Consider the following 144,179-nt stretch of genomic DNA (forward strand, 5'->3'; position numbering starts at 1 on the left):
ACATTGTAGGATGGCCACACCAGTGCGGCAACTTACTAGACACCACCTCGGTGCCATCCGGATCTTGGCGCGTTGTGCTGCCTTCGGCCTATTCGCACATCGGTCCGCTACTGACGCGAACTCACAGGCCAACGGGGCGCCCCACGCCGACTTTCAGCATTGTAGGATGGCCACACCAGTGCTGCAACTTGCTGGACACCACCTCGGTGCCATCCGGATCTTGGCGCGTTGTGTTGCCTTCGGCCTATTCGCACATCGGTCCGCTACTGACGCCGCCTCACGTGCCAACGTATTTTCTCCGCATTTTATACCCTATGCCGCATAACAGGTCATGTGACTTGTTTATAAAACTTTTCATTGGTTCATTTTACTTTTGGTTTCCTAATGATGGAAGGCTTGATCATATGACCTAAAAATAACACTTTTCATTGGATGAAAACTTTTTTTTTTCCCAAACGATGAAAGCCCCACCTTGTTTCTGGATGTTTCACACTGAAGCTGGCGTCACCAGGAAAGCACCACCATCTCGTGGCTCCGTCGTGGTCATTCCGCGAGCAATCATGGCAGCCGCTCCCCACCAGAAGCCTGCAGGAGTCGGGGGCCCCCAAAACTTTTGTTGAATCCTCAAGGCGGAGGGGACGCTTTCGAGAATGGGGTCCAAGACCTAGCAGACAAGCGTCCGATTTCCAAGGTGTCCCAGAGCCATTTCAGTGGACCAGGCCCAAAAAGAAAAGAGCCTGCCGCCATTTTGAGAGTCCTGTGGCAGCCGCCTATCGCTGCACCGCAAGAGTGGGCGCAACTCAGCTGAATTGCGGCTTTTGACACAGTGGACCAAAAGCGGACGGAATGGCAACTGAAACGGTAAAGGGGCGCCCCACTACAACAGACGAGACTCCACCTGGAGAGGCCCGTTCACGCCGCCTCCCCCCCCCCCCCGGGGCGCCCCACGCCGTTATTCGGAGCAGCATTGTAGGATACCAAAACCAGTGCGGCAACTTACTGGACATCACCTTGGTGCCATCATTCTGCTGCCTTGGAACTATTCGCACAACAGTTTGCTACTGATGACCCACACCCCGCGACGCCCCACGCCGGATGCCGAAATCAGTGCGGCACCCAGGCAACATCACCTGGGTGCCGTCCAGAAATCTGGACGTTGTGCTGCGTTGGGACTATTCGCACAGCCGACCGCTACTTCGTTGTTTTTCCCTAAAAATGTTTATATGTTTTTACTGTTTTTGTTTTGTTGTATATATTTATAAGTTATTAAAGTTTTATAATCTTACTACTTTGTTGGAGTGCTATATATTTTTAATGTGACACATAATTGTAAAAACTTTGATGTACAAAGAGTCATCCCTGGAATCTTCCGCTTCAGGCTCGGTCCCCTCCCCAATCACAATACAGGATGGTTTTCAGATAGTAGGAACGCGTGTGCTGTGATAGATCTCATCGAGTGTGGGCCTTGATCTACTATAACTCCTTTGAAGAGGGGTGATTCTTTACAGCTGGGGCCATAAACTACATCTGCAGGGCTAGCTGATAGCCTAGGACCGGCCTGGACAATCGGACACAGAGGAAAAGGAGTGTCAGAGGGTGTGGTAGTGAATAGGGCGAAAGGGAGGTGTCGGGCGGGCACAGGGTGTGATTCTCAGGGAAGAGCAGCGCAGATGGGGGGAGGTTTATTACCCATGCATAAGACAGAGAACGAGGGTGACCAGTGCCTGGGGGAGATGCTTGCGAGGGTGGGAAGCCATGCTAAGGATCGACAGCGTGCAGAGTGGGTCTGGTCAAGGCATCTAAAATGACTGCCGTGCACGACAAAAGTGTGGCATTTGAAAAAAGGCAAGATGGCGCAGACAATGTTTTTCAACACTTCCTGATTTCCTTCGAATCGAACGTTAACAGACGTTGGGGCATATTACCAAAGTTAAGCGATATTTATCCCTAACGATGCTTAGCAACAAATTTTTTACCGCTAAGCATCGTCAGAAATTATCGCAGATAAACCTTGCTATTATCAAGGTTTATCGCAAATGCCATAAAAAACGACCGCAATGCAATAATATCGCTGAAAACTCAGCGATATTCATGCATTACCGAGCTAATGCTCTTAGCCATGTTATCCACCTCCCATTGGATAACATGGCTAAGAACTGCTCAGGGCAGGTGGTAGCTTTTGGAGATATTCGCGCTTAGCGCGAATATCTCCAAAAGTTGGTAATAGGAGATAGCGATGTTAGCGACTGTTTCCAGTAGCTAACATCTTGGCATGCCCACTTTGCATGTCATTAGTGATAAATATCACTGACATGCAAAGTGGGGCCCAAGATGGTCGCTATCTCCTACTAGCGGTCGCTAACTGGTGTTAGCAACAGCTAGGTAATACAGAGATAATTTTATCTCCGCGAAGCGGAGAGCTGTTACAGATATATATCTTTTTTTGAACGTTAATTTCTCAAAATCCACTGAAGCACATATATTGAGACCTAGCAAAGGCACATCGAGCTACCAGTCCCTACAATTTTGCCAAGTTTCGTGCAAATCCATTCAGCCGTTCGATTATTATTATTTTATTTTTTTTTGCCCCGCGGGGCCCTTTTAAAACCTCCACATCAAACCTAGGGGGTCAGGGAGGATCTACTATGCCCCCTTATGGTCATTTGCCCCTTCGCTTTGGCCTCCTCTTGTCTCTCGATCCTACCGAGAGACAAGATGGCGGCCGCTACGGACTGTTTGGAATGTTTACAGACGCCGGAGAACCAATCAGCTTCGCAAAGCTCCGTTACGCGAAAAGTACGCGAAGCGGAGCGCTGTTACAGATATATATCTTTTTTTGAACGTTAATTTCTCAAAATCCACTGGAGCACATATATTGAGACCTAGCAAAGGCACATCGGGCTACCAGTCCCTACAATTTTGCCAAGTTTCGTGCAAATCCATTCAGCCGTTCGATTATTATTTTTTTTTTTTTTTTTGCCCCGCGGGGCCCTTTTAAAACCTCCACATCAAACCTAGAGGGTCAGGGAGGATCTACTATGCCCCCTTATGGTCATTTGCCCCTTCGCTTTGGCCTCCTCTTGTCTCTCGATCCTACCGAGAGACAAGATGGCGGCCGCTACGGACTGTTTGGAATGTTTACAGACGCCGGAGAACCAATCAGCTTCGCTTCACAAAGCTCCGTAACGCGTAAAGTCCGCGAACCGGAGCGCTGCCTGGTCCGCTGTTACAGATATTTATCTTTTTTTGAACGTTAATTTCTCAAAATCCACTGGAGCACATATATTGAGACCTAGCAAAGGCACATCGGGCTACCAGTCCCTACAATTTTGCCAAGTTTCGTGCAAATCCATTCAGCCGTTCGGGCTAAAAGTGAGGCCAACCGCCCTATGGAAAACTCAATGTTAAAAACACGTTTTGGGACCCCCCTTTTTTCTCGGCCCCCCCTTGACAAACCCCCCCCAAATTTTCAGGGGCTGCTCAGAAACAAAATGTTCCATTTTCCTGAAAATTTCAGCCAATTCCGTCCACAAACGCCAAAGTTATTAGACATAGAATTTTCAAAAATCCCATAGAGAAAAAATCCTAACTATATATACCTACTGGCGACCGCCAGTAGGTAATTTATATATGTATATATATTTATATATGTATATATATATATATATATATATATATATATATATATATATATATATACATATATATATATATATATATATATAGGATTCCCGATAGGGTGTCTGTGGGTCATAAATGTAACCCTTCCTATTGGTTGCAATCTTTTGGAGCACAGCAAGTATACTGTGACATGTGGAACCATCCTCGGCAAAAGGCAAATTAGATCCCTTCTAGTGCTTTCTTTGCCCAGAAGCATGACTGCTAAAGATTTCTAGCCAGTCTGACATTTTTCGGAGCACTCATTCACTGCATAAAACTTATTTGACTCTTAGAATAAACCTTTACTATAATACTGTAGCCCCAAAGCCTTATTGAACAGTTTTTTAAACTTATTGAACTATTTTCATTTTTGCTACTTTAGAATGTAGGTTATTTACAGTTTATAATTACTTACTCTTTTTAGAATTTGCGTCGCCTAGACATTTTCTTTCTTGCATAACTTTTCTGCATTATAATTGTTGCTTCCGACCTCATGCGGGCTAATTCTGACTTTAGACAGAATACAGAATACTGAAATGTGAACCAAGAGCACACAGAAAACCTTTGGCTTACCTCTGTATAAGTCTGCTAACCTTTGCAAGGAGCGGCCTAGAGGGTTGGGCTTTGAGACCATTACAGTCTGAAGAGTTATGGTGTTATGTTTGGGGAGTTGCTATGTCAGTCACTGGGTAAAATGCACTGAGGTCAAGGGAGAAGGGACTTACAATCGTCATAACTTGAGCAGCCTTTTCTTCCTCCTCAAAACATACACTTTAAAGACTTATTAAGCCTCCTACATGTCATGGGAAGGAGGCAATATCTTCAGCAAGTTTTGTTGAGTTTCAGAGCCTCGGCAAAAGATCTGGAAACCTACTCTATTTTGGAGTTTCCAGCTCACTGATTTTTTATTGTGTGATATTGACTTTTCACTGGGTGACTGTGTGATAAGTGCCGATTTCACGTGACAAAGGGTGGGTCAGTGTGAGTTGGAAGGCCTGCTCAGTAATTAGCTGAGTTTGGGCTCTGTGGAAGCATGGGCAAGTTATTTTAGTCCTTGCCTTCTGCTTATTACCTCAACGCAGTGTATTAAGTGGTTAAACTGAAGGACCTTTTTTGTGGTTCAGTAATCCGAATTAAAGGTCGGTGCTATGAGCTGGATTGCCTCTTGGAGCACAAGAGTTAACGAGAAGAGAAATAGTTTACTGTTCTCAGTGGAAAGATGAGGGCACTTAAGTCCACAGACTCCACTCAGGCACACAGCCACAGAGCTATCTATTGGTGCCACGGCCCACATGCAAACATAATACAACTTTTCATTTTTTTCACAGCTGACTTAGTTGCGTTATTTTAAAGATAGCCTATTATTGAGCCCATACAAGTTTTTTAAAAGTTCAAGTAAAGAGTCCTTCCATCGTGTCTCAGATATTGATCCTTAGTACCCTCACAAAAAATCCAAATGAGTACACCAATTTAAGCCCCTGTCATTGTGAATTAATAAAGATGGAGACAACCATGGGCAAATAATGTTACAACACAAGGCCCTGCATTATCATTTATTATATCCCTGCACTGTAGCATTCGCACTGTGCACAGGCATTTCAATTTTGCCAAATACAATGTTTTGGCACACTGGAAGGCGCATAAAATGGATTATAATGAAGCTCTTCGTTCAAGCGGTGGGGTTGCATCTTTTTAATTTAACACAGTCAGATACACAGAGAAACAATGACGCAGTCCGGGTCACTTATTTTTTTAACAAGATCCCGTTTTCTTTTGCATTGATTGCATAACAGTATAAATACATTAAAATATTAACAACTATTTGTTGGTATTCAGTGCACGCGTTTTCACAGAATAAGGACTTCTTTAAAATGTTATACGTTATAAATGCAAGGACATTTGACAGAATGAAAACAGTTAATCAAGAATAAGTAGAAGTGCAATACTTCAATGTAGCCTACAGTCCACAGTTTACAGTTATTCTTTGATAATACCCAATGACATGATGACAAAACACAAATAATGTATGTGCAAAATTCAGAAAAGTAGATGGGATAAGGAACACATAGTCCAATTTAACTGGCCAAGATTAAGTGAAATTGCATCTCTCCCTTCATTAAAAATATAAAACAAGCAATGAAATCTGTTCTTTTTCGTCACGGTCCTGCTGATGGGATATTATTCACCGTTTATAAACTGTCTCTATCATGCCACATCCACGGAAGCTTCGGTGAAGTGATGCACACTGTTCAGTTGATGTAGTGTCAGCATTCCAGCATTTTCACAGCTTTTTTAAGATTACAATAAAACTGAGACATTGTATAAGGAAAGAAGGAATCAACTACAGACAGAGGAAGGTACCCACTGAGATCCGTCTGGAAGAAGCTCAAGAGTTGTGTTTTTCCTGGTTCTCTGTGAAAGTAAAGTAGAATTATAAAGCACAGAATGCATTGTTGATGAAGACCTATGGAAAAATTGCTATGCCAATCTTTATGCTACCCAGATCACAGCTCTCGTCAGTATGGATGAATACATATATTTTCCTAAAATTAAACAAATTCCTTGATTTCTTAGAAACAGTCATATGGGTTACTCGATAGTAATGAGACAGGTTCGTCTACAAACTGATGTATGTGAACTAATGGAAAAACGAAAACTGAAAAAACACATTGGAGGAAAACAAATCATGGAAAACCTATTTTGAGGAAAGAGAATTTTAGAGAAATAAACATAAATCTAAAATCAAAGGAAACATTATAAAGGCAATATAGTTTTAAGGTAAAATCCAAAATTACAATAAATGTGGGTGGAGTTCAGGAGTAGCAAGGACTTTTTGGGTTCAGAGATGGGCGAGGTTTAGGGGTGATGAGGGGTTTTCCAGGGTCAGTGATGAGTGGAATTCAGGTGTAGAAAGGGGCTTTTACAATTCAAGTGTGGGCGGAGTTTAAGAGTAGCAAAGGTTTTTAGGGATCAGGAATGGGTGATGTGGGTTTTTTTAAGGATCAGGAATGGATGGAGTTTAGGGGTGGTGAGGGGATTTCAGGGATCAGGAATGGAAGTTTAGCGGTGGTGAGGGGTTTTGTGGTTAAAGGATGGTAGATTGTAGGGTGTTGTGGGGTTTAGGGGTTGATGAATGGGCATAGTTTAGGGCTGGTGAGAGTTTTCAAGGGTTTCTAAGGTTCAAAAATGGAAGAAGTTTTAGGATGGTAAGAGGTTTTAGGGGGTGAGCAATGGGTGGAGTTTATGGGCAGAAAGTTTTAGGGTTTTGGAATAGGTGGTGTTTAGGGTAGTGAGGGGTTTGAGGGTTCAGGGATAGGTGTTTAGATGTAGAATGGGCTTTCTAGGGTGCAGGGATAGGTTAAATTTAGGACCGGAGATATTTTTTAAGGCTTCAGGGATGGGTGAGGTTTCAACAAACAAAGGGGTTTTTAGTGTCTGAAGAAGTTTTAGTTTCCACATATTGAGGGGTTTTAAGGTTCAGGGATGGGCGGCGTTAAGAGGTAGAAAGGGCTTCCAGAATTCATGGATAGGTGGAGTTTAGGCATAGTGAGGGTTTTTAGAGATTGTGAGGGGGTCAGGGATGGATGGTTTTTAGGGGTTCTGGGGGGTAGCAAATTAAAAGCCTCCAAGGTATTTCTTTGCCAACGTAAAACATATAAATCTGAAGTAATGTCCCATGGAATAAAGCACTGGAATATATACCTCGGACACAAATGTTTCAGAAAGTAACACCTGCAATCATTGCATTTACACCTGAATAAATAAGCATGCAAAAGTCAGTTTAATTCTATGAATTGGTTTAAATGAAATGGCAAATGCCATTCATCCTGCAGATTACCCTTAAACAGACTAGGTTAAATGTTTTCGCAGTGACAGCGCTCCTGACTGTGACCTGCATGATGATGATTGACACGCTGAAGGTGAGTATAGTATTCTGGTAAATAACATTTTAAGAAAGTGTAAACATCAATGACGCACGGGCAAGTTGCGTAGACCCGGCCCTGTCAATTAAGTGCCTGTGCTAAGCACCGGCACAAATTAAGCACTGGATGTATGTATGCAGCCCAACGTATTCACAAACAGGTGCATTGCTACATTCTGCAACTGTGAGAAATGAAATGATAGGAGTCTTATCGTGCGCAAACTTAGCCCAGTGGGCGTCAAGTCGCCTAATTAAAAAAACCAGCTCATGACGCAGACCAAGCAGTTCATCCTGAATAGGCTCTTGAAAAGCACCACGTTTTTAAGGCCTTTTTAAACAAGTCTAGAGAGGGTAGAGTTTTAATCTCCATAGGCACGGTGTTCCAGAGCTCAGGAGCAACGACGGAAAAGGCCCTGGCTCCCCATCTGGTAAGCCTGAAGCGAGGGACAGCAAGCTGGAGTAGTCCCGCAGAGCGAAGGCACCTTGTGGGATGGTAGCGGGTGAGAGGGCACTTATGAGGCATACCTGATATCCACAATTCACTCTCTTCTAATGATAACACAGTAACATAAAGTGTTGTATTTTGCCCAACACTAACATTAAAAAAATGTAATTTATCTTGGACAAACATATCCATTATTATATACAACCTACACTCTAAGCTCCTTACTCGCTTGTGCACTTTAGGGGGTCCATTTTTTATGCATGTGCTCCAAGAAGTTTTATATTTTTGGACCTGGATTGCTGGTATTTCTGACCTCTAGGCAGGGAGGAACTGCCGAGTCACAGTTAGGCTTTTGCCACTCACGCAAATGACCAAAAACTTGGTAAACTGCCTGACAATCTGCAATGTGATTCTATAGGCAAAATAGCACAGTGGAAATGTCAAATAATCCAATGCTTCGTGTTTGATTGGTAAAGCCGACATTTAGTCAGTCAGTTGTCACTATATCATTAAAGCAAGGTCCAACTGCATACGGTTCAAATTTCAATAATGCAAGCACGTTCCATAATAGGGCAACTGGACACAAAGCCATGTTACCAGAGATTGTGGATGGATTATTGCAAGACAAGAACAGGATGATTGCTATTGGATTATTTCGTTGACTCTGGACTGCTTCTGCTTTCACCTAAATAGAAGACTCCAAAGACTGTTCTCATGGTTGGAGAAAATAGTCTCCTGATGAGGCACAGGGCAAAGAGAATTCAGGACATTTTTGCAAGAAGAACCAGTATGACCAGTTGGGACTGGATTTTTGGTACTGTCAGGAAATGAGAAAAAAAATGTTTTCCACTTCATATCATTTCCATTCATTCTTTCAACATATGGATGCATTTGGACATCTAACACTAAAGTTGTAGAACTATTTTGCAAGGTCTAATAGTGGAGACTTAGAAACGTAGAAATGATTTAATCTCCAGAGCCCTGGGACAAACTGATGAGGCCCCCGACAAATGTATGGCCGCAGCGAGAAACATTGCAATATTTTTCCATTTGAATCTTTGCTGCAAGATTCATGGGTATGTGTGAGGTCTGGCCTACTAAAAGATTATGACCTCCATCCCCAACTGAACTAAGAATGTATGATGTATCATGCAGGACTGCAGATTCACTGCAATATGTGTGGACAAGTGGGAATGACCTATTTGCAGTACATGAAGCTGTTGTGGCATTTTCCTGTGGGATTTTCCCCACATGGGACTTGGTAATATCCATGTGAACTGTAGGTGACCCGTGGCTCTCTATAATGAGTTATATTGAGCAGTACTAGATGCTGTTAGGAGCAGATTCAGAGAGGGACAGTGGTCCCCATTAATGAATTAGATAAAGAAAGTGGCCCTTGTGTGCAAACTGGAGCACTTTTGGAATTGTTAAGAAAGGCAATGTATGGAATACTTCATGGATTTGAGCCTCAGGAAATGTTTGTTTTAATATCAGGGAAATTAACAATAAAACAAAATCGGCCTAGTAGATCATAAAGCCACAAAACGGCCCACAAACTGGGCTATCAGATCAGCCCATAGGGTATTGCCTGATTTCCCTACAGGCCAGTAAGGCCCTTGTTGGGAGTGTCTTTGTGTGCAGTAGGATTACTGTTGCAGAGCCCTCGATAGATGCTGGACATACAAGCTCTGCAGGGTTGCATACTTCTGCCTAAGCACAGTCGGTTACCATTGTGATCAAGCCACTGTTTTCACTTGCCTTTACTGCAGCTTTCTTGTATATTGCTGCTTGCTGTGCAAAAGCGTGGCACAATTTGCCTCATGGGTTCTTTCTAGTTTGTAACATATGCATGATCACAGCAAACATCATCATGGTTCATTCTTAACTTTGTGTCTAGAATATGTTTTAGCACTTCTGTGGGTCACCATTGAGGATTTCTTTCCAAAATGTACATGGTTTACAAGATTTTACTATAGTGTCTCTTTATACTAATAATCCATCTATACTGAAAACTTTGCAAGTTTGTTTGTGGTTGCATGCCCTTCTGCCTGGCATGGACAATAAGGTTCCTGCAGTTTACTTTGTGTAGTATGCGAGGTCAAGGTGACACTGGTTCTTATGTTTGGTGATCAGAACTAAGATGCTGTTTACTTTCATTGTATTCTGTTGGCAGAGGAGCTGTGAGATGTTTGTGTTTAATGGGTGTTGTATAATAAGAAAACATATTTCAATAAGGCTCGGTTTATTAGTTATGCTCGCTTGTGGAGGTGTTTGCAAATTTATGTACATTTATGTTTTTTTTTACTTTTGTGCCTGTTCCATTACTTAATGTTAAGAAATTCTTTTGTTCCATATTTGGATCAGTAAAAAGTTGTGGGAGTCCCTGGCTGATGTTCCAGCGTTAAAGTAATTTGCGTGCATTAACATTTTTTACATGTTTTATGTGATGCTGTGGACAGTTGAATTCGTTGCAGCACCTGTTTACTAAAGACCTTTTGTAAATTATCTATAAGACTAATAGGACAGTAGTCTGAGGGGATACTAGGATTCCCTTTCTTAAAGACTGGCATGATCTCAGCACCCTTTCATGATATAGGAACAACCTCTTCCGCCACAATAGCACTAGAAATTGCATTGATATAAGGGGCCGAATTATTAGATTTAAAGAGATCTGGAGGTCTCTTGCCAAGAACAGGAGCCTTTCCTTATCTGAGCAGTTTCCTCCAGGGAATAGACTAGTAGGGGCAAGTGAGAGTTGGAAAAATGGCTATCATCCCCAAGGGTAGAAACCCTCTTTGATGGTGCGTACTTGAGTACAGATATCCGAAGTGGGCAACCCATTCACAAGGGTAAAACTGAAGATTCAGCTGGTTTCCCCAATTCCAACCCCACCTAGGCTGACTACATGCCAGAATTTCGTCTGGTCATTGTTAACTGAAGCTTTCACAAGTTCAGTCCAAATTGCACTTTCGCATCCTGCTTTAGCTTGCTTTTGGGTAAACCGATATCAAGCCCTACTTTCCCTTATATCTTGGGTAATTCCCATTCTAAGTGTGTCTGGGCGGTGAACTCCGCTCGCAGAGTTTTCCGCACTCCACGTGACGTTACGCAGAGTTCGCAGAGTTCCCAAAAACTCAACTCTGAGAAGCAGAGCAGAGTTTTGTTTCCTCGCCCGCGCTCATTAACATCAAGTTGGTGAGCGAAGCGAGGAAAATCCACCTCCTGGCGAGATTTTTCCTCATTTGCGCTAGTCAACGTCAAGTTGGCGAGCACGAGCGGGGGAAATCAACCGCCAGGTGAGATTTCTCGATTATACTACAAATGGTTCTGTTGGGTAAATTTCTTTTACAATTACAACATTAATTATCATAATTAATGTTGTAATTGGAAAAGAAATTGAGTTCACCCAATAGAACCATAAATATTCGTTTGATGCCCAGGTTCTGAGGGACACTGGGTTACCTCATTATATTTTATGTAGGTGAGATTTCTCAACGGGGCAGTTGGATTTTTCAATGCTGATGGCACCATTTGCTCGTGACTGCTCGCGTTGAGAAACTGTCTGTTTACATTGAGAAAGCTGCTGCTCAGGTAGAAAATCTACTTAAGTGGCAGAAAGGAAGCAGTGCCCGCTTGCGCTGTGCATGGTGTTGTTCGCGATAATTTCACAGTGCGGACATACACCCTGAACCAAACACACTGAAAATGATCGCAAACAGCATTTTACTAACCCACTCAGCCGTTTGCGGAGCTCCGCGTAGCCCGGTGGAGTTTTTTTTGCACTTCGTGGAGTTAGCGGAAGTCCGTGAACTCCGTCCAGGCCTAATTCTAAATGCTTCTGAAAGCTTGGTCAGTGCAACTCTACATGACTTGTTAAACCACCCCTTTCAAGGAGTCAGTTTAAGTCGACCCGAGGCTCCCTTTGTGAAAAAGTCTCTATGGTTTAGGAAAACTGGATTGTGCTCCATCAGAATCTGTGCATTGCTCCCCCTGTTGGCAAACATAGTCTCCATGTGAGAGGCTATATTAGAATATAATTCAGAGACAGCATTGGGGAGGAAAAACACTAGCTCCCACTTAACATTTCTACACTTGTTCATGAGTTCTATCTGGTCCTGAAGTTCAGACTTGGGAAGGAAAACCAATGGGGTTAACTGCTTCATTTTAAGTACTAAAGGATTACCGTCACTCTGATATCACTACAACACCATCATACCATCCATTTGGCTCAAAAGTTTCACATCCAAAAGGATGTAGTAAATGGAGCGACAGTACGACCCTCTTCTAAAGGTGGAAGCAGGGATTTTGTCAGAAGATGAGTGGCCATTGCAGGCTCAGAGGCTATGCGTCAAGGTGAGTTCCACCACTTGAAGAGCCGCCCTAGAGAGATTTGTCCTCACTGGTGATATACGGTAAGGTCAGGGATCCCCCCATATTAAGACTTCACAGCTAGACAGTTCTTGGGTGACACCATTCGGTTGCAAGGAGATATTAAAATCTCCAGCCACAAAAACATAGGGAGACTCTAAGTTTGCTGCCAATATTTTCTCCAACAGATCAAGAGTTAAGGATTCTTGCTTATACCCACAACTTCTGTTATATATCTTAATCAACAGGAGCAATTTGGACTTTGGGCAAGAAAAAATTAGCCCTTGAATATCTGGAGAACCTGACTGGACTTTAATAACAGGGCAGGATAAAGAGGTACACACCCATATGAGCAACCCACTTGAGGGATACCCAGAAGTTTTAATAGCAGGAGCGCTATAACTTTTAAAAACACTCCGATGTACTTGCTCATTCGCCCATGTTTCCTTAAATAAACAAATTTCATTGCTATAAATAAACTGTCCCCAATTGGGTTCACCTAACTTGCCCCAAATGTTCCAGCTTAAAATAGCTGGCTGAGATGGTAAGCGTCTGGGCGGTAAATCATTAATATCTACATCATCTATCAGTGGAGGATTAACTAATCTAGTAGGAGACACTATTAGGTGAGAGGCTAGCAGAGATATTTTACTTTGATGTTTTCTTTTAGGTGCACAGTCTACGAAGGTAGACCCATTCTCGTAGTGCCCCATGGATAAAAGGCTTCCAGTATGTACTTCAGAGTGCAATCAATCAACCCGGGAGAGAGAGGAGGAGCCTCCCACTGTCGCAAAAAGATTCAGGTGGGAGTCAATTCTGTCGGCACTGGGGCCCAAAGTTGTGGGGGTAATTGTGGCACAGGCACCTGCCCGTGTCTCAAGTGGCGATAAAAGAAACCCTGCGGAAGGAGTGAAGTATTGGATGCTAATACACCAAAATGCAACTAACCAGGGTATGTTTGGCAGCACGGTTACATAAGGTCATGCATCAGGGGGCAGGTTCATCAATATTGGCTTTGACTCAGTGGCTGGGCCCACCCTTATTCTTGTCAATGTCCCCCCAGACCCACCTGTCTCCTTCCCTTCCCCTTCTTTCACCCAATAGGCGTTTTCCCACTCTCGCCTGCTCACACAAAGCCACACTAGATCGGTTGACTAGCATGCTTGTTAAATGAAGGCTTCCTGCCGACTCAAAATGAGTAATTTCTGCTACAGTGGGACAGGAACTATGGATAGTATTCACAGAGTGGAAGACAACAAGTGGCACCACCACAAGCTGTTGCACCACACACAGGGTGTTCATCTTGCGAAGCTATAGTTTGATCGCACCCAAATGTTTGTAAATTGGCTCCAGCTTGCCCAACGGGGCCTCTATAAATCTGTTGCATGGCCCTTTATTGGCTCAGTTGGTTTGTCTTTTTCTACTACTTCTGTGCCCCTCCCAGAGAAAAGACCGGAAGCATGTGGCCTCTTTGATTAAGTACCTGTTTCAGTTCTCTTCCTTTTTCCGACTGGGCCCCTAGTTGCATTGCATGTAGTTGAGATTGAAGTTGTGGTTCCTCCGGCTCCACAATAGGGGCACTCACAGGTGTATTTGTAGCACACGCCCCAAAACTCAGACAGTCAGCTATGGCTCTTGTGTCAACGGTACACAGACAGGGGACAAAAAAGGGGAGGAAAGCGATAAGCAGCGTTCAGCTAACTCAGTTTCTTTGTTGCTGACTCCAACAGCCCCCTGAAGGAACCCATCAAGAGTGGTGCCAGGGACAACTTTCCTGGGGCATCTGCATCCCCATTTTAAGCAGATAGCAAACAACAAAGTTTTATATAAAGAAAGAAAAACAGCAGTAACTGTTGTGTCCCAAGTGAAAGAGGGGCAGTCCAGCCCAGCCTCCTCCGGATGATGACGGGTGAATACCGGCCCGGCTTTGGCCAAGGCACGTCCCACAATCATGGGTTCTGCACCCGCTATTAAGCGCTCCAACAAAGCTTCACCCCTTTTCCTGGGTTCACAGAGGCTGGTGTGTTGAGTACCCCCTTCACAGTGACAGCGTCCTGCAATGATATACTTTAATGCTCAAGACTAAACAATTGATGAAAACACTTTCACTGGTGGGAATTGTGGTTGTCTAGTAATGTCAGTAATTAACAAACATAATAAAAACAATCCCTTGCAAACAATTACAGGGATATTGTGGTTAAGTTCCAAAACCTCCAACTAAATTTGAAATGTAACTATTAGCTATATTACTACACTACTATAATGTCCTACAAATTAATTGATCACGGAGATACACAAAGCATCTGAGTTCACATCACGAATTCTATCATTAATGACATCACTTAAAGGCTCACATATTAATGTACTGCTCTATTTATCCATAACTTCAGAGAAGTCATATATAATTGCATTTTTCTAATTTGTTTATTGATCGAGAAATAAAATATGTTTCTGTTTACAACCTTGTTGGTGATATCTAGATGATACAAGTAGTGCAGACTCACAACTACATTTCAAGTCTGTGACGGTCTCTCTGAATAGGAAGTTCATCAACAGCAGTCATTCTGGTCTATCTAGATTTTATGGTTAGACATCTAAATGTTGATACTACAGCCTTTTCAACTGCATTTAAGGAGCATAATTAAATTTACTGCTAGGAAATGTTACCATAAGAAACTTTTATATGTGAATTTTGGTGCTAGGAAACGTAGATGTTGACAGGGACAGTGCATCAATATTAATGAAATATTGGTATCACCAGAGCAGTCTTTATCACTCATTATAAAGAAGTGAAAGTTTCCTACAGTTCATTAACAAATACTGCAAATCTTGACAGACATTAAAGGCAGTTGTGTAGCTGCAATATCAGTATTCACGGGTAGATGCTCATGTATACTAAATTTCTCTTACATAAATATAAGAGAGATTGAGTGTACTTGTTAATGTAACTGCAGGAAACTTTCACTTCTTTATAATGTAATATCTGTCACTACTTCCATGACACCATTTGATATGCCATTAGTGAAATCATCATTACTGCACTAGGGATTCTTTATGCTTATTTAACTACCTACACCCAGGAAATATCAGTATGTTTTAGATTCTGGATATTAACCATAATGTTCCATCAATTATGAAATTTTAGATAAGTGTATACTTACATTTCTTACAAAGAAAAAGATCCAGGCTAATTTAATTAAAATAGGGGTTACATAAATCAGTGTCATCTTAAATTTAGGAGACCCAGGGCAGGAACTGTTTTGAGGAGCACCTGTGTGGAACAACTTTGAATTTTGTTAACCATGTATTACTAATTACATTCCTGTGATGTCAAACAATATTGAACTTTACGTTACGGTTTGTGAGCCGGAAATACACAAAAGTGAGCTGGAAAGGTCACGATATCAGGGACCACCTTTGAAGGTCGGGGGGCCTGGGCAATTGTCCACTTTGCCCATGCTTTTAAATATCTCTGTATAAATACGAAATGTAATATTTTCTTACCTTGGAATTGGAACACAAAAGCAACCACATGGATGGTTAAATCCTCTCACGAAGCCTGGTTGAGGGGGACAGTCTGAATGTTGTACATTAGTAGCTGTGAAACATTACACAAAATAATTTCAACCTCGTGGCAAATTATCACTGTACACCAATACAAAACACTAATGTATATGGAGATTAAATAGTTTACCATTCGATGTTAAAGTTCCATTTTCATACTGTTTAACCAAAACCACGTCCACAAAATCTCTTGGAGAAATAATCTTCATGGCAGCTGATGGTGTTACAGTTCTGCAAACTGATACATTCTGCAAAAAAAATGTTTAAAGTTGTTTTGTATACATGTGGTTCAGAGTATTACTACTATGTTTCAGTGACTTTAAGTTACCATAATTAAAAACTGAAAGTTGCAAACATCAGCAAAATATGAGTCATACACCTCAACAGACGCCACCATGAGCTCATGCTGTACCCGTGTATATTAATAAATCCAATATTTTTTCAAGAGCCTTGAAGTGGCCACAAAGTGACAAGTCTGCCACTATGTGAAGTATATAAATAGATAGATATATCAATTGTTACATAAATAATCATCTTGTCTGCCCTATAGTGCATTCACATGGCCCTCTAGACAAATCATGCATTGAAGTATTCAGTTGCGCAATTATTTTCGACATTATACTTGTCCTTAAAAAAACATAATTTACAAAACTACTAATATAAAATGAAATGGTCTTAAATATAGGGATTTCATAAGTTGACTATTCCCCTTTTTTGCAAAAGTTTGTCTCATTCATGCTTTACTGCGGTTAAATAAACCTCCAAATAAATGGGATTCACAAACTAAAATGTTAGCCTTTAAAATGATCATACATATCCTGATTAACAGAGCCGAGATGGACAAAGTCACGGACAGAGTCAATAGACATCCAATTCTCTAGGTAAATGGATAGGATTGGTCGGTGGGTTTAGTGACTTAAGGCCTGATTTAAATCTCTGCGGAGGAGTTACTCCGGTAACAAAGGTGATGGATATACCATCCGCCAAAATATAAATCCCATTGCATCAAAGAACAAGAAATCGGTCACCGTTGTGAGGGAGTAAGCAGTCTGCCCACATCTAAATCAGGCACTTAGGCTAGCCAATAATAGTCTAATTGTTTAAGAACTTCTAACAGGGCCAAATCGTTGTGACATTGCAACATGTAAACTAAAATACATCCTCAGCATTCTTCAAGCTTTGCAAATGTTCACTGTCTGAATTCCTATATGAATATTCTCCTAGATGTAAAATAGTCAAAGGAGTTTTTGGTCTTCTATTATATAATTTACAACTAGTAAAACCGACCTCACAGCTTGTTCCACATAAGAGTCTAACACTACAGTGACTCCTACTAGCTCCTGTTCCTGGTTATCCAACATACTGCGGGTACCACAGGTCTCCATAATCTCTATAAGCCCTAACTAGTGAATAATTCACTGGTGTCAAGGTTTGCGTAACCAGTTTTATTATTCAGAACAGAAGATAATTTAACTACTTGGAAGGTAGAGGGACTCATCCCTACTTCTTTTTCACCATACCTACACGTCTTCTGGTTCCCTCCCTCCTAAGCTGATACTTGTGTATGTGTGGTATTTCTTTAGCACTTATCTAACACGATAGCAATGGAGTGATGAACAGCTGGTATGAATCCTAGGATAGACTGAAGGTCAGTTACAAATAGCATTCATTGAAGAGAATTGGAGTTTAAAAAAAAAACCTTAGAGAATGTTGATTTGGTGTTAATTTGGGTATGTATTCTTTAAATGCTGTAGGGGCAGTGGGACACAGCAGCATTTGTAATAAGAAGATAAGAGAAAGTAGGTACGTAAATGACAATCTTAAAATGATAGACTTAAAATGGAGCATAATTAACTTAAGTAAAATATGTATCAGAGTCTGTTTGGTTCTAACATCATTCAATTGGATCTGAGAAAAATGTACCGCATAGTAGAACTGTTTTTAAAGTGCAAATATTATTGGATTCTGGCTGGTCATCATCTAATGGCACAGGAAGTGACAGACCAGCATTTCACAACATTCACCACCACACGAAGTGACATCACTAGTTTTCTGCCAAAACACTCTTTAAAACAGGAAGCCAAGCAAGAGGACTTAATTTCCTATCATCCATCTGCACAGGAATTGAAATATTTGATTTTCCCATCACCCATCGGCACAGGAAGTGACATAATTGCCCTTAAACCGTCTTTCCTCTTTAAAAGAATAAACCAAGCAAAAGTACTTAATTTTCCATCATCCATTGGTATAGGAAATTTCAGATCTGCATTTCCCATCATCCATCTGCACAGGAACGAACACCACTGGCTTTCTCCGAACACCATCTTCAAATGAAAAAGCCAAGCAAGAGGACTTCATTTCCTACCATCATCTGCAGAGGAACTGACGCCACTTTCTGTCTTCTGCATTCTTCAATCAACACTACAGAGCATCCTCAGCAAAGGGCAGACGTTGCCAATTGGGGCCAGGCAGAGCCTTATGGCAGAACCTCTGTTCCAGTGAAACTTGCAAAGTATGATAAAATCATGTTCATCACTCACTACTCGATGATATCAATCCCCACATGCACACCCAGATGTAAATGAGCGCAACATCCAGATATTCGCACAACCCACCTTGTACAGATCCCACTATCAGGCACCCTCAAACTACAGAAAGGACAGAAACACATTCCAACTCATGCTCATTAATGCTTGCTCTGCTGCACTCCACACACTACACTACACATCGCAGACTTCATCACCTATTACATGGTTGATGCCCTCTTCATCACAGAAATATGGTTCACCCCCACATCGTAGTATATCCAAGACACCTTACTCCTTCTTCCCTCAGGCTACAGCATCTATTTTATGGACCGTGCACAAAAGAAAAGAGAAGGCCAGGCTATCAACCACAAGCCCTCCTGGTCCTGCACCATGGCTAGGCAATGCTCAACTTCATGGAGCTGCTGACAAGACATTTCAAACTCTCTGCAACTTACACCACCACCTTCCATCTCATTTATAGGTCTCCCGGGCCGAACAAGGACTTAACTGATGAATTATCATACCCTCTCACCATTTTGACCATCAAACATACCCATACATCCTCTCAGGTTACTTCAGCCTCCCAGTCAGCACATTCTAAAAAAAATAAAAAATAAAAAACACACGGAAGAGATACCTTCTTCAGCATTCACACAACCAACACTCCAAAGGTCACATCCTTGACCTGATCTTCGCAACATCACCAACAATACAATGCAAACCACCCAAACTCCTGGGCTGTACCAACCACTTTGCCATTCCTATCTCCCTTTACAGTGTCCTACCAATAAACAAAGGTCAACACAACAGAGAAGAACAATCCCTCAAGGAAATCTCCATTGACAACTTAAGGCTCCCTATGAATCAAAGGGCTGCCTTCAAGGTGGCTTGCCTCACTTTCAAATGTCTTCATTGCCCCAGCCCAGGGTTTCTCAACTCCCTCATCCGACCCTATCTCCCCACACGCAATCTTCGTTCCGCCCGTAATGACCTACTAATCACCCCAAAAAACAAAACTAAGAAATTTGGCGGTCGCCGTTTCTCTCACTTAGCCCCCACTCTCTGGAACTCCCTTCCCTTATCCATTAAATCCTCCCTCTCTCTCCTCTCCTTCAGGAAACTCTTAAAGACCCATCTTTTCCCATCCTTATGCTAGGTTCTGTAATTTTTGTTTCTCTTTCACTCTGTCAAGCAGCGCCAGGAAGCTTCGGCGTCAGTGCGCTTTACAAATAGCACTTAATAATAATAATAATAATAATGCTTGAATTCATCTCTCACCCTATGAATGCCATGTCAAACGCCAACACCGTTCTAAACCGCTTCAACAATTTTTTGGAAAGAGTGAAAATCCATACCCCAATTACAATATGCAAGTGCAAACTAAAGTCTTCAGCACCCTGGTACACTAAAAACCTTGCCTACAATAAACGATCCAGTCGCATACAAGAAAGAAGGAAAATGGTGAAAATAAATGAACTCCAGAGAACCTTTTGATACTAAAGTCCCTCTGGACAACACGCAGACAGCTCACCATGTTAACTAAAGCAAATACTACACCAACACCATCAATAAAGCAACCAACAGAATCGGAACACTGTTAGTGACAATCAAGCACTGCATCAAGGCCCTGCCAGGCCCACCTATTCCTCACTTCACACAAAAGTGGAATGCCAACAACCATTTCCTCTGTGAATAAATACAGAAGATCTGACAGCACCTCCATAACATCACATCAAGCCTGCTTCAATTCTTGTATCCATCTTTTACAGCAGGATCCTGCGGTGGTTAGCTTTCAAAGCCCCATCTCTCTCAGATCTCGCTACCTTACTCAACTCCCTCAAAACCACTTCTTATGAAGATGATGTCTTACTATCGTACTTCATCTGAGCTCTCTCTGGGTATGCTCTCTTCCCCCTACTTGCCATTGTCAATGCCCAATTACTCTTGAAGAAACCTACACTAAACCGAGATGACCATCCCAACTATAGGCTCAATACATACAATTAATTGGAAAAATTATTGAAAAACCAATCTATGTCTGATTCCAAGATCACATCAGGGCTGATCATCTCCTTTACAGCTACCAATCTGCCTCCATATTATGCCGCAGCACCTATACTGCTACCTTACACATTGTAGACAATGTCCTCTTCACCACAGATGACGATAGCTCATGCCCCCTGTTATTACTGAATTACTCAGCTGCTTTCGACACACTTGACCGTCCCACACTCATAAGCACCCTGGTGTCTCAAATGGGATTTACTAGCAATGTCCTTTATTAGTTCTATCTCCTCCTTTCCAACTGAAACAGGCTTGTTCACATGGTCACTTTCAGGTCCCAAAAGATGATCAGCTCCATACTGTCTGCTGTCAACTTCAACATTTACATGGAGCTGGTTGGCGCTCTGTTCACAGATAAAAACATGAAAATGTACCAATATGCTGATGATAGACAACAACTCTACTTGAATATCTCCTCTGCTTCAGATATCCACTGTCTCAAACACTGCTTGCACATCATCCAGACCTGTATGTGCAGCGCCTACCTAAGGCATAAAACAACCAAGAGAAACATTCTGTCATTTTCAAAGAACAGAAAACAAGATTCAGCACATTCCTGGCTCAATGACCTGAAACTTGAGGAACACATTGGCAAAAACCAAAAAGACAGCCTGGTACCAGCTCTAAAGAAATTCAAACTATTTCTTCCAGAAAGTGACTTTAGGCTGCTGTTCAAGCCATAATACTCTTGCATCTGGATAGTGGTAGAGTCCTTCACCATGGCCTCCTGGACTCCAAACTGGCACCTCCTAGGGACATCATACGACACAGCAGATCTCACCCAGGGCCTGAAGAAATATGATCACTTCACCCTCATCCTGATAGAACTCCATTGACTCCCCGTGTCAGCCCATACCAACTTCAAAACCAGCCGAATAATTTACAAACCACAAGACAGCAGACCTTTTTCATCTATTCAACCAGAATCTGGAACAACATTCCCATTTACATCAGAATCGCCCTGAGGCTGCTTTAATCTAGGAAAGAGTTGAAAACTCACCTCTTTACCGAACACTGCAACACAATGCATTAGTCGTACACAACCCAGCTTTTTCTCCTATTCTTTTTTGAATTTATGCTTGTCTTTGACCATGTACAGCGCCCCACACCCTTTTGGCTCGGTAGGCACTATAGAGATACCATGTACATACATACATGCATAGAGAGTAAGAGTCAAATGAAAATGACATAGACTTTGTGGCATAAAAGTCTTAGAAAGGCCCCAACTGAACTATGGACCCCTAAGAGTTAGCACGATTAAACCAATTCCAGAAGATGATCACAGAGAGAAGGACTACAATGCAACTTCAGGTACAAGCAATTGCAGAATGCATTAGGTCACAAAAACCAAGTACTACACACTTGGGACCACTACACTGAAAATATTAGACCATTATTGACTTTTCTATTGATTGGTAAATAAATAATATGCTCTCTCATAAACATGCTTGTTTTACAATAAAGTTATTTTTAATGTTCTTACATCAGCAACTGCTTCAATAACTTCGAAATTCTGGACGTTTTTATCCCATTTGGTTCTTAATCCACCGGGTTCTGGATTTAAACACTGCCAGACGTGATCAGGGCTTGCTTGTACAATTCCTTCTCCTTTATATCTGTGGATGAAAGAGTTTGTGTAACAATTTTATTTCAAAATGCAAAGGCTGGTGTGGAAAGCTAGGAGTGCCTAGTACTCTTGTGGCTTGAGCACCTTCCAACCTACTGCTGATGAACAAATTGTCTCACACTATTTAAATGACAAGCCTTAAACAATGCAACGCACATGTATCACTTTGAAAAGTATCAGCCATTTATTGTGTCATCAATAGTATACTATGAGCATTATATCTGCACATAATGACACAACTGTTGCACTATCCATGGCAAGGCATATAAAACTGACCCCCCTAATTAGTGCTAATTTCTGGCTGTGATCCCTACTGGAGTTATTACCTTTTTACAGCAGAAGAAGTATGTCTAGTTCTATTAAATGTCTGACATGTGATGCAAACATTGACAAAGGCAATATTTCTCAGCTGTCAATATTGGCTTTACCATTGCTTTGTTTTTTTTTTTAAATCATAGAAAGAGCCACAAATGCATGCTTATGTGTGGCAGCCATTTTGGCATGGCTTTGTTAAAATATTTTAAAATGCTTTACAAGAAGACTCCTCAGATGCGTGCCGCATTGATGGCCCCCATACGTGAATGCATTTTGCTATGTTGTAACAAACACGAAGATGACCACCGTGCATACACACCCATATTTAGATGCCTGCCGCACTTGATTGCACATGCTTAGGTGGCCATTCTGAATAGTGAGTGACAAAATATAAGCAAGAGGGCTGTGGACTAGAAGACACTGAGTTACAAGTGAGCTAGGTCTGCTAGCTTAGTGGGCTAATGCTCGACCTCATGATCGGAAGTTCAAACCCGGTGGGTCCACTCAGCATTTCATCTTCGAGGTCGATAAAATGAGTACCATTGATTTGAGTAACAATAAACATCTGTTATTCAGCGCCAAGGTACCCTTGGATGAATGTGCACTTTACAAATACATGTTATGCTATGTAAGTAGGGAAGGGAGGTAAAAGAGAGAAGGGCAAGCAGCGGGAGACAGTATTTCCTCTCATGCACAGCAACGCAAAGTCTGACAGCAATGGAAGAAATCATTCTCCTGTCCAAACACTGAGACCAAAATGCCCCTAAGTGTGACTCACACAAAAATAGGGAGGAAAGCCATAGAATGAGGGTCAGGGAAATAAGTGAGATAACCAAGCCTTTGAATCATTAGCAAGGGCTGACCCAAAGCTCACACTAATGTAATATATTGCAAACTATAGGTCTCTAATGGACAGCTAACACTGCCTGTAGCAGAGTCCTAAACAATAACTATGGTTTTGGGCGAGAAAATGCAAATCGAATATGTTAGACTTAACAAAACTCTTTTGTTGATCCGAAAGTCACAATACTATTGGCAAACTGTAAGTGATGTAATTAAAATTTGGTGTAATTGGAAGTGCTTGAGATGTTGTTGAAATTGTTGATTGGTTTTATATGAATACTTAAAACTGCCTGATATGGACCTGGTTGCAGAGCTAATGTGGATATTACATTTTTGAAGGCTACATCACTAAAAGCACATTCAAGGACTATGCTTGTAATATGCATATTATATATGTGATCAAGGGCTCCAGGGCCCGAAACGCGTCATGGCGATCAGAGGTTGCACGTAATAAAGAAATAAGCAAATTCATCTGCTTGGGTCCGTTTTCGTTTGTCACGTCCAGTGGATGGTGTGCGATCGAAGTTCCTTGTGATATATATATATATATAAATATATATATGTATCCAATCCTGGTTCTGCAAATCATAAAACAGGCACCGACTCCGTGAGTTTCAAGATCAAAGAAATGTATTCAAAAGACGACCAGACGCGTTTCAGCGGACAAGTCCGCCTTGTTCACTACATCTGTTAACACCAAAGAAGTGAGCTTATTTATAGTGGTGTGAAGTATCCAGGGAAGGGTCAGGTGGTTAGCCTGGGAAAACATGTGACATGGAAGTAGATGAGAGAGCACAAATCTGAAAAAATGTAGAAGTGCACCATATTTACAAGCACGTTGTATTAGTCTAGTATATAATATACAATAGTGTCAAACTTATAGAGTGGAAATATATATGAGTGTTTAATTAGAATAGGGATACATATATCAGTGTGAAAAACTAATGTAGAGATTTGTAGAAATGTTAGAATGATGTTAGAATCTCACGTTATGGGGCTGTGTGAAAAAGAAATGTAATTCTGCAAACCATGGAAATGTGTAGGCCACATGGCATTTCACAAGAAACGAAAGATGCTGCTACACTTTTAAGTAACTTGGATTCTAATGTCATTTTACTGCAAAGTATTATTAATCATAGAATTGAAATGTTTTAAATAGATGTGTTACATTATAGTAATGTGTGTTAGTTAGAATACTGTTTAAACAAAGAAATTAAATGTGCATAGTGCAGAGGCCCGATTCATATAACTTTAGTAGGCCTGAATAGATAAAGTTGCTTCTTTGATCTGCATGTGCTCGTTAGAGAAAAAGTCGTGTTAGGCACAAACTGTAAAGCCTGTTCAAATGGTTTACGACTTCAAGATATGGTGGAGGCCGGAATTTGGGGCCCACAGAGAAAGTGTCTTTTGCAGGTGCGAGGGGGTTTAATCAGAAAAATGATGAATAGGCTTTGTTCAGAGACGCCTGGCACAGGCCTGTAGGAGTCTTCAGGAATTTCTAGGGGGTACCGTCTTGCCGGAGAGAAGCCTGGGAAGCAAGGTCAACTTTAACGAAGGGTCCCGAGGAGTACCAGCATGGAAGTTGCCGCCAGAACCAACACCACGTGAGAGGCGTCTCCAGGGGCGTTGCTATTGGAAAAGTGATTTTGTATTAGGGACAGCACCCCGGGGTGGAGTTAGAGCAGATGATCTGAGGAACCTAAGAGAGCGGATGGGTAGGCAGATAGGGAACTGCAAGACTTCGACTTTGAGACAAAGACTAAGGGAAGTGTGTGATCTTCTTTGGAAGTCACCACGGCTGACACCTTTTTAGGTAAAGATCTTGTTAAGTAGGGATGTCACTTAGTCTAGTGTAGGGACAGCCTAAACTGTATTTTCCTTTCTGTAAATGACTCTCAAGTTGCAACTCGTAGCTATTCTCGCAACTTTAATGACCTTTGAGCTGATCTTGGTAATTCTATTCTGTCGACTACGAGCATTTAGAGATTTTATGTTTATCTTGACACCTGTTTATCTTCTGAACCTCATTTTGAGATGTTTGTATCTCCAGATAGCTTTGGTTTTATAATAAACTTTTAAACCTTTTCCAGTGGTTCTTTAGAGTGGTGTAAGTTCTTTCTTGATTAACCTAGTAGTGGATTGCCTTTTACTCAATGACAGGTACCAACGATTTAGTCGACCTGAATTGGGATCTGGATTAACGACAATAGGCCAGAAATCCCGCGTTAGCAGTTGGTAGCAGAGTGAGGATGGTTACCTTCTTGAGGAAGGTGATCTAGACTAGGTTAGTTTACCCCAAGGTCCCTAGAGATCGAGAGGTGGCCTGCCGAAGAAGGTGCTGACGGAGAGAGAAAAGCAGCAGTATCGGACGAGAGTGAGTATAACAAGGGTCATGCGTGGACAGATTGCGGTGTTTTGTGTTGTATTTGTATTGTAATGTCATGCGGAGTTAAATGCCTGTAGTGTGATTGTGAGAAGGTTGTGAGCGCGCGCAACCTGGTAAAATCTTAAGTTCGGGGTAGAGCTTAAGTGGTTCGGGTGTATCGAACATCCAGAGTAATTGTCGACTAGAGTAAGGAGGTCATGAGGTACCATTGACCGCCGCAGGACCGAGATAGGGGGAGTGTAAGAATAAGTGTGTGAGAAACGGACGCTGGTCGAAAGTTACTGTGTGTAAGTAACCTATCAGAGAAGGCGATTGTCTGGACGTAAACGGAAAGACATTTCGTCAGTCAAGGTGACAATTACAGATAGACTGTGGGCGTACAGTCAAAGAAAAGTGATCGCTTGGACGGAAGTAATCATTTTTCAGAGTATGAATGGGACGCATGCATGACCGCGGAGACGAGCTGAGTAAGGAGGGGAACTGCTGCGAAGGGGGACAAGTGACGTCAGCGAGAGCCGCGCTGAGATAGGCCGGTTAGTGAGGAGCCGTGCTGTGATAGGGCGGTTGGTGTGACGTCAGTGAAAAGCCGCGTTGTGATAGGGCAGTTAGCGAGAACCGTGCTGAGATTGGTGGATTGTCATCAGGAAGTAAACAAACGCGGAGAAAATAGAAATTCTGTAGGTTTGAACATGAAGTGTTTTAAATGTTTGAGAGAGATTTTTAAGAGAAAAAGAAGGAACTCTTATTACGGGGAAGAGGCACCGCCAGAGGGTACACCAGCTTACTATATGGCAACGAATGTTGGCTTGCATACTATACTATGGATTAGTGAATGGAGCAAGATTTCGGAAGGGAATGAGGAACTGACGTTTCCTAAGTATGGAACGTTTAGGTTAGAGGCGTTACATCGGCTGAAAGCAATTATGTCCTCATTGAATCCTTCGCCTAGACCAACACAGTTTGAGGCCCTTAATGCGTGGATTAGGGCGGCACACGATAGAAATCTGAACAGGCGCCAAGAAAGGTTGAAGCGATCAGTAAGGGCAGTGTGAGATGCCCAATGGGATGCGGACGCCAAGAGATGGAGGGTACAGGCTATTGAGGTGGATAAGTTGTACCCAGTGAGAGAGGTGGCAGGAGAAAAGAGGCTCATGGAAGAGGATGAGGAGAGCGAGTCGGAGGACAACTTGATAAATAGATTGCTAATAGATAGACCGCCTCCGAACGTTGAGGAGACAGAAAGTAAGGAACTCCCAAGGGGAGGTGGGGCTGCCATAGAGGGGTATAGACCACTCCCTATATCGGAGTGGACACCTACTAAAGGTGAGGAGACACCTCAACCTAGTACAGTACAGAGTGTAGTCGGAAGGTTTGTGGTACAGAAGACGGCAACCACTGAGAAGGTTGAGTCTTACGGGTTGCCAGACGCTCTACAAGTACCCGTTACCATAGGTCCTATAGTATCGATTTACAACCCCGAGAGAGACAGAGAGGAAGAACAGATATGGTTAGACAGAGAAAGAGCTGAAATGGAGAGGAGAAATAACATGACAAATGCCTGGAGCACCCCATTTGATTCAGCAGTGGGTCCCGAGGCAGAACAGGGGGGTCAGAGAGGACCGATGGACCTGAGGGGACCACGGCCGAAATCCTTTAAGGAGCTGAGAGCTGACCTGAGAGAATGGGATGGGTCCACAGAAGCACCAGCCCACAGGTCAAGGACAGGGGCTGAGTGGGGAAGTCGAGGCAACGGAACATTGTCTCACTGCGGGGCTAGCGCAAGCAGCCAGGAGTGGGAAGGTAACAGTCCGGAGAGTAGAGGAGTTATACGTCATATAGACGGTGGAAATGGGCAGGAGAGAAGTGAGAGAGGTACAGGATGTGGAGAGACATCCCGTCTCATTACAAGTGAGGGAGACCGAAGGACACAAGAATACAGGGATAGGTTTAGATGTACTCACCATGCACCTAATGATAATGTACAACACTGGAGCCGTGGGAGCATGTGGAACAGTGAAGGATCTTGCCATGGGTCGAGAGATCAGAGACCACCGGCAAATGACGAAGAAAGGGGGAATAACGGAATGCCTTACCATGTATCTAGGGAAACCATGCAGGATGGGACTTGTGGGATTATGAGAAATGGGAAAGTGTTTCACCATACACCCAGAGAGGATGGAACTGCATGGGACCTGGAGAGATGGGAACATGGGAGGACTCCCCATAACTCGCCTTAGCCTAGACGTAGGACTCGGAGCTGGGATGGGAGAGATGTGAATGGACCCCCTAGAGCTAGCATACTGAAAGCTGCAGTAAAGGCCAGAAGACTTGACGTCACTAGTTTAAAAAATGATCTGGACGAGATAATAGATGGGACGTTAGCCTTAGAAAGGATTGACTTGTACGAACAAGATGAGTTACTGTTTATAGCAAAGGATATTACTCGAAAGGCAAGAGCAATTCATGAGAAACTGTCTGAACTGGCAGAGAAGTATATGGTAGACTTGTCCAGAACAAAGACATTACAGAGTAACCATAGGTTGCAGTATTCAGACCAAGACTTAGATGAGAAGAGAACTACAGGATTAAAGACACACATAAGGGAACTGATAACAGGAATAAGAGCGTGGAGAGATCTGGACAAATGGGAAGAGAGGGGTACTGCCAGGAGGAGCACGAGTGTGATGTCTCCGGAAGGAAGGGTAATGCAGATGGAGGCATTTCCTTTGAGAGAAATATCGAATGGGAACTATGTACATGTGCCCTGGAGTAGAGGAGATTTGGCTGCATTTACCAACTCATTTCCGAAGTTAAGGGACAATCCTGTTGAGTGGTACAAGCAGGTAGAGAGGTTTGTGAAAATCTCAAAGGTATTGTGGATTGATTTGAACACCTTGTTTGACATTGTGGTGCCAGGGGATTTGTGGACAGCATGCAAGACTAGTGTCGAGTGGCCAACGGTAGAACCAGAAAGGAATGCTGCTACAAATGGACCGTCTGAAATTGTAATGTTGAAATACGAAAGAGTAATAACTTGGCTGAAGGATAAGGTCCCACCACAAGACATAGATTGGGTAAAAATAGACCGAACAAGACAGGAACCCAAGGAGACAGTTCATGAGTTTTACGAGAGATTGCTGAAAACATTCAAACAATACAGTGGACTCGATGTAATGGACCCCAAGGATATAGGACAGTTTGTGTCAAAGTTTGTTTTGGGGTTGAGACCTGATATTTGTTTGATGATTCAGCAACATTTAATTTGTTGGCAAAACAGACCATTGGATGAGATTTTGAGGTATGCAAGGTACTGCAGTGACGAAATAGATTCCAAAGCAAAGAAGCTAAAAGAGAAGCTTATGGTGGTGCAGATGCAGTCAGCTGGAAAGAGCGGACAGCAGCAGCAGGGGACGGGGACAATGGGACGGAAATCGAGCAATCAGAATAAGGACAGTGAGGAAAATGTGCGACCTAGAATTGACATTGCTACGTTGAAGAAAACGACAAAGTGCCACCAGTGTCATCAGGTGGGACATTGGAGACGCGAGTGTCCCTATAACCCTGAAAACAGAGAACTAGAGGTAGAGGAGGAGGTTCCGGAGGTTCCAGTTCAAGGGGTGACAGTGCCAAGAATCAAGGTGGCCAAAGGGGGGACTTCGGCTCCACGAGCTCAGTTTCCGCAGCCACCAAAGATTTCGACAGGGGGAAAGGTCTTTAGACAAATGCCTCTTTTCATAGATGAGGAAAAATGTTACTACATTGATCCCTTGACGGGACAACGTGTAAGCAAAGAAGAGGACTGTACCCTCGGGGCAGTTCTGGAAGTGGATCAAAGAGGACCATTTGTTGAGGCTGAAGTGGCAGGGTGTCCCACAACATTCTTGGTGGATACCGGAGCTACTCGATCAACTTTGAGATCAGCAGTGGTTCCGGATCTACCAATGTCGGGGGAAACAATTCAGGTGGTAGGAGTCGCAAACAAGAGGATGACTAGCCCTTTGACGGAACCAGTGTCAGTGAAAATCGGAAACTACATGAATGAACATCAGTTTGTGGTGTGTGATTCTAGTCCTGTGTGTCTGTTAGGAAGGGACTTATTGTGCAAGCTGAACTGTACCATATACTGCACACCTCAGGGAGTAGAGGTAGAGACGACTGATGATGACGCTACTTTCAAAATTGTAAATTCAAGAACATGCATAGAACTGTATCCTACTCTGACTGTGGAGGACCTTCCTTGGGACTTACGCGAGGCAGTATCATCAGAAGTATGGGATTTTACAGGAGAAGAGATAGGATTGGTCAAAGGGGTAGAGCCAGTGAAGATCATAGTGAAACCAAATGTCGATTATCCAAGAACGCCACAATACAAGCTGTCCCAAGAGACGATTGCAGGAATAAAACCTGTGATCGACTCTATGATTCAACAGGGAATACTGAAGGAAATCGTGGGAAGTCCATGCAACTCCCCGATTATGGGTTTGCAGAAACCTAGTGGGAAATTTAGAATAGTACAGGATCTTCGAAAAATTAATAACATTGTTGTTTCATGTTGTCCAGTGGTACCGAATCCATCAGTGATACTGTTTCAGATACCATTCCAAGCTGAGTGGTTCACAGTGATAGATCTTTGTCAGGCCTTCTTTTCAATCCCATTAGATGAAGAGAGCCAGTACCTTTTTGCTTTTAAAATGGAAAATCGCGTTTTAACGTGGTGTCGAATCCCCCAAGGATTTACAGATAGCCCATCAATTTTCAATCAGCTGTTGAAGAAAAATCTTGAAAGTCTGGTACTGCCCCAGAACTCGGTTCTGGTCCAGTACATAGACGACCTACTTGTTGCGTCAGGAACAGAAGAAGCTTGCAAGGAAGACACCATCGCCTTGCTGAACCATTTAGCTGAAAACGGACACAAGGTGTCCCCGAGCAAATTGCAGTACTGTCTGACAGAAGTACAGTATTTGGGTCACCGAATAGAAAAAGGAAAGCGCAAGGTGTCACCAGATAGAATAGAGGCAATCATGAAGATGAACTCGCCTACAACACAGAGAGAAGTCAGGATGTTTCTAGGAATGGTTGGTTATTGCCGACAGTGGATAGCTAACTTTTCACTGAAAGCAAAACCCTTACAGAAACTGACGCACAAGGAGGTGAGTGATCCGGTACCATGGGACAATGAGTGCTTGATGGCGTTCCTACAGCTGAGAGATGACTTATGTCGTGCTCCGGCTCTGGGGATGCCGGATTATGAGAAGCCATTTTCCCTCTATTGCTGCGAAAGGGAGGGCTGTGCTTTGTCAGTTTTAGTGCAAGTCCATGGAAACGCCCGTAGACCAGTTGCATACTTTTCGGCTATTCTAGATCCTGTAGCCGCAGCGTTGCCCGGATGTCTCAAATCCGTTGCTGCAACAGGTGTCAGCATTGAGCGTTGTGAAAGCATTGTGATGGGACACCAGTTAGTGGTGTATGTACCTCATTCTGTGGAACTGTTAATGACCAGGACCAAGACCCAGCACTTGACTAACAGTAGGCTCACGCGCTATGAGCAAGTTATTCTTGCTGCAGAGAACGTGACCCTTAAGAGGTGCTCTGTCTTGAATCCTGCTACACTGATGCCACTTCCTAATGACATAGAAAGCGAAGACTGTGAAGATCACGATTGCCTTGATGTGACTGAACTATGCACGAAGCCCAGACCAGATATTGTGGATGAGCCACTGACTGATCCCGATGAAATTTTCTTTGTTGATGGTTCATGTTTAAGAGACGATACTGGTCGGTTGAGAGCAGCTTATGCTGTTTGCACCATTACTGGAGTTGTGGAAGCCGCATGCCTGGAAGGAGTACACTCCGCTCAGGTAGCAGAAATCATTGCATTGACACGTGCCTGTACAGCAGGTAATAAAATTAGAGTCACCATATATACAGATAGCCAATATGGTTTCGGTGTAGTTCATGATTTCGGGCAATTGTGGTCTCAGAGGGGTTACATGACCTCCTCTAGTTCGCCAATCAGAAATGGGGAATTTGTTCGACTGCTGTTAGAAGCATTACAGGGTCCTGCCGCAATTGCGGTTGTGAAATGTGTAGCTCATACGAAAAATACAGATTTTGTGTCACAGGGAAATAGATATGCAGACGAAGTTGCCCGCTATTGTGCGGAGCATGGTTATTCTTTCACGGAGGTGGAAGTAGGTGGGGCTCAGGAAAGGACAGAACTAAGCATGATGTTAGAAACTGTTGATACTTGGGAAGATTTGAAACAAATGCAAGACAATGCACCTGAATCTGAGAAGCAGGCATGGGAAACAGCAGGTTGTGTGAGAAGCGAAATGGACTTTTGGGTTTCAGCAGATGGAAGGGCAGTGTTACCCGAGGAGTTAGCGAGTCCAATGGCACGACAGATACATGGTCCAGTGCATTTGGGAAGAGATGCCATGCTGAGGGTGTTCAGGCAGACTTGGTATTGCCCAAAATTTAGGATTGCAGCAGAAGCAGTGTGTAAGCGATGCGTTACTTGCCAGCAGTTGAATATAGGGAAAAGAACACCAGTTACATTGAGTCACATTGGGAGGTCTGGGGGGCCCTTCAACAGAATGCAATTGGATTTTATTGAAATGCCAAAAGTCAACCGCCTTAGGTATGTTCTGGTGGTAGTATGCATATTTTCCAGATGGGTTGAAGCATACCCTACACGCAGGTGCGATACACTCACAGTAGCAAAGTTATTGCTTAGAGAGTTGATACCGCGCTTCGGGGTGCCTGCCTCTCTGGAATCGGACAGAGGAACACATTTTAACAGCGAAGTTGTGAAGATGCTTTGCTCTGCATTGAACATTGATCAGAAATTGTATTGTAGCTATCGACCAGAGGCTTCAGGTATCGTGGAGCAGATAAATGGGACGCTGAAATGTCGAAGTGCTAAAGTATGTTCATCAACTTCCTTAAGTTGGCCTGATGCTCTTCCTTTGGTCCTTATGAGCATGCGTAGCACACCCGACAGGAGGACAGGTCTCTCTCCACAGGAGGTGCTGATGGGGAGGGCAATGAGACTTCCAACTGTCCCAACAACCGCATTGTTGAACATTACAGATGACCTGATCCTGGATTATTGCAAGGGGTTGTCTGACGCCATTCATTCTGTGTCCCTTCAGGTACAGGCCGTAGAAGTTCCATCTTCAAGAGATCAATGCCACGACCTGTGTCCAGGTGACTGGATAGTGGTGAAGAAGCACGTCCGGAAGAACTGCTTAGACGTGCGCTGGAAAGGACCTTACCAGATCATCTTAACGACGAACACTGCCGTGAAGTGCGGAGGGCTGCCAAATTGGATCCACGCTTCCCATACTCGAAGAGTTCCAGCACCTCTTGAAGAAACAGCTCCTCTCACAGACGAAAATCCAGTTGTAGAGGAAGAATCGCAAGAGGGGATCAGTCAAGCTGTGGGGGTGTCTGAAGAAGTTGGGAGTGTCACAGATCCAGAAGAAGAAGAAAGACAGAACGGCAGTGAAACTGAAGTTGCCACTGAAGGAGAAAGCTGCTGTGAAAACAACTCAGACACAGAACAAGTTCAGAGTGATCAAGAACTGAGTCAAGGGACAAGAAATAGGAGAACAAGGCGTGGAGCAGCTACCTGGCCTGAAAGATAAAGGAGGGCAAGCTTGAAGCCAGCCCGAGAGGAAACTCTTGCTCCTATATCCGAAGACTCAGATCCAGAAGAAAGTGCACAAGGACAAGAACAGGAAGGTCCGAGAAGATCAAGGAGGGTGCGGGTGCCTTGCAGAAGATACGCTACTCCTGAGTGGACCTACCTCGCTACAGATGTCCGAAGCACGCAGAACTGGGAGGGTGTGGAAAGTGACCCTGACCAGAACTGACCCAATTATAACCATGGAAGTAGAGTTGCTGATACCAGGAGTGGAGGTCGAAGGGCTGCTGACACTCAACATCGTCTATCCTCCTCTTCTGAGCGGAATAAGAGAATTGATCCTAAACACAGTTGAATTTCCGTGTTGTTGTTCACGGTGTCCAATACTTGAGGGAATCCTTCTTCGTTTGGAAATATTCGAGCAAGTGGTGGGAGTTGTTGGAACACGCATAATTTCGGATTACTAAAGACTTTGCAAAGAACTTTGTAAATACAGATTGAAAGATAACCTAGCGTCAAGAAGAATAAGAAGAAATTAGGGATTTCCATTTTAGAGGATGGAGAAGGACTAAGGTTGTCTATTGCTACAGAACTCAGAGACTGTTTTGCGGAGGGGATTTTCAGCTTCCAGGGGTGGTTCGAAAGATTGGAGAAGCAAAGAAAAAAAAGACTTTGTACTGTGAAAGAAAACCAGAGCTACACTCTCTTGAGACCATGGAGGCTGGCAACCCGAACCACAGGGCAAAATGCATAGTAGGCACACTTTTAGTGGTAGTGATTTCTCTTATAGTTTTAGTGGTTACTGTATCATATGTAGTGGGACATGAAAATGATGTGAAAGCAGAAAAGGAAGCAAAAAGTGTATCAACCCAGAAGCCTCCTATGGCTGGCAAACAGGGGGAAAACACAGCGAAAGAGAAAGCTTTGTTAGATGCTGAGATTAAGAGATTACATGCAGACGAATCACAGGGGAATTTTAAATCAAATGCTTATGCCAAATTGCTTTATGAATACATTGATGTCATGGAGGCGAAGAACTGCTATGTCTGCATGCAGTTGCCAGCCTCTGTAGATGAAGGCATCAGGTATCATCATCTTCCATTGACCTATGGAATCTCATGTAGGCTGTTGCTGAGCATATTTTATGAACGTGAGGGGTTTGAGTATTACTTCTCGAACTTTGACTCGATATTGCCAGAGGTGCCAAATTATAAACACCTCAATAAATGGGATTATTACAAGAGTGAAGACAGGTTACAGAAATTTTTCCTTCCATGGAGAACATTAGATACTTCACATGCCCGAAGAAATAATTTAACTTGTAAAGTGTCCGAAATTGAGAAAAGATTTATAGGGCAGGTGGATGATCGATATAGAAGACAAAAGATCCTAAAAGCTTCAGGACAATGGAAAACAGATTGGACCCAGGAAGAAAGGGAACACCAAAGGAAGGGTAGCAATGGTCCAATAGCTTTAGACCGAGAGAAAAGGGGAAAGCTGTGTATACACAGAAGTCAAACATATTATGAGAATGTGTTTGTGGGAGAGTTACAACACACACAATAGATCCTGAGCTGAAAGAGATTAAGTCAGTTCAAAATATCAAGTCCCAATGTTTTAAATGCTCTTCATTTTATTCTTCATAAAAAAAATGTTTAGTTCTTTGATAGAATCCAATCTTCACACATTAGGGAAGGGAACAACCGCTGCCAACACGTGTTTCGTCTAGGTCGTCAAGACCAATAGACTTCGTCAGGGCAAATATGTCAAATGAAACAGTCATATAGGTGAAAATAGGCGTTTTGTTCTAGTTCATAATTTCGTTCCAAAAGAGCGTCCTGCTCCAAGTACATATCCAATTAGAAAAAACGTCCAATCCTTCCAGTAATTAGTTTGTGTCCACCCAATCCATGAAAAAATGTTCAAAAGTATCCTCCGAGTACAGAGTCCGGAAGGGAAAAAGTGTGTTCCTTAGCGCTAAGGAACACACTTTTTCCCTTCCGGACTCTGTACTCGGAGGATACTTTTGAACATTTTTTCATGGATTGGGTGGACACAAACTAATTACTGGAAGGATTGGACGTTTTTTCTAATTGGATATGTACTTGGAGCAGGACGCTCTTTTGGAACGAAATTATGAACTAGAACAAAACGCCTATTTTCACCTATATGACTGTTTCATTTGACATATTTGCCCTGACGAAGTCTATTGGTCTTGACGACCTAGACGAAACACGTGTTGGCAGCGGTTGTTCCCTTCCCTAATGTGTGAAGATTGGATTCTATCAAAGAACGAAAAAAATTTTTTATGAAGAATAAAATGAAGAGCATTTAAAACATTGGGACTTGATATTTTGAACTGACTTAATCTCTTTCAGCTCAGGATCTATTGTGTGTGTTGTAACTGTTTAACTGTGGCCCCTTGGTGTCGCAGGTTTTTGACTCTGGTGGGGTGACCAGAATCTGATCCTTCTGAGCTTATCAAATATTGTGATTGAAATAATAACTATCGCTTCCCAGCGCAAATTATCCTCTATCACCCGTTTTGTTGCTGTTGTATTGTTTGTGGGAGAGGTCAGTTGTGAACATGCTTTCCAATTGGAGTATTACTCCAAAGATTTCCTAAAGGAAATGCAGGTGATCCCGAATGTGTATTTTGTTTGTGGAAGAAATGCATACGTGAAACTACCAGATAATTGGTATGGATCATGTTACTTAGCAATTGTCTTCCCCAAAATATACCATGCTGAGGACTTAGAAACCAAAAAGAGGGGGAAACAAACTAGAAGAAGGAGGGATGTAAGCGCTGAGGAGGTAGTTGGAGATGTATTTGGTGCTATGTTTCCTATTTTGGGGATAGCACTAAATGATGTTAAGATAAGAAGATTGGCAACAGTTGTAGATAGACTATCCGCCAGTACTGCTAGATCTTTAATGCTGGTGGAGGGAGAGATGCAATCGATAAGGGCAATGGTTCTTCAGAACCGACTTGCTCTAGACGTTCTGTTGGCCAAAGAGGGAGGAGTCTGTAAGGCTTTGAAGGTCCAGGAATGTTGCACTTACATTCCAGACAATTCAAAACCTCTAGAAAAGTACATTCAAAACATTACTGAAATACACCATGAGATAGAGGATTTGACAAAGGTAACAGTATGGGAAAAAGTAGGTCAAGGAATGGGTAAAGTTGGAGGTTGGTTTGCCAACCTGGGAAAGAATATCATTTGGTACATATTGAAACCTATCATCATAATAGTGATTTGTGTAATCGCTTTGTGGGGGTTGGTGAAACTGTACAAATGGTATAGAGCAAACAGGTTGCAGAGATCCATGCGAGAGCAGGGGAGGAGATTAGCTGCGATGCAGGAGAATCAGTACCGGAGTCTGAGGGCTCTAGAGGAGATGAAACGAGGGAACATTGCAACGACTTCAGTTTGATACTCTATATCTTAGAGAGGGTGTTGTGATGATGATGACTACTGGAAGTCATCAAAGGGGGGATTGAGAGAGCACAAATCTGAAAAAATGTAGAAGTGCACCATATTTACAAGCACGTTGTATTAGTCTAGTATATAATATACAAGAGTGTCAAACTTATAGAGTGGAAATATATATGAGTGTTAGAATAGGGATACATATATCAGTGTGAAAAACTAATGTAGAGATTTGTAGAAATGTTAGAATGATGTTAGAGTCTCACGTTATGGGGCTGTGTGAAAAAGAAATGTAATTCTGCAAACCATGGAAATGTGTAGGCCACATGGCATTTCACAAGAAACGAAAGATGCTGCTACACTTTTAAGTAACTTGGATTCTAATGTCATTTTACTGCAAAGTATTATTAATCATAGAATTGAAATGTTTTAAATAGATGTGTTACATTATAGTAATGTGTGTTAGTTAGAATACTGTTTAAAGAAAGAAATTAAATGTGCATAGTGCAGAGGCCCGATTCATATAACTTTAGTAGGCCTGAATAGATAAAGTTGCTTCTTTGATCTGCATGTGCTCGTTAGAGAAAAAGTCGTGTTAGGCACAAACTGTAAAGCCTGTTCAAATGGTTTACGACTTCAAGATATGGTGGAGGCTGGAATTTGGGGCCCACAGAGAAAGTGTCTTTTGCAGGTGCGAGGGGGTTTAATCAGGAAAATGATGAATAGGCTTTGTTCAGAGACGCCTGGCACAGGCCTGTAGGAGTCTTCAGGAATTTCTAGGGGGTACCGTCTTGCCGGAGAGAAGCCTGGGAAGCAAGGTCAACTTTAACGAAGGGTCCCGAGGAGTACCAGCATGGAAGTTGCCGCCAGAACCAACACCACGTGAGAGGCGTCTCCAGGGGCGTTCCTATTGGAAAAGTGATTTTGTATTAGGGACAGCACCCCGGGGTGGAGTTAGAGCAGATGATCTGAGGAACCTAAGAGAGCGGATGGGTAGGCAGATAGGGAACTGCAAGACTTCGACTTTGAGACAAAGACTAAGGGAAGTGTGTGATCTTCTTTGGAAGTCACCACGGCTAACACCTTTTTAGGTAAAGATCTTGTTAAGTAGGGATGTCACTTAGTCTAGTGTAGGGACAGCCTAACCTGTATTTTCCTTTCTGTAAATGACTCTCAAGTTGCAACTAGTAGCTATTCTCGCAACTTTAATGACCTTTGAGCTGATCTTGGTAATTCTATTCTGTCGACTACGAGCATTTAGAGATTTTATGTTTATCTTGACACCTGTTTATCTTCTGAACCTCATTTTGAGATGTTTGTATCTCCAGATAGCTTTGGTTTTATAATAAACTTTTAAACCTTTTCCAGTGGTAAGTGGTTCTTTAGAGTGGTGTAAGTTCTTTCTTGATTAACCTAGTAGTGGATTGCCTTTTACTCAATGACAGGTACCAACGATTTAGTCGACCTGAATTTGGATCTGGATTAACGACAATAGGCCAGAAATCCTGCGTTAGCATAGACATGAAAGAGTTTTCGTCATGGAAATGCAAGTCATGGTTATACATTAGAGAAACATGTAAATAACTTTTTGCATTTAATTGTTTGAAAACAGCTTGCTGTGTGCTGCGCTCGATTCTGCACTCATTCATGCTAATTGGACTGTTATTGCGTACTGTAATGTGTTGTTAGAGCCCCCCTAGGCACCGTTTCTGGCCAGTGTGCGTACGTGCTGCAACTGACATAAACAACATGGAAACGCGGCTTTAAAGAATTCATGCGCGCACGTTTTCTGTAACGCTTGCAGTGACAGGTAAGCTGGTACCGCCTATTCCGATGCGCTGTCAAAACTATCTTTCTGTTGAATGTTTCTCCCAACTTATGGTGGTTTATGAAATGCGCTCTTTGATGTTGCCATCTGGGTGGCAGATAGGTTTCCCTAGAATCGCATCTTACCGCAGTCGGTAAAAAGTGATAGCTGTTTCTGGCGCGGCTTGTACCGCGTGGGTGCGGCCTGCAGACTTGGTAAATGGGTCAAACTTGTGCGATGCGGAGGAGGCTGGTGGCCAGATGTTTGTGGTGTAGCCCTTATGGTGCGCGCCCTGTTCACTGGCTGTGAACCTGCTAATGTTGGTAGAAACTGCCTTATGTTGCGTCTGGTTCGGAACGGTCTCCTGTTAGTTTGTGTTGGGTCTAAGGTAATCATTATTGGAGTGTAGCCCATGTGGGCATACAAACCACGGAAAGTTGGCCATTCATTGCATGCGCTCTAATCTGTCCCTCCTGGTGCTTGTATTGGTCCCTTGTGGGTGAGTGATGCCTTTCTGATGTAGGATCAGTCTGGGATACGTATGTGATAGCGGGGCTTAGTGGTCTAACATGTTTTGTACAAGCAAGCAGCAGTGTTCGTGATCGTGTGCCTCTTCCTAAAAAGTGTGCTAGTGAGGTGTGGTGAGTGTGTGGTTACTAATTACAGTGCCAAGTGTTAATATAAAGTTAAAAGAAAGATGGTGAAACATGATGTTCTCAGATGAATGGGTTGCTGTTGTAGCGCGAGGAGGCTTGTCAGTACAGTAGGGGAGTGCGTATCTTTTACAGATGTACGCTTAATGCTTCGTCTGCGTTAAGTCCATTTGGGATTTTGCAATCGAACGTAATGATGTATTTTGATTCTAATCTTCTTAGTGTTTGGTGTCTGTTTCCGTCCCTGGGGTTTTGTGCAACACTGTCAATCACAAAGTATGTATATATATTTTCAACAATAGTAGCTGTCAATATGCCCACAAATGGGTCTCATGCTCACTGGGACATACAAATCAATCTGAACCTCACTGGTCAGGGGGTGCTTATATTCCCCTTTAAAGGGGACTTGGACTAACATTTCAGGACAAACTATTTCTACTGTTGTACAATGAAGGATGATTTCTATAATGTTGGCCCCGGTTTGGAGTAGCACAGAGAGGAAAATCACAATAGGCTGTAATGCAGTCCGAGTGATTAGAAGTAGTTGAGTTTAATTCAAGCATTGCACTCATTGCTGCAGCTGAATCTAGAATATGAAAGTGGTATTAGACCAAGTTATTGATAGTGGTGTAAAAGTATTATTATTATCATAATCACTATTTAAATGAAAACCCCCCTAAACGCAAACATTGGTTTCAAACACCAACCTCAACTTCCCTAAACAATGGTGGGAATACAATTTATCTGATATCACTCACCCCATTTTTAGCCTCTCTAAGCTATAATGAAAAGATATATGAAGATGGTTGGATGACCTTCTCTGATGAGTAATCTGATGTGGAATGCTACTTGGTGAATGGCTGCACAATGTTTACGATATACATTTAGACCATGATTAGAAGTTTTGGAGGAATTATATGTAGAGATTCTGGTTGGCCAGAATGTGTGTTTCTGACTGCTATTTTTGTACCTATTTCTGCCTCTGAGAACAAAAAGCCCACAAAATTGAGAATAACTATGTGGATCTGGTTTGCCCAACCACAATTCCTCCTGGAATTTCCAATTCCATGAGACTTAATGCAAACATTCACCACCTGCTCCATGCAGGTAGTAAATGTAGTAAATGTGTGTGAGGGGGGTTGAGGTGGAGGAAAGGGGTTGGGGTGGGGAAATCTCACCCTACACCCGGACTCCTGATGAGTCTGCGTCCCTTCACGCTCGCACCCCCCCCCCCTCAATTCTCACCACCCCTCCTATAGCAAATAGCGATACCCCTTTATGTCCCCCCAGCTATTTCACTACAAATCCTGCACCAATCTCTCCCTACATCCGGACTCCTAATGAGTCTGTGCCCCCTCCCTCTTCCACACCCCTCTCCTCGAATCTGACCACCCCTCCTATAGCAAATAGCGATACTCCTTCACATCCCTCCTCTACTCCCCCCTCCTTTCAATTGACCACTACTCTGAAAAATTGCTCTACAATGAACCAGCTCACGTCTCACCCCAGGACCACATACAAGTAATAACCCCTCCTCTCTTAATCCCACTCCACTCAATGAACATGATACCTCAAACATATGACCCAAGACTCCATGAGATACTACTTTCTCTACAACAAGTCAAAAATGAAATCCAAACTCTTCACGACCTGATCCTACACCAACCCAAGCCACACGCGAAACTCACTCATAACTCACAATCCAGCTCCCAGAATCAGAAACCCCCTAGATGGAGAACAATACCCTACCCCAATGCATCATCCCGCCCAATCAGAAGGAAAAATACTTCCCTAATCCATTCTTACCAGCTCCCGACTCCACCGCCTAATATTGTGCACATAGATAACACTCAGAAATTGTCCTTAATCCAAACCATCCCTTCCTAATCCTCTAGAGCTTCAAGACGCATTTACAGAGGTATTGTTGAAAACAACCTCAAGAGAGCACCCCTCCTGACCACCCCAACTCGACGTCTACCAAGGCCCAGCTAAAATGTATCCTACTAAATTGCAGATCAGCCGCACGACATGCTGCTGATATAGCCGACCTCATACTAACTAATGAACCTGACCTTTTAATACTAACGGAAACATGGTTAAACGAAGCATCCACGCCCATCCTAGACATACTAGTTCCCACAAAGTATCACATCACTAGACTAGACATAACTGACAGCCCAGGCATGCATACATCTGACAACCTTGCGGTAAACCACTCCCAACTCCCCGGTTCTCTCTTCTTGTGAATACCTATGTTTAGAGATCACTAACAATAATAAGCCAATTTGCTCACTACATTCATTCTACCATCCACCAGGACCGACCTTACCTTCATTGAACACCTAATGGATATCATAGCCACAAATGTCGGACAACAGAACATTCAGATATTCCTGGGAGACTTTAACCTCCACTGGAATGACCGGAACTGCCCTGAGGTCAATAGCTTTAAAGCTTTCCTATCCGACCTTAAATTGACCCAAATTTGTAATAGCCCTACCCATGAAAAAGGCTCAATCCTCAATCTAGTCATTTCCAAAGCTGACGTTACCCAGCTGGAATCAATCCTCCCTTGTGACTGGTCTGACCATCACATCATCACTTTTCATATCACTGAAGCTGTCAAACTACTATCTGTCCAGCCGACTAGAACGAAAATTTGGAAGAGGAACCTAAAAAACCTCAATCCTGTCTCACTCACAACCACTAGTCCTATCTTCTTGCACCCACCGGATGGATTAAACGTACATGATCTGACTAATCAGTACTTCCACACTATGAACTTGGTTTTAGACAAGCTAGCTCCCCTACAATTGAAAAGAGTCTCCACAAAAGACTCACAACCTTGGCATGATGGTAGGTTAAATGAAGATAGAAGATCACTTAGAGTAATTGAATGACAATGGAGAACGGCTCCATCCTCTGACCACCTCAAATTACTAAGAAGGACAGGAAACTACCATTACAGAAAGATTAGACGAAATAAGGCAGACTTTTTCGGTAAAATCAAATCTCATTCTAAGGGTGTCTCCCATTCCCCCCAAGTAAACCCAGATTTACTCCCCAACTGCGAAGAATTTGCCTCCTTCACAACAAAGACCAAAAACATAAAAACATAAAGACAGACCTACTGAATGATCTATTATCCCATACTGACCCACATTTGATCTCCTCACCGATCCCGCTTGTGACCCCGTTTAGCTGTTCTGCAAAGCTGGACCTCATAAACAGCGCGTCCTGGGCTCTCTCAACTTCTACAGCAAAGAACATTTTCTAAAAACGCTCATGGCCCTGAATCCAATCAATCACTTCTCAGACCCGCTCCCAGCTAACTACCTAAAAGTATTCATTCCAAGTTTAGCGCCTCTATGGACCATGATTATAAACACCTCTCTGCTTGAAAGAGCCATCCTAGACATACTCAAGGCTGGTCAGGTATCCCCTATTTTAAAGAAACCCTCGTCAGACCCGTCAGACCTGAATAACTATTGTCCAATATCCAACATCCCTACCCTGGCCAAACTACTAGAACATGTGTACACTCTCAGCTTAGCAACCATATAGATCACTTCAACCTGCTCGACCAATTCCAATCTGGTTTTCGAACAGGTCACAGTACAGAATCAGTCATGACCCACATAATAGATGACACATTAAAAATATTAGAACAAAAACGAAGCCTGTTTACTAATCCTGCTTGACCTATCCTCAGCCTTTGACACAGTCAAACACGACAATTTACTAGACCTCTTGAAAACACAGAATGGGACTATCGGGAATGGTTCTAAACTGGTTCACTCCCTTCCTTCAAAATAGAACTCAAAGATTCAAGATCAATCAATCTCTATCCAATTCGACATTAAGGCCACTCACTTGAGGACATCACATCCCTCAACTCAACGCTACATAAAAACGCATCCCTGGCTGGCCAAAAACCACTTAAAACTCAACACCCTCAAAATCGAATTCCTCCTAATCGCTCCCACCAACCAATCTACCATCATACGCGAGTGGATGAAGCATCTAACAGCACTCAACGGTTAACCTCTCATTATTGACTCTGCAAAATCGCCAGGAATTACTCTGGACAGTGAGCTAAACATGCAGAATCACTTCAGCGCTGCAACTAAAGGAGCACATTTCCAGATGAACACCCTGAGACGAATGAAACCCTTCATACCTGCAAATGACTTCAAACAGGCAGTTCAAGCTCTAGTAACCCCCAGAGTGGATTATGGGAGTGTCGCTCTCCGCGGCCTTCCCAGATTGACGACAGCCCCTCTAAGAGCCTCAATCAATGCAGCCGCCAGACTCATCACAGGCTCTCAAAAGAACTGTCACATCTCCCCTAGGGGTGGCGGAATTTGCGAAATTCCCTCGAGCAAAAGTCCACGAATTGGCAAAACAATCTCAGCGAACATGCGGAATTTCGTTTGCTCGCGGAGATTTCAGGGGAGGGGCTGCTTTGTGAGTTCACATGCCTCTTGATAAGGTCAGAGACTGATCAGAGCAGCAGATGAGGGGAAAGCAGCCTCCTGCTCACAGGAACTACACAGGGATTGCGCTCAAGAAACTCATGGTCGCAAAGACCTCCATCAAGGATTACAGCTAATTTTCGTCAGCAGATAGGGGGAGAAAGCACACCTGCCATCCTCGACCGTGCTCACTAATTTTTTGAGCTGAAATACGCTACTGAATTTGAGCTTCAATTCGGGCACCTGCTTTATTTATGTCTGTAAGTGCCTCCTGTTGTGGTTTAATTTTTGTGACAGGAGCACTGTGCCAGAATGAATTCTGCCCTGCATATTTATCCACAAAGATGCTACCGTTTTGTGCAATACTGCTACTCCACTGGAGTACTTTCTACTAGCTAATCAGTAAGTGCTACCTCGTTTGGTACATGTAAAGTGCTTTTCCTACCCTACAGCTTCGTGAAGGGCCAGTAGAGTTGTTTCCAGTGACCATGTGTGTCTGTAACTTTGCCACCGTGCCAAAAGGCGCCGAGGTCCCTTGAGTGAGCTGTCCATCATAGTGGGGAAAACGTTGCATACCGTTAGTGTGTGTGGGGCGGGCCAGACGGGTGGGGCTTCTATGCGAGTTCACATACCTATTATTTATAAAGGGTCAGAGTGAGACCGATCAGAGCAGCAGATGAGTAGAAAGCAGGCTCCTGGTCACAGGAACTACACGGGGATTGCACTCGAGAAACTCTTGGATGCAAATACCTCCATCAAGGATTACAGCTAATTTTTGATGGCAGATAAGGAGAGAAAGCACACCTGCCCAGCCTCGACCGTGCTCACAATTTTTTTGGGCTAATTAATAGGTTACTTAATTTGAGCTTGGGCACTTGATTTATTTATGTCTGTAAGTGCTTCCTGTTGAGGTTTAATTTTTATCAGAGGAGCACCGTGCCACCCCGAATTCCGTTCTGCCGCGGATCGCGGAAGTTTCGACATTTTCGCGTTCGTGAGGACCGCAAAAATGCCGAAATTTCACAAGTTCTGCGAGCGGAACAGAATTTGCCGCCCACCCCTAATCTCCCCAGACCTTTGTGCCCTCAATTGGCTACCTTGTGAGGCCAGAATCCATCTGAAAATAACCAGTATCACATACAATGCATTGCATTACAATACCCCGAGATACCTAGTGGAGAAATTGGAAGTATCGGGTGGTAACAGAACCACTAGGAGCTCCTCCAATCTTCTACTGAAACCTCAACAATTTACTAAGAAGAAAACTTACAACCGTACCTACTCAGGAATGGCTTCCAGGATTTAGAATGCCTTGCCCGTAGAAACGAGACAGAACCCATCAGCAGCATTTTTCAAAAAAGAAGTGAAAGAGATTCTCATGGCCAAATTCACTTGAACTCTTCACAGAGACATGCATATATTTGCGAGCCTGTAAATTATAGTATTCTTATGTATAGGTTTTATCAACTAACCCTCACTCAATTTCTTTTTTTTTAAACAGTCGCGTATATATCTGCCATTCTGTAACTGCATCGAAATAGTTTCCACTTATGTATTAGTACACCTTATATGATTTGTTTGTTTATGTCCATTACCTACAATTTCCTTGTAAAGCGCTCGGATATCCGCAAGAGTCTTGTTTGCGCTATATAAAACCTTCAAAATAAATAACTTAATAGGATGGGAAGGAGAGGAAACAAGTGGATGCTGTCAGGCAAGCCTTAAAATGTAGTCAACTAGGGACCAAGGAATGGGGTCAGGCTGCACTGCAGCCCATTCCCAAGGCATTTCTTTAATGGATTTTTGACTGGAAAATGCTGGTTAGTTCAGTGTTACCGCACTCTAAACCTGCTGTAACACCATCCAACTCATGATTGAGGGGAGTGAAATTCCACAGGGGGATTTTGCTCAGCTCAACTAGTAATCAAGGCATAAATGGTATATGGTTCAACATTCACCCACCGTGTTCTCATCCCCGCTGTGGATCCTCCCCTGGTAGTATTCTATAAATATTATAAAACTGGTTTACTGCCAACCACCCAATGACAATTTTCTTTCTCCCTCGCTACAGTATTAAAAACACTAGGATCCAGCCACCCTCTCTGCTACTCTCAGCAGTATCCCTTCCCTCCTTTCAAAACATAAAAAGACTTTCTATGCTGCCACCCTCCCCCACCACCCCGGATAAAACCCTCTCATCATCCTATCTCAGAATTTAAATACAGAAATACCTGACATACTACCACACTCAACCACCACCCTCAGGACCACCCTCCACCATCAGGTTGCCACCTACCCAACTAGTCTCTGGGCTTTTCCTCCCCCTTTCCACCTGAATCTACACCTTCAATTTGAGAGAAGAGAATCGGTGCCATGCTGATAGCAGGTCAGTGAGAGCTGTTGCCAATGTGGACCATAGTTACCAGTCAACATGCATCACTGCACAAACCCTTGGCTAACAGAAGAAGAAGCAGTTGGCTGTGAAAGAGTGGAGCCTGTACTCTCCCGACTCATTCAGGTGTACGGAGAATCCAGAAAGGCAAAATAAAGCGTACAAGGCAGCATACCGTGAAGTACCATTCCACCGCCTTTACCCGATTGTTAAAAACACAGAGCAAACAACTGATCAGCGCCTGCCAGAGCTCTTGCTTCAAGCTTTTTATTTCACTACTTTGACATCACAGCCTTGGGGGAAGGGGAGGAATAAAATTTTTTTCAACTGCTCTTACATCAGAACAATGATTAACTAAGTTTCGAATCAGGTGGTAGGTGGCAGCTCCTTGGGTGTATGAATGCATTTCAATAACTACTCCAAAACTCTGGCTGTTGGAGTTAGGCAAACATAAATACAGGCATACTGCTCTATTGCTGGCAAAGTAACGTAAACTTGAGACCTTAAGCGATTATTTGCCACTTTAAAACTAACAACTGATAACTATGCTCATTTTAAAAAAAAGAAAATCTTTTGGAAGTAGAAAAAGGTGCTGGGGACACACCAGAGTGCTTCCTATCAAGATATTCTACTTTATTTTCCTAGACGCATAGAGTAATATATCGTCCTGGAAGAAAAAGGGTAAAAACAAAGGAACTTGTTTGTGAAAACTGGCTCTGCACACCCAAAGAGCGAGATTTTTACGCAGTTCATTTTTTTAGGTCTCGCCTAGACAGCACTTGCGATGTCTCTTCAAGACATGCTGTATTCAGGATTTGTAAACAAAGCTCTGCCTACTTCCCACCCATCTTTTTAATTGGCTCCTGTCCCTGTCCTTCGTAAATGGTGGCTTTTCATTGGTCATTAGGATTTGTAGTCCCTCCTTAGTACCGCCCGTCTCTTTAAGTAACCTCCCATGAGGATCCCCACCCTTACATGTGTTGTTACGCCCTAGATTTAAATTACAACCCCAAGGCACTATCTTCTCAAAGGCCTTCAGATAGGGCACTCACTCACTCCTAAACAAGGTTGGCAATGGTTACTTTACTCGCTAACACATCTCACATTTAAATCAGACCTTCCATAAATTTCCCTTCATCAGCTCCACATAGAGTGCAACCTAATCTGGAATTAATATAACATTTATTTTGTCACATTTCAAAGCTACTAATTGTGTATATTGAATGTACTGTGGTACAGTCTTGCATGCAATGCATTATTGGTAGGGTGGATTTACCATTTCTTCAACGTTTATAATGCTCACTAGAGACATCGAGGAGCAGCTTACGGTACTGCACCTTCTCATCCCACATTTATATTAGACCTTCTATAAATGTCCGTTAAGCAACTCCACATAGAGTACAACTTAATCAGAATTAATATAATAATTGTTTTGTTACATTTCAAAGCTAAAAATTGTATATATGGATCTAGCTATTTAAATGTACTTGTGGTACTGTCTTGCATGCAATGCATTATGAGAGTACCATATGTGACCAAAAGTTGAATGCTCACTAGGGACCTCTAGGCGCAGCTTATGGTACTGCATATACACATTTATATTAGACTTTCTATACATTTCCCTTCATCAGCTCCACACAGAGTACAACCTAATTCGGAATTCATATAACAATTATTTTGTCATATTTCAAAGCTAATAATTTTATATATTGAATATATTGTGGTACTGTATTGCATGCAATGCATTATGTGTAGGGTGGATTTATAATATCTTCAAAGTTTAAGTTGTTCACTAGGGACACCTACGCGCAGCTTGCGGTACTGCACCTTCACATCCCACATTTATATTAGACCAGGGGTACCCAAAGTACGGCCCGCGGGCCGCTGGCGGCCCGCCTGGCCTTCCAGTATACCAACGTTTTTCCCAGGAAGTTAGTAAATCGAGAAGATGGCCGCAGGAACATACGTACTGAATACGTATACAATACCTAATCACTACGTTTGCTCCTGCGGCCATCGTCTCTACTTACTGCTTTCCTCTAATTGGCCTGCCTCTGTGACGTCACATACGGCACCCGGCCGGCGCGAAGCACAGGGCCTTTAAAAGTCAGCTGTAAATAGCGCTTTTACAGCTGACTTTTAAAGGACCTTTCGGAAGCTTCCTGGATCCATGGTGACGACGTCCTTGCAGCCCGCAGCCCCGGAGAATCTTTGCAGCAGCCTTCTAGTCGGAGAATATTCAGAGTTCCTTTACCCGCAGGTACGTGTTCTGATTCTTGCCGCCCGCCATGCTTCTGACCCCCTCCTCGGTCCCCTTGTTTCCACCTCCCCACCCACACCCACTATCATTAGCGGTGTTAGGAAAACAAATTGTGAGCATGGAGGTGTCTCTTTTGAGGCACCAGCCAGCCCTCGCCTGTGTGCAAGGTCTTTCTACAGAGGTCGCGAGGGCCTGCCTCGTGCCTCAAAACAGACACCTCCATGCTCACAATTTGTCTTCCTAACCTGCAGGTACGTGTCCTGAGTCTTGCCGCCCACCATGCGTCTGACCCCGCATCTTCTGTGACCCCGCATATTCCGTGTTTCCCTCCTCGGTCCCCTTGTTTCCACCTCCCCACCCACACCCACTATCATTAGCGGTGTTTTGAAAACAAATTGGGAGCATGAAGGCATCTCCCACCTCACGGGGATGCCGAGGTAAACACCGCAGCCACCGAGACAATGCACACTCCTTCCAGCCGGTGTTAATAGTGGAGGGGGAGGGGTGCTTTAGCATAGGAATGACAAACTTCCCTTCGCACCTCAAGCCTCTCTCTATCCCCTCTCTCCTCTCTCCATATCCCTCCCTCTCTCACACCTCTCTCTCTCGCCCGCGGGCCGTACTTTGAGTACCCCTGTTTTACAGGATCTTGGTATCCTGCATTAACCTTTGTATTCTCCACAACCGTAACCGAGGCACACAGAAAGGAAGCACTCCACAGACAGAGCACATCAGGTTGTAGCTTCTTCAAAGTTTTTATTCTTTTTTCATTGTTTTGCTTCTCAATTGGACTGAGAGCAAATAACAGTGCATCAGGAAAAAAACGACTGGCGCTTTTCGGCCAGAGGCCTTCATCCGTCTCATAGAATGTAAAGTGCAGAGTGTATTAAAAGGGGCTTAACCAACCACTCGCTCCACCATCCAAGAATTGTTTTTAACTTTTTATGGCTTTTTTGGCTAGAGTGGTGATAGGGCAGAATGGGCATTTGTTCCTATTCTGCAAACGCTTCTGTAAATTGTGGGTTTTTCATTTGGGTAGATGAAAATGTCAGTGTAGTATCTGATAAAATAAATACATATTAATTATTTTACTTGCTGAATATTCATGGCATTATACTGTTCAAATAGTTGTAAATGAATCTCTTTTGCCCCTTAATCCTGAGTCGGTACCAAAGTCTGTTCTTACAAGATTGTCGTTCTTCTCCGTCAAAGTCCTTTTGAAGTTGAGGTGGAGCTGTCACCCCTGGCAACTCAGCTGATTTTATGCTTTTTTTTTGTTACAAACTTTTCTCTGCAAGGTCCCGGGATTCCTCTTCAATCCATTTTTAAATAGCGCTGTGTCCCTGCCCTGTACTCAAATTTCTTTCAGGAATGTAGATGTATCTTTTATTCTCTCATTACCTAGGATGGGTTCCAAATGGTCTGATAAAGGTAAGCCAAGCAAGTGTTGCTTTGTGGACGTTTTAGCTCTCTTTAGCAGGCTATACCTATTATTAGGTAGCGCTACTAGTTCTCTTTGGTCACCTGGCCCGTAGAACCGTCTTTGCCGGCGTAGGAAAGCAGCAAGCTCGAAGGATTGTCACCTCGTAGTGGTCTTGCACAGAAAGGCTAATCCCTGTCTGACCTTCCCCAAAAAATAAAAAGGGCGCGGGCACAGCATTTTTGATGGCTCCCTAGATAAATAAGTGAGGGAGGGCTTATGTTACACCTTCTGTAAACAATGCAGTCTCTTGAAGTCTCCCCCCTCTCTCCTCTCTCCATATCCCTCCCTCTCTCACACCTCTCTCTCTCCCCCTCTCTCCTCTCTCCTCTCTCCATATCCCTCCCTCTCACACCTCACACCTCTCTCTCCCCCTCTCTCCTCTCTCCATATCCCTCCCTCTCACACCTCACACCTCTCTCCCTCCTCTCTCCATATCCCTCCCTCTCACACCTCACACCTCTCTCCCCCTCTCTCCTCTCTCCATATCCCTCCCTCTCACACCTCACACCTCTCTCCCTCCTCTCTCCATATCCCTCCCTCTCACACCTCTCTCTCCCCCCTCTCTCCTCTCTCCATATCCCTCCCTATCTCACACCTCACACCTCTCTCTCTCTCCCCTCTCTCCATATCTCCCTCTCTCACACCTCACACCTCTCTCTCCCCTCTCTCCTCTCTCCATATCCCTCCCTCTCACACCTCTCTCTCTCCCCTCTCTCCTATCACCATATCCCTCCCTCTCTCACACCTCTCTCTCTCCTCTCTCCATATCCCTCCCTCTCACACCTCACACCTCTCTCTCCCCCCTCTCTCCTCTCTCCATATCCCTCCCTATCTCACACCTCACACCTCTCTCTCTCTCTCCTCTCTCCATATCCCTCCCTCTCACACCTCACACCTCTCTCTCCCCCCTCTCTCCTCTCTCCATATCCCTCCCTCTTACACCTCTCTCTCTCCCCTCTCTCATCTCTCCATATCCCTCCCTCTCTCACACCTCTCTCTCTCCCCTCTCCATATCCCTCCCTCTCTCACACCTCTCTCTCTCCTCTCTCCATATCCCTCCCTCTCTCACACCTCTCTCTCTCCCTTTCTCCTCTCGCCATATACCTCCCTCTCACCTCTCTCCCTCCGCTCTCCTCTCTCCATATCCCTCCCTCTCTCACACCTCTCTCTCTCCTCTCTCCATATCCCTCCCTCTCTCACACCTCTCTCTCTCCCCTCTCTCCTCTCTCCATATCCCTCCCTCTCTCACACCTCTCTCTCTCCCCTCTCTCCATATCCCTCCCTCTCTCACACCTTTCTCTCCCCTCTCTCCTCTCTCCATATCCCTCCCTCTCACACCTCTCTCTCTCCTCCATCCATATCCCTCCCTCTCACACCTCTCTCTCCCCCTCCTTCCCCTCTCCATATCCCTCCCTCTCTCACACCTCTCTCTCTCTCCCCTCTCCTCTCTCCATATCCTTCCCTCTCTCACACCTCTCTCTCTCCCCTCTCTCCTCTCTCCATATCCCTCCCTCTCTCACTCCTCTCTCTCCCCCTCTCTCCTCTCTCCAGACCTGCCACAGCGTGACTCCCGTGGCGGATGCCTTGCGGAGCGAGCTGCACAAATTGAGCTTTTTAAAATAATCATTCACATTGTATATGTGTTTTAAATTGTATTGCACTGTTCACTGGGCTCGTGACACTATTTTAAGTTGTATTTTCTCTCTCCTGAGGCGAACTAGCCGGGAGATCTTTCTCTGTTCTGTGTCGTATTGGCATCGGGGACTTTGTTTAGACTTCCTCTTTGGGGGCAGACGAGCACCTACCTGTCACTCTGACTATTGCGCCGCTCTTCCTGGTTACCCTTTTGCCGTGTTGAATCTGGGCGCTCCCCTCTCAGCTAATTACGAGCTGAGGGGCACTGAGGGATGGGGAGGCTGCGTGCTAGACCGTCGGCCATCTTGGGTGAGGCAGGCTTGCTAGTCAGCTGACTAGGCTCGCTGCCTCACGGGCGGGACTATAAATTTAGACGGGGATGACTCCGCGCAGCGGACGCGCCCTACCCACGCCAAAGGAGGGCCTAAGGAAAGCCCGTCTGTTCCCGTCAGCGTCCCGGAGGGGGACGGGAGCGGACGGGCGGGCGACCTCCTGACACAGCCCCAGAGATCATTATGTAAGTACTCCTCAGCGTACCTTCTGAGCCTGAGACGGCTCAGTAATAGAGGCTGCACTGTTCAGGGTCATTGTTTCAAGGGTACGTTTCACTGTGCAGGTTGTGGATGGTCACTGAATGAAGCCTTGCCATTAGGAGACCCCGTGGAGCTGGTGCATGCTGAAGCTCCATTGTATGGGCTGGGTCCATCTGAACGCACTTTCAGCTGTGCCTTTTTGAACACTCGGTCGGTGAGCAAACATGCTCAGGACCTGTTCAATTTGCTAACTGATTCTAAACCTGCTTGCCTTTTTCTGACGGAAACATGGCTTGGCGAGGCATCAGGGCCGGATATCGCCAATGCCCTACCCCCTAATTATTTTATGCTGATGAAGGACCGGGGCATGGGCAAAGGCGGGGTAGTGGCACTGGTGATTGACAGACGGTTTGAATGTTCCATTGTACCAACGGAGGACATTTATGGGGCTGAAGCGCTGGGCTTCTGTCTGGCACTGTCACCTGCCCAATCGTTGGCTGGACTGTTGGTCTACAGACCCCCGGGTCCCATTGGCTCCTTTCATGAGGGACTTTACTCAGTGATGTCGGCATTGAGTGTGCAGTTTAAACACTGCGTACTCCTTGGCGATTTTAACATCCACTTTGATGTAGCCGATGCCGTGGATACCATGAAGTTTTTGGACTCTACCAAAATCTTGGGCCTATTACCCTATCTGGTGTCCCCCACCCACAACAAGGGGCATACACTAGACCAAATTTTCTCTACCACTCAGATTGTAGTTGCCCTCCCTCAGCCAGTACTGTGGTCTGACCATATGCTGGTGACCTTTGATATTCTGGACAAAAGTGGCTCTACCACCAGAGTCAATGGGCGTCAGCTTCAAACATCCCGCGCCCTCCATAGAGTGTCACCGGACATGATTGAACAGTATCTGTCGAACCACCCCTGCTCGTTTATGGGCAACTTAGAGGAGGACCTGGTTCTCTTCCAAACATGGCTTACGCATTGCCTGAGGGAGTTGGCGCCGCTTGAGCGGGCCCTTAAGAACTCTTCTCGTGCCTCGGCACCGTGGTTTACGCCAGCACTCAATACCAGCCATAGGCTCTGTAAGAAGGCCGAAAGAGCTTGGAGATCAACGTATCTGGATTCACTGAGGGAGGCCTATAGGCTTTGTATTTTAGGCCTATCATAAGGAAATTTACGTGGCAAAGAAAGCATACTTTGCCAGGAGGATTGAGGAGGCCACTAATACCAGTAAAGAAATCTTCCTGGTGGTGAAGGAATTCACAATGCCGGCCTCCATCACCCCTAAGTGTTCCTTTTCGGAACCCTAAGTCACCCAACTGGCAAGCTTTTTTGCTAACAAGATCAAAAGTATCCTGACTACTTTTCCATCTGTGGGGATAGGGGGAGTGCTTGACCCAGGGCCACTTTTATCTGTGCCGGTTGTCGGACAGCCCAATTTGTCGAATTTTCCTCCCATTGAGCCTCAAACATCTCTAGAATATCTATCTAAAATGAGATCTGGCTCTCCGTTGGACCCTTGCCCCGCCAAGTTTCTAGCTAGCATGGCATATGTCGTTAACCCCATTATCAATTCGATCTTGAACTGGTCTTTAGAAACTGGGGTAGTGCCGCAAGCTTGGAAATAGGCGCTGGTTCTCCCACTTTTAAAAAAGCCATATTTGGACCCTAGATGCCATGCTAATTATCGACCCATTTCATTGCTCCCGGTCCTTGCAAAGGTTGCCGAAAAGCATGTGCAGTCCGTCCTCTCGGACTTTGTTGAGTCACATGGGATTCTGCATTACACCCAGTCCGGTTTCCGGGCGAATTTGAGCACTGAAACGGCACTGTTGGAGGTGTCGGAGGCCATCAAAGAAGTCCAGGACAACGAAGGGAAAGCACTGCTGGTGTTGTTAGATCTGTCGGCAGCGTTTGACACCGTTCCCCATGACCCCCTCCTGGCAAGACTCTTGGAGATTGGGGTCCGGGGAACGGTGCTGAGATGGTTTGAGTCCTTTCTCTCCAACCGACAACAGACAATCTGGGCTCCTCCGTACTCTTTTTAACATCTATATGTCCCCTCTTGCGGCACTGGCGGAGTCATTTGGCGCCCAGATTGTCTCTTACGCTGACGACACCCAGCTTCTCTTCACCTGCGGAGGGAACTCGGACTTTGATGGTGAGAGCATTAAGTGTTGTCTGGGTGCGGTCTTTGACTGGTTTCAACTTAACCAGCTGAAATGTAACTCAGACAAATCTGAGGTCCTTTTCTTTGGTTGCCCTCTGGACCCCGGTTGGTAGTCCTGGTGGCTAGCAGGTATGTATCCCCCTACTGCTGACACTATGGCGGCTAAGAATCTTGGAGTCAAGGTGGACAATTGTCTCTCATTCAAACCACAGATTCTGGGTCTGGTTGGACAGTGTTTTGGGATACTAAAAATGCTAAGGAAATTCCTTCCTCTCCTCTCTATTGCCCATAGGAAAATCACGGTGCAAGTGTTGGTCGGATCTAGGCTAGACTACGCTAATGTACTCTATCTTGGCCTGCCTGAGTACCTGCTATCACGCCTGCAGGTAGTGCAGAATTCGGCTGCCCGGGCAATTTCTGGCCTCGGCCGTAGATCCCATGCCGCAGGACCGTTGAAGTCCCTTCACTGGCTGCCAATCCGGAAACGCATTATGTTCGAGGCCCTTACCATCGCATTTAAGGCTCTCCATGGCACCGGTGCACTCTATTTGAGGAAAAGAGTTGGCTTTCACCACCCGTCCAGAACCTTACGGTCGGCTTCACTGTTACTGGCCACGATCCCAGTAATTAGGCGTGCCCGGATTGGGGGCCGGTCTTTTAAATATCTTGTGCCGCGGGCCTGGAATGCCCTGCCACTTTCGTTAAGAAAGAGTGAGAACTTAATGTCCTTTAGGAAAGAGCTCAAAACGTAGTTGTTTCCTCAGTAACCCTCTTCCTTCCTCTCTCCATATCCCTCCCTCTCTCCCCCCTCTCTCTCCTCCCTCTCTCTTCTCTCCATATCTCTCTCACACTGTGTGCACACGGGGTCTGGTGGCTCAGTGGACTTATGCGTCCACTGCAGGGGCCTGTGTTCTAGCTCATGGTCACAGATTCAAAACCCGGCATGTCCTGCCTTTCATCCATCTGAGGTCGATAAAATGAGTTGAGCATGTGCTGAATATCCGGTCGCTGCAAATTGCTGTTCAATCCCACTTAAGATTGCCCTTGTCTGCTAATAAAAAAATATTATAAACATGTGCTGCATGTAGTTACAACTGCTTTGGAAATACAGCATTGTCTAGTAATGTTTTGAAACTGCACCATTTTTTGCCCCACCCCCAATGACCCTACCCCCAAATGACCCCGCCCTCACCGGTGCGGCACTCGGCCACAAACCACACTGTAAATTCGGCCCCGAGAGAAAGTTTGTGAGTACCCATGTATTAGACCTTCTATAAGTTTTCGTTCATCAGCTCCACATGGAGTACAACTTAATCAAAATTGTTTTGTTACATTTCCGTTTTGTAAACTTTATTCGACAATTAAGTCATAAAAGTGATACATAAATACACATTGTTGCAATATATAAAAAATTACATTACCATTTAAATTTATATAAATATTTAAAACATGATTAAACTCAAGAAGACTATTGCCGAATATGTTAGTTACAAAAAAATCAGTTAAAAACATTAATTAAAAATACAGATTTCAATATATACAATCTAAAAAATATTTGCTCGAGTTCAGTTAAGCGAATTGAGATGCGCCCCACTCCTATTTCGGTTAATTATAAGAGGACTTTATAGGTTAAAACTCATTTTACTGCCGTAGCTGTTTCAATCGAATCACCCATGCCCATTTTAGAAATTTGGCCATAGCTATAGCAATTGGGGGGCTGGGATCAGTGCATAAAATTCTTAAAGCCTCATCATGTCTGCGCATGCCAATTAATTGGCAAATAGGTTTTACCCAACGTGATCGAGGTGCTGCATATAAGGGACAAAAGAACAAGAGATGACTTATGGATTCTTGTTGATCCCTGCACCTTGGGCATTTGTCGTCAGTTACTCCCACCCATTTTGCTGTAATTTACTTAGTTGGAAGGGTGCCTACTCTAAGTTGAAAATAGAGCTTACGATCCTACTGCTTCTCTATGGCATCTCAATGCTGTTCCAACTTCGGTTGTTCCTTAAAGTCAAGAAAACAACATGTTAGGTGAGAGGAGAGGCCCTTTGTGCGTGCTTTTGAGTTGACCATCTCCCAATACTTAGCCTTCAGTATTTTTTTCGATGGAAATATCGCATTTACGGGGTCATCCCACAGTTCCCCCATACCCAAGCTTACTAGCAAGGATCTAATTGCCTTCAGCCAATGTATTTTATGGAAGGAATCTTTTTCAATTATTTCCTTTAGGCCCCAGGCGTAATGCTGTAGTTCCTCGGTCGTCCATATCCTACGGCAATACAATAATGGACGTAGAGAAGCTAAATCTTGAACAGCTTTCCTACCCAGGTCCCACAGCAATGGTATCAGGGGGGTACTTTGCGGAACACTGGTTGTTTTTCCCAAAAACTAATTTTCCGCCAGGGTCAAGCTTTTTAGGTTTTCAAACCCCGAAAGTTCCGACCCGTAAAGGGCCGAGCTTATCACCTTTACCCCGTAAATCTCCAAAAGTGGGCTGATTGGTTTCGACAACGAGGTTTTAAACCTTTTCAGAAGGAGTCCTGCCTGCTGATGATGTTTTAAAACAGCCAGATCTAATTGGCTAGTCCAGCGCATATCCCTCTGGAGGGTTACCCCCATAGATGTAAATGCGTTGACCTGCTCCAGCGGGGAGTTATTCATATATATGCTCCCTCTGAACGGCTTAGAAGACCTAGAAAATTTATGTTCAGTAAGAACCATAAACTTTGTTTTGGCGGTATTTATTTGTAGCCCACTTGATGTTTTTGAGATTATCAAGGTATCATCTGCGAACATGAGGATTGGCACTCGCTTGCCAACCATCACTGGGGCATCGGTAAGGACCAGGGAAAGGAAGTCTGCCACCCCGTTCACGAAGAGTGAGAACAAGGTAGGCGCCATAACGCAACCCTGCCGCACTCCCCGCTCAACAGGGAAGGTTTCCGTAACCTCACCCTGTCGTCCCCACCGAACCCGAGGAAAGGTATCCTCATGCAAGCGAACGATTAGACTTAACAACTCAGGGGCCATCCCCAGATCTTCCAGGACCCTCCATAATTTATTGCGTGGCACCAGATCAAAGGCCGCCCTCAGATCAACAAATACGGCATATAATGTCCCTTTCTCCAATACCACAGACCGCCAATAAAGAATAATAAACCAAAAAACCTGATCTATCGTGCTGGTCTTGGGGCGAAAGCCAGCCTGGAGGTAACTCAAGATGTTTCCTTCTTCCACCCAGGTCTGAATTTTCCCCAAAACCAGTCAGCCCATAATTTTCTGAATGGAGTTGATCAGGCTAATAGGCCTATAATTGCCTGCTAGCGACTTGTCCCCCTTTTTACATACGGGCACAATTTCAGCTCCTTTCCAGGAGTGGGGGACAGCCATCCCTTGGGCTATGGCATTTGCTAGATGTGTGATAGAAATTCGCCACCTTTTCCTATCATTTAAAAATAAGTCAGCAGGGACGCAATCTATGCCTGGGGCGCGTCCCTCAGTTACTGAGTCTAGCGCCCTATCAGTATCCCTTAAGCTGAAGGCAGCGTCCTTATAACATTTTAAGACAAAAATGCCCTCACTTTCGCCCTCTACTCCCTTGGCGTACTGTGGCTTAAAATAGTCAATCCATAAACTTTGGGCGACATTATTTTGGGGACTATCATGACACCCACCCCTACCCCATTTAAAAATATCCCAAAATGATTTCGGGTTTTTGGATGCACACGCCACCTTGAGATCCTGCCACTTACTCTCTTCCCAAGCCTGTTTTGCAACAAACTGTCTATGCCTATAATTACATCGAGCCACTTTTACTTTGCTGGAATCCTTAGTTTTTAATGCTAGGCCCAGCTCTACCCGGGCTTGCCTACAAGTATCATCATACCAGCTCTCGGGTTTACTCAATTGATCTCGCCTAGCTAAGCTAGGTTTGCAAAAATATGTTTTAAGTTTGGTAAAAAAGTTAGCATGGGCTTCCATAACCGGAGTATACAATAGCCCATGTGTTACACCTGTCTCCATAGTGTCCAGTACCCCATCTAAATCCATCTCAATATCACTCAAAGTCTTAGGGTGCCCAGCAACTTGGCACCACTTAAGGTGGTGCTCATCGTTCGTTATGACAGTTTCTGGGGGTATAGGCCACTGGGTCACTCTATCCGTTTCATCTAAGCCCAGTCTAAACAGTGCAGTCAGGGGGTTATGGTCACTCTCGATACGAGGTATTACCTCCATATCCACTAGAGAGTGCCACAACTTAAGATGGACAAGTAAATAATCTATATGACTTGCCCTAATACCGTTATCATAAGTTTTATTACTCATCCTGTCTGACAGTGTTCGGCCATTAGCAGCCCTCAGCTGGTTACCCATACAAAGACCCTTCAAGTGCATTGCGGCCTCTGTCCATTTACTAATAGGATTTAACTCCAATTGCGGAACCCCCCACCTAGAGTCCTCCTCCTCCGTTAGATTCAGATCAGCGAGTCCAAGTGGTTCGAAAGTTGTATTAAAATCTCCTGCAATCAATGGGAGCACATTAGCTGGCAGGGCCTCAATCAAAACTTCCAGGGCTGATACAACTCGGATTTTCTCCCTCCTGGTAAGCCCCTGGCATAAACATTAAAAATATTAATTTTTAAGCTAGACGGGAAACTAACTCTCACGGCAAGAATGTCACAGTTTGTCACCGGGAGGAGTTGTATATTGCATTTTAAGTTCTGCCTAACCCATATCACCAGCCCACCTAGCGGGCAACCTACTTGTTTTTTAACAGCAGGGACATAAAAGTTCAAGTAACCCAATCTAAATACAGGGTCAACCGACCACGTTTTCTGAAAAAGACAAATGTCAAATTTGTCGATAAAATCCAACCACTGTGGTGAAACTAGTTTAGGACCCACACCCGCCAAATTCCAGGATATGAATGTAGTCGGACACACTGAACTCTCGCAACTGCCAACACTCTCAGCCCCCAGTATAGAAGAAGAAGGCACCACGTGTACAGTGCTCAGATCCTTCAACAGTGGATCTAGTCTACTAAACTGTGCAGTATCTACACATTCATTATGTTGCCTATGCCCTACAGTCCCTCCATGGGAGCTTCTATGATCACTCACTGGGCCTATACTCCTGTACACATCTTCTTCAATTCCTAATGTTATACTATCCCTAATGCAACAATCCGGCACTTGCCATCAATCACAATCCCCCAACCCCGATAAAGCATCGAATCTGTTAAAGAGTCTTATATTCCCTAAGGCGCAATGGTTCGGCGCCTCTCCCAAAGGAAGAAGAATATCTCTCTGTGGGGGTTGCGGGGATGCATAAAAGTTAGACAAGGGTAGTGTTTGAATCAAGGGCAATAATTCATTTTGGGGCCAATTGCAAATATATTTAACACACTTCCTATCCCTAAAATTAATAATAACACAGTCCCCCACCACAGACTTAGGTCTCCTACCCACCCAATTCACTCTCCTAGCAAACAACATTTCTGCACCTATTTTAGTTGGCAGTGGGCGATTAGCATTAGGCCAAAAGGTACATTTATTCTTAAGGTCCATATAAGACTCCCTTTTCCTTTGATCCAGTGGTGGAACCCCCACCAGGACCACCACATAAGGGGCTGATTCTGGAGGGAGATCTATATTGGGTAGAGTATACGTACTATGTGCAAGGGGCAATTTAGGGATTGTTTGATCTTCAACAGCAGGTCTACTACCAACTGTTTGGTGTAGCTCGTCCCTCTCGGCTATATGTTCCGTCCCTATCGATTTAGTAGTTGGAGATACATCACAGGGCACCAAAGGGGCTTTCTATACAGTACTAATGCCACCTTTTAATGCAACAGTGGAGTTAGAATTAACAATACATTGCCCTGTAGCATTTTTCTGCATGCCCATTGGAGCACTGTTCCAGTTTATCACCTGCGTCTGAACTGATGCAAGTAAAAGTTCAAGGCACACAAGTCTGTTCTCAATGGAATCCAGCCGATCGTATATTGGGTGACATATCTGCTTGAACATACCTTCCAGTCTTTTCCAGAATGACGGGCCCAAATCTTCTAATGCCTCTCCCCCTACATTTACTTGATGGCTTAGCCCCTCTTTGTCAAGTAGTAGCGATTGTGTGGGACTAATAGATGTCCTTACGGGGGAGTCCTCATTAGAAACATGCATTTTGCCAATTTTTGCTTTTCTACTCCCTGCTTGCACTTGTGTCCCCGTGCGTTTCCTTTTTGCTATCCCCGTCACCGGCTGTACAGGTCCTGGCTTGGCATGACTGGCTGATCTAGTCTTAATATTAGGCGAAGGCACTCTCATTACTATATTGTGATTACCCATATCCTTAGAGCGATTAAAGCTTGTGTCCAAAGCAACCACTGGCTGCGATATATGGCTACTCACATCCAGTATGTCCTGGTGATCCACCTGCTGGAGGACTGGTGACCTAGCCCTCGCCAGACTACCCAATGAAGATCTTTTATCCAAGGGGATTTCGAGAGATAGTCTCTTTTCTGTGAGTTCTATATCTTTGGCCAGAGCTGTTGATACTCTGACGAGAAAGTTGTCCAAGGTACCCATTAGCGAACCTCCAGTGGATTTTCTGCTATTCCCCCCAGAGATTGGTGTAGTTGCCATGTTTTTAAGAGAGAGACTAACCACCTTCTACTCCTAAGTCACAGTTGCAACCCTAACCAACTATTACACACAAAAACTGGGATATGCAGCTCCCCCGCTGACTTCTGGGAGCGTAGTTCTCCTCCTGCTCTTAGCCTCTCTGCTGCTGCCGATAATCAAAATGCCTATTGCGACCGTTTCACGCAAAGCGGGAAACTCGTAGGTCAACAAAATATCTAGGTGGGGAGCGTGGTTCTCCTCCTGTTCGTGGCCCCCTCTGCTGCTGTCAATATCAGAAAGCCAATTGCGAGCGATTCCGCAAAGCGGGAAGCGCAAGATGTTTTTCAGGCTGCACCTGGGCAGGGCGTGCCAGGAGGGCGTGTATCTCCCCCGCTGACTTCTGGGGAGCGTAGTTCTCCTCCTGCCCGTAGCCCCTCTGCTGCTGCCATTAATCAAAATGCCAATTGTGAGCGTTTCCCACGAAGCAGGAAACGCGAGAGGTCAATAAAATATCTAGGTGGGGAGCGTGGTTCTCCTCCTGTTCATGGCCCCCTCTGCTGCTGTCAATATCAGAAAGCCAATTGCGAGTGATTCCCACGAAGCGGGAAGCGCAAGATGTTTTTCAGGCTGCACCTGGGCAGGGCGTGGCGGGAGGGTGTGTATCTCCCCCGCTGACTTCTGGGGAGCGTAGTTCTCCTCCTGCTCGTAGCCCCTCTGCTGCTGCCGATAAACAAAATGCCAATTGCGAGCGTTTCCCGCAAAGCGGGAAACGCAAGACGTCAACAAAATATCTAGGTGGGGAGCGTGGTTCTCCTCCTGTTCGTTGCCCCCTCTGCTGCTGTCAATATCAAAAAGCCAATTGCGAGCGAATCCTGCGAAGCGGGAAGCGCAAGATGTTTTTCAGGCTGCACCTGGGCAGGGCGTGGCGGGAGGGCGTGTATCTCCCCCGCTGACTTCTGGGGAGCGTAGTTCTCCTCCTGCTCGTAGCCCCTCTGCTGCTACCGATAATCAAAATGCCAATTGCGAGCATTTCCCGCGAACTGGGAAACACGAGAGGTCAACAAAATATCTAGGTGGGGAGCGTGGTTCTCCTCCTGTTCATGGCCCCCTCTGCTGCTGTCAATATCAGAGAGCTATTGCATATATGAATATAGCTATTTGAATGCACTCATGCTACTGACTTGCATGCAATGACCAAAAGTTGGATGCTCACTACGGACCTCTAGACGCAGCTTGCGGTACTGCACCGACACATCTCACATTTATATTAGACCTTGTATAAATTTCCCTTCATCAGCTGCACATAGAGTACAACCTAATCGGAATTGATATAATAATTGTTTTGTCACATTTCAAAGCTATTAATGTATATATGGACACAGCTATTTGAATGTACTCGTGATACTGTCTTGCAGGCAATGCATTAGGGGAGTACCATATGTGACCAAAAGTTTGATGCTCACTAGGGATCTCTAGGGGCAGCTTGCGGTACTGCACCTACACTTCTAGATTAGACCCTCTATAAATTTCCCTTCATCAGCTCCACATAGAGTACAACCTGATTTGGAATTAATATAATAATTATTTTGTCACATTTCACAGCTACTAATTGTATTTATTGAATGTACTATGGTACTGTCTAGGCGCAGCTTGCGGTACTGCACCTTCACATCTCACATTTATATTAGACAGTCTATAAATTACCCTTCATCGGCTCCACATAGAGTACAACTTTATCAGTATTAATATAATAATTGTTTTGTCACATTTGAAAGCTATTAATTGTATATATGCACATAGCTATTTGACTGTACTCGTAGTACTGTCTTGCATGCAATGGGTTATGGAAAGTGTGGATTTACCAAATCTTCAAAGTTTATGATGCTCACTAGGGACCTCTAGGAGCAGCTGCACCTAGAAATACAATGCTGGTTCCTTGCTCACTAAGCAATAATTTGCAATATACTAGGTCTCGCATTACTGAAAGTATGAGCTAGTGGTGTTACATTATTATTTGCAACTCCAATACTTCAAACTATCAGTAATGTAAGACCTATTGCATTGCGAATGCTTGTTCTTAGATCTGTATCAGTGACAGTGGTCAGAATCAAGATGTGGCAATAATGTTTGGGGGTATAGAGGTATTCACAATCCTTTATACATGTGTCATATGTCCTGAATCGAAAGATAAATGTAAGGGTGAACAAATCCCTGAGAAGACAAACATGAGTGTCAGTGACCTTACTGGTCAGACCTCACAGTCTGTGTATCTTGCACTAAATCTGCATATGTGAATCAAGTATGTGTGTTATTATACATAAATTTGACCACTCTGTATTGGAAAAGGGAAATAGCATTTACAACGAAGGCTAAAGCACGTACTGCTTTTACAACGTCATCTTTACAAGGAGGCGTCTTTACCACTGCATTCCTTTTCCATGATTCTTAAACAACTTTATTTATTTATTTATTTATGCATTTTTATATAGCGCGGACTTTACCCGAAGGTGTCAGAGCGCTTCACAATAGGAACAGAACTGATACATGAGAACATTACAAGTGAGCAAAATACAAAGGCAAACGTAACATTAAATGAAGCAAAATTACAATTGTGCGCCAAAAAAGTATAAGAGGTAGTAAACGGTGCATTACAAAAGTGACAATCGTGAGTCAACAAAATACAAGAGGTAGCAAGCGGTGCATTGCAGGAGGAAAAAGTGACGTGTGCAGGTTACAAAAAGCGTACAAAATAAATATAGAGGTATAATACTGCAATATATGGAGGACACTCCAGCACAAGAACAAACGTTACGTAGGCACTGGTGGCACTTGTGCAGGTGTTGAAACAAACATATGTAGGAGGTAGAAAACAGTGTGTTACCGGAGAGAGTGACGGGTGCAAGTCACCCACGAGTCCCAGACACAGGAGGAAGGACAATACTGCAATAAGAGGCAGACTTTCAAACCACAAGAACACACTTGGAAGACACTTCCATAGTCAAATAAAGTAGGTTTTTCAGTAGTTGAAGGGCTTCCTTCAGATAGCAGAGAGGGCATGAATTACATTTGGAAATGTCTTTGAAGAAGGAGAACTTTGAGGTCAGATTTGAAGGCTTGAGAGGAGGAGGTGGTCCGGAGCTGAGGCGGTAGTGAGTTCCAGATTCTCACTGCGCTGCCTGAAAAGGATTGGGCCATCGATCTCTCCTTCTTGAAAGTGTGAGGTTCAAGCAGTAGATTTTCCGCATTTCGTGATGGTCTAGAGCCTCCAGAGAGTTTCAGTTTATTCGCCAGGTAGCGCGGAGAGGAGGAGTGCAAGGCTTTATGGGTGATGCAGGCAGTCTTGTAGATAGCTCTCGCCTCGATGGGGAACCAGCGGAGGGAGGATAACATGGGAGTGATGTGGTCGCTTCTTTTGGCCCCATAAATGAAACGAGCTGCTGAATGTAGAACAGACTTAAGGGGGGATAGGTGGGATTTGGGGAGGCCAGTCAGAAGAGAATTGCAGTAGTCCAGTCTGGAGAGGACCAGCGATTGGACCAGAGTTTTGAGGTCATGCACCGGAAAGAAGCGGCGAATCCCCCAAAGAAGGCGCAGTTGGTATCGGGCAGACTTTGCAATTGAATTAATGTGGGAGAGTAGATTGAGTTTTGTGTCGAGTATGACACCAAGGGATTTTGCGCTGTCGACAATGATGGGATTAGTGTTCAGCAGATTCATCTGGTCCATCCATGATTGCACCGGGGGAGGAGAGAGTGAGGAGGAGAGGAGGAGGAACTCAGTTTTGGAGGGGTTCAGGATCAGTTGATGTGTTGACATCCAGTTATGAATGGAGTCGAGGGTAGAGCTTAGGACAGAGAGATCGTGCGTGGAGGCAACCTTGAGGTAGATTTGAGTGTCGTCAGCGTAGAGGTGATATTTGACCCCAGATTTACTTAGGAGATTTCCCAGAGGTTCCAAATAGAGATTGAACAATGTGGGAGCAAGAATAGAGCCTTGGGGAACACCTTGACCCACCGCCAAAGGAGGTGAGAGACTGTCCTCTATTTTGATCATTTGGGATCTATCAGAAAGGAAAGAAGCAAACCATTTAAGCACGGTGCCTTCCATGCCCATTCTCTGTTGAAGGGTGTTGAGGAGGGTGTTGTGGTTGACAGTGTCAAAGGCTGCCGAAAGGTCAAGGAGAATTAGAAGACAAGACCCCCCCCCCGAGTCTAGTATTCTCAGCGCGTCATCGATCACTTGCAGCAGGGCAGTTTCAGTGCTTCAGTTTTGGATGAAGCCGGACTGAAAATTGTCAAGAAGATCATTTTCCTTGATATGACGTGAGAGTTGTTTCGCAACACATCTTTCTGTGATCTTCGCAAGAAAGGGTAGGTTAGTGATGGGGCGGAAGTTGTTGAGGTCATTCGCATCCGCAGTGGGTTTTTTAAGCAGAGGGGTGACCTGCCCAGATTTGAAGGGAACAGGGAGGGAACCTTGACAGAGGGAGAGGTTGACCAGAGTGGTCCAATAGGGAAGAGAAAGGGTATAGAAGTCAATGGCAATGGCACTGGGGATGGGGTCGAGCGAGTGGTTGGAGGGCTTTGTTTCGAGGATGCACTTGAGGAGGACATCTTCAGAGATGGGGTCGAAGTTCTGCCAGATGACTAGTGATTTGCGCTCCTCTGGAGGGGTAGGATGAGCGACCTGAACCACAAGTGATTTCACTTTTTCGTCAAAGAATACAGCGAAATCAGCAGCTTTCTTTGTAGAATCCTCCAATTTGGAGGTTGGGGGAGAGTAGTTAGAGGTCTTGATGAGATCAATTAGTTTTTTGGGTCTATTTTTGGCTGAGTCAAGGAGGGTTCTGAAGTGTGATGCTTTCCCAAGGAAGATGTGCTTGTGGTACTCGGATCTTGCTGAACGAAGCGTGGCCAAGTTCTCGGTGGAGGGTGCTTGCCTCCAATGTTTCTCCAGGCGTCTTAGGTGCTTCCTTTCTTCATATAGGGATTTGCTGAACCAGGGTGCTGAGGGAATGGGACTTTTCTTTTTGCTTTGGAGAGGAGCAACGCTATTGATTTCGACTGCAAGGACTGAGAGGCATTGTGAAGTGAGATCATCAACAACGACTTGCCATAGGGAAAGCGGCTTTGGACTATAAAGTCTAACGCTTTCCCTACTGTTGCCTATTCTGGAGTTCAAATAGAAATTGTTCCCTCTCCAAGTCCAGCACTTACCCCTAAGGCAAAGACTTGCGTGGTAAAGGAATGCAGTGGTAAAACCGGGTCCTTGTAAAGAACACGTTTTAAAGCCATGCATTGTAATGGTTACAATATATAACCATTAGAAAATAGTATACTTACATATTTCCTGGAAACTCACTCGAAGGCCTCCAACAAACTGAAACGTCATCCTAGAAAAGAAAACAAATTGATGAAAAGATACATTTTTACATGCAATTAATTTTTCTTGGTATTGTCTTTTGTTTCCTTATAGTAGAAGGTAAGGTTACAGACACTTCAGGACACTTTACAATAACAAAGAATCAAACAATTCAGGCAATCAAAGTTGGTTAGTCATTCAATGTGAGATTTTGGGTCTGGCATTAGCCAGGAACTTTTGATATTACTAAAATTTTATTGTAATATACTTACTTAAATTGGCTCTCAGCCACATCTTTACCCACTGGCCTGTATTTTACAGCATTCAAATGTTGCCTACAGTGACTACAGCACAGAACCTGGGGCAAAGGGTCAGCATGCTACAGCCACTAAAACATACAGCACGGGGCAAAGGGTCAGCCTACTTTAGCCACTAGCTAACTTAACTTTTATTACAGCATTTTGCTCTTTCACAAGGACCACATCCACACACAAAGTATTTTCCTTCAGTGCCAGTGTTTTTGTTTTTATTTTATTATTGCTTTAATGTTGCCTTTCTTTCTTGTTCTTTAATGTTTTTCATCTTTCTTTCCTTTTGTTTGCCCTCTTTCTCACCGGCAACCAATGCTGGACCAATTGGCTGATGGAAGTCTGTGTTATCCGAGATCTTTTGATTGTACTAAAATTATGCATATAAAATAGTTACTTATAGGGCTTTTGTTAGACCTTTTGGCGTGGAATCCCCTGCCTTTTTGCTTTTTGCTTCTGACCTTCTGTTTCTGATGGAGTGCTGACTTCTGTGTTCGCTGGCTTTAGGACTCTGGGCACTTGACCACTGCTCACCAGTGCTTAAGTGCAAGTGTTCGCGTCTAAAACCTGATGGTAATTGGTTCCTCTATGGTTAGCATATTTGATTTACTAGTAAGTCCCAGTCCTGTGCACCATGTGTGCCTAGAGCATCTACATTGAATGCTACTAGTGGGCCTGCATCACTGATTGTGCCAACTAAGTGAGTAGCTTTCACAAACCTGTCTCAGGCCTGCCACTGCAGCACCTCTGGGGGCAGTTTTAAAATGTCATGTCGACTTGGCAAGTACATCCACTAGCCAGGCCCACGCCTTTCCTGTTATTACATGTAAGGAACCCCTAAGTTAGGCCCTCAACCCATGGGCCGGGTGCAGTGTACTTAAGAGGTAGGACATTTACTTGTGAGTTTTACATGTACTGGTAGTAAAAAACTGCTAAATTCGGTGTTCACTACAGCAAGGTCTAGCTCTCCCATAGGTTAGCAATGGAGCTGCCTAGAAAAATCGTATCAGTGTATCTTCCAATTGGGAGTAGATGGAAAATTGGACTATGGTGTCTCTGGCCTCACAATTTAAAAACACACCTTTTACTGAAGGTGGATTTAGATTGAAGATCTGAAAATGCCACTTTTGGAGAGTCTGCATTTTCTTACGTATTCCTCTGCCTGTCCCTACAATACACGTATGGGTTGGATGGCAGTTGGGCTTTATGAATTCACTCTAGACAGTCATACAAAAAGGGAGCTGAGGTGTGCCCTGCATGTCCTGAAGACACATCACCATGTTGTTAAGCCTTCCTGAGCTAGAGTGGTTGGAGGAGCTGAGACTCGCACCCGAAAAGGGCTGCGCCTATTCCCACACAAATAAGTCTCCGCTCCCTGTATTGTGTCTGGAACCAGGGCCAGGAAGGTTAGGGTCTTGGGTACTTCAAAGACGTTTCTTTAAAGTCTCCCTACTTCAAACACTAAAATGGATATACGTACTGTACCTCCAACACCATATACTCAGAACACTTCTGGCCTGAGGACATTCTGCCAGGAAGAAGAGGCGTTGGGCTGACAGGCGGGACTGCCACTTTACTGTTTACTTTGCTTTGCTGTGTTGACCTGCTACATGCTGCTTCTGTCTCAGCAGTGAAAGGACTGGGCTTTGCTCTCTACAGCTGCTTTATAAGAATTCTCTATGGGCTTGAGCTGAGCTTGCTTCCTATTAGATGTCTCAGGACCATCATAGACTTCACCTGTAGTACTTGAGCTTTTCTGCTGAGAGCCCTGCTTGCCAAGTGGTGCCAAATCCAGTTCCTGTGCTCTTGTAAGTGAGATTTGTGCCACATGAAGAAACTGACCCCGAGAAACTTCAGAACCAGTGCCTGTCTGCAATTCTGACACTGTGCTGCTGCCTGCACCAATGACGGGGGCCCCGCTTGACGCCACGACGGTGACTTAAAAAGTAGGCTCGGATGAAGACGCAGCACTCCGAAGAGTTGTCACTGCGGGATTTCTGAGCACTGCGACACCGACGTCCGTGACGCACCGCTCTGACCCCACACCACAGCTACAGTGACTCTTCAACTTCTTTGAGCGAGGCACCATTCCACAGCGCCATAGTGCCAACGACTCTGCACCGCAGTAAGGAACTGACGCACCACCTACATTCACTACACGACACCTCCCCTGTGCCATACACAATAGTTGTTTTTTGACATATCCAAGGTACTTTGCTGCAGTTTGCCCGATTCCTGTATTGGGCCTGCATTACCGCGCGGTCGTACTTAAATTGTGGATTTGTCCTGGTCAAGCGCAGCCCGATAGCTCCAGTTGGAGCTATTGTTTTCTAGGAACTACAACTTTATTTAATATTCAATGCTTCATAACATGATTTGTGTGTGTTGGATTTTGGTCTTGGTTTACTCAGATAAATATTGACTACTTTTCTGTTGGTGTGGAGTTCTTTTGTGGTGTTTTCACTGGGTTACTGTGCATTTCGTGTACAGATACTTTACATATTGCCTCTGGAGACAAGCCATCACTGCTCTGGCCAAGCTACTGAGGAGGTAAGCACAGATTATTCTTAGTGTGTAACTTACTCATCCTGACTGGAGCGAGGGTCCCTACTTGGATAGGGTGCAGTTTTTTAGCCAGACTTTATCTATTAGTCTGCAGTTTTGTAATTCACAATTTTTCTTCCACCCACTCCAACCTGCATTAAAGGGCAATGTTATAACCCACTTCAGCCAATGGCTGATTTCACTATGAGTTATGGCTTTCTGCTTTTTAACAAGGGCACAACCAGACACAAAGTAGTTCTCTTCAATATCAGGGACTACTATCGCAATTGGTGCTTTTTTGAGACAAAACAGCATTTTTGTCTTTAGCCAATGTTTTTTTCTTTTGATTGATGAGGTCCGGCAACAATAAAGTTTTGCAAAATCCATGACAAACCAAAACGAGAATTGATGAAAGATAGGCGGCTAACACCAGACTGTTAGGAAATGGGGTGTATTATATGGTCTGGTTCTGCAACCTCCCTCTGTATTACACTTACCAACCCCTTTAGGACCATTAGGTTTCGGTTGTCAAACCTTCAACTCAACTTTATGTAGCTGTGGCTCTGAGCAGCAAGCCGTACACAGAGGAACAAGTGTAAAGCATTTAAAAAGCACCAGAAAAATTGAAGAAGAAATTGACAAAACACCAAGGAAATTCAACACATATTTATAAAAATAGTCTGTATTTTGAGACACCACAATGAAAAAGGTCCATTGAAAGGTTCTGGAAATATAGAATTTACAAGGTATAGTATTTCAAAGCATTTCACTCTACCGCAAACAACTGGAAAATTCAATTAATTTGACACAAACTTGTTCACAAAAAATTGGACTAGGGCTATTGAGGTCACTTAGAGTCACTTTAGGTGACCAACTCCAGTAAGGAGCCAGCAAAGGGGACAGTTACCTCAAAGACAAAAGCAATCCTCAGTCCGTTCCAAGCACTTTTATCTGTTGCAGTGGTTTCCAATGGAAGTGATCCTAATGCAAGTGATGAAGGATGGTTAAGCTACTCAAGGGTGCTGTTGATGTGATGTGGTCAATGGGGGTCTTCCTGCAACTACTTATTAGCCCCCAAAGGAATGAGGCATTCCGGGTGACAGGGTTGACGTACCTCCACAGCCGACATGTGTTTCGTCGATGAACGACTTTCTCAAGGCTGTTGATAAAACAAATGCATCTGATTGTTTGATTTTAAAAACAATACAAGAGGGAATTCTTGCTGCATCCTGCCAATGTTCAACACTAGTTTAATATCTAACTACATCAGTGCAACGCAAGAAAAAAAGAATCACGAAAAGTGACAAAAAGAGAGAACTAAGAACCAGAAAACCCAGTGTAAACAGAAGACTAGAAAAGTCGTTCATCGACAAAACACGTCGGCTATGGATGTACTGCAACTAAAAAATAAGCTACATTTGTTCATGTTCTTGCCATATGGACTGATTTTATTCACGATGTACTTGGGTAATTAAAATACATTACTGACTTCTGATGGTCAGTTGGTACTTTTTGTGGTGCTGTGCTCTGTTTTCATATTAGATTTGACGTGAATGGAGGAAGCTTTCTCTCTGCACTGAGTGACAATGTTGATGGCACAGTGTTGACTTTGAGAACGCCATATTGCATATTGGTATACACCTGTGCAAAACTACAACAGAGGTGTTGACTGTTCTTTTAGTAACCACTGCTATCATTCATACATTGTAGTGTAGTTCCGATAGTACCCTTTCATGCAGGACCTACGCTGTTTACGGATAACATATACTGTGGGCTTGGTGGCAAACCGACTCTATACACCCCCACCAAATATGTCAGCCTATGTTTTCGCATCAGCTAGTTCACAGTGCCACTAGAATCTCCTGTTATCAGAGAGATTAGTTTTTTGGCAACCTCAGAACATAAGAAACTCAGACGCGTGGAAACAATATACTATTTTCACTCAGTCACTCGTGCTTGCTTGTTTTGCTCTTAGAGAGATATACAGAAGAAACAGTCGAGCGTCTTTACAATAAAAATGTATTGTACTGTTGTTCATGTAAAATATGTGTAGTATTGGTCTACCATTTTGCAATAGTCATGAACACATACATGAATATAAAATGCATTTATAAAATAAAGTGTGTACTCCTAAGATGCCTGTCTAGAAGTACCTGAGTGTACCTAGCATGTGAGTAGGTGCAAAAGAGTCTAAGCCTAAGAGCCTAAGTCTAAGAGCTGAGAATCCCGCTAGGATTTAGTCGAACCCCCATACCTGAATAGTGAGAGTGTGGGACTTCGTCCTGGACTTGAGCTGGACACCCCGCAAGGGATCGTCAGACCACTGTCAGCTGGAGCGATGGGATGCCGGAGCCACAGCGTCTCTGGTCAATGTGTCGGCCTTGACGTCTCGGTTCCCTCCTGCCTACTGATAGCAAGAGGTGCTGTATTTATACAGTCTTTGTGCGTATGTTCCCCATTGTTCAGTACGAGGTCTACCTCCTGGAGAGTGTACTCATAAATTATTCTTATGCACAAAGGATGATGTCTTAGCAATATCGATTGGGAAAAACCCACCCTCGGCATGGAACTAGGTGAAAGGTTTGGTCCATAAAAGACTACAGTCCTTATAAGGCATTATGTCCATACAAAGCAGTCTTTCTTATTTGGAGTTATGTCCTTCTAAGGCTTGTTCATATGAAATAATGGGGAGATGATGTAGGGAAAGTGTACCGAAATGAAATATAACACCCACTCTACCTTATACTTAAAAAACTGAATTTGTTCTCAGCACACGGTGAGCCAGATTCAGATTATATGTCCTGGCTGGGAGACATAACCCTGTAGTTGCCTGCTGCCGTAGGGGACAAACATTGTAGTACCTCACATAGCACGTCAAGTGTGCATAGATGAAACTCGTCAATGCTGCCAACAGTTGTTGGTGAGGCAGCCATTGCTGTATTCAATACCTTGGTGCCAAGGGTGGAGCTGAAATTCAACTCGGTCAAGGGCACCTGCAGATCCTTGAGGAATTCATACGTTAAAATGGGAATACCTTGAGGATAGAGTCAGGCATGGGACCGGAGTGGTCCAGCCTGGAGTCTAAGTCCGCTGGCGTCTCCGTTAGAGGTGTCAGAACGATGTCCAACTCGCATTCTTCTCCACAAAACAGGCATCGGAAAACATGTACGATGGAGTCTTCGAAGACTGGTCTGAATGACAGGAACCAAGAAGCACTTAGTTCTAGAAGGCAAGGCACACCCAGATGTTGCACCATGCACTCACGGTAATATCTTTCCAGGAGAGCTTTTGCAATCTCGCTGGTGGATGGTTCCTTCATTGCGTAGCAGGTAAACAACAATCAGGATTCCAGCAATAGCTAGCAGGATCAGAGGTATACCCCCGAAAATGCTTCCAAATAAGGAGTGTATAAAGTTAGAAATAACTCAGAGGATGGTCTGGAAGATGTTAAAGAAGCCTGACCCTATGGTTTTAAATAGGTGTACAACACCGCTCATATCTGACATACTTACGATACGATCCACCATTTCTGCAAAATATCGGGGCAGTCGTTCGAGGTCCTCGCAACTTAAAGTTCAAAGGTTTCTCGTGCATAGGTCAATAGCACGGTTTGCTGTAAAAACATGGCTTTCATTCTACTTAAAGCATCAAACTGTATAAAAGAAACATTCTGTGAAGGCCATACCGGCGCCTCCCTGACTGTATTTGTCGGACCAAACAATACTTGCATACAGCAAGTAACTCTGGTGTTCACTGTGACCAGATAGGCAATGCCCAGGAGCATCCCACAACACCCTTGATCGTTCATCATCAAGTTACTCCCATAAGAAAGTAACTCGAACACTGGCGTGATTACAGCAGCTGGAGTTCCTTTCATGTGGCAAGACAGATTAGAAGCTGAACCATTACAGGCCCCGTGCAAAACGATACCTTGGCACATGAGAGAACCGCTTAAAGCGCTCTTGCAGTTAGTACTACTAAGAAACACTTCTTGATCCCCACTCCGACATTGAAATCTATATGGTACATGCCAGGCTTTCTTAATGTATTCTTTACCCAATTTTTCATATTTGCCTGCCTGCCTTTGTTCAAGGCAATAGTGAAACTGAAAGGTCGTGACCGGGAGTGTGATTTGGCCGTGGATTAGCCACTCTGTGGATGTTGATTCAGCCACTGTGAATGGAAGCCTGTCCAGTTTTTCAATTTGCAGCATTGTATATTTAGCTCCCCTTTGTACCATTTCTATATGTGTATCAGTTAGATTGTATTCTGAAAACAGAGACATACTGCTTATAAAATGCCAAGGCACAAAGCCTGCACGCAAAGATTGAAGCATCCAGCTCAATAACATAATATGTAATGTAATGTAATGTAAATCCGAATTGGTAAAGCGCAAACTACTCACCCTTACGGGTCTCAAGGCGCTGGGGACCATTGTGGAAATTAAGTGAGCTATTGCCCAGTCACATGGTGCTGAGCTGAGCTGCCGCCGGAGCTGGGGATCGAATCGTGAGCCCTGTGCTCCAAAGTCAGCTGCCCTGGCCGCATGACCACACCTCTCCACTAATAGAACTTAACTGTGATTGGCTGTGTTGTAATATGGCTAAATCCTGTTCCAGTATGTCAATAGCAGAAGATACAATGTTGCCCAATGAATAAACTCTGGAGGTCAAAGTAGTTAACCCATTATGCACCACAGCTAAAGCTTTTTCTAAGTTTATACGGTCTATTTCCCATATTCTCTCTGCGTTTTTTTGTTGGGAAATCTTCCAGATTTCAATTTAAGGCAGCATAAAAGCCTGCATATATGAAATGTTTTTGACGTTGTTTCCCAGGTCCTAGTAAAAAGTCCCTAATATCCACGTCTTGTGTGAGTAAAGATAAATGTTGTTTCACTTCTGCAAGTGTTTAGGTTTCTAGCCATTCTAGGCACAACTTCCCAACACTATAGGATGTTACTACCCCTGGATGTTCTCTCTGTGCATAACGTGGATCTGGCCTATGCATAGTGAGTCCCTCGGTGATGAGCAGGAACCGTTTATGGCTTGTGGTCGTGTCTGAGGGTCAAACCACCCACTCCTTCCAATTTGGGTCTGATCTATTGTACTTTAGTATGTCATCAACTGTTGCCCCTTCCTTTGAAGAAGAATTATGCCACCCCTGTGATGGTGTAGGAAACTCTGGAGTGTTCAGGTCCTTTATCTTGGCTGCTCCAAGACAGGATGTCTGTTGCACAGTATCATTTAAAAAGATCTTCTGCTTTGGAAGGAGGCATGCTCTAAATAGTGCCTCCGTACCCTGGACTTGCCTGTCCCTTGAACCCCAAACCGATTTTGAGTCAATATCGTCTTTCCATAGGTTGAAACTCTGAGCAGACAATTGGGTCTTAAATTGTTTGTCAAAACAATTTTCAGTGCTGATTTTGGTACAACCTTATAATAAAATGAGGCTGGGTCTCTGGTGTTGAACCTTAAAAAGTATGAACATTTTTGTGCAAACATTTGTGAACTACTTTTTGGTGGTGTTGGGCAAGGTTCCCACTGATGGTACTCAAACACACTCAAAGGTGAAATGGATTTGTGCAGGAAATAACGGCCAAAATGTTGGTAACAGTACAATTTGTCATAGTCTGATGAACCATCTAACATTTCATTATTAGAAAATGCAGCAGTTTTCTCTAAATCAGACAACATGTTATTCACTGTTTCAGTGTCCCAATCATCAGAAAATGTACTGGAGGTAATGAAATCATCTAATGAGATTTTAAATACATGATTAATTTTTAAAAGTTCGGTCGGTCCGAATATGTTGAAATCAACCTTGTCCCATACTATACCATCGGGTATAGGAACAGCTGTAATGTTCACTGATGACAAGTCTCTTTGTTCACGATGTGATGATGGATGTTGCTTCAGTAGAAAGTTGACCTTTTGGGCTGTGGAACTTTGTTGAAGAAAGCGTCCATTGATAAGCATACTAAAAGTCAATACTAAGCCTTGCCAGAAAAGAAAAAACAATATCCCAGAAATTACCCAGAGTTCCATCCAAGGTCATACCAGGTATGTCTTTTGAAGAAAGAGAAAAAAATTCTTTAATTCTTGCTTGAATGGTGTTTTGGCTGGCATCTTTTCCGGCTCACTTGGATCCAGAGAAAACATATCAAAGTTAATGAAATAGCCGGAATCTGTTCGATCAATTGTAGGAATTGTATCGGGATTGGTTGAAATTTTATTTTCCTCTCGACGAGGCATGTTGATGTAGATGTCTGTATTCGGTCTAATTGCAACTTGTGAATTACTCTAATTTTCATTTTGAATTTGAGTGTCTGGTTCAAGTGGAACAAGTTCCATAGCATGATTGCTTAGTCATTCATTCCTTACAGGTGGCTCTTCAAACGTGATGAGTCCTTCTGTTTGAACTTCTTGGATTGTAGCTAGAGGAGGGCGTCTGCTACAGCGGAGTCCACTAGGCCTACTGTTTAGTATCGGCCACATAGTGTGGTTTGATTAAGTTGACTGAGACAAATCGTTTCTCCTTTTTTCCAGCTAGAGGCGGGAGCAGCAAAGTTCTTGTTCCGTGCACTGCATGGACTGGTACAGGTTTTCTGTAAGTGGGTCCATATTCCTTTTTGTCCGCAATATTTTCTCGGACCAGAACCCCGACTTTGAAATCCAGACAGGTCTTGCTATGACTACTTCTGCTTCCTCAGTGGCGGTCTGCTTTAGATGGACATTGCTTTGTTTTGTCCTGGATTCATTTAGATCTTGTAAAACAGCCAAACGATCATGGATATCAAATGGTTTAACATCCGCCACTGCGCCTTCACAATCAAGATCAGGTACCCACATTTGTGTCCCAAAGAGGACCTCATATGGAGTAACACCCCCTAGAGAGCTTCTTGGCTGGTTGTTTAATACCCGCTGTACTCCATAAAGGTATGTGGCCCAACTACCGCCCTTGCCTAATATCCTGTTAAAGATTGCTTTAAGTCTTGGTGTTTTCTCTCCACAACCGAATTTCCGTCTGGATGGTACGGAGATGAGATCCGCAATGCTATGCCCATTCCTTCCGTGTCCTCTTTGTAAGCCTGAGAGCTAAACACAGAACGGCGGTCAGACTGTAACGTGCTAACTGCGTATGTGCCGATAAAGACTCACAAATCTTTAATAACAGTTCGAGCGTCAGCAGAACGCTGAGGCCATACCCATAGGATTCTAAAGCATGAACCCACTGCTACCATGATATATCTGTAAGCCCCGTCCATTTGTAAGGGTCCGCAGTGGTCCAAGTATACACATGCAAGAGGTTTGTCTGACTTCAGTAATGGCGTCTGTGCTGGGAGTGCAACAGTGGAGCCATTCATCTACTGGCAGATGTCACATTTCAAGAAATAGTCTTTAGTTTGCTTAGTTAACCCTGGCCACCAATAGCACAGAGAGCCACACACAGAGCCACACCCACACACAGAGCCACACCCACACACAGAGCCACACACACACCCACACACAGAGCCACACACACACACACAGTAGAGAAATAGTCGCTGTAGCGCCAGTGTGCGCAGAGCCCAAACCCTCGTGTGCAGCTAGTATTAAACCTTGCCTACGATCCATATTTGGTAATACTATATCCCTCACTCCGGGAATATGAGCATATGGAATGTTTTGTGCATCTAACTTGCAGGAGTATTTGAGTGTAAATTTTTTACGTACTGCCGTGCTGCCTTTGCGTGACGCGATGACAGCTACCATTATTTGTCCGTCTATACTTGTTTTTGAACGAGTCAACGCAGCTACGGAAGTCGTGCGAACAGCCCCCTTTGCAGCTTCATCCGCCAATGAATTCCCTTTAACATGAACACCATCACGTTGATGTCTCAGTGTATGGATCACATGAGTCCTCGGTAGCTCGGATTTCAATTCTGCTACCTGTTCCCATAACATTTTATGCTTAATTGTGCCACCTTTTGCGTCTTTAAACCCATTTTGTTCCCAATGCTGTAAGTATTCATTGTACAACTGCACACAGTAAAAAGAATCACACACGATTAGTGTGGGGAATTCTCGATCCGTATTTACAAGTGCCAGTATAAGTGCTTTTAATTCTGCCAACTGAGCCGTTCAGTCTCCTAGAGATGGCGTTTTTGTGCAACTAGGATGGAACTTGCCATCAAGCATGTAACCTTTAACGATAGAACACTCTGAAAAATATTGCTGCTTACTTCCTATAGCCTGCTGCGCAGTTCCATCAGGATAAATAATATATTCATACTGATCTAGAGGCAAGATTTCACATGGTAAAGGGTATTCTTGTTCATATTGCAGGAATGCTTGTTTTTTTAAACTTGGATCAAATCTGTATTCAACATTGTCAGGATTTTTTCTGTTGAAGTGAAACGCATTTCTACATTTGTGTACAGGTGTGATTTGTAAGTGATTGGTACAGTTTCTCCTTCATTAAAGGTCAAATAAGTGTACCCACACTGAACCACCATTAATTGGATCACTAAGTGAAGTACGTTTACGCATGTTTGGAAGCAATCATGTCTTCCTGGAGTAAACGAAGAATATGAGTATGATCTTGTGTCCAATCTCTGGCTGAAAAGTCAGGTTTTATTAAGTCATAGAAAGGTTTTACCCTTTGTGCGTAATCTAAAAAGTATGTCCTGTCGAAATTTAGGAATCCAAGTATTAATTGTAAATTTTTTTAAGATTTTGGAGGCTGGAGCAGCTCACATTTTTCTAAAAGGTTAGCTGCCAGATTTTTGCATTCCCTTGACCGCTCTTTTCCAAAAATAGGACATTAAGGTGGGCTATTTTCGATTTTTTTAAGTTGAATTTGTAGCCCTCTGCAGTAAATCCCATAATAATGGTGCTTACCCTGGTCAAGTGCCTCTCTAAGTCAGCATCTGTCAGATAAATATCATCCACCCTCGAACAAGTAAATGTTACTTGACCTCTGAGCACTTTTGCTATGAACTGTTGCCCTTAGAAGTTTACATAACATATACTTAATCAAAAAATAAATATTGTTTCAACACTATCAACCAATCATGATCATCTTCAAAAAACCTCATGCAGTATTGCTGTGTTATTTCATTATAATGTACTCATTTAATCTGTTTCTTTCACAGAACATCAAATCCAAAGTACAAAACAATTCCACAATCTTCTTAGTTCGAAGATATTGCTGCTTTTCTTCATTGTAGCCCTATAGCCCAATGCATTTCGGGCCTTTGGCCCTTCTTCAGGGGATATAATCAAAAGCAAACATGATTTTGAAATTTTGAACTACATTATATGTACAGGGAGATTTCAATAAACAGCATTTAATTGGTAACATTTCAATTGTTAACTACAGTGTACCTGCTATATGTTGTGGACATCAAAACCAGTGAAAAAAAGAGACAAGATAATAAAAGAGCCCCATAGTGGACCAGGTGCAAAAAGCTGAGAAACCAATAGTGATCCTCTCTCCTTGTAAAAAGCCATCACAACTTATAAGTGCCTTCCAGATAGAACCTTTACTGTCCGAAGCTATCATTCATGTGTTGTCAACCTTCAAAATACTCATACTAAGTGCTTACCGAACACTATCAGATAACGGCTTTCTATGACTGTTCTTGCTATTAATCCGTGTAGTTGTGTACTTTAACAAAAGAAAATCAAATCATGAATGCAGTGTTGTAAATAAAACTGCCCGACAGCCCCTCATGACTCACATTGTGACCCTTCAAGCTCAGCTGTGCTTCTCTTCTTACTCTGCGTACCACCCGCCGTTCACTGTGCCTCGACTCTACAAACAAAACATAGAGTGCATCAAACTCAACGTTATCTTCGTGGCTCACTGAATCACTCATATATGCCAAATCAACCAAAATGTGGCGTACCTTGGTATTAGTATCAGTTTTTGGACAGGGTCCGTATCGCCATGTTTCTTAATCGTTAGCCCAACTCTGTGTGATTGCTACTGCTACAGTTCCTTCCTCTGTTTCACTAACGCGCTCACTCCAAACATTGAAAACGGACTAGGTGTACCGACGTCTTGCTACTTGATAATAGGCGCCATGTTGAAACCATACAATCCCGGTAATAATGAGGGTGATGTGGTCACCAAATGTAACTTAAATCGACGCCACATCTTCTCCGAAGTATCTGAACCGATTCAAACCCTAACCCATACCCAAGTGATCAGCAATGGAAAAAATAAATAAAAGATAATATATTAAGTGTTCGCAAATGATCATTGTGAAGGTCAAATACTTGATCAATTGTACACAGTATGATTCAACCCTCTCTTGTACAGCTGGAAATAAACAAACAAAAAAATGTACAAATAAACAATGGACAAAACCTGGTGTCATTGAAAACAACACAATCAGAACTTGTTCTTAAAAATTCTTTGGCATGTATCATGACATACCTCACTGGCCCAGTCCCATGATGGTCCTCACTATTGCACTTAATTATTTAAAAAGAAAAAAAACATTTCAATGTTATCAGTTATTCCATGGGGATTGTGGGTGTTTAGCCTCCTTATCCAGAACGTCTCTCTCTGTAACAATGTCCTGGTCAAATCCCTCCCTGCTATAGGATTAACCACCTCTATAACTTGAAACCTCAGCTGTGCTATTGTGTGACGTGCTTCTATCCAGTGCTTTGCTAGACACCTGCAGACTTTTTGATTTCTAATGGTGCTTTTATGTTCAGATATACAAACTTTTACTTTCCTCTCTGTTTTTCTGACATAAAGTAGTCCGAACGGACACTTTATGCCGTAAATAACGCTGGTAGTGTTGCAGTCTGCGTTGTGATGTACTTTAATGGTTTCTCCCGTGGTGCCCAGAATGATGTTGTTACAATGAACACAATTGTAACATCTCTTCATTCCCTTGTATTCCTGCGTGGAAACTTGTGAATTTGATGCTAGTATTTCTTTTAAATTTCTTGACCTGGTATAGGCATGTAACGGTTTATCTTTAAACAAATCCTTAAAGTCATCCTCATTTTGCAGAATTTCCGATCTGTTGTTGATGATTTTTTTAACCCTATGAGAAATTGTGGAATATTTGGACACAAACACTTGCTGTTTCTGTGTTGTTTTCAACTGCTTGTCTAGCAGGTTGTGTCCTTCCTTCTGTTTGGTGCGATTTATTGCTTCATCCAAAACATCTCCTGGGTAACTTCTGGCTAAATAATTTTTTTTCTGTCTCTCTATGTGTTTATTCAATGCTGTTGAATCAGAACAAATTCTTTTCGCTCTAAGGAACTGTGAGTAAGGAAGATTTTGGATTAAATTCCTGGGATGAAAGCAATTGAGCTGGAGTGCATTGTTCTTATCTGTTTTTTTACATTGTACTTCTGTCCTTCTTCCTGTGTCATCCACATCAATCATGACATCCAAAAAGGACATACATGTTTCACTAATACTGTAGGTAAACTGTATGTGCTCATCATGAGTGTTCAATTGCTTTATTTTACTTTCCAAATTATCTCTAGATTCTGTCCACATCACAAATATATCGTCAATGTACCTACAGTATAGTAAGAGATTTTCCGTCCACTCAGTGTCTTTATAAATATGTTCATCCTCATAGAGGGCCATGAATATGTTCGCATATGCTGGGGCCCCAGAAACCCCCATCGATGTTCCAGTTAGCTGTAAGTAAAACTGACTGTCCCATTCAAAATAATTATGATTGATGCAGAAGTGTAACAGTTCTAATAAAAAGTCTTTATCAGCCCTGACGTTGGTCTGCTTCAAAAGTGCCCATTCTACTGCTTCCATGCCACCAGCATGGGGGATTGACGTGTAAAGTGATTTGACATCAATAGTTCCTAAAATTACTTTTTTGTTCAGCTCAATGCATTGTAACATTCTCAGAAAATCCGTAGTGTCTTTGACATACAAAGCCCAATTCTGTACAAATGGTTGTAAAAAGTGGTCCAAATAGTGTCCCAATGGCTCACAAATGGTGCCACACACGGTGACAATGGGTCTAAACTGTGGATCCTCCACATTTGTATGTATTTTTGGCAACATATAAAGCCTTGGTCTACGTGGAGTTTGTGTTGTGAGATATGCTTTGGTTATTTCGGATATTGTAATCGTAATCGGTATTTGTAGAGCGCAACTGTCGCTCCGAAAGGAGCATCCTGGTGCTGAAAAAGTGTGCTGTACAATTTCGGAAACTAAATGCCGGCCATAACAGAGGCCTCCGACAAATTAAAAATCCAGGTCTTTAATTGCTTCCTGAAGATATCCATCCCATTCTTACTGCATTGTTGAGAATCAAACTTATTGTTTCCACCAATTTCGTCATTGGATCACATTCCAAATCAAGATATGTTGATGTATCAGCAACGTGTTCATATACCTTTTGTGTATAAAAATCCAATCCATAACAACTATGGCCCCTCCATTGTCAGCCTTTTGGATATAGATCTCATAATTCTGTGACAAGGATCTAAAAAACACTCAGTTCCTGTTTGGAAACATTTCCTTTACTATGATCTTTGGTTTTCAACTTTTGAAGATCCTTTCTTACTAAGTTTTCAAAAGAATCCAAAACTTTATGTGATAATGGAGCTTGAAAGGTGGACTTAGGTTTAAATTCTATAAATTCTTCTTCATGGTTTACTGCTTTAGGTGGAAGAATGTTGTTGAAAAAATGTCTCAGTCGTAATATCCTCATGAATTAAAAAAATGCTACTTCACATTCCAAGTTGTTCATTCTGTATGTGGGGACAAAACCTAGCCATTTGTTGAAGACTTTTTGTTGTTGTTCTGTCAGTGCGATAGAGGAAATATTTACTATCAAGCTGTTTTTTGACTCCTCAAGTTTTGTAGTCCCTTTTCTTTTACTTCTCCTTGTCTTCCTACATTTTTTCCACTTAATGTTCCTGGCGGTTCACTGGAATCTCCTCCTTGCCCTAAAAAAAAGGCTTTCATGTGGTTGCATGTGATTGTGATTCTGACATGGTTTCTGTTGGAATTTCTTCCGTTCTTCTCTCAACATGCACCAGTGCTCGGTTCACATCTATATCTCTTTTAAAAAGAATACTACCTCATCGGAGGAAAGTGTGGCCACAGAAAGAGATATAGATGTGAACTTGCCTGTGCTCGAGTTTCCGGTCCGGCGCGGCTTCCTGGTGCCGGTTGTACGGAGAAACACGTCAGGTTCACTCCCCCTACCCTCCCAGACCACCCCCACTTCCTGTTGGTTGGTGGGATCTTGGAAGGCATAAAGCGAGATGCTCCCCCGGACACGTAGCGGACACGCCATGCCAAAGGCAAGTCCGTCTGCGCCCGTCCGCGGCCAGGGGCCACTTCTTATGCCCATTTTTTAGATACTCCCCTAACGAGCTGAAATCGTGGCAGGCTAATCTCCAAATTAACGGGAATACCAAACTTAATCTAGAACAGGCGGAAATCTTTACATACAGATATGATTTCTTGGAATTAATTCTAGAACTCCCTCCCTTCAAGAATACGCCCCGGTCCACCCACTCCCCTTCCAAGGGTCAAAAACCCACAGTCTGCTATTTGAATACCCGATCCTTGGTGAAACACCAAGTCGAAATCGCATTACTCCTACAGTCTGAAAATCCCAATATGCTCCTCCTAACTGAAACGTAGTTGACCAATGATTGCGCCCGGACATCTTAGCAGCAATTCCGGATGGCTATTATATCCTTCTGGCAAATTGGTTTCCGGGGAAAGATGGAGGCTGGGTTGCTGCCATTATCCGTAAGGAACATCAATTTACAACCTTGGAGGGTACTGGTCTGCCCTTAACGGACTTTCTGATTTTAAAACTTGACTCCCCTCAGTTATCTTTTATCTGTGCCCTTTTTTATAGACCCCCTGGTAATATGTCCACTTTCCCTCAGGGACTGCCCACTTTCCCTTAGGCACTGGTTGAGATGATATCTCACCTCGTTTTTAATCATGCTAGGATTCTTATAATTGGGGATTTCAATTACTGGCCTAGTGACAATTGGGAGAGCTCTATTCGAGGGAATTGGTTGATCTTCTTTCTGGTATGAACTGTATTCCACCTTTGAGGGGAGCTACCCACATAAAAGGGCATACTTTAGATCAAGTCTGGACTTCAAATTTGAAGAACTTCAGTCCTCTGATAGCTCCGTGCGTTTGGTCCGACCATTATTTGATTAGATTCATTCTTCAATGTATTCCTTCTCTGAAACCCCAACTAATAGAGAATCAAATGTCCAGAAATTGGAGACAAGCAGACATGGACCATTTCCGGTCACGTCTAATGAGAATGCCCCCTACACACTAGAAGACTTTCAGACTCAGGCAGACAGCATTAAATTATGGTTGGAGTTGGCCAGCGATTGTGTCGCCCCTCTCAAAACAAAAAACATCATGAGATCTCACGATGCTCAAAGGTGGTTCTCAGATGATCTAAAAATCAAGAATCTTGAACTTAGACAAGCAGAATGCCAATGGTGCCGTCATTACCTCCCAGATAAAAAAAACTATCTAGTCTTGATGAAAGAATATAAAAATCTAATTATTCTAACTAATGCTAACAATTTTTCTCAAAAAATTGTCAATGCATCAAACAAATCTAAAGAGATTTTTCCATACTTGACCAACTCTTGAAACCAGATAGAGTTACGCCAAAACCTGTTCCTTCACAGTCTCTATGTGATTCTCTTAATTCATATTTTTTAGAGAAAATAGCCATCATCAAGGTTAGTATTCCTTGTGTGGCTGATGTTATACAGGACCCAAATATTGACTTGAACCTAGATCGCCTCGACCGAATCCCTCCGATTTCAGAGGAGATTTTTCTGAACTTACTAAATAAGGTCAGCTCTGGCTCCCCCTTGGATTGCTGTACAATAGAATCAGCAAAACCTGGAAAGGGGACCACCATTCCTTAGATGAATTCATCTCCTGGCTCAATGCGGCTGATCCCAACTTGCGTTTCACCTGCCATTCCAGCAATACTTAGAATTGAATTTCTAGATATTTGGGTGGAACATTCTGACAATGCACTAAGGGTATCGCTGTTCACAAAACCCACTGCCAGGAACACCCTGCTCCAATATGCCAGCTTTCATCCGAAATGCCAAAAGGATAGTATCCCATCCAGCCAATCCCTCCGAATTTGAAGGAATTGTACTGATCTGCGGGATTTCCTGACTCAATCGGATATCCTAAAAGAAAAACTACTACATCGAGGTTATCCTAGGAAACTTGTCAAAGACTTGTTCAAACGAGCGAGATACTCCAACCGGGACCTCATGTTCCTACCCAAACAAACTGAACCCCCTGATCAGCTGGTATGTATCACCCGCCACTCCAATTTGAACCACAAGGTGCGCCAGATAATAAACTCTAGCTGGCATCTGTTAAACCTGGAGGAAGACAAAACCCCCTCAACAGACCTATATTTGCCTTTAAAAGGAACAAAAACTTAAAGAATTACCTGGTAAAAGGCAAGATGCCTGAGGCCCCCTCCAGTGTTCAAACCGCGGTCACCAATTTAAAATCCCATCTTTGGCAATCACCGATGTGGCACCTGTCACGCATGCCCTCACGCGATGGTCGGTGATTCAGTGAGCACCACTGAACGTACCATATCAGTGGCACGCAACAAGAAAATGACCAACTGCCGCACTGCCAACATTATTTATGTTATTCTATGCCCGTGCAATTTACCATACGTAGGGGAAACCGGGCGTAAATGTCACCTGAGGATAGGCGAGCATAAGTCCAACATCAGAAACAACAAAACCTCTGCTCCTATAGTTTCTCATTGGTTGGAGAAATCACATATGGAGAAAGACCTTAGGTGATTTATATTGGAGAAAATATCGGCCAGACCTGGAGTAGACCCTTCATGCCTGGGCAAAAAGACAGAGGTTTTTTGGATGTTTATGTTTAACTCTGTCAAAAATCGCCTTAATGAAGAATGCCCGTGGCCCAATGCCTTCTTATAACGAAACACTGATTGACCCCCCGTAGGATGTGACCTATGCAAACCCATTTTATAATGAATTTTATTTGATGTCAGATCTAAATTTGATCATCGTGCCCTAGAATCTTTGATAACCATCTCGAGCACCCCCGGTATGTTGCGGATTGTCTGTAGTGAATGGGGCGGACTGATGGATGACCGCCCAAAATAAACAAATACACCACGCTTCTTTAAATTTGCGAGAATTGAATCCACTCCAAGATGGCGACTAGGTTGGGAACTATTTGGACCTAGTCCGCTTTCTATGCCGCTCACCGATACCATCTGAGACACCTGAGACCAATTGCTATAATGAACGCCGAGCCTTAAATGCCCTCGTCTACCTGACTAATTGCGCCAGACTTGCTGAGGATTTACTGCCGCTTCGCGGTCCTCACGGAGCTCGTTTTTTCAGGTAAGTCTATTCTCTACAGATGGCTCCAAGGGCCATTTACGCCCGCTCTATCTGTTATGTCTGTCATCGCGTGTAATTTGGGCAGCCATGGAGAAGGACTCTGGAATAATCTGAAACCCTCACTTATGTTTCAGGGGATCCTTTAACCTGTTTTTAGTAAGACGCCTCTAAACCGGACCTCCTACCTCCCCTACCTGACGTTATCTTCAAACTCAGACGGAATCCGCCTACTGAGGTTAGTTCTTGCAACTTAATGTTATCTAACGGTATTTTTGATCTAGATCGTTTAGAGATGGCCTTTACTTACGAGCGGGGCGTACACGCCATCTTGACGCAGTTTCTCTATCTGTATTTCAGGAGACTACACCTCTAATCCCTGACCCCTCCTTTACCTGGACATAGATTGGGGGATATTCATATATCATGTATGTGAACCTAAATTAAAGGTAACTAAAGTCTGACCACCTTATGACCCATATGCAATCTATGCTGCCAAAATGTCAATATGGCCACCACAGGGCCACCCATAAAGAAACCATTAACGGGCGTATTCTTCTGTTGTTAGGGCTCTGCTGTGCGAAGCTATCTGTGACCAAGCGAAACAGGAACTCCGGCTGGAGCTATCCGATCGTCAATATATAATCACCGAACATTGTCTCTGATACATAGAAGACAACCATATTTTAGGTATATCATCTATTTCTACCTAGCCATGAACTGTTTGGTAATGCCTATCGCCTTAGAGCAGACACTAGATATGTTTCAAATGTTTTGTTTTTTTCTTTAGCTAAGAAAGCCTTGAAATAAAACCATTTGAATTGTGTGCCTTTCATCGCTATACCTCCACCACTAATTTTTACCTGGTGAGTGCATTCATACCCTGGCCATACCGTTATATGCCTTTGCTGTGTCGCAAATAGGAGCCTCAGTCCTTTAAACCTTTTTTCCCCCTAAAATCAAGCTGTCCCGACTGACTGTATGAATGGGATATGATTGATTATTGTTGTCTAAGATATGCCTAAACACTAGGCCCACTTTTCTCCCCTTGGTCCATCATGTTCGACCGCGCGTTCTTTCCCATTGAGGAAAGACATCTATTATTTAGTGTGACCCCATGATATCAGAGCCTCTACACACCATGCTATTTAAGTAAAATGTTATTTATATGCTGGCAGTGTTTATCAAATGTATTCTATTTTGTATTTGTGTATTTTTAATGAAAAAAACTTTTTATCTGCAGTTTGTTGTCCCCAACCCCATGGTACACCACCGCCCTGAAGAAGGTGCGCCTGAATAGGCCCTACACCGAAACGCGCATTGGCGTGGTTCCTGTGGACGGCAGAAGCCTAGTTATTGTTAATAACCCTCTCCAACGTATTTTGCCCCCACAGATTCTACCTTGTCTATGCAGTTATATTTCATCTTTACTGCTGGCCTTGCTGTACCAATATGAATGTTATGTATAAAAGTACGTGGAACTGACTGACCCGTTTAGTTTGAAAGTGAGTGGGATTGAAAGTGAATGTGATTTTAGTCCGGTTGCATGGGAGTGTGTGGGAAATATATGTATTTTTGTAGTATGTGGTATATGTATCTATTGAACAAATTATGATGATCCTATTGTGACCCATACAAATCGAAGATATCTAAACAAAATAATAAACTAATGAAAAAAAGTAAAATGAAAATTGTGTGATGTGCTTTTGGCTCTGATACATATCTCTGTCACCACTTATTTAAATTGAAGGATCCCTTATGGGACCGTGACATATGCCCTGGCAGGGTTTTGCTGATTCTATTGTACTGTTATACCCCCTTTTTGGCCTGCCAGTATACTAAATGCCAACGGGGAACCCCCTTCTATTTTGTTGTTCCCCATTGGGTTACTGTCCACCCTACATTCTTCGAGAAGCTTTTACCACGTGCCCAGCCTCTCTCCAATCATTTCGAAACAACTCGCTTGAGCATGGCTGGGTCCCTGATTCTTTTAAAAGGGCAGAAATTATTCCAATCCTGAAGAAACTAGGTGCCGCTCCATCGGTTCTCAGTAATTATCGTCCTATCTCTTTGCTGCCCTATCTGGTAAAAGTTTTAGAGGCTCATGTAGCTAACTGCCTCAGCTCTTTTGTTGAACATTTCCAGGTTTTGGATACCCACCAGGCCGTATTCAGACCTGCACACTCGACCAAGTCGGTCATTCTTACTCTTATGAATGTGCTCAGGGGGGGCGGATATAGGCACTACCCAGGCCCTGATTCTCTTGGATCTCGCAGCAGCTTTTGACACAGTTGATCATGGTATCCTGATCGACCGTGTCAGTAATGCCGGAATTCAGGGTCTGGTCCCAAAGAGGCTTTCCTCCTTTCAGAGTAATCAGTCCCAAGCGGTGCACATCGCCAATTTCTCATCTAATAAACGAGATATTACCTGTGGGGTTCCTCAGGGCTCCTCTCTTTCCCCACTCCTTTTTAATCTCTACCTTCTTCCTTTAATTCATTCTTTGAGGAAAAGGAATGTTGGAATTTTTAACTATGCAGATGATCTTCAACTGTTGTTTAATATTAATTCATGTGCTTCATCCGAGCCCAATGTTCAAGACACGGTGGTTTTCATAAGTGACTTTACGAACAACAACCAGTTGAAGCTGAACCCGGAGAAAACTGAGCTGATTCTTACGGGTGGGTAAGCAAATCCATGGCATTCCAACTTCTGGCCCCCTAAATTGGGCAATAGCCCTGTGCCAGCTGCCTCTTCTAAAAGCTTGGGGATCATTATCAGTAATGTTTTATCCATGAAGGCCCAGGTTGTCTTTGCTGGCTTCTTTCAGCTGCACAGAATAAAGAAGATCAGTAGATTGTTGAGCAGGGAAGTTATGATTTTGGTCACTCTAGCCTTAGTGATCTCTCGCCTGGATTATGCCAATTCATTGTATGTTTGCATTCCGGCTTACCAACTGAGGCGCCTCCAACTAGTTCAGAACCAGGCAGCCAGGCTGATCTTTTATCAGCCCTTTTGGCACCATCTCAGCCCACTAATGAAAAGTCTCCACTGGCTTCCAGTGATTAAGCGCTGTGCGTTTAAGATGTGTTGCACCATTTTTAAAGCACTACATTGCAACAGTCTGGCTTTTATCTCGGTTTGTCTACACCGCTACATTCCCTCTCGAAACCCTAGATCCTCCCATTTGAATTTGTTGGAAATTCCTTCAGCCAAACGGAAGAAATACGGCTGACTAAGGTTTTCAGTCCTTGCTCCGCAATTTTGAAATTCTATCCCGGCTGAGATAAGGTCTCTGACTTCCTTAGCCCAGTTCAGAAAACAGCTAAAGACCTGGTTGTTCATTCAAGCATATACTGATTTAGCGATCTCCCTGCCACTGCCTTGATCCTCATTTGAGCGCCAAGAAACTGTTGGTGTACATGCGCTTATCAAATGCTTTTAACATACCTGAATAGTGAGAGTGTGGGACTTCGTCCTGGACTTGAGCTGGACACCCCGCAAGGGATCGTCAGCCCCCTGTCAGCTGGAGCGATGGCATGCTGAAGCCGCAGCATCTTTGGTCAGTGTGTCGGCCTTGAAATCTCGGTTCCCTCCTGCTTACTGATAGCAAGAGGTGTTGTATTTATTATGCATTTTTCAGAATGAGGATGACTTTGGGGATTAAACCTTGTGCGTCATTGGGAGAGGTGAAGTGTACCTCCTGGAGAGTGTACTCATAAATTATTCATATGCGCTAAGGATGACGTCTTAGCAATATCGATTGAGAAAACATACCTTCTGCATGGAACTAGGTGAAAGGTTTAGTCCATAAAAGGCTACAGTCCTTATAAGGCGGTATGTCCATACAAGGCAGTCTGTCCTTATTTGGAGTTATGTCCTTATAAGGCTTGTTCACATGAAATGACGGGGAGATGATGTAGGGAAAGTGTACAATGTTTCCTGGACTTATATCAGGGTACTGATATGAAATATAACAATATATCACTATCCTCATTGTTGCTGGACTGCACCTTATTCGTCTGTCTGTTCTTTTCCTCAAGTGCCCCCCCTCCCATTTGGTCTCCTACTCCCCTACCATCTTATACTATCACTGATTCACTGGATGTTAATGATTGTTGGTCCCCAGCTGGTTTGTAGGTCTGTTACTGTGACTGTTTTGTAAGTACTTTCCCTCTTGCCGGTCTGCTTGACCCGATTATGCATTCCTTACCCCTTTTTACCATTCCCCGTCCCTTTTTACCATTCCCCCTACCACCCACTAAAGCTTCGATGGTCACTAAAAATATTCTAAACCCCAAATTTTCAGATTTGCAGGAGAAGCTCTTCTTGGTATCATCTAAGACTCACATGACCTCAGGGACAGCTCAAAGAGGCCAGGACTAACTCCAGTAGAGGAAACAAGCAGGATGCAGTCCAGGTTCAGTTGCTATTGGTCAGATAGGCATTTCAGGAAAAATGCCTCTTGCAGGCCATTGTATCCCTGTAGCCACATAGGAGTACAGACAACTAACCCTTGGAGTTCACTTCTCAATGTTGGGTAAAAGTGGAAGGAGGGCCAGCCCCTCACGTCTCCACACAGGTCATAGTAGGTTCTGTCCTCTTCTGTTCTTCCAGAGGTGCAGAAAGCGTCTGATCAGATGGGGGTGAGGTGCCATTTTTGTATGACTCACTAGACAGACGATGGGGTGGGGGTGACTCCTGGACTGGCCGCACCCTACTCAATGGGAAAAAGGCTGCAAAGGGCAAACCTTCCCCATTTTTAAGCACATCATGTTTGCCTTCCTGCATCGTTCTGAGTAAAATGCAATGTGACACAACCCTTTTCATCTTGGAGGTGTGGGTGTCCACACTAGGGATGTGTCTAGGGAAAGGAGCAGTCCACTCCGCCTCAACCACACAAAACTGGTCAGGGACCAGCTCCTTCTCTCACTGGGTTAGGTCTTAGCTGGTTACAGATGTTCCAGGGAACAAAGGCTTCCCTTCCCCAGGTCTCTGTTTATACGGAACTATGCAGAGATATGCCTTAATCCCCTTCAAGTTAATTAAGTTGCTGAACCCTCCCCAGCTGCCCTTGCTGAGCTGAGAGGAGGCACATACCTCACACCCAGATCCTCCTGCTAAAGACCCGTGTCATTATTTCTGTTCTGGAAGAAGTTTTTACACCTCATTAAGGGGAAGCACTGACAGGGGCCAGATACTGCAAGGCTAATGCTAATTAGCCCACTGGAGGTTTAGTCATACAAAGCCTAAATGTTTAAAAGTTACTTCTCCTAAGTATTTATCAAAACTCCAACTTCACCATTGAGTTGAGGGTTTTATTAAATATAATATTACAATCAGTGGTTCAATCATCTCTGTAGCTTGCCCCAAAAACAATTTTGCAGAAAAACTGTATTTTATTTGAACTTCAGTTTTTCTCATGGGATCAGCTACACCCCTTGAGAGTGAAAACCGTTTTGGGGGCTACTCACTGAAGTAACATGTCAACATAAAATTCCTACTTATTCCTCTTTTAAACACTAGGCAGTCTGGCTTGTTGCATGCAGGGCCTACCTAGAGGTCGCTTATTCAATATTTTAAAGTTGAATTACCTCCTGTCAAAAAGGATTATTTAAACAGGTCTGCCTTCAAGATTAAAATCTGCAGCAGCCAGGCTACACACATACAGTTTATTCCTTAGAAGCTTAGTAGATGGCATAATAAGTGCTGCAGTTGATAGATGACGTTTACCTTTGCATGACACTAGTGTATTTACCCACACCATATACTATAGCCTTACTCGAAAGTTAAATATGACAATTGGGAATTAGCCAATGCTACCATATTTTATGGGTCAGAGCATCTACATTGAGGACTGTATAGTGGTGCCCCAAAGTGCAGAGTTCAAACCTTGCAATACCAGTTAGAAACAGGGATGGTCTCAAACACTGTCACTGACTGGAATCATTGTTCTATTAAACACCTGGGCCATATTTCACTAAGTGCACCAGGCAGGTGATGCGATGCCACCAAAGAAGGCTTGAAGCTTTACTGTTTAACAGGAATTGCAAATGGCGAAAGGAGCTAAGGGATAGGAGTGGATCCTTTGTCATCTATTCAAGTTTAGGGATGACTTGTGTGCACATTGCCTCCTCCCAGAGGGAAACAGGTTATTGCAATGGTGGGCTTTAGATGCTGATATATTATAAAGTAGTGACTTATTGGGGCATGTGGGTGTTACATGGTGGTGGGGGGAGCAAACCCTTATTTGGGATAAGTGTTTTATCTGCAAAACACAATGGGTACTAAGGAGCATGCAAAATATGGATGTGACAGCTGAACAAGCCCTAAATTGTTATGTGTAAAACTGAATACCAAGAAGTGACAAAAGACCCCAAAGTGCACTACGGTGGTGAGACAGGCTTGTGTGCCTACTTTCTGTGCCCCTGGGGCATTCATAATTACCGAGGGGACTGTGAATGCTTGTGCAGCCACATCAGTAATACAGGTCATGCCAGAGATACATGTGCACCAGTATAATCTCAAGGGGTGGTTTCCCTCATTTCAGTGCTTTAAACCTCTTCCAGGGTGGCTTTCTGTATGACGAAGTGGCTAGATCTGTTCTTATTCATGGGTTGGAGGACCCCAGAAGAGTATTTGATGTTGGAGGTGGCCACAGCCAGTCACAGGGTTATGTACTTGACACCTTTAAGGAGGCTACTGTCATTCCCCTCCTGAAGAAGCCAGAGGCGGACCTTAAAACTCTGACCAACTTCCGCCCTATTTCCTTACCTGGCCAAATTACTCGAAGTCCATGTGGCCAGAAGTCTATCTGCCTTTCTGGAGCGGTCCGAATATCTGGACCCCCATCAAGCAGGGTCCCGTCCGGCCCATTCCACAGATTCAGTTATACTGACAGTATTGGACACCATTCGGGAGGAGGCTATTAAGGGCTCTGCGCAGGACCTTGTGCTGCTGGACCTCTCTGCAGCATTTGACACGGTTGACCATAATATACTGGTCGACCGTGTCAAGGAAGCAGGAATCCAAGGCTCAGCCCTCAGATGGATCCGCTTCTTTCTAGGAAACCGATCTCAGGCGGTCCGCCAAGGCAAGTTCACAACCCCCAAGATGAGTACTATGTGTGGTGTTCCACAGGGCTCCTCACGTTCACCTCACTTGTTCAACTTATACCTTCTTCCTTTGATCTATGCCCTCAAAGAAAGGAAAGTTCACACTTTTAATAACGCGGATGATTTCCAACTTGTTATTTCCATCAGTAATTCGCCTACATCCATCCATGAATTTCAGACTACGTTTCTGTTCATCCGCGACTGGATGAACAGCAACCATCTGAAGTTAAATCCAGATAAGACGGAAGTGATTTTAACAGGAGGTCCATTAAATCCTTGGAGTCCCTGTTTCTGACCTAAAGAGGTGGGACAGCCCCCCACCCCTTCAATCTCTGCCAAAACACTGGGGGGCCATAATTAATAATGGCCTCACAATGAAGACTCAAATAGGGTCTGTTATCTCAAAGAGTTTTTTCCAGTTGAGAAAAATAAGGAAAATTAGTAGGTTCATTACACAGGAAGCTAAAATACAGGCAGTCATTACTATGGTGATATCCCATATAGATTACGCCAATTGTCTATACTTTGGCATTCCTGCTTATCTCGCCCACCGTCTCCAACTGGTACAGAATCAGGCAGCAAGACTGATTCTTCAGGAAAATAGGCGTCAACATATCACTCCCCTCCTGAGGAAGCTGCATTGGTTCCTCATAAGTCAGAAAAGTGCCTTTAAGGTGGGATGCATTATCTTTAAGTCCCTGAATGGTAGAAGCCCCAAATTTGTTGACAGCCTTATTGAAAGATACACTCCGAACCGCAATCTGCCCATATGCATTTCCCGACTCTCCCTTCCTTCAAACTGAAGTGTTTAGGTGGAACAAGGTTTGCATACTAGGTCCCAGATATTGGAATTCCCAGCCTCTAGACACCAGATGCTGCACAGACCTCATGATTTTTCGAAGGCTCCTAAAGACATGGTTATTTAGACAGGCATACGAGTAACATCCCAGGACTAGGCACCCTTTAGAGTAGCACCATGAAACCAATCTGGTGTACGTGCGCTTTATAAATAAAGTATAACATAACATAACATTCCCGGGGGGCATTATGCTTCCACCTTTTCGTGGTTAAGCGCTTCGTTACTATCATTCCCAGATCACGAAACTGGGATGTGAGTCTATTTTTCTTTGTTCTGGCACATAGCCCTAAAATGCAAACTTCCCATGTAGGCAGGGGTGTGTCGGTGCAGTTATCAAGTGTCGTAGTTACTGCGCGCCAGTAGAGTTGTAGGGAGGTGCAGGACCAGACCATGTGCAGTAGGTTTGCATTGAGTTGCTGACAGCGGGGACACGCGGAGGTGGCGATGTGGAGTACTTGTTTATGTTATCGGGTGAGAGGTATGCTCTTTGTATAATGTATGTTTGTATTAGCTTAAATTTAGAGCTTCTAGGTAGAGATGAGGAACTGGCTAGGATAGCGCTCCATTCTTTTTCCGACCATGGTCGCCTTCTGTCCTCTTCCCAGCATGTGCGAAGACTAGGCATGGGTTTCAGTGTGTGTGCCAGTAAAGGGGATACCAGCCAGTAGACTAAGTGGGAACCTGCACCCATTACGTGTAAGTACTGCAGCAGCAGGTGTGTCGTCGGTTCAGTCGTCATGTACCCCCAGGCGGCCAATAGGGCTCTTGTGAGAGAGGTGTGAAAAAGAAATTGCCCCGCTGGCAAATCATAGTTTTCCGTCAGCGCCTCGAAGGAGAGCAACGTACCATCTGTGTACAGGTCGCCCAGTGTATCTATGCCAGAACTGTGCCAGTATGCAAGGGTCTCCTTGGTGGTGCCCACTCTTCCCCTGGGTGTCGGCGCGAGCGGTAGTATCAGGGCGTACGGGATGTCTGCCGGGTGAGATAGAAGCTCCTTTTATAGCATTTATGCACTAGTTCTGGGTGGATTTGGGATGGGCATGGAGGCTTGGCAATGGGGTAGAATAAATTGTATATCTGGGTTTAAGTCCAGGACGACATCAAGGTCACTGTGTCCTCCAGGCTCCGGTCTTTCAACCACTTCATCACCCATTGCCGCTGGGCCGCTAAGTAGTATAATTCCATGTTGGGGACTGCCAGCCCTCCGTGGCTGGTGGGGGCGTATAGCTTCGATAACGCTACCCGGGGCCTGCCTTTATTCCAAATTAAGTCACAGAGCAGATGCTCTAACTCACGGAAGGTCTTGGTCAGGACATAGATCGGAAGATTCAAAAAGTAGTATAGCAGTTTAGGGAGGATAATCATCTTTAGCAAAGTAATGCAGCTCATGACGTTCAGCGGGAGTGACTTCCAAAATTGCACTTGGGCCCGAGCAGCCGAGATGGCCCTAGTTAGGTTGCCTTCCAGTATATCAGCAGGTGATCGGTATCTGAAGACGCCTAAATAGCGGAACGTGGTGGGGTACCACGTGACAGTGGAGCCATTGAGGAGCACCTCTGTCCCAGCCATGCCCACGCTAAAGGAATAAACCCACAACTTAGCCCAGTTTACCCAGAGACCCGACATCATCTCAAATGTCCCGAGCGTGTCGCCTATGGACGTGGGGATGTCGTGGAGGTCACGCACGTACAGTAGCAGACATATAAAGAGACGGCATGCGTCCCATCTCCTAGCTGAATGCCCCATGCTTCACCGTCACTACATAGCAACATCGCCAGGAGTTCCATAGCTAGGGAGAAGAGTAGCGGGGACAGGTGGTATCACTGGCGCGTCGCACGCCTCACTCGAATGGGGTCCGAGATGAGCCTACCTGTCCTGGCCAGGACAGTGGGGGGTTGATATAGTAGTTGGACCATGCTCATGTAATGGTCCCCTAGGTCATACATGTGTAGTACCGTCGCTAGATAGGGCCATTCCAAGGAATCGAAGTCCTTCTCCAAGTCAAGTACAAGGCAGCCAGAGCATGGCCACCTGTTTAGCGCATATTTCTGTACCCATAAGAACCTGCGTATATTAAGTGAGGTGCATCTGGAGGGGACGAATCCATTCTGATCAGGGTGCACCAGTGCCTGTACTAACGGTGATAAGCGCTTAGCAAGAATCAATGCAAAGATCTTATAGTCAGTGTTCAGGAGGGCTAGCGGAAGATAAGAGCCTAGGGACTCAGGGTTCCTATCAGGTTTGAGAAGAGAGATTAATAGCGCATCATTTTGCGTGCTAGTGAGTATAGATTCATCAATTGCCGTCTCATACACTTTTAGTAGCAGTAGCGCTACTATATAGGTGTATGCCTTATAAAATTCTGTCGGCAGACCATCGGGTCCCGGAGATTTCCCATTTGACAACGAGAATATAACATCCCAGAGCTCCTCCAGAAGGATAGGGTCATTCAGTTCCGCCTTCTGAGCCGGCGTAGGACTCGGCAAAGTAATTCCCTCAAGATAAAGTTGCAGCTCTACAGAGGTGGCCTGCGCTTGTGTTGTGTATAAGTCCCGATAATGCGCCTCATATTCGCAGTATATGTCCCACTGTGTTTATGATGTAATCCCACGTGATGTGCGTATGGAGGCCACAGGGGTCGATGACTCATCCTGGCAAATCAGCCACGTGAGCAGTTTCCCCGCTTTGTCCCCCATGTGATGCATCTGTGCCGAATGTGCTGCATAATTGAGGCAGCACAGCAGTTCCAGTATGCGAGCTTGTTCCTCCCTGTGGAGAGCGAGTAGTCCTGGGGAGCCCTCAGTCACCACCTGTTCACTGGATGTCAACTTTCGCTCTGAAATAGTGAGATCCTTCTCTAGCTGCACTCTGATGCCCGCCTGTGTTCCCAGACCGTGCCCCCTCACAACCACTTTGAGGGCGTCCCACCCCAGCAGTGTCGATCAGGCTGTGCCCGCGTTTTCTTCAAAATATTGTGCTATTCTAGTAGCCAAGAAGTTGCGAAAAGGAGCATCAAGTAAAGTGTCCGGTTGGAGGAGCCAGATAGGGATTGGAGGCACCCCGTTCTCCCACTCCAGCTCAAGCACATGCAGGTTATGATCCGAGTGTGTCCGACCCATGTAAAGCGACCTAAAAATGCACGGCAAGAGATCATTGGTCACCAGAAAACAATCCAAGCCTACATGAAGGTCATGGGCACCTGAATAATAGGAATACACTCTGTCTTGTGGACTTCTATGTCTCCAAGCATTGGTTAAATGCCACTGTGTCACCCTGGTGTTTAACGCTTTCATGGCAGAGTGCGTAGCTGTGCCAGGTAAGGGGGGGAGGAGCGGTCCAGCGAGACGTCTAATATACTGTTGTAGTCACCGCCTAGCACCATAGGGGCATCGTGCCATGCAGCCAGTTTGCGAGAGAGCATCTCCAGAAACGCGGCTTGATCAGTGTTAGGCGCATATAATGATGCAATAATCACTGTCCGTCCTTCTAGAGCGCCCTTGACCATGACGTATCTGCCCTCCGTGTCTATCATGGAATCCACCACCCGGAAGGGAGTACCCAGCCTCATCCATAGTAAACCCTCCGCGCATATGCTGAATAGCCTGTGGCGAACAATTGCCCCCTCCACCTCCTGTGTAATCGTGTCACTTCTGGTGAAGTCAGGTGCGTCTCTTGGAGGAGAGCTATTTGTATTTGATGACGGTTTACATATGAAAAGATGAGGTACTGGCACGATGGGCTGTGTATATCTCTCAAGTTCCAAGTCCCTTCCTATATCAGTAGCGTACAAGGCCTTGCCAGGCCAATGGGTGGGTGGAGGCGAAGTATTATGCATGGAGGTGGTGGTGGTGCCCACTCAGAGCCAACATTATTACTGCTGTACCTCAGTGTATAGATGATGGCATAACAAGTCACAGCCCTTATGATATTAGAGATTTCAGCCACTTTTGACACAGCATAATATTCAATTAGCCCTAAAAGGCCTTGCATCATAATATGAGTTCCTCTTTTCTCATGAAATTAGTTCAAGCTGTTTCAATTACTCGTCACATGTTTGTATTTTGTACACCACATATGTACTACTCCTCAGGGTTCTTCTCTTGGTTAGTTTAATTCCTGTGCCACTCGCCTGGTTTCTCTTTTTTGCTTTTTTAAGCTTGGAATTTTCTTCTATCAATATTCATGATGACCAGCCAACAAAGGCTACTACCCTATGGACCAGTTTCCAATCTTAGTTTCCTATTTTACCGAGACCTTTCTCTTGAGTACCTACGTTGAAACAGAGACAGCCACTATATTTTTCTCCCATTATACTGATCTGGGAGTACACTCTAGTTTCCACACAAAGCGGTACTTAACAGGGCACTTGTAATGAAGGCCTTTGTATTCCACATTCTTTATTCACTTCCAGCAGACCTTCAAAAAAGTTAGGCAACTCATTTGTCACTGTTTTATTATGGTAAGGAAATGACTTGTACCTCGTTTTCTCTAGATATTTTTTGTCAGTTGAGTTAATACAATACAGCTCAGTTCTTTAAGGATTGTCTCAGAGCCAGTCCACTGCAGAAGGCCTTACAAACTGGTCCTGGCTTTCACTGGACAATTGGGTATTATTCAAAACCAAGTTCATGTCACTGAACCTCTCTTTCACACCTTATTGGACCTCATCTCATCACTCCTATTCTTAGGCATGCACATCTGTCTACTTTCCCTTCCTCATCTATGCAGGGCTAGAATTGGTGCATGTGTTATTTCATGCTCAAAATTATGGACCTCAGTTTCCTTAAATATGTGCTTTTTTAATTGTTATGAACACCTGTATGCCTAATATATGCATTCAGTACCATGCACAGATAGCGAGATACTAAACAGTTACTGACAATCATACTTGATCCCAATCTTTCAGTGCCATGAACACTAATGCCAGACTTTCAAATATTAGTGAGAGTTACAGATGCCCAGGAGATACAACAGCATAAACAAGGGTGAAATACACCAAACCTAGGCAGGCAGGGCCTGGCAAGGCAAACAGTGGCTTGATGCCAGGCAAAGAGTGCTGGGTACAGTGCCTTGATAATAACTATTCAGTACTGCAAGCACAGGTATTTTGTAGACATTTAGCCAAGTATATATTTTGATGCAAGCACATTCACTATTGAGGGCGTGTTTATGCAGTAACAATATGCAGAACATTAATTTGCACACAATTTCACATGTATATGTTAATATATTATTGTCATTGAAACTAACTTGCTAAGTATGACCAGTTAGCCAGGAAAACACTGACCTACGCTAACTAGGCTTCCGTTAGGCCTTAAAACCATATAGTTCAACATGGATGCTACAACCTGTTCATGCTTGGTTTATAAATCTGCTACATCTAGTCAAGCAAGGTGTGGGTTTGTTTATTTCTCAATGAAACTGTTCTTGAAAAAAGTCCTCGAGCATGGGCTCTCTACTGTAACGTTTCCAATGATCTTTATATAGCAAGCTTTATTACATTTATTTACAATGGTTCACTGTTGTTTATGTAACCAGTATGTTGCGACACCTCCAGATGACATTAGGTCAGAAAGGCTGAATTAATATTCATGTAGTAGGATAGTGCTTAGTTATTAGGACTGTGTGATGATTTTAATATCTGTTTCTCTATGCTCACACCACAGTGATTCTTCAGTTTCCATATTCTTCTATGGGAAGCTTCCTATATAAACCTTCAAATTTGGGGGTGAGACAAATCTTTTGAGTTCTACTAGAGATGCTGCCCGATATATATTACAGATCCTACTACAGATTTTTATGTAACCCAGCATTTTCTTTATTCTATACTGTATTTTCTAAGTTTTTGTAATACACCTTTATGGTTATCTAAATTCCACTCTAGAAGTCACATCTTGAGTTAGTCCCTTTGTTTGAATGTATTTGTCAGATTTGTTGCTGTACCTTGTCTCTGGGACACATTGCACCATGAAATTGAGGTTAACACAATCCCTGATCCACCCAGCTGGTGATTGTGCTGGGAGGTGTAAGATTTTAGGGGTACAGCGTGCTCACATTATTTTAAAAAAACAGAGTCCCAGACTCGTGGATAGAGGTGGCTGCCACAGAACCAGCTCTACCCTATGAGGATTTTGTGATGTTTCTTGGTGCTTCCATGACCCATTCAAGGCCCTTGTGGAGCCCTGGATACTTATCAGAAAGTCCTATGGCCTTTGTCCACATAGAGTTACAAACGTGGGGAATAGTAAGGCAGACACCACTGAAAACATGAGGACCTTTCGGCCTGTGGCATCAACTTGATGGACGAGGAGGACATGGATTAGTACCAATTATATACCTTGGAGGTTATGACAGTTACCTCAGCCACTAAAGTGTGTCACAACCATCTAGAGCTCTGGAACCATCACTTTCTTCCTGAACCTGGGAAGATTACTCCAGACTTGTAAAGTGTAAAATGCTGAATGCCCCTAAATGTGCTTCAATATCATCCCATGTTCACATTGTTACCTAAAAGACTTCCTCAAGCAATCACCTAGCGCCAAAGACTCTCAATTGTTTGCTTTCGATCTACTCAACGATCTACTCTGCTTTTTGAGAACTACTATGGTTATTGTTTCATAGTCAAGTGGAGTGTGTGTGATAATGGGGAAAGGGAAGCGATAGCAAGGAGGGGGAAGTAATACCGGAGTGAGGGAACTGATTATGGTGTGGGTGAAGTGATAACGGGGTAGGAGAGGGGATAGTGTGCTGAGGTAAGTGATAGCAAGGTGGTTAGTGGAAGAAGGGTAGGTGTAGAAACTCTGGAAGAAAAAATTATGGCAGACCTATGAGCATGAATGTTCACCCTTCATCCACTGAGAAACCTAAAGACAAAGATAAAGATGCCAAAACACAAATGTTTTTCATGAATAGAGGTAAAGGGGGCAATGATGATTGAAAAAATGAGGAATAACGGTGGCCTTTAGAATTTTTGGTGACGAAATAAAAGAACAAAAATGCATAGAGGAAGAACAAAGGACCAGGGTGCCAACAAGTGGACCCCTGACGCACTTTGGAAAGGGAGTAAACCAAATGGGAACACAGGAGTTTTAGTCAAAACTGCAAGCATAGCGAAAAATAAAAAAATTGCACATTCAGATAGTAAACTATGCAATAACAACAAATGACTTGGTATGTAAAATAAGCTGATTTTAAATATTTTGTCTGTGCGATTAGTATTGTCGCAAACTGTTTTTGTAGTTATAAACAGATTGTGTTCTAATCTTGAGATGTTATGCTTTTAATGTAACTTTTATGGTATTTTTCCAAATAAAGTTGATTGAGTAACTGACTGACAGCCACTGGCGTACATGAGCCAAGATGTGCTAGCATTTTTCTTTGCTCATGTAAGCCCCTCTAGAATGAAAATAAGAGTGTATATTTTAAACAGCCGCCCCACACCAAAATGAAACTATTTGAGGAAGTTCTGCCAAGTATCAATGTTTTAAGGCAAAGTCATTATGGACAGGAGCAGATGTTTGGATTTATATCTCTGAGCCTTGGTGCAGTGCATGATGGCCCACCCTTTACACATCAAAAATACTTAACTGATACATGACATTAAGGGGCACTTATCACATGTTTCTTGTGTGGTTTAAGGAATTAATGTAAGTGTTGCATTTGACATCATTATTAAAGAGTTCATTCACTGTAGGATTAGAGAAGTTACACACATTGTGTGTTTTACCATAACTGATTAAGATATTATTTGAAGTCTTGAAGGATTAATAAACCATGCGCCTTTGGCAGATAATGTACTCACTATAAATATGAAATTCGACTTTCTTAATGTGTACCTTAATACATTAAACAACACTTACTGTTTAGATAACCGAATAGAAACCATCCTCACATATATAGAATAGGATTTTACTTAAAACGATAAAAAGTTAATACAATGTGTGCATTAATACTTCATATATTTGATTTAATTGTAGTTCCTAGCTATACTTGTACATGACCATATTTGAAGCATTCCTGAATGTAACATGTAATGTGAATCTAAAGCACTAGCAATGTGTATTCATTTGTGTTTAAATGTGCACTCACACACTTTGAATGTGCACTACTGAGTTAATGCTTTAACTTGTCCTGACAAATCAGGTTTGTATTTTACCATGTTGCATAAATGCTGTTTTCTATTTTCTGATAATGCGAATTTTCTTGCATGTATTCATGTGAATAGATATATTATTGTACTAGAGATATAGGAGAGAACCTGAGAAGAACACCTTGACGAAAGAACAGGGGGAACCAGAGCATCAACTGAAAGGCCTATTGAGCAAATGTTGTGAACTGACTTGTGTGTAAGGAGATGTTGGTCCCATGTCCAGTGTGAGACTTTCCCCCAATGTTGCAGTGTGCAACATGAGAAATAGACAAGAACAATGACCCCTGATGATGCTTACAAAGAGGGTGCTACTTAGAAAACTTTATGTGTTATAATATATTGTTCACACCATTGGAGTTCAAAACTCTTCAGAACGCTATTAGATTCAGATGCTTTCCAAACCGCTTTGGACCCTGTTGGAGTCTTTCCTAAGTGGCCCTTCGGCTAACACTTATTTCCCTGAGCCATGGAAGAATATTGATTGAGCTTCTCAAATGCTGACAACTTTCCAACTTATTTTCCCTTGCCTTGATTTGATTTTAATTTCTTTTATAGAAATTATTGAATTAGAGACTTTAGATTTTTTTAACCATCCTTAGTGGGAAACTATCGCAGGTGGTATAGATTCATTTATGCATATTCAGCAGAACTTGCAACTCTTCGTTGAGCACCAAATATTACTTTAAATCAGGCTAGGACTGTCTGAGACTATTCTGCATTTCTATAGCATGGTTTTAAGAGTCGTGTATCTATGAGCGTCCGCAGGGGGGGGCAAGGAGGGGCGTTTGCCCCCCCCCCCGGAGCGACCCTCCTTGCCCCCCTTGCGGATGCCGTTGAAAACCATGACTTCAAGATGGGGTTCTCATGCTCTTTCCTCTCCTTTCTTTTATTTGCTTCCCTGTGAAATGGATCCAAAAAAGAAAGACGCTTTTGCTGGAAATGTCATATTTTTCTGAAATTTTAATTCCAAAGAGCAGCATTGGGAATAAAAGGCTAAAAATATGAAAAATAGATAAATAACTAAATAAAGTAAGACAGAGTGGTAGCAAACTGGCCAAACTGATTTTATTCACACTGAAACACATTAGCGCCACTTTTACAGAGTTTGCCAGTGAAGCGCTATTTTTGTTTTCTTGTCTTTGTTTTTCCTGGACTTGGAACTAGTGCACCAATCCTGGAGGTACTGCAATGTGTGGATTGGAAAACAAAATGTGTGCTGTGGCTCTGCGTCCAGGGATTGGGTCTTTTTACCATACTGCTTAAGTTTTGTAAGGATATAAACAATGGCCATTGAAATGGGTCCCTTCAGGGCCCTGTAGTCGTGTCCTTAACTTTTCAGGCAAAAGCACTCACTCATTTCTGAATAGTGAGTGCAAAAGCATTAAGGTAACCATGTTGTTCCTGCTTACATTTCCCATGGTTTGCTAAATTTTGCATTCCCTATAAGTGTTTGCTTTTTCCAGGATGTTGTTACTTTTTTTTTTGTAGGCCGCATATTGCTCTTGTATAGTGCATAATTTAAATTGAGCCGCATCCAGGTGTTTATAGCGGGCAACCATTGGGTTGTAGTTGAAGACAGTGGGAGTTTTTCTCAGTGGGGCAGTACGGTGTTCAGTGGGGGAGAGGATGTGGCACTATGGTCAGAGCTGCTGAATTTGAAACTGGGAACCAGGTTCAGCCTTAATAACCAGTCCACCAGACCACTCTCCTGCGAGAGCACAATCACATGCTAGACCTTAGAAGGCTTCGCAACACCTTGGGAAACCTGGTGTCTTCGCACCAGCAGGTGGACCCTAGCATGACAAGTGTAGGTTAACCTTCAAGGCTTGTCCACCACTATCCATACTGAAGTTCACCTCCAGTCTTGCGGGAAGGCCTATGAAGCAGCACACCCTAGAACAACAGTCACTGAGGTCACAGGACCCTTGAGAAAGGCCAGCTCTAGGGCGGTGCAACCAGTGTGACTGCACCGGGTGCTGACTTTAGGTGGAGGCATCATGTTTGCAAGAATATTATGGTTTTAAAAACCCTTGCTGCCTCCTTCCTGGCCTCCAGCAATTTTCGGCAACAATAAAAATGTCATGATGACTCTGGTGATTAATGTTCTTCCTAGGGAGAGATCAGAATCTTTTCTAGTGGAAGTTTTGACCTCATGGAAAGGTAGCTCAGAGGAAAGGTAGCTCAGAGGGTTAATGTACCGGCTGCAAAGAACATGCACCATGCAGATCACAAAGTGCACATAATGTAAATAGGTCAGTGGGCTACTGCTTTTGTCAGAGAGATCCTTTTGTTACTTGCAGTTTATAAGTTAAAATCCTAACTTAGAACAGTGAGCTATTAACTGTCATCTAAGAGCTGCATACAAACTGCAAGGTATAATTTAGAGTGTTATGTGCCCCCCCCCCAGTCTTTCATTATCCTAATGTCCCAAAAAGTGTCCTTTTGGACAGAAATCAATTCTGATTATTGAGGAGAACCCCCAACCATGGTATTACGTTTTAAATTCCAGGTATTGTGTTTCTCCAGACCAATCACTATAAAACTATACAGGCTACTAGTATGGTTGTCATGTGACTCCTACACCTTGTAGTCCTTAGTCTTATGTTACATTTTCTATACAGTGATTTACACACATATTGATTGTCTCTGTGTAATGTGTGTGATGTAAAGTGCTCTGACACCCTACAAATGGTATGAGTGGCGCTGTAAATCAAATTAAAGGCAACTGAGAGAGAGTGGTTATGGAAACTTGGGGGGGCACAGTTAAAGGGTGGTAGTGAGGGAATCCATGGCAGAGGTGGCCATTGGGGGCACTAACAAACATTAATGCACAGGACACCACCAGTGCTATGGCTGGCCCTGCCCTTGAGGCCAGTCTGCCTCACCCGTAGGTACCTCCATTGGCCTTGTTTCTGCAGTAGTAGCTGCAACTCACCAGGGATTGGCAATGCACGATTTGCACGCACACCAAACTAAGTTCGCAAACTTACAGTCACCCGGCTTCATTCACAAGCACTTTTAACATGTGCTGCCTGCTCTGGGCCACTGGAATTAATTATGCAGCAAAGGATGACAGCATTATGCCGTAGTGTTGACTAAATTATGCATAAAAAAAGGCTGCAGCGTAATTCAGTAGATTTCCAGATATTTTATTATTTTGACGTGTGTACACATGCTAACAGTCTCTGGAAAGATTTTGCCTTATTAGTACCAGTGTAACATACAAATGCAGCAGTGAGAAAGGTGACCAGTTAACCTTTACAATAGGCCATCCACTCCTCAGCAACACAAGTCACATTTTATATTAACTTTTGATATGTTTGAGCTACAAACAATTTATTACTTTAAATGGTCAGATCATGCAGCAGATCTTGCATTATGAGGCAAATATGGCAGTGCCATAATTTTAGAGAAAACATTTGCAAACTAGGATATTTTGCGATTCATGTTTGAACTGCTGTTGTGGAAAAAGGGAGTAGTGCTGATGACAGAAACTCCATGGCTCGGAGACAAATGGCTTGTGTTTCCACATTTTATCGTATTTGGTACATTCTGTGATTAGAACCATATCCCACTTTATGAATATATTTTAATGTCAATAACTCATTATAACATTAAATAATGATGTGTATCCATTGGTTGATTAAACTGGGCAGTGAAATGCCAAACAAATACTAAAAATTGGGATGTCTGCGCATTCTGGGCACACCTCTGGCTCCACCCACAGATCTAATCCTTGGGTTATTCCCGCCCTTTGATTCTCCGCCCACTGTTCCCTTACTTTTTTCACCCACTTTGACCACTGTGTAAGACTCAGCATCCCTGGACCTGTGATGTGCCGCCGCTGCGGGCACCGCATGTGCCACACATTTACGGTGCCGGGCTTCCGCATAAGAGAGCTGGCCATTATTGTATCCCTAAACGTGGGAACGTTGTTAGTTTGACATTGACTCTAAGTTTCTTTTCAAAAATATAGCTAACATTTGGACCTATACATTTTATTTTGTATAAATTAATTGAATGTGTGTAAAATTTAGCAATGCCCGGGGAATTCTAGTAAAGGGAGCACCCATTGGCGAATCACTAGCGTGTGTGATTGATGCATTATTTATTACTAACTTTGACGTTGTGCTTTAACTTTGGATAAAAGTTATCAAGAATTCTAGCACTAAGAAGCCAATATTGGTAAATATGTGTGCTACAAATAATCCCTAACATACACTATGCATACAGTATATTTAATCTGGTGCTTTAATTATAGGCTGTTTTAAAGTATTCTGATAAAAATCGAATCGTGCTGAAGACAGCCTTGATTGGTGTTGGATCGAGGACCCGGAAGTCTGCACACCTAGCAGACAGAGATAAAGCACCTTGTCAGAAAGTTTAGCGTTTTCCCCACAGGTGGTGTTTGTTGGCCTGTGGCAGGGTCAGTCACATGTCCTGGATTCCTGGCATTTAATTCAGTCTATCCCAGTTCTGCGCCCCAGTGTTTCTTGTGCCCCACCTGGCACACATCATGTCGGAGGATGGTGATGACGTTAACATTTTGCCCCCCCTGGAAAAATGTCTGCGGATGCCCATACGTGTATCTGAACTTTATTTTGAATTTGTAATAGAACTTTCTAACCTAAACTACAAAGTCCTAGTCCTTATTGTGTAGCCAATTGGGTTGCACTGTTAAATCAATTTGAGAGAGGTTAATGCTAACTCCAATCACCTATCAGTCGGAGAAGCAATAATAAGGAAGTGGGCTTTAACGAAACAAGCTCTGTATCTCATTAAAGCCATCACGATATGTCGAGACTACCGATATTCAGATAATACAACAAATGCTCTAGCTTTGGCATTCGACACAGACATGTTGTATTGGACACAAGTGTTCAAAGGGGCGCAAGTAAAGATGTTCTCATTTCACACTAGAATGGGGCCAATGATAAGACAGTCCAATACCCAAGACTGGTGAAGACGGCCTGACGGCGTTTACTGCCAGGCAGATGCCCTGTATTACTCGTAACGTGCACTGGCTAGTATGGCAGCAAGAATGTGGTCTGCTGCACAGACATGCAGACATCAGACACTTCATGGCCTGTTACTTTCAGTACTATCATTGCAGCACTGTAAGGTGATGTGTATGTTTTTCTTCCTCTTGATGTGAGACTCTGAGCCCTTTAATTCTAGACCGTATCCTCTAATTCCCGAGAAGCGCGGCGCAGAGGCGGCGCCTGCTGTACTCACCGTTTTCTTGCACAGCCTCCAGCCGCTCTGGTCCTGGCTATAGATCAGCAACTTGTCAGCTGCGGCGCTCGCGACTGCGACGTAGTCCATTACCGTGACTTCTGATGTGAGATGCAGATGAATGGAAGCGGAGAACTTGACAGGTGAGGGAGGAGTTAGGAAATGGTAGTCCCGCCTCCTAAGGTCACCTCATTGCGACTCCTCCCCTCGAGTGTCCAGCAGCGGAAGTGTGCAGGAGACGTGGTGCGCTCTAGCTTTAGTGAGAGGTAGGGACGTTCTTTCGTAGCTCTTCCTACCCACGCAGGGTGGCAGTACTGAAAGGGCGAGATTTTGATCGATACCTTATATCTATTGATCCAAACCTCGATCTGGTCGACTGAACCTTTATTGCCTGTCTTGGAAGGAAACAGTACACCTATCTGCAAATTAGTTCACCCAAGAAAGGACTCTACTCTCAAAGATCACGGACAACTTCTAGGTTTCAAAAGTTTATTGTAAAGATATAATGAGCTGCAAATACAAGCATCTCAGAATGAGATTCACGAGATACACAGGTCCAATTACATACATGTGCTCTCGAAAAGCCCTCAGACGAGCAACAGAAATCACTAACACAAGTTCTAAAAATAGCAAAGCTATCAGCATAGACGCATATCTCTCCTTCATTTAGGTTGGAGGAAAACAAACACAGGTTAGGCGTCCCTACCCTGTTCTAGATGGTATCCCTACTTAACCAAATCCCAACCTAACAAAGGTGTCAGCAATGAATGACCCCCAAGGGAAGTCACCCACTCTAAGTCTCTTGGTGAAAACCTAAAGTTCTCCAGTCATGACCCCTCACTGCCTACCCATCCGCTCTCTAAAGGGTCCTCAGGTCTCTGCTCTAACTCCACCCAGGGGTGCTGTCCCTAATACAAAACAGTCAACAACATTTGAGACGCCCCTTGCGAAACGCCTCTCACGTGGTGCAACTTCAGGCTTTTTCCATGATGCTTTGTATTGGGCCTCAGACGTTAGAGTTGACCTTGCTTCTCAGTCTCTTCTCCGGCCCGCTGATACCCCTTAAACATTCCAGAACCCTCCTCCATGTCTGGGCCGTCTACTGAACAGACCTCTATTCATTCACTTATAATTGGATCCCCCCTTTCCTGTTGCAGACAGATATCTGCCGCCAAGAACCCAACTCTCATAGACTTCTAAAAAGGCTTGCAACATTTCTCAGCCCAGACATGTACGTGTAAATCAATGCTAAAACATTTCAGGCCTACAATATTCCACATTATGATTATAGCATTCAATTTCTTCATTTAATTAAAGCATGTTAAAACTCTTATTCTATTATTTAGAAAACATTACTCTAAATCATGGCCCATTAATGCAATGACCAAAAACGTTAAACAATCTGTGTCGTGAAAAGAAACACCTTCCCTTTTAGCTCCAGCTCTGGCCCTGAGGCCTACCACGTTCTGCGTTTTACCACAGACCATCTTATATGTTAACAGCTACACGACATAGATTCAAAATAATCACGTCTAATAAAATCATATAATGTCACACATTTCTGTATTAGTTCCACTTCTACTTAAATCTCTATATTAGCTATACATTTAGAATATAATTTCAGATACTATTAGCACTCATGGCATTTCTCATCATGACTTGTGCTTACTATAGGTAAGTGTGATGTACTCATACATTTATATCAGTTTGCGCTCTCTCAGTTCCCCCCTTTGATGACCTCTCGGGGTCATCACTAACATTTAAACTGCAGTTATTGCTGGCATTCTCTGTGCTTCCAGAGCTCTCAGGCTCCTGTACTGATTATCTTGTATGGCAGCCAATCTCTGCAACTGTTCTCTTTGGGCCCTTTCTGACCTTCTTGCTCTGTACCATTTGAATACCCTCACCAATCCCCACAATATTATCCCACAGATCAATATTATGATGATAGGCTTTAGGATATACCAAATAAAGCTTTTGCCCAAGGTGGAAAACCACCCTCCAACTGTACTCATTCCGTGGCCCACCTTTTCCCAGACATTTTCTCTACTCAAGTCTTCGATCTCTTTGTGTATATTAGTTATGTTCTTAATAACTTTCTCAAGGGGTTTTGAAAGGTCTGGAATGTAAGTGCAACATTCCTGAACCTTCAAAGCCTTACAGACTCCGCCCTCTTTCGCTAATAAGACATCTAATGCAAGCCGATTTTGAAGAACCATAGCCCTTATCGATTGCATCTCTCCTTCTACCAGCATTAAGGACTGAGCAGTGCTGGCAGACAACCTGTCGACAACTGTTGCCAGTCGTCTAATTTTAACATCATTAAGGATTATTCCCAAAAGAGGGAACATAGCTCCAAAGACATCTCCAACCATTTCTGCATCGCCTAAATCTCTCCTTCCCCTCGATGATGTCTGGCCCTCAATGATCAATAAGTCTTGTGCATGATATATTTTGGGGAAGACAATTGCCAAGTAACATGATCCATACCAGTTGTCAGGTAGTCTCACGTAAGCATTTCTTCCACATACAAAATACACATTTGGAATCACTTGCATTCCCTTCAGGAAATCCTTAGTGTAGTACTCTAAATTAAAAGCATGTTCACAGTCAACTTCACCCACGTATACATTTTCATAATACGTTTTGGCTCGGTGAAGACATAACTTTCCTCTCTGCGCTTTATCTAAAGCTATTGGACCACTACTACCCTTTCTCTTGTGTGACTTCTCTTCCTCGGTCCAATCTAATTTCCCTTGTCCTGATTTTTTCAAAATCTTTTGTCTCCTGTAACGATCATCCACCTGCCCTATGAACTTTTTCTCGACTTCTGACACCTTGCATGTCAGATTATTTCTACGGGCATGTGAAGTATCTAAGGTAATCCAAGGAATGAAGAACTTGGCCAATCTGTCTTCACTCTTCCAGTAATCCCATTTATTCATCTGCTTATAATTCGGGACTTCTGGCAACACAGAATCATAATTGGAGAAATAGTATTCAAAACTATCTCTCTCATAAAATATACTAAGCAATAAGCTACATGTAATGCCATATGTCAGAGGGAGGTGATGATATCGAATTCCTTCATCTACAGACGCAGGCAACTGCATGCAGACGTAGCAATCCTTAACCTCCATGGCATCCACGTATTCATACAAAAGTTTAGCATAAGCATTTGACCTAAAGTCTCCTTGGGACTCGTCTACATGTAACCTGCGGACTTCTGCAGCCAATAACGCTTTCTCTTGAGTGTTTTCCCTTTTCTCACCTGCAACAGTGGGTGTAAGTGTTACTACAGAATTCGCATCAGTTACCTTTACCTCTTCCTCATGTCCCTTTACATAAGAAATTGTTACCACTAAAGCTATTAATATTATCACTCCTACTATTAGTGTACCTATTATACATTTAGCTCTGCGGTTCGGGGTGCCGGCCTCCATTTCGTCAGACAATCTAGCTTTTCCCTTTCTCTTTGCAAAAAAAAGTTCTTTTCCTCTCGTTCCTTTACAGTCTCTTTCAATCCCTTTTTGTCTTTAGAATCCACACAGCTGGAGGCTGACAGCCTTTTTCGCAAAAAGTCCTTTCACAGTTCAAAAAGACAACCCTAGCCCTTCTCCATCCACTCAAGGGGTTCCCTAAAATTCTCTGCTTCCTGGGCGCTAGGTAATCTTCTTTTCTTCTACTTGCTTTATTTACAAAGTCCTTTAACAATCGACTATTAGATTTGTGGTTGCAGCTTCAATAGCATAGTTCAATATTTCCATGCGAAGAGTATGCTCTTCATGTGCTGTTATCGTGGTACCAAAGTCGGGGAATTTCAATTCTGTAAGAAACATGTGTTTTAACTTGCTGAGGCGGGGAGGTCTGGGGAGCACGAATGTTAGTGACCCTTCTTGTTCGACACCGGGTACCAACAGTTGTATTTCCACGGTGATAATGGGCTCAGAACTGGACACCACCACCGCTCGGATCCTCCCTGTCTCCGGTTTCACAGACATTTGTCGCCAGATATGTCCACTCAGGTGTGGAGTATCTTCTGTTAGGCACACGCACTCTTCTTGACCTTCTTCGGTCTGGTGCTTCAGCGCCCTGAGCACCTTCTTCTGGGTCTGAGTCTTCTGATATCGGAGGAAGGGTTGCTTCTGGAGTTGACCTCAGGCTAGAACTTCTTCTTTGCGGCCAATTTGCTTCTCCACGTGCCCTTCTACTCCTTCTCCTTCTGGTCTGTTCTCGCTCTCTTTCAGACCTGTCAGGGTCAGACTCGTACTCCCAGCTGTCTTCTCCTTCTGTAGCGTCTTCTGTTTCGCTGTTGTACTGACCGTCCTCAGCTTGGTCAGACTCGTTCCCTGCTTCCACTGGCACCTCTACAGCTTGGCTAGCCCCCTCTATGGCTTCTTGGTCCTCTGCTGGACGTCCATTCGAGAGAGGAGCTGTTTCCAGAGGTGCTGGAACCCTTTTCGTATGCGACGCGTGTATCCAGTTGGGCAGGCCTCCCACCTTTACAGCTGTACTTGTGATCAGGATGACCTGGTAGGGCCCACGCCAACGAATATCCAAGCAGCTTCTTCTCACATGTTTCTTCACCAGGACCCAGTCCCCCGGATACAGGTCATGGCAAGGGCCCTGGCACGCTGGAACCTCTGCAGCCTGCACCTGAAGGGACACAGAACGCATGGCGTCAGACAGCCCCTTACAATAGTCCAGGATCATATCATCTGTGATATTTAACAGTGCAGTAGCTGGAATAGATGGCAGTCTCATTGCTCTCCCCATTAACACCTCATGTGGTGACAACCCTGTTCTTCTGTCTGGGGTACTACGAAGGCTCATGAGTACTAATGGCAGGGCGTCAGGCCAATTCAGGGTCGTTGAGGAGCAAACTTTCGCTATTCTGGACTTGATCGTGCCATTAATTTGTTCCACAATTCCTGAGGCTTCTGGTCGGTAACTGCAATGGAGCTTTTGGTCGATATTCAGTGCAACACAAATCATCTTCACAAGCTCGCTGTTAAAATGTGTTCCCCTATCTGATTCCAAAAAGGCCGGCACCCCGAACCGAGGGATAAGTTCTCTAAGCAGTAACTTAGCCACTGTGAGGGTGTCGCACCTACGTGTAGGGTATGCCTCAACCCACCTGGAGAACACACAAACAACCACCAGGACATAGCGGAGGCGGTTGCATCTTGGCATTTCAATGAAATCTATCTGCATTCTGTTGAATGGACCTCCAGACCTTCCTATGTGACTTAGCGCAACTGGTGTTCTTTTCCCTACATTCAGCTGCTGGCAGGTCACACAACGCTGGCACACTGCTTCTGCTGCTATTCTAAACTTAGGATTGTACCAAGTCTGTCTAAACACTCTCAGCATAGCATCTCTCCCTAAGTGTACGGGACCATGTATGAGTCTAGCCATTGGACTCACCATCTCATTGGGCAACACTGCTCTGCCGTCTGCTGAGACCCAAAAATGAGTCTCACCCATTACACATCCTGCCTTTACCCATGTTTCCTTTTCTGAATCAGGAGCATTTTCTTGCATGGTTGACAGTTCATCCCAAGTATCAACAGTTTCCAGTATCATGGCTAATTCAGTTCTTACATTTATTCCACCCACATCCACCTCTGTGAAAGAGTAACCTTGTTCTGCGCAATACCGCGCAACTTCATCAGCATATCTATTGCCTTTCGAAACAAAGTCCTCATTTTTGGTATGTGCGATGCACTTTACAACTGCGATACTTGCTGGACATTGCAATGCTTCTAACAACAAGCGCACAAACTCTCCATTGCGAATGGGAGAGCCTGAAGAAGTCATGAACCCTCTTTGAGACCATAACTGCCCGTAATCATGAACTACCCCAAACCCGTATTGGCTGTCGGTGTAGATGGTGACTCGAATTTGATTGCCTGCTAAGCAAGCACGTGTTAGGGCAATAATCTCGGCTACCTGAGCGGAGTGTACTCCTTCCAGGCACCCTGCTTCCACAACTCCTTCAATTGTACAAACAGCATAAGCTGCTCTCAACTGCCCAACTTCGTCTCTTACACATGAGCCATCGACAAAGAAAACTTCATCTGGGTCCGTCAGTGGCTCATCTACGATGTCGGGTCTGGGTTTGGTGCATAGTTCAGTCACATCGAGACAGTCATGGTCTGTATATTCATCATCATCATCAATATCATTTGGAAGTGGCATTAAGGTAGCAGGGTTCAAAACAGAGCATCTCTTGAGGGTCACGTTCTCTGCAGCAAGAATAACTTGCTCATAGCGCGTGAGCCTGCTATTGGTCAGATGCTGTGTTTTGGTCCTGGTCATCAACAGTTCAACAGAATGTGGCACGCACACCTCTAACGGGTGCCCCATAACAATATTTTCACATCTCTCAATGCTGACACCCGTTGCAGCAACGTATTTGAGACATCCGGGCAACGCTGCGGCTACTGGGTCTAAAGTAGCTGAGAAATAAGCAACTGGTCTACGGGCATTCCCATGGATTTGGACCAACACAGACAACGCACAACCTTCTCTCTCACAACAGTAAAGAAAGAATTGTTTATTGTAATCAGGCATTCCCAATGCCGGAGCACGACACAGGTCCTCTCTCAGCTGTAAGAATGCCATCAAACAGTCTTTGTCCCATGGTACCGGATCACTCACCTCTTTGTGCGTCAGTTTTTGCAAGGGCTTTGCTTTCAGTGAAAAGTTCACGATCCACTGTCGGCAATAACCCACCATCCCTAGGAACATCCTGACCTCTCTCTGTGTCTGAGGCGCGTTCATTTTCATGATCGCCTCTATCCTGTCTGGTGACACTTTTCGTTTGCCTTTCTCAATTCTGTGTCCTAAGTACTGTACTTCTGTCAGGCAGTACTGCAATTTTCCCGGGGACACCTTGTGCCCATTGGCAGCTAGGTGATTTAACAAAGCAATGGAATCTTCCCTGCAAGCTTCTTCTGTTTCTGACGCCACAAGGAGGTCGTCTATGTACTGGACCAGAACTGACTTCTGGGGCAGCACTAGACTTTCAAGATTTTTCTTCAGAAGCTGGTTAAAGATCGATGGACTCTCTGTATACCCCTGAGGGATACGACACCATGTTAGGACGCGATTTTCCAGCTTAAATGCGAAAAGAAAATGGCTATCTTCGTCCAAAGGGATCGAAAAGAAAGCCTGACAAAGATCTATCACAGTGAACCACTCAGCTTGGAATGGAATCTGAAACAGTATCACTGATGGATTCGGTACCACTGGACAACATGAAACGACTATGTTATTAATCTTTCGAAGGTCCTGCACTATCCGAAATTTCCCATTTGGTTTCTGCAGACCCATAATCGGGGAGTTACATGGACTACCCACGATTTCTTTCAGTATTCCCTGTTTAATCATGGACTCGATCACGGGTTTTATGCCTGCAATCGTTTCTGGAGTCAATTTATACTGGGGTGTTCTTGGGAACTCAGCATGCGGTTTCACTACAATTTTCACTGGGTCCACCCCTTTGACCAATCCAATCTCTTCCCCAGTGAAATCCCATACCTCTGATGCCACTGTCTCTCTCAAATCCCAGGGAAGCTCGTCCACTGTCAAAGTAGGGTACAGCTCCACACATATTCTTGAGTTTGCAACTTTGAAATCTGCATCATCATCATTAGTCAATACCTCCACTCCCTGGGGTGTACAATATATAGTACAATTCAATTTGCACAACAGGTCTCTTCCTAGCAGACACACAGGGCTTGAATCGCAAACCACAAATTGGTGCTCATCGCTGTACTTCCCTATTTTCACCTGTACCGGTTCTGTCAATTGGCTGGTTATTCTCCTGTTTGCGACCCCTACCACCTGTATGGTCTCTCCAGACATGGGCAGGTCTGGAACTGCAGCTGATCTGATCGTGGATCTAGTGGCTCCTGTGTCCACCAGAAATGTCGTAGGGCACCCTGCTACTTCTGCTTCAACATAGGGTCCCCTCTGATCTACCTCTAAGGCTGCCCCAAGGGTGCAGTCTTCTCTTTCCACTCTCTGTCCGGTTAATGGGTCCACATAATAGCACTCTTCACCTTCCACAAACAGGGGCATTTGTCTATAGGTCTTACCCATACTCCCTACTCGAGGAGGTTGCGGGAACTGGGCTCGGGGAGGAGCCCCCCCCCCTTTGAGCACCTTTCCTTGGTATGGCGTCGCCCCTCTCATAGGTGCGCTCTGGACCTCTTCCTCCTCTATCTCTTGCTCTCCTATCTCTACATTGTAAGGGCACTCGCGTTTCCAATGCCCCAACTCGTTGCACTGGTGACACCTAGTCGTTTTCTTCAAGGTAGCTATGTCTACTCTGGGTCTGAAGGTAGTACTCTCCTCATTACCCTTGTTCTGACTGTACTGCTTCTTACCTCCTGTACCTGTCCCTTGCTGCTGTTGTTGCGGTCCCCCTTTTCCTGCTGCCTGCAATTGTACCACCATCAGCTTCTCTTTTAGTTTCTTAGCCTTGGAGTCTACCTCATCGCAGCAGTACCTGGCATATCTCAGTATTTCATCTAGGGGTCTACTTTGCCAACAAATCGAGTGTTGCTGAATCATTAAACTAATATCCGGTCTCAGTCCCAGGACGAACTTGGACACAAATTGCCCTATGTCCTTTGGATCCATTACATCCAAGCCGCTATACTGTTTAAACGCCTTCAGCAATCTCTCGTAATATTCATGGACTGTCTCTTTGGGTTCCTGTCTCGTTCTGTCTATTCTGACCCAATCTATGTCTTGCATTGGCACTTTTTCTTTCAGCCAAGTCATCACTCTCTCGAATTTTGCCATCACGATCTCGGACGGCCCATTAGTCCTAGCATCTCTCTCTGGCTCCGTTGTGGGCCACTCAGCGCTAACCTTGCATGCTGTCCACAGATCTCCTGGTACTACAATGTCAAACAGCGTGTTCAGATCTATCCATAGGACTTTTGAGATCTTTACAAACCTCTCGACTTGCTTGTACCACTCCACGGGGCTCTCTCGTAACTTGGGGAAAGATGTGGTAAAAGCAGCTAAATCTCCCCTACTCCAAGGGACATGTACATAGCTCCCATTGGCAACTTCACGCAAAGGGTAAGCTTCTATTCCCTGCTGTCCTGGTGTTATACCAATCATGCTTCTTCTGCCGGTCCCTTTCTTGGACCACCTCTCTTCCCATTTATCTAGTGCCCTCCATGTCCTTATTCCAGTAATCAGTTCCCTTATGTGTGTTTTCAGCCCAATCGTTCTCCTCTCATCTAGATCTCGATCTGAGTAATGTAGCCTGTGGTTACCCTGTAATGCTTTGGTTCTTGACAAGTCCACCATATATTTGCCTGCTAGTTCGACTAACTTCTCATGGACTGCTCTCGCTTTTCGTGTGATGTCCTTTGCCATATACAGTATTTCATCCTGTTCATACATTTCCATTCTTTCTAAAGGCAGGGTACCATCTACCATGTCATCCAGATCTGACCTTAAGCTGGAGACATCAAGTCTCTTGGCTTTTATCTCAGCTCGCAATATGTCTTTTGAAGGGGGCTCACTGGTCTCCCTACCATCCCAACTTCGAGCTCTGCGTTTGGGCTCAGGAGAATTAATGGGTGGCCTCCCTTGCTCCCATCTCTCCAGGTCCCATGCTCGGCCATCCAATCTTGGAAGGTGATGGAACACGGGCCTTTTATCCCTACTCTCTCTCTGCCCACTCTCGTCTTCTTCTCTCCTCTCACCGCACATCTCTCTGTTATTTTCCCTCTGGTCGCTACACTCCCTTTGCCTCGTATCGCTCAGTATCCGATACGATCCTTCCTGGTTCCCCCTATTCCCTGGGCTGCGCTCATTTCTGTCATCACAGGGACTATGGTGCGACCTCTCACAACTCCCATTCTGTTCTCTGGTGCCAGGCACACAGTGTGGACACTTAAAGCTGTTCCTGTACTCTTGTGCTCTCCTCTCCTCTTCACTGAGTATCGGGCACGCCACCCCTCCACTCCCGGGGCCCCCGTTTTCCAGGTCTGTTCTACCTCCATTCCGGGCCCAATGGGTGACTCCCCTACTCCCTCTACAGTCCCACTCCGGGCTACTCTCCCCAGCCCCGCAATGAGTTCGTGCTCTGCTGTCCTGACTTTCCCTTTCTGCTTCTGCAGCATTGATGCACTTTTGAGCCTTCACTGCCTCATCCCACTGCTTCATGTACTCATTTAGCTCTTGAAAGGATTTTCGTCCAGATCCCCTCAGATCCATTGGCCATCTAGGGCCCCCAGGATCTCCTCCTGGGTCCCCTGCTGTGTGCATCGGGGTACTCCACTCTCTGGGTATTGGCATCTGACTTGGGGAATTAGTGGTATCGTTCCTCCTTGCCTGCTCTGCTCTTTCTCTGTCTTTCCGTTTCCGTTCTTCCCCTTTTGCTCTCTCTTGGTCATATATCGATATTATAGGACCTATGGTAACAGGTACCTGTAGTGCATCTGGCAATGGGTAGGATGTGGCGCTTTCCGTTTCCGGCGCTCTTTGTACCACAAACCTACCGACCACCTGTTGCACCTGACTAGGCTGGAGCAACTCTTTCTTTGGCTCAGGATCCCACTCTGAACTGGGAAGCAGTCTATGCTCTCCTGCATTGCCCCCCTTTTCTCCTTCAGTATTCTCGACCTCTCCCCCTTTTCTATTATACGGGGGTGGCCTGTCTGTCAGTAATCTGTTTATCAGGCTGTCCTCTGTTTCGCTCTCGTCATCTTCTTCTATGGGGCTTTTATTTACTGGCGCCTCTAACACTGGGTACAGTTTATTTATTTCCAAATTATGCACTCTCCATCTTTTAGCATCCGCATCCCACCTGGCATCCTGCACTGCCCTTACCGAGCGTTTCACCCTTTCTTGCCGTCTGTTCATATTCCTTTCATGCGCTGCCCTAAGCCATGCCTCAAGGGCTTCAAACTGGGTTGGTCTAGGCAAGGGTCTCTTTGAGGTCATGACTGATTTCAATCGATGTAACACCTCTAATCTGAACGTCCCGTACTTCGGGAACGTCAGTTCCTCATTTCCTTCAGTAATCTTACTCCACTCTGATATCCAAAGGATCGTATGCAACCCAACATTTACTGCCATATAACGAGCTGGCGTACCCTCCGGCGGGGCTTCTTCCCCTTCATACGATCCTCTCCTCTCTTTCTTAAACAGCGCTTTCAACCATTTAAAACACTTCATAATTATGCGCACAAAATCCAGCCTCGCTACTCTATTTACTTCCTGATGACAATCCACCAATCCTGTCGCGGCTTTGCTAGCTTGGCCTATCACAGCGCGGTCTTTCTCCTGTTGGCCAATCACGTCGCGACCCTGTATGACGTGTTCGCTAGCTGGCCTATCACAGCGCGGTCTTTCTCCTGTCAGCCAATCGCTGCGCGACACCACCTGACGTCTCTTTTCTCCGCTTCGCAGCAGCACCCCTCCTTTCTCAACTCGTCTCCCGGTTATGCATGCGTCCCATTCATACACTGAAAAATGACTACTTCCGACCAAGCGGTCACTTCTCTCGACTGTACGTCCACAGTCTATCTGTAATTGTCAACACAACTGACGAGATGTCTATCGTCTTTCTGATAGGTTACTTACACACACAGTAACTTCCGACCAGCGTCCGTTACTCACGCACTCACTCTTACGTTCCCCCTATCTCGGTCTCTCGGGTGATCAATGGTACCTCATGACCCCCTTCACACTAGTTGACAATTACTCTGGGTGTCCGATACACCCGAACCACTTAAGCTCTCCTTGAACTTAAGATTTCCACCGGTTGCGCGCGCTCACAACCTGTTCCACAGTCACTCTACAGACATTCAACTCCGCCAGACATTACAACATAGATACAATACAAAACACCGCAATCTAACACGCATAACCCTTTATACTCACTCTCTCTGATACTGCTGCTTTTTCTGTCTCACGTCATCCGGATCTTCATCTGCGGGCTGTTCTTCCGATCATCGATTTCTAGGGGCCTTGGGGTAAGCTAACCTGGCCTAGGTCACCGTCCTCAAGAAGGCAACCATCCTCTATAGCTACCAACTGAAAGGGCGAGATTTTGATCGATACCTTATATCTATTGATCCAAACCTCGATCTGGTCGACTGAACCTTTATTGCCTGTCTTGGAAGGAAACAGTACACCTATCTGCAAATTAGTTCACCCAAGAAAGGACTCTACTCTCAAAGATCACGGACAACTTCTAGGTTTCAAAAGTTTATTGTAAAGATATAATGAGCTGCAAATACAAGCATCTCAGAATGAGATTCACGAGATACACAGGTCCAATTACATACATGTGCTCTCGAAAAGCCCTCAGACGAGCAACAGAAATCACTAACACAAGTTCTAAAAATAGCAAAGCTATCAGCATAGACGCATATCTCTCCTTCATTTAGGTTGGAGGAAAACAAACACAGGTTAGGCGTCCCTACCCTGTTCTAGATGGTATCCCTACTTAACCAAATCCCAACCTAACAAAGGTGTCAGCAATGAATGACCCCCAAGGGAAGTCACCCACTCTAAGTCTCTTGGTGAAAACCTAAAGTTCTCCAGTCATGACCCCTCACTGCCTACCCATCCGCTCTCTAAAGGGTCCTCAGGTCTCTGCTCTAACTCCACCCAGGGGTGCTGTCCCTAATACAAAACAGTCAACAACATTTGAGACGCCCCTTGCGAAACGCCTCTCACGTGGTGCAACTTCAGGCTTTTTCCATGATGCTTTGTATTGGGCCTCAGACGTTAGAGTTGACCTTGCTTCTCAGTCTCTTCTCCGGCCCGCTGATACCCCTTAAACATTCCAGAACCCTCCTCCATGTCTGGGCCGTCTACTGAACAGACCTCTATTCATTCACTTATAATTGGATCCCCCCTTTCCTGTTGCAGACAGATATCTGCCGCCAAGAACCCAACTCTCATAGACTTCTAAAAAGGCTTGCAACATTTCTCAGCCCAGACATGTACGTGTAAATCAATGCTAAAACATTTCAGGCCTACAATATTCCACATTATGATTATAGCATTCAATTTCTTCATTTAATTAAAGCATGTTAAAACTCTTATTCTATTATTTAGAAAACATTACTCTAAATCATGGCCCATTAATGCAATGACCAAAAACGTTAAACAATCTGTGTCGTGAAAAGAAACACCTTCCCTTTTAGCTCCAGCTCTGGCCCTGAGGCCTACCACGTTCTGCGTTTTACCACAGACCATCTTATATGTTAACAGCTACACGACATAGATTCAAAATAATCACGTCTAATAAAATCATATAATGTCACACATTTCTGTATTAGTTCCACTTCTACTTAAATCTCTATATTAGCTATACATTTAGAATATAATTTCAGATACTATTAGCACTCATGGCATTTCTCATCATGACTTGTGCTTACTATAGGTAAGTGTGATGTACTCATACATTTATATCAGTTTGCGCTCTCTCAGTACCAAACCTATAAGCTCCTTTCGTGCTTATTGTTTCCCATCACGCCACGTCCACAGAGTGATGACCGTATAGTAAGTCATCGCGCATGCGCCTCACTCTTTCGCTAGCTGCCCAAATTGTCGAGCTTGCTGAAACAAGTGTTAAAGTCTATTTTTTTAGCACGCAGAAACATTTCAATTTAATGCATAAGATGATATCACTACTGAATTGAGAGGCATATATTAAAAGTCACGTTTTTCACACAAGAACTTATAACTAACTATTCATGTTCCTCCAACCGGCAGCCATAATGACAATGCCATTATTGAATTAAGAACCACGATATTTGCAATGGGCACCCTATATGCAGGTTAATGTTTTTTTTCTTGAATTCTTGGAGCATTAGGTTAGATCGTGTGGGTGACATGCAGAGGCACACTAAAGATCGGTTTATTTTGGGCTCGACGTTCCAAGTGGACCTAGAGCAGAGCCAGAACCAGGCATCTGGTTAAAGCCTGGCTCGAACTCTCAGTGTCGTATATGTCGACTAGGGTTTAAGGCTGGCTTTGTACATTCCTAAACAGAGCTGTACTGAGAGAAGAATTTAATTGTTAAATGTCAGTTGTAAATTCGTTTTGTTTTTACATGGTGTTTTACTGTTCTCTGGAGTGCTTGGTAGTTATGCATCTTTCTGAAATGTAGTGATGTTGTAGCCAGGTAGGCTGTATATTGTAATACTGCTTGATAAATCGAATGTTGAAAAGTAACGCTAACAAATAGTATTACAGTGGCTGTTTTGCTACAGATTTTTAAAAAAATTTTATGCAGTACAAGTGGAATGAAAAATCTGGGAAGTCTCCAAAAGTGGCATGGCCAAAGAAGTTTACCTGCGGATCTTTTTCAGCAGGCGTGGCCTAAGTAATTAAGAATGTGGCTTCAAACATGCAAAACTAAATTCCTATGCTTTACATATGCAGCCCCCTGACCAGCATCTGAGTTTTCTGATATTATATCCGGGCTAGGAATGCTACATCTTCCAGAGAAAAATACCATCCATTAGTTCACGTTTTAAGTTCGAGGGGGAAAGCGCATCCAGAAACCACATGAGTCCCAATTATGTGAAAAAGGCCTCTTTAATGAGACCGGTGCATTAATCAGGTAGATATTCCCTTCGCTCTTGCCATACAGACTAAAACCTTGGCCTCAATAAACATGCCCATAACCTGGCTATCACCTTCTCCATCCCTAAACAAGCCCTCAAACATTCCTCTGTACAATAACATACTTTCCTTGCCTAAAAGTTGCATCCATCAGTAACACACGCCTACAAAGCCCTACATGATGCGGGATCTGCATACCTCAACCAATGCCTCACATTCCACACACCCACCTGATACCTCCACTCTGCCCAACTGGCCCTGGCTACTGTCCTATGTATCCGCAAGACCACAGCCGGAGGAAGATCCTTCTCCTACCTTGCAGCAAAGAGCTGAAAGACAGTACCTCTCCACCTCAGGCAATCACCATCACTGCCTCACTTCAGGAAGAACCTCAAGAACTGGCTCTTCAACTGAACCACAGCACCCCGTCGGACCAACGAGTACCCTAAACCACCTCATCCCCCCAACACCTTGAAACCCTTACAGGTGAGTAGTTGCACTGTACAAGACATCTTATTGATGGATTGAACATTCCAACGTACAGTCCAACATTGTTATCTTACTCTTAACTTTCCAGTTCCATCCTGCCTGCTTGCCACTCATCGTTATGATCAACATAGCCAAAACTTCATTCAAATATTGAAAATTCCTCTTCATACCCCCCTATCCAGTGTCTGCTGCCACCGCCCATCAGTGGCAAACCTTCTTTAAGCCAACCTACTGATCACAACTGTCTCACCAAAAAGGCCCGTAGGACAACACTCTCTGTCAGGAAGAACCTGGTGAACTCTGCAATCTAATGTAAGGGATAATGGGATGGAAAAGCTCTTTAAACACAGACTGGCATACTGCCCTGTCAGACCGAAAGGAGGGGTCAGTCCTAACTGTCCTCTCCTTAGATGTCCTAACCCTGCCTCCCCCAGGCCAACCGCCAATCATCCCCCTTTGTGGTCACCGGACCACACCACCCTCCCGATGTGCCCGGGGGGACACCGCTCCTGTTTCGCCCACAACCCCCAACATGATACTTAAACAGAACTTTAACTAAAATCTTCTGTTTTAATTTGTAACACGACCTGTCTATCTGTTTCTATTAATTATTATTGAGGTATCATTAAGGTAGCTCTGGAACCCGTTTTCAGGTGCTTCCTTATAATTACTGTTTTATGTATACACTGATAGGGGGAAACATACTGGTTTAAAGCGATTTTCCTATTTTTTGTACCAGCTGGGAAATCGAAATACTGGTCATGCCAATAAAAAACAGCCTTGTGGCAACCCTGGTCCGAAGTATCACATAACACTCCTGGGCTTCCCTTCACACCACATTACTCTGCAATTTTTCTATCTTGTAGACACTCAAACTCTTTATCTCCCATGTCTTTCTGAATATCCTCCATTTGCATATCTCACACGTCATCTTTTATCCTCGTCAGGGCCGAGTTTTCACTCTCCCTATGCGTGTACTTCCTTCATCTCCTCCACTTGACCATCCCCTCCCAAACAAGCACACAACCCACACATGTAAGAACTGCATTTTCTTTTCCTTTGGTGTTGTCCACATTTTGACAGCTGTTAACTTCGTTCACATACTTTTACTCCATTGGCACATAATAACCATCACTCTGTGCTCTCTGCAGTGAAGCCAAAGATTGGATGGATGCATAGTCTGCTCACTTTCATATTACACCAGTGGGCAGTGTGAGAAACTCACACTGTCTTCAACCTCAACTTCAGAGCTCTCAATCGTGCACCATAATAAACGCCCACAACCTGAACTCACTTAGGCAGTCCACCGAATGCACAGTTTGCAATATAAAAGGAGCCCTTTGGTGCATGAAAAAAGTCAAATGCTACACACCGTATTGAAAAAAGTGAATACTCTTTTGGAATGCCAGATGAATGTAAAGATTTGAAATGTAATCAGGCACTGCATTGTTGATATTGATTACCTGAAGTATTTTTTTAGACATTGTTAAGTAATCAATCAGCATTTTTTTCCTATGATATCAAGGATGAGAACTTTTATCCCAATAAGGACCCGTCCCACTTGAAGACTGGAATGTATGTGCTCAACACTGCAAGCTCCCAATCAGTGCCATTTTAAGGATTTCTAGGTCCCCGGGCAAGATATATGTTGTAGTCCTCTATTCTGAACAACTTTCAAAGTATAATGCATGTCCATCTAGTTAAAAAAAAGAGGTGACTTAGGGGCTTATTTATATTTTGGCGGATGGATAGTACTCTGTATGGGTGACGGAGTAAATTGCTCTGTCTCTGTCGATTGAGTACCAGCTTGCCAAATTTAGAAATGTCAGTCAGCACAACAGACATTCCTACCATTCATAGGAACCATCATCAAGGCGGTTCCTGTGAATTAATTGGAATTTTGCCATACAGCTCCGTCAAACATGACAAATCCATGCAGTAGAGTTCCAAAACATAGTTTTTTTTCTAAAGCAAAACCCCAAAGTGGGTTTTTGTTTTTGAAAGAAAAAATAAACAATGACCGTGCCAGGGGCCCCCATGAAAGCGTCCCTGAGAAATTGGCCATTTTGCCTAGGCCATAAAACGATTCTGCTCTCAACAAATTTAATAGGTGCAACTGCCACAGTGGATTAATCTGGCATGCATAACGTTCACATGCATTCGAAACATTTTCAAACTGGTTAATTCAAGTTTGTTTGACTTGAGCATAGTTACTTGGAGGGGGGTCTTTATGCTACTTCAGATAACCTAACAGGTCACAATAGGCACAAGTAACACTCTTAATGTTAAGAATCAGCACAAAGTCCAATAGTTTCTAAAGGACTCACACCTTTATTTATTTCTTTTTTTCACAACTGAAGATCAATGGTGTGCTCGCTTGTGTACCCAGAGGATAACACGCATTCAGTTTCCTAAATATGTACAATACATAAGAAAGATCACAGTTTGTTGGTATTTCTAGTAGGCTGTAGCTTTCTTACTTCAAATCAAAACACCAAGCATGTTAAAGTTTACACATCATTTGTTTGCAGAATTCTTTGAAAACATTTTTGTACTTCATCAGATTTACATTTACACCCCCTCAGGGCAGGCTCAGAGAGCCAACAAAACTCAATGTTGCAGCATTTACAGTTATTTAAACAGCACGTCATTATGCACCATATCAGAAGCACTTATTTACGACAAGTGAATGCAACCAGGGAATTCCAATGCACCTTCCTTGCTCTGGACACCCGTGACTGACCCAGCCAATCCCCAATGAACTGTCCATCCATGGGCAACCTTCAGAAATCTGAGATTTGACCATCTTTGTCTCCTTCAGATCCTAAAAAAGATGTACCACCCCAGCTATGGCAACAACGTTTTTTCCGTAGCTGCAATAAAAGGTTGGAATTTATTGCCAGTTTCCCTTTGCAAGTAATCTTCTCTTACCCATGCTAGAAAGGTTCTAAAAACCTTTCTCTTCGAACTGCAACTGTTGGAACTGGCCCTTCCTGCAGGATCATCCCCAAACGTATTGCCTTCCTTTTCCTACTTTTTGCTGAATTTGTTTTTGCTGGCATTAGGACTCTGCACACTTTACCTCTACTAACCAGTGCTAAAGTGCTTGTGCAAAACCGTGGCATATTGGCTTATCCCCAATTAGCATATTTAATTTACTTATAAGTCCCTAGTAAAGTAGTACTACATGTGCCAAGGGCCTATCAATTAAATGCAACTAGCGGGCCTGCAGCACTAGTTGTGCCACCCACCTAAGTAGCCCTTTAAACATGTCTTAGGCTTGCCATTGCAGAACCTGTGTGTTCAGTTGTCAACTGGTGTTTCGACCTGGCATAATAAACCTTTTGCCAAGCTCAAACCTTCCCTGTCACCCCTAGGGAAGGCCCTACACAGCCCAGAGGGTACGGGTCATTGTCCTTAAAAAGTAGGACATGTACTTTTAAGTTTTACATGTCCTGGTCGCGAAAAACTCTAACATTCTTTTTTCTTTACTGCAAGGCCTATTTATTCCATAAGATAACATTGAAGTTGCATTATTACATTTTATAAGTGTCATTTTTAAATGGGAAGAGATCTCCAGGTCATGTTTGGTGTCTTTGGAATTGGGGCGAAAAGTCCTATTTAGTGGTGGAGTCGGTGTTTTGATCACAGTTTTAAAAATGTAACTTTTAGAAAGTTGCAATTTTTCTGCCCTTAGCCCTTTTGCGCCTTTAGCCTGGCTTGGGTCACATAACTGGGTGAAACTGACAGACTTTGTGAATTTATCCCAGTCAGTCACACAATAGAGGGATTAGGAGTGCCTGAGTGCGCCATCTGCTGGCAGGATGGCGCAGGATGGGGGGGACAGAGGTGAGCGTAACTCCACTTAGACCTGAATAGCCTGTGCTCTGCCTCCACACAAAGGGCCTGAAGACCCAGCATTGGAAGATCAGCCAGCTTGGAACCAGGGCAGGGGAGACAGTAAATTCCATGCACGTCAAAGCCAGTGTCTAGAAGCTTCTCCCTGCTTCCAGAACCAGAGCACCGCTATATAAAAGAAGGACACCAACTCTTCAGTACACCTCTGGACCTGTGGATACTCTGCCAGAAAGAAGAACTGCTGTGCTGCGGAAGGAGTGCCACTCTGCTGAGCTGCACTCTGCTGGACTCCTTCTCTGCTGTGTTGACCTGCTGCCCTCTTGCCTGGGTGGGAAGGACTGGACATGCATCTCTTGAACCCAGAATGACTCCAAGGACTAGTTGGCTGGCCTCCTGATCTTAAGCCTTAGGGACATAACAGACTTCCAACAACCTTGCCTCTGCGCCTGGGCTCTGCCATCTGTGAGTCTACTTGGCTATGTAGTGCCACCCCAGTCTTGGACCCTTGGAAGTTGGCTTAAGGTGCATACCAGCCACTGTGGACCCAGCGGTACCAACACATCTCCTCTGCTGAGCGGTGCAACCCCAATCAGAATCGGCGCAGCTCCACTACTGTCTGGATAGCACCCTCGCAAAGACTCGCATCACCGGTGCAGCCAACATCACCTTCCGAACTGCTGCTGCATGACGCATATTCAGTGCAGGCCCTCGCATCCCTCATTGACGGCAGCCTCGATTATGATGCCGGACTCCGCATCACAGTCTGTCACCTCTTTGGAACTGACCCATCGCTGTGACTCTTCGCCGCTTCCTTGATGCTGGACTTTGCATCACAAGCCCTGACTTTACGGGATCCTTGACGACGACGCACACCCTCGCACCACAGGCTCGCCACATCTCAGAACTGATGCATTGCTTAGACTGCGTGACACATCTTCGGCATGGATCCACGCAGTGCTCCGTAAACCAGGATTTAAGGTACTCTGTTCAGCAGGCCTGACTGGGTCCCTTAGCTGGCCTGCCCTCCATTGAGGTCGGCCTTAACTTGTAACTTTGACCCAGTCTGGTGCGTTCAGATATCCACAGTTGACGATTTATCCTTTTGGTGGTCTTTTTTCCTAAAAACTCCAAAATTCAATGTCTCCAGTTCCAATAATTGTATTCTTATTGTTTTGGCCTTGTTTTATTTATTGAAAATCCCTCTATGTTGCCAATACTATTGTGGGCTCCTTTTGTAATGCGTTGACACTGTGTTACTATTTGAAGTATTGCACAAATATTTTACACATTGCCTCTAAGTTCAGCCTGACTGCTCTGTGCCAAGCTACCACGGGGTTGAGCACATATTAATTTGGGGTTTGTTTGTGCCTTAGCCTGACAAGGGTTATGGTTGCTGCTTGACAAGGGCTCACACCTCAGTAAACCAATAACACCGGGGCATATTATCAAGGACAGGCGATACATTATCGCCGCTTTTATCGGCAGGAAACTGCCAATAAAGCGGCGATAATGGCCTTGATAATATGCTCTATGAATTCCAATCGAAGCCCATGTTAGATGTGTTCACATCTAACATGGGCTTCGATTGGAATTCGATTGTTCACATCTAACATGGGCTTCGATTGGAATTCATAGAGCATATTATCAAGGCCATTATCGCCGCTTTATCGGCAGTTTCCTGCCGATAAAAGCGGCGATAATGTATCGCCTGTCCTTGATAATATGCCCCACAGTTTCTTACAGTAACCTATCCTGTCCATATGGTCTCCGGCTTAGCGACATGAATCTACTTGAGGTGAACGTTTGTACTTTAAAAATATCCTGACCGACTGAATTCAGCACAAGCCATAGTAAGGGGAATAAGACATACCAAAACCAGTAACTGTTTTTTAGGGTCCTCCAGTTTAACTCATTTATGTTATGTTCAATGTTTTTTGGTTCTAATCCTTTTACCAACAGGATCTGCTCCATGGAGACTCCTTGGCTGACAGTGGTTTACCGGTGAACACATCACTGGATCATATCCACATTTGATAGGGCTCCAAATTTCCCATACTTCTGTGCTTAAATACCAAGAACAACATATCGTCAGCGCAGTTTCATATTACATTACTAATTAATTTAGTATATTATTTACATATTAAGTTAGAACATTCCACAATTCGCACTACATTATTAAATGTAATTTGCAGTAAAAAAGTTAAATGTTGATAACATGAATTTATCTATTATGAGCCCTAGGTTATAGCTATGAAAAAAGTCTGATTTCAGGGTCCAAATTGCATTAATTTCTTTTTAACTGCTCTCCAGATCAAGTTATTTGTAAACAATGGGAACAATCTGCCTCAAAACCTAATGAGTCATCAGACTTCTAAGTTAAATTTGCAATATCGTCTTTGACAGAGGCACATATTTTTTTTATTAATGCCCAAGTTATTCATAGCATGTATAACCTCTCTTGAAAATCTATAATAGTTATTCCTGAAACTCAGTTAGTCAAAAAATCTACAGAATATCAGAAGCCATTGAGGCTGGTTAATTTTTCTGCTATTCCTTCTTTCCTCTCCACAGTCTCCAGTAATAAACGTGCTTGGTTGTCTCCACTTACACACACACATTCTATTTTGAAGGGGTGCTACATTTGTTACTACAGTATAGTAAACTAGTCTACAGTGACTTAAGGCTGGTGGAGCAGAATGCACCCACTGTCCTGAGAAGAACCAATGAATTGAATGATGTTTCTTCTGGAGTGTGACCCCACATTATGAACGTTCATGCACGTGTTTTCCTTGGTTTAAGAATACACTCTTTGAAAGCCCATGCATCTGTTTCACCTACAGTGTGATTGTTTTAGACGTGGAGTCACAAGGAATTCCCAAATTACTAAAGATCAAAATGACAGCAAGGGGTATTCTTGCCCATTTCTTAAGGCCTGCAAATAAATGAACATGAGATATGTACATGTTTGTGTTCTGCAGTCCTGAAGTGGCTTTCTGAAAGATACAGTTCGAATATCTTTAGAAGAGAGAACTGGTTTCAGGCCAGAAGAGGTGTTTTGTGAATCAAGGAATAAGTGGGACTGGCAGAAGGTTGATGCAGTGCTTGACTGTTTGAACAATGTTCTGCTACTGTTGGTGGCTTCATTGGTGGCATAGTTCTTTGCTTTGGCTGATGTGATGAGGTGTGTGGGTGCTGCGTGGAGTGCCTTCTGCATCCTTCTCCATACTCATTTCTTTACTGTGGCTCTACTTTGGGGCTCTTTCACCTCTTTTGTCTCTTTCTTTCGCTCTATCACGCTTGCTACCTTTTGCCACCTTGCCTCCGATCTCAACCCCCCCCAAACCTACTAAATGGTGGCCGCACCATGGACCAGTCATTAAGAAGTAGCTGCTTAGGCCTGACCACCCACCTTACCTGTGCCTGCTTCTCCAAGCAGGCATGACCCTTTCAGACCCGCTCCTACCCCCTGAACTGAGGCCTCACCTGGTCGCACTCTTGCTTCTGGCTCCATCTACAAACTCAATCCTTCACTCTTACTCTGCTTTGGTACTCTTTCACCTCTTTTCTCTTGCTTTCTTTTGCCACCTTTTGACTGCATAGCCCTTCATTCGCTACCACTCTCGTCTCGCTCTCTTACCCTCAAATCCCCCTTCACCTTTGGCCTCTCTTTCTTCAGCACTCTCACACAATCTCTTTTGCATCTTTGGCTTCTTGGCCTCTCTTACTTTCAGCACTCATTCTCTATATCTTTACCCCATTTCCTCTTTTTACCTCATTGTGCATGTTTTTCCTCTTTTTGCCCCACTTCGACTTTCCACACCTATCATCTCTTTTAATATTTACCCCCACTTTCCTCCACTCTCTTTAGCATCCTCCTTTCACCTTTGCACCCCCTTGTGCACCCTTTCTTCTGCTTCTGCGGTCTTGCTGCCTATCCTTCGCACCTCACAAATGATGATTTCTGTGCTTCCAGTTGCTTATTCCTGCCCCAGGTCCACCTTCCATCCCCCGGTTCTCCACTCCTCTTGGACCTACTTTATGACAGCTGCAAAATGCATGCTCCTGGTACTCAAAGGGCAAGCCTGTCTGCACCCGTACCATCCCCTCTCTCGCCAAATGCTAGGACCCCTGGTCCTCCTCCCACCCACCACAGGCCTAAATGCTGTTCAGTCACAGTCCTCCTCTACTTGAACATAGGATGACATTCTGTGTGGTGCACCTGAGTCTCCCATATTTGGACGAAAGGTACTTTCACTTGCACCCCAGTCATGCCTCTTTCTCTAAACCCCCTCTCTCGCTCTCATCAGACATGCCATTGAAGTCTGGGACCTCCTGTATGACTTCTCCCCATACCCCCTCCTCCTCCTCCTCCTGACAGAGACCTGGCTCAACATCCACTGCCCCATCAGATTTGAAAACTCTTGCCACAAGTTGAATACCTGTCATTCAAGCTCAGCATCTCTAGCAACTCCACCCTGGGTGGATGCCTACTTTACACGCAATCCCATCTTAGATGCAACTTAGGAAACACCATGACGGACCTCATCCCCCACTAGTCATCAACTCCAGCACTTTCATCTTCCACAACAACCTCAACTTTTACCTGCAGGACCTCAACAGCCAAAACACCAACCACCTTCTAGAAGACCTGAATGCACCCAGTCTCACCCAATGAGTGAAGGACCCACCCACATCCTCGGACATCTCCTCGACCCTGTTGTACCAACTTTCTCAGTTCACAGTGCACAAGCCAACTCTGGTCCATTGTTTCAACTTCACCTACTCCACCAGCATGGATCTGCACCCACCAAAACCACGGCGCAACTGGAACAAAATCGCAGAAGAAACCTGCACCATGGAGTTCCAAACCCACTGCTAGCCACACCTAGACAAAATTTCCTGATCTATCACCAACCTGTATGCCTGAATCATCTCCTAGTCAGGCACTCTGACCCTGCTCAAAACCATCACCACTGCACGGACCAGACCACGAGAAAGTTGGTATGCAGATGATCTACAATTCACTTAACTTCACTGCAAACAGCTGGAAAGTGAATGGCATAACACCTGAAATCACAATGACTTGAACACCTACATCACATCTACGATGGTACCACAAGCGACTCAGACCCACCAAATGCTGCACCCTGACCAAAATTACCGTAAAGAGCTCCAACAACTGTAATCTTCTCCATTGTGAAGCAGTTCACCTCCCCGTTGTCTGCTCCATGACCACACCCCCTCACAGGAACTCTGCACCTCGCTCCCTCACTACTTCAACAACAAAATTAGCACTAGAAACAACACATTTTCATTCCAACTGGACCTCTCTAACCTTATAAACCACCAACCAGATGAGAACACCACACCGGAAATTGCTGGTCCATCATCACCCTTCTGCAAATCAATAGCACTATATGGTCCATCCACTCGGAAGTGCCATCGGCTTCTCACTCAGTCCCTCTCTTCAATTTCTATGTGACCCTGCTCACCCACATTGAGAATGCCAATACTCCTACATTATATTTAACACCTCTGCTCAGCAAACCTCCTGCTCACTCACGTACCCCTGAACCCAGAGGGCCAGAGCTGGTGGCTGCACATTCTAGAGGGTGGGACTTCCCAACCTGTGATGGTAGATTGTGTGTCAGCAGCGGCAGAGCCTACTTAACACCACTGCAAACACAGCTCTGTGATTGGCAGCATTTCATGGTTGCTTTGGCTCTTGTTCAGGTTTGCATTCTCACACTGTTATTTTGTTTGTTTGTCATTGTGTTTCTACATCTGGGTAGGATTTGGGGAGCAACATTGGTATGTTGATCGATATCTGGTGTCAACACAGCTCCCCCATTAGAGAGCAGGGTAAGCTGACTGCATATGTCCTACACAATAGCTTTCTCTACCTTTACCTGAGTTTAATCCTCTGATACTGTCCATTACCACTCAGAGCACACACCATTGTTCACCTCCTTTTGCAGATAATTTAACAGTCCGGAAACTGACACCAATCTGGTTGGCATTTACCATTGACATCCTGCGACTGTAAGCAGTCCTTTGTCTCTCTTTTCTTTCCCATTTCCCCTGCTTTCTTTGTTGAAGAGGGAGAGTGAGTTCTCAACACCACTTTAGAGACTCAAGGAAGGCATTGGGTTACTCTTTGTGTCAATATTTTTAACTCAACGCTTGACTCTTCCTATCTGTGCGAGTGCTGCCAATGTTTTCTGTGCACAACCACCTATGCGTACCACCAAACACTGTTCGGCATAAATCTTCACACCCATGAGAGTAACACTAAAAATTGTTGTAGGGCACCACCACTCCCATCTTTTTTCGTTTTACCAAAAGATCTTTTTTATGTTTATTTTTGGGTCCCTCCAAGTTTTTGCTCTGCATGACATCTCGCCCATGTGGGAGTGCTGCTGATGGATATTAGAATATTATAGTCAATCCCTACCACCCATGTTGTCTCCAAAATATTTTTGATTAACATCTCATACCTATGTGAGTACTTTCAGTGTGTTCTGTACACAAACCCTCCCACCTGTATGAGTATTGCCAACAATTATTGCTTTGCACACCATCCCATATTTTTGTCACCAGAAAGTGTTGCTGTGCCTGAACCGTCTCCCCAGTGCAACTGTCTATAAAATATGTTGCTATGGGCAACATCCAATGTGTGTGTCCGCAAAAAGTGCTGTGCAAACCCTTTCCCGCCTGTGCAACATTCTTCACATTGTGCACCTTATCATTCATCAGTGAAGGTATCTCCAACTATTGTTATAAATGTTGTACTAGAGTGACATCCCACTTGCATCGAAAAGCACTAACCTTCTACAATAGATCCAATTAGAGCAATGCATTCTATCACTCCTCATTGCAGACATCACCAACTACACACAATAAGATATGCTGCTCAGTAGATACCATCACACTAGGATAAAAGTGAAAACATTGTGATACTGACCCAACATTCTGCTGTGCATTGACGTTTGCAGCTAGAAGTGAATATCGAAAGAAAAGATGAGATACTTTAATAATTAATCATTACTGTGTTGCATCTAAATTTCACAGTGGAAAAGGTACACCTTAAAATGATCTCTATGTATCCAAGTCTCTGTGTTCTGATGTGAAGCTAAAGTTACTAAAACTGAGGCACAACAGGAATTAAGCAACTACATACGGTTTCTAAACTTCCACCTGTATTAAAAAAAGTAAGAACTTACTGCTTTGTGAATTTGAGCTCGTTAATGATAAACAAAGGTCCAACCTGGTATGTTAGTGCAACTTAATAATCATCAATAATATGGAGTTACTGAAACTGCTATATATTACACATATCATGAATATCCAATAGCTTGGTATGAGAATTCATCCCGTTTCCTCACAAGACGTAACCCAGAGTTCCTAGGGAACATGTTATTTTATGTTAAAATATTTGTAAAGCACATGGCTGCCCCAGCAATGGTTGTCCCAGCGCTAGTCTCAGAAAGGACAGCAGAAGAACATAGGCAGAGGAGTAAGCAGAGAATAGCCAGGTCTTCATGGCCCTTCAGAAAGACCAATGATTCTGAATGCTTCTGATGGGCAGAAGAAGTGTGTTCAAGAGGGCAGGAGCTTTAGCACGAAAAGAGCAGCAACCTGCTCTCGCTCCCCTGACGTGAGGGACACATGCAAATTAAGATTAGCATTAGCTAAGTGTAAAATCCGCAGGGGGACGTATGAGTGAAGCAGATTGGACAGAATGGAAGGCCCCTGGAAGTTAGGATTTTATGTGCAGTACATAGAACCTTGAATGAATTTTCTAATCCACAGGAAACTAATGCAGCCTGTAAATAAAGCTGGAAGCCGAGCAGAATTTAGGAAGTACAAATAATAGCCATGCCGCAGCGTTTTGGACCCTTTGAAGTTTTCTGGTCACTGCCTTATTGGATCCTAGATACAAAGTATTGCAGTAGTCCAGCCTTGAAAGTATAGTAGACTGAATGATAACCTGGCGTGAATGAGAATCGGAAAATCCAAGATTGGGTTTTAGGCCATGTAGGAGTACAAAACAGACACCTACCGCCTATTTCGCCTAAGCTTCAAAGGTCAAGGCGCTATCAATCCAGACACCTACATTTTTTGCTACCGCAATTGGCTAGGTGGCCCTAAAGAAAGAGCATTGAATACCAGTGTAAGTACCCGGCTTTTGCAACCAGAGTCAGCAGTTGGATATAAATGTTAAATAGATATAAATCTTCGTGTTCGTGAAAGGCAGTGTTAAAAATAAAAGTTCAAAGGTTTTTTCCCCAACACAACATGATTCCTGAATACTTCCCTTGATTTCAAAGTGTCCTCCAGCAATCTCTCTTGCTAGTAAAAGTTCTCCAAACAAAGTTACAAATCCAAATAGCAAGGTCATGGCTGCAGCAACATTGTATCAACGATGCTGTAAAACATTTAGAAACTTGAATCAAATGATTCAATATTGCTGCTGAATCTTCAAACAACGAGAGAGTTCAAGGATTCCTAAGCAATGTTGATTCATTGTCGGTTGCTGTTGCACAGTGCATTCTTCACAGATCATGAAGCTCCTTGCCAAGTAGCGTCGACACACTGTGACCACTATTCTTTTCTCTAAATTAATTTGGCCTGATCTAGCAACTCTTGACTGCTAAGCCATGTATTCCAAAATTGTATGAATGCCCGCAGAAGAGTTGATTTTCATTGAAAAATTAACCATTCCCCACTAGTTGCAGCATGCAACATGAGATCATCAACACAAAATACTGTAAGCTCAGAATGTCAGGAGAAACCTGAGCAGGCCACAAAAACAGCACAGTAAGCTAAAATAGTGCTACGAAACATATTACCACACAGAAATATTGTTTTACATATTGCGCTGTAACATATTGTTCCATGGGGGCAATAATTTTGTAAACAATATTTAGAAAAGTATATTTCTGTCAGATGATAGTATGGTTATCATATTCTGGCACCATGCCCGCCACCCACACTACTGCTTCTAGACTGGTAATCAAATGGAGACTGGGGAGATTAACAAGGGAGTAGATGCTCTCGATTCGGTGTGGGGACCGGAGGCTCCGATTATGTTTCTCTCTCTTTACTTTTCAAAACAGTAGTGTAGGAGTTGGCCTTTTTGGCTATAGTTCCCGAAACCTTTTGGTTTTCCTCTAAACCGTTTTCCTGACATAGAGTTGCCAATTTAGATGCTTTGGGTACTTTACCACTTCTGATCAGTGTCAAAGTACAAGTGTTCCCTATGTAAAGTGTAATGGTAATTGGTTAGCCATGATTGGTATGTTTGCCTTACTAGTAAAGTCCCTAGTGATGTGCACTGTGTGTGCCAGGGCTAGTAATGCAAAGGAGCGCGAAGGAGGGAACTCAGGCCTGGAGCGTAGGGCCTGCGCGTATGTCCTGACAGTGAAAAACACTCCATTTCGTTTTTCATTGCTGAAAGGGCATCCTGCCGATAGGACCGAATGGGGGAGACTGCGAGTTGTGTTTGTTAGCCTAGTTTCCTATAAGTTTAAAATGGAGAGGTGAAGTTTAGTATGTATGAACACACATTGTCATAACACATCTTTCTGTGAAAGTGTTTTTTTCACTATGTGTTCAGAAACCACTCTTTTAGAAAGTGGCTGAGTTTTGTGCTTTAAGCATTTCTTTGTGTCTCTGCTGAAATGTCGATAGACTGTCTGGATCTGAAAGGTGAGAGGAGCTGGGAGAGGCCTTGACTCAGGGAGGGGTTGAGATGGCACCAGGCTGCCCTGCATCGAGAGAATAGGGAAGGTGAAGCCCGGGAGGTGAAAAGGCCTGGGCTGGTGCTATAAACCAACTCACCCATCTGCTGCTGAGTGATTAAGGATCCAGACCCCCAGTATCAAAGGGAGAAAGGTGACACTGGGAGGGAGACACCCAGTACTGATTTAGTAAGGGGTCAGGGATGCCTGAGCACAACAAACTTCAAAGATATTAATGGGTATAACTATAAGAGCTGAAACCCCTGAACGTTGGAATGAAACAGAAGTGGATTGAGACTGAAAAGGCTTGGACCCATTTCATGGTCAAGAGGAACCTCTGCTAAAGAAGGAGCAACTGAGGAGACTGCTGTGGAAAGACCAATCCTTGCTTCGTGATCTGAGGCTGGTCTGTAGTTGCTGTTCTAACCAAGGAATAGGCTGTTGGGACTGTGCTTGGAGGCGCTGGGTCCCACTGCTTGAATAAGACTGTGCTTTGTGCTGTGTCTTGAACCCCAAGGGCCTGAGGTGAGCTGGCTCCCTGTTTGGAAAGACAGGAACATAAACGTTTCCGTAAAAGTCTCAAGCAACGCGGTGTGCACCTGCTTTTGCAGCTTGAGACCCTCAGAAGTTGTGCCTTGTGATCGTGGGCATGCTGAGTCTCGGACGCACAGGATGCGTGTCTTGGTGCAAGCCAAGGAGTTGGTGAGGAGTGCCTGGCCGTTGTGTGCACAGGGAGACGAGATGAGACTCGGATGCGCAGGGTGTGTGTCATGGTGCAAGCCAGGGTGTTGGTGAGGAGTGGCTGGTCGTTGTGTGCACCGAACGAAGAAGTGAGTCTCGGATGCACAGGTAGCGTGTTGTGGGGCAAGCCAGGGCGTTTGTGAAGAGCTCCTGGTCATCGTGTGCATAGGGAGACGAGGTGAGACTCGGACGCGCAGGGTGCATGTCGTGGTGCAAGCCAGGGCGTTGGTGTAGAGGGCCTGGTTGTTGTGTGCACCAAACAAAGAAGTGAGTCTCAGACATGCAGGGAGCGTGTCGTTGTGCAAGCCAGGGCGTTGGTGTAGTGTGCCTGGTCTTTGTGTGCACAGGGAGACGAGGTGATACTCGGCACGCAGGTTGCGTGTCATGGTGCAAGCCAGGGCGTTGGTGAGGAGCACCTGATCGTTGTGTGCCCTAACGAAGAAGTGAGTCTCGGACACGCAGGGTGCGTTTAGTGGTGCAAGCAAGGGCTTTGGCGATGAGCGACTGGTCATCATGTACACAGGGAGAAGAGGTGAACTCAGACGCGCAGAGTGCGTTTTCTAGTGCAGCCAAGGTGGTGTAGAGCGCATGCTCGTTGTGTGCACCGGGAGAAGAGGTGAGACTCGGATGCGCAGGGTCCGTGTTGAGGTACAAGCCGAGGCGTAGGTGAAGAGCGCCTGGTCATCGTGTGCACCAACGAAGAGGCGAGTCTCGGACGCGCGGAGTGCGTGTCGAGGTGCAACCAGAGGCGCTGGTGAGGAGTGCCTGGGTGGGTTGTACACCAAGTTCGAAGTAAGTCTCCACAGTGCAGTGTCCACTGAGACCGCCGTAAGGAGGGCCTGGTGATTGGGCCCTCGGAGTGAAACAGCAGCGTCCCGGACCGGCAGCCCCGTAGGAGCTGAGCCGCCAGCCTGAGCTCGCTCTGGCAATTGACCGAGTTCTGGCTCAAGGCCCAAGTCACTGAAGTATGAGAGGAGAATGGGGTCGCGCCCCCCCCAGCTAAAGTGGATCACCACCTGGGGTGGGATGCGGGCCGGGGGGTACACTCTCTCGGCCTCTCGCTTCTGTCAGCTGCGCAAGCCGGTTGCTTCAGCTCGGATCTAGGCCTTAGGCGGAGTAAGAAGCAGTACTTTTGTGTCATCATTGATCCATATTGGGGGCACAGTTAATGGAGCACCTAAACTGTTGTATTACACTTTGCATTATTGCTGCTAAAGAACTATCGAACTGTCGTATGACGCCTGACCTTATTTGTGCGTGATGAACTACATGCTTGGTGCGCTACTCACTGCGTTATTTTTCCCTTGCAGATTACATGATTGTAACGTGGCGCATAGCATTATTTCTTCATCACACAGTACCTGATTATAACGTGGTGTATTGCATTATTTCTTCATTGCACAGTACATGATTTTAGCATGACGCCTTGCTTTGTTTCTTCCTTGCATGCTGGTAATGACACGCATTGCATTATTCCTTCTATTGCAAAGTACATGACTGTGGGGCTACGTATGGCATAGTTTCTCTTGCTTGGTACAGGAGTATATCGTTACGCATTGCAGTATTTCTTTTCTTTTGCAACGTGTGTGATTCTAGCAATACTACCGGCCTAACTCTTTGGAAACGGTTAGAAGTAAGCTTAACTGTTGGTTAGAAGTGGTGGTTGGGATTAGAACCTACCAATCCCCCGGAAGGAATACTACCCAACATTGTATGTTGGTTTTTTGTTGTGTGGTCATATTGTTTATCTTTTTATATAAAGATTATACTAGTTTTATACAAAACTCGTGTGGATTCTATTTGTGGTGACATCATTGGGTTGTTGTGAGTGGGGTTGCACATACTGCACACTCATGCCTTGGAGATAACCCTGGCTGCTTGTGCCAAGCTACTAAGGGGGTGAGTTGGGCTATCTCAGAATGTGTCCTTACTTAACCTAACGTTGAAATGAGGGGTCCAGATTTCGCACCTGGCAACAGCGGTGTGGGACAGGGACTCCCGCCTCTAGCATTTGGTGGCAGCGGTGAGGGAGAAGGAGCCCCACTTCGAACAAGCAGCCAGATGGGTGCATCTGTCTATCCTAAGGTTCTTGCTGGGTGGACCCAGCATGTGATCTGCCTCATGGGTAACTCCAACTGCATCCTCACATCTGAGCATCGCAAATCGGTACGGTTGAGCATTGACCCTCAGTTAGTCAAGTTGGCATCTGCTGAACCATGAATATGAGGAAGGTGGTTCATGCACTCCAAAAGTAATCCGACATTTCAAATGTTCCTTTGTGAACCAAATCAAAGTAATGGGTGCCAGTGGGGTATTGCTCACTGATGATCCAAGAGCATTATTAAAAATGTATAGAAGGCGCAACCCCTTGGGTGGCGTCCCCCAACTGCACAACGTGGTGTCCAATAAATGGAGTAATCCAAAATTACTCAAAAGTGAAAAACATTAGTCAATTCTAAAAAATGCATTTATTAAATCTTCATAAATGACTGTTCAAGAGTGATAAAGTTTGTTTAATTCACGTCATGACAGTGAAAAAGCTTTAATGTTGCAAATTAGTGGTCCCAATGTATTTCGGCTCATTTGAGCCCTCCATCAGGGGAATTGATGCCTAAAGTGATGAAGTAAGAAAACACGGGTCACGAGAAGGTAGCCAAATGATTTGTAGAGTAAAAACAGTGAGCCATGTGTTCAGTGGCAGATTAAATGAAAGAGGTCCGTTAGTCATGAAAAGAGGTTCAAACAGGTGGAGGCTCATTTCAAAGTAAGTGTAGTCACCGTGAGAATGGAACCATGTCAATCTTGGGTTAAACATGACAAAAATCAGAGAGTTGTTGTGTGACTCAGAGCGCAATTAGTATTGATATAGCACTTTTAGTGGATTGGATCTGTAACCATGCTACAGACTTTACAAAAAGTGAATTTTAAATGGATTGATTGGAATGCCAGTGCATAGCTCCATTCAAAAAATGCTTGTCGTAAGAGGTGGTTTGAAAGTGCCATGTTAACAGAATCCAAGAAACTTGAGAAATGGTATGGGGTGATTTTTACTGTCACAGAAGCGTGGAGATAATTATGACCGCAAGATTGAAGAAAGTGATGTGTTTAACCGTGGCTGGAAGCCCAACATAATGTGAGAAAAATTGAAAGACGGGCAAGTTTGAGAAAGCAAATGGTAAATTTAAACAAATGGATTAAAACACCAGTCTATAATTCCATTAGAAACATGCTTATCGCAAAAGGAGATTTAAAAGTGTCATGTTAGTTAAATCCAAGAAACCTGAGTAATAGTGTGGGGTGATTCTTACCATTGAATATCGACAATATCAGAACTTAACCAAGAAGGAACGACAGGCCATGGCATCCTTGACCGCTGATGATATTATAACGATCAAACTCGCTGATAAGGGGGGGCTATCATTGTAATGGATACCTCCTCGTATCGGACGGAATGTCTGATGTAGAAGACACAGGGTTTTATAGACCATTGAGGGAAGATCCCACTAAGAGATTAGAACATGAGATCAAGATACTTGTAGAAGAAGCACGTTCTAATAATTGGATAACTTGCCCCACATTTAATGGTAGAGGTGTATTTTCAACAATTGACTTTATTTTAACCTCGGTTAAATATAGTGAGCAGATTGAAAGTTTTAACACCCTAGACACTGCATTAAGCGATCATTTCCCTCTTGGCATGGACATTTTAAACTTTGTTTATGAATCATATAAAGACAGCCCAACAAGACAGGTTGTAGATGATATTGCTCTGAACCGACAAAACGGGTATTCCCTAAAATGGACCAAAGTGGTCCCGGAAGTTTTCCTTCAGAAATTGATTAGGAAATGCGAACCCAGTTTTGAAGTTTGCCTAGATGGAAATATGTGTGACTCAGCAATTGTCAAAAATGTTATAATTATAACCTCACACATTAAAATTAGCCTTTGTGTTGATAAGAAAAATCCTAAAGATAATGTTGCCAGCTGGTTTGATACAGCTTGCACTAAGGCTTACTCTAACCTTAAACATGCACTAACCGAGACTCCAAGAGACCAGAACTTAATCAGGGATTTGCGCAAGGTTTATAAAAATACGTTAAAACAGAGAAAGGATACCCTGAAAAAGGAGGCATGGGAGTCCTTGTGTGAGGCTTCTTGAGTAGAGACACTGCTGCTTTCTGGAAAGCAGTCAACGCACCCTTCCTTAGTGAGAAATCTAAGGCTAGAATAGAGATAGCAATCTCTGAGAGCGATTGGATAGAGCACTATGCGGCTTTATATAGTGCAGCGATGCCTTCGGATTAGATCCCAGCAATAAATGCGGTGGCTGAGGGGATTTTAAATAGCAACTGAAAAATGGATCTGTGTATCACTCTGAACGAAGTCATGGCGGGTGTAAAAGCTAGACTGGGAGGTAAGGCCCCTGGCCCTGATGGGGTGCCAGTTGACCTGTACAAAAACAACCGGCCTTATGGGGTCCAATCCTTACAAAACTTTTTAATACATCTTGTTCGAACGGATTGTTACCCTCTTGGTTTGAGTCTACCATTGTACCTATATTTAAAAAGGAGACAGGACAAGTTGCACATGTTATCGCCCAATATCATTGTTAGGCTCTACCATTAAGATTTTTGGGCGTGTCATTTTAAATAGATTGCAAGTATGGGCTGTAGAACACTCAATAATAAGTGATCTTCAATACGGTTTTAGGAAAGGCATTGGTACAATTGAACAGGGTCTTAATCTGCACATCCTTCTAGAAAAGTATACCATAGTTAGGAAAAGTCAAATATTTTTAACCTTTGTCGACCTAACGTCGGCGTTTGACTGCGTCACCCACAGTAAGCTCTGGCTTATTTTAGAAAAATTGGGTGTGGAGGAAAACATAGTTTCTTTCCTCAGGGAACTTTATATGGGAGCACGGGCCGTGGTTAGATTTGGTAGGAATGGAGAATGCACTAAGCCCATTAATATTGCAAGAGGAGTACGGCAAGGGTGTGTGCTTTCTCCTTTCCTATTTACAAGGCATATTAATGACCTGGAAAATACATTACTCCGGGAGTGCAGGGACATGCCTATGATAGCTGAAAGATCGGTCCCTGCACTATTATACGCGGACGACGCGGTTTTGATGGCCCAAACACCTTTGGCCATGCAAAGGACGATTCCATCTTTTTCCAACTTCATGACCAATCTGGATTTAAGAATTCATTGAACTAAAACATATTGTATGAACTGTGGCCCTGCAGCACAAAAGAAAAAGAGAGTAATGTACATTAATACTAAACCGTTGGAATTTACTCCCACTTTCCCGTACCTAGGTATACTTTTCGATCAAACTGGCCTATGGAACACAACAATAAAGACACGGAGGTTGTTGTTCTGTAAATCTATAATGGCCCTTACAAATTTTAGCAGAAAACTGGCCAAAAAACCGATTGGGGAACCTTTAACTGTAGATAGAGCAACATGTGTTTCAATCGCTACATATGGCGCAGGAATATGGGGATACGCAAATGTAAAGTCATTACAGGTGGCAGAAAACTGTTTTATGAGATACCTCCTAACAGCTCCAGACAGTGTGTCTACGTATATCTGTCACGCAGAACTGGGCCAACCATATCTAGAGGATGCTATCTAGTCCAACCAGTATTACTATGGCATAGGGTTTGGACTTCAGAGGAGTGTGTTTTTAATCAATCGATATTGAGTGATGCTATGAATCTGGATAACGCTAGTAAAATAAGATGGTTGTCTTATGTAAAGATGTTTCTCATAAAAATAGGCCACCGGGATTATTTTGAAGATCCATCATTAATGAATCATGTGTCAAGAAGAGAATTAAAAAATGTATGTATGAAGTATCTGGGGGATCAAAGACTGAGCACCGAGACGAGAAAATGTACTGTGGTGGCTCATCAATTGATAATGTTCACTAGCGATATCCAGCCATATGTTAAACTACACATGAAAGCCTTTGAAAGGTTTTTATTGATTCATTTTAGGTTTAAGATTTTATTTAGATTTCTTAGTTTCACCAAAATGAATGATTGGACAAAACAACTTAGTAAGTGCCCATGCGATGAACTATCCAATCAATCTGATATGCATATTTTGCTATTTTGTATGTTTTTTATTGTACAGAGGAAAAGATGGATTATGACCATATTGAAGATCATGAATTTAAATCAGTGTCACCCTGCTTTTTTAGACATTCAAAAGCTAGATAATATTTTGACCATTGCTTCTGTTTCTGCCTTTTTTTTTAAATGTTCTTAGAGTACGAAAATCAAGTCTTGCCTCGCCGTAATGAACTATTTATTTTTAGTGTGTAATGATGATTATGTACATATATCTGTCTTTCCTATGTTTTGTTTTTATACTGTAATTTTTAAATATGTACTTTTATGGTTGTCTTTTTTCTATAAGTAATTACAAAAAAGGATGGGCTGTTCCTAAGAATGGGGAATGTACCAAGCTCAAAAGAGTGCAGGATGTTGTAGGGCCTCGTGGAGTCCTTCGATTGGGCATCCATTTTGTTGGATGTAATGCCCTCACACACCCTTTCAGGTGTCATGCTTCATCATCTGGGCTTCCTCCTCGTTGGGTAGGCGGTGGAATACCCAACGGGCGACACCTCAAAGAGGGGCTCTTTAGCGGAGATCTTTTATCCAACTGCCGTTTAGATGAAGTACGGGTGTGGGGCCAGAAGTGCGTAGACGTGCATGTGTGGGTTAAAATAAAGCTAGGAGTACCGGGAATGACTTTATTCTGGAGGTCCCCTGCTTTAGTTAAAAACAAAAACTAACCGGTACTCGCTGGAATATTATGCTTCCAATTTACGAATCACGAATTAGTGTGTGCTCTAGTTGGTCGACATGTTTCTCACTCTAGTGTAGTGGCTAGCGATTCTTCAGGACCTACAAGTATAACTCAATTATCAACTGTCTACATCAGTATGATTGGTATCTATTATTCAGAATACATTCAAGTTTAATACGTATGTAGAAAAAATGGTGTTTCCTGCGTGATACCTGTGTTGGGCTGCATCTACCTGGATTGGGAGAAAAGGAGCAAATCACAATAGGTATTGGATAAAAACTATAGGTGGTAATGCACATTCCTTGTGTCATGCTAGAACAGGTGCTGCTAGCATTTGAGCTGGTGCATTGTTTTTTAAGGGGCGTATCTAAATAAAGTATCATTTTTACGCTCTTTAGCTACTTTTAACCTCACTATCCTCACACTTTTTGTTTGTTTGCGCTGCACCCTTATTCACACAGCTGTGTCTTCATATGTGGATTTAGAATATCCAACCAGCTATTCAAAACCTCCCTGAGCTCCTCCCTCTCAGAGAGGGGTTGTAGCCCCCAGAGGAACTAGGTTTTTCCTCTTGGAGGAGAATCCCATATGATGAAGCATGTTACCTCTGGTGAGTGAGGGATTTTGTCCTGAAAAGGGAATTGCCCACAGCTAGTTCTGTGGCGTACAGTCATTGGTTCTGTAATGTTCATGTTTTTGTTCATAAACTATCTAGTAGTGGTTTGCCACACTCTGATTTTTGTAAGAGACCCAGGATTTTGTACTGTTTAGTGATTAAGTGTTGGGGATTAAATCCTGTGTGGTCTTAAAAATTTCCCTAGGACCCTCCGGCTTTGAACCGTTTTTTTCTTTGGTAGAATTCTTTCAAGTCCCAATTACTTCTTCCTCCTCTGAAAGTGTAGTCCATCAAACTGGAATTGAGGTCTATTTTGCCCAAATAGATAATATCTTTGAGATCCCTAGCTGGAATTGTGGGACTGTTAGCATCTTCGATTCAGGCAGTGTTCACGGGGCCTTTGAATTCTCAAGCAACCCCGTCCTTGAGAATCCATTACCTCCAACTGGGTTTCCGTTATGGCCATC

At 43.9% G+C, this 144,179-nt stretch overlaps 1 protein-coding gene across 1 annotated transcript; it reads right to left on the bottom strand.

Moving 5' to 3' along the window:
* Positions 1-5,337: 5,337 nt before the first annotated feature.
* STARD5 (StAR related lipid transfer domain containing 5) lies at positions 5,338-106,992 on the bottom strand. Its single transcript, XM_078683326.1, has 6 exons — positions 106,822-106,992; positions 66,187-66,236; positions 22,035-22,167; positions 16,090-16,207; positions 15,900-15,993; positions 5,338-6,072 (listed from the first exon to the last, which is right to left on the bottom strand). The coding sequence occupies exons 1-6, from the start codon at positions 106,909-106,911 to the stop codon at positions 5,925-5,927; spliced, it is 633 nt and encodes a 210-aa protein (XP_078539452.1). The 5' UTR covers positions 106,912-106,992; the 3' UTR covers positions 5,338-5,924.
* Between the last annotated feature and the right edge of the window lie 37,187 nt (positions 106,993-144,179).

This window comes from Lissotriton helveticus, chromosome 3_1 (assembly GCF_964261635.1).
Source record: "Lissotriton helveticus chromosome 3_1, aLisHel1.1, whole genome shotgun sequence".
NCBI classification, from domain to species: Eukaryota; Metazoa; Chordata; class Amphibia; order Caudata; family Salamandridae; genus Lissotriton; species Lissotriton helveticus.

What these genes read in the sequence shown, in the direction of transcription:
- STARD5 (XM_078683326.1), bottom strand. Translation starts at nt 106,911, where the DNA reads ATGGACTACGTCGCAGTCGCGAGCGCCGCAGCTGACAAGTTGCTGATC. An exon ending in TGGAACTTTAACATCGAATG is followed by an intron (nt 15,994 to 16,089) that starts GTAAACTATTTA and finishes AATGTTTCACAG; the next exon opens with CTACTAATGTACAACATTCA. An exon ending in TTTTGTGTTCCAATTCCAAG is followed by an intron (nt 6,073 to 15,899) that starts GTAAGAAAATAT and finishes TTACTTTCACAG; the next exon opens with AGAACCAGGAAAAACACAAC.